The sequence below is a fragment of the Rhinoraja longicauda genome, chromosome 14 (genome assembly GCF_053455715.1).
Source record: "Rhinoraja longicauda isolate Sanriku21f chromosome 14, sRhiLon1.1, whole genome shotgun sequence".
NCBI lineage: Eukaryota > Metazoa > Chordata > Chondrichthyes > Rajiformes > Arhynchobatidae > Rhinoraja > Rhinoraja longicauda.
This window is the reverse complement of record NC_135966.1, coordinates 12,096,192-12,224,450: the sequence shown is the minus strand read 5'-3', so window position 1 is coordinate 12,224,450 and position 128,259 is coordinate 12,096,192. Positions and strand designations below refer to the sequence as shown.

General features: G+C 42.1%; 3 protein-coding genes across 8 annotated transcripts; 1 reads left to right on the top strand and 2 right to left on the bottom strand.

Annotated features, from left to right (window-relative positions):
- Positions 1 to 15,892: 15,892 nt before the first annotated feature.
- On the bottom strand, positions 15,893 to 43,060 carry cnot8 (CCR4-NOT transcription complex, subunit 8). 3 transcript variants are annotated; one of them, XM_078411421.1, is made up of 8 exons: positions 43,035 to 43,060; positions 29,798 to 29,865; positions 26,256 to 26,405; positions 22,422 to 22,615; positions 21,653 to 21,814; positions 19,928 to 20,072; positions 18,793 to 18,903; positions 15,893 to 17,416 (listed from the first exon to the last, which is right to left on the bottom strand). In XM_078411421.1, exons 1-8 carry the CDS (start codon positions 43,042 to 43,044, stop codon positions 17,285 to 17,287), a joined length of 972 nt encoding a protein of 323 aa, XP_078267547.1. In that variant the 5' UTR covers positions 43,045 to 43,060; the 3' UTR covers positions 15,893 to 17,284. The 3 variants fall into 3 exon arrangements, with proteins under 3 accessions (XP_078267547.1, XP_078267548.1, XP_078267549.1); XM_078411422.1 differs by lacking the exons at positions 29,798 to 29,865; positions 43,035 to 43,060 and adding an exon at positions 27,804 to 27,954; XM_078411423.1 differs by lacking the exons at positions 29,798 to 29,865; positions 43,035 to 43,060 and adding an exon at positions 27,585 to 27,722.
- A 4,273-nt stretch (positions 43,061 to 47,333) lies between these two features.
- Positions 47,334 to 72,421, bottom strand: LOC144600056 (protein FAM114A2-like). Of its 2 annotated transcripts, none has more exons than XM_078411419.1 (14): positions 72,006 to 72,421; positions 65,936 to 66,255; positions 65,667 to 65,766; positions 62,445 to 62,546; positions 60,491 to 60,591; positions 57,727 to 57,861; positions 56,857 to 57,030; positions 56,386 to 56,521; positions 54,824 to 54,909; positions 53,040 to 53,177; positions 52,622 to 52,761; positions 51,481 to 51,553; positions 51,053 to 51,106; positions 47,334 to 49,308 (listed from the first exon to the last, which is right to left on the bottom strand). In XM_078411419.1, the coding sequence occupies exons 2-14, from the start codon at positions 66,242 to 66,244 to the stop codon at positions 49,207 to 49,209; spliced, it is 1,650 nt and encodes a 549-aa protein (XP_078267545.1). In that variant the 5' UTR covers positions 66,245 to 66,255; positions 72,006 to 72,421; the 3' UTR covers positions 47,334 to 49,206. The 2 variants fall into 2 exon arrangements, with proteins under 2 accessions (XP_078267545.1, XP_078267546.1); XM_078411420.1 differs by having other exon boundaries at positions 56,398 to 56,521; positions 72,006 to 72,419.
- Positions 72,422 to 73,385: 964 nt separating this feature from the next.
- On the top strand, positions 73,386 to 86,676 carry LOC144599825 (microfibril-associated glycoprotein 3-like). Of its 3 annotated transcripts, none has more exons than XM_078411074.1 (3): positions 73,386 to 73,462; positions 82,003 to 82,458; positions 84,106 to 86,676. In XM_078411074.1, the coding sequence occupies exons 2-3, from the start codon at positions 82,164 to 82,166 to the stop codon at positions 84,903 to 84,905; spliced, it is 1,095 nt and encodes a 364-aa protein (XP_078267200.1). In that variant the 5' UTR covers positions 73,386 to 73,462; positions 82,003 to 82,163; the 3' UTR covers positions 84,906 to 86,676. The 3 variants fall into 3 exon arrangements, with proteins under 3 accessions (XP_078267200.1, XP_078267202.1, XP_078267201.1); XM_078411076.1 differs by lacking the exon at positions 73,386 to 73,462 and adding an exon at positions 80,495 to 80,512; XM_078411075.1 differs by lacking the exon at positions 73,386 to 73,462 and adding an exon at positions 80,709 to 80,796.
- The last annotated feature ends 41,583 nt before the right edge of the window (positions 86,677 to 128,259 follow it).

Sequence of the window (128,259 nt, the reverse complement as noted above, 5' to 3'; positions counted from 1 at the left end):
TCCCCCTCATCCTCTCCCACTCTCATCCTCTCCCCCCCTCCTCCTCCTCCCCCCCCTCCTCCTCCCCCCCATACCTTCCTCCCCCTCTCCCCCCTCCCTCTCCCCCCTCCTCCTCCTCCTCCCCCTCCTCCTCCCCCCCTCCTCCTCCCCCCCATACCTTCCTCCCCCCCATACCTTCCTCCCCCCTCCCTCTCCCCCCTCCCTCTCCCTCTCCCCCCCTCCTCCTCCCCCTCCCTCTCCCCCCTCTCCTCTTCTTCCTCTCCCCCCTCCTCCTCCCCCCTCCAGCATTTTGTGTTTGCCCAGAGTTCCCTCGATTCCCCCAATCGAGGATCAGAGGTCATAGGTTGAAGGTGAAGGGGAAAAGATTTAATAGGAATCTGAGGAATTTTCACACAAAGGGTGGTTGGGGCATGGAAGTAGTTGAGGCAGAGTCTAATTGCAACGTTTAAGGAAAAAATAGGCAGGTACATGGATAGGACAGGTTTGGGCCAAACGCAGATATATGGGACTAGTGTAGCTGGGATATGTTGGTCGTTGTGGGCAAGTTGGCCGAAGGGCTTGTTTCCATGCTGTGTGACTATAACTATAGTTCATATCTGAGGAATATTGGCAAAGGGTGATGATGCAAAGTGAAAGAAGATGTCAGTTACAGAGGACATCCTACTAACCCTCGAAGTCTGTAATAAAAGTGCGGAATACCTGAACTGATTGAATCCAATATTGAGTGTAAGAAAATAACTGCAGATGCTGGTACAAATCGAAGGTATTTATTCACAAAATGCTGGAGTAACTCAGCAGGTCAGGCAGCATCTCAGGAGAGAAGGAATGGGCGACGTTTCGGGTCGAGACCCTTCAGTCTGAAGAAGGGTCACGACCCGAAATGTCGCCCATTCCTTCTCTCCTGAGATGCTGCCTGACCTGCTGAGTTACTCCAGCATTTTGTGAATGAATCCAATATTGAAGCTGGCAAACTGTAATGTACCTGTAGGTGATAGGTGTTTTTTTCCAGCTTGCAGAGAGCTTCGTTAGAATGGTGCCTGAGGCTGAATTTTGAGGGCAGCGTAGACTAGGCACGGCGAATGGAAGTGTCTGGTAAATCTGATAAGGGGACTCGAGGTAAAAGAGCCATTAGGAGGCAGTGATCACAATATGATAAGTTTTACTCTACAAATTGAGAGAGAGAAGGGAAAATTGGAAGTGTCAGTATTACAGTATAGCAAAGGGGAGGGAGAGAGAAAAAGGGAAATTATAGACCAGTTAGTCTGACATCAGTGGTGGGAAAGATGCTGGAGTCAATTATAAAAGACAAAATTGCGGAGCATTTGGATAGCAGTAACAGGATCGTTCCGAGTCAGCATGGATTTACGAAGGGGAAATCATGCTTGACTAATCTACTGGAATTTTTTGAGGATGGAACTAGGAATATTGACAGGGGAGAGCCGGTGGATGTGGTGTACCTCGACTTTCAGAAAGCCATCGACAAGATCCCACATAGGAGATTGGTGGGCAAAATTAGAGCACATGGTATTGGAGGTAGGGTACTGACATGGATAGAAAATTGGTTGACAGACAGAAAGCAAAGAGTGGGGATAAATGGGTCCCTTTCAGAATGGCAGGCAGTGACTAGTGGGGTACTGCAAGGCTCGGTGCTGGGACCGCAGCTATTTCAGCTATTTACAATATACATCAATGACTTGGATGAAGGGATTAAAAGTACCATTAGCAAATTTGCAGATGATACAAAGCTGGGTGGCAGTGTGAACTGTGAGGAAGATGCTATGTATGAGGTTGCAGGGTGACTTGGACAGGTTGTGTGAGTGGGAGGATGCATGGCAGATGCAGTTTAATGTGGATAAGTGAGAGGTTATCCACTTTGGTGGTAAGAATAGGAAGGCAGATTATTATCTGAATGGTGTCAAGTTAGGAAAAGGGGACGTACAATGAGGTCTGGGTGTCTTAGTGCATCAGTCACTGAAAGGAAGCATGCAGGTACAGCAGGCAGTGAAGAAAGCCAATGGAATGTTGGCCTTCATAACAAGAGGAGTTGAGTATAGGAGCAAAGAGGTCCTTCTGCGGTTGTACAGGGCCCTAGTGAGACCGCACCTGGAGTACTGTGTGCAGTTTTGATCTCCAAACTTGAGGAAGGATATTCTTGCTATTGAGGGCGTGCAGCGTAGGTTTACTAGGATAATTCCCAGAATGGCGGGACTCATCTGTTGAAAGACTGGAGCGACTAGGCTTGTATACACTGGAATTTAGAAGGATGAGAGGGGATCTTATCGAAACGTATAAGATTATTAAGGGGTTGGACACGTTAGAGGCAGGAAACATGTTCCCAATGTTGGGGGAGTCCAGAACCAGGGGCCACAGTTTAAGAATAAGGGGTAGGCCATTTAGAACGGAGATGAGGAAAAACATTTTCAGTCAGAGAGTTGTGAATCTGTGGAATTCTCTACCTCAGAAGGCAGTGGGGGCCAATTCTCTGAATGCATTCAAGAGAGAGCTAGATAGAGCTCTTAAGGATGGCGGAGTCAGGGAGTACGGGGCGAAGGCAGGAACAGGGTACTGATTGAGAATGATCAGCCATATTACATTGAATGGCGGTGCTGGCTCGAAGGGCCGAATGGCCTACTCCTGCACCTATTGTCTATTGAAGTTGAACTGGATGGACTTCCACAAATTAGTCATCCCATTTGATTTTGGCCTTCGTGTAGAGAAAAATGCATTATGAGGGGCAAGTAGACACACAAGGAACTGCAGATGCTGGAATCTTGGGCAGAACACAACGTGCTGGAGTAACTCAGTGGGTCAGGCGACGTCTGTGCAGGACATGGATAGGCGACGTTTCGGGACGTTACCCCAGCGCTCTGTTCTACACGAGGAGCAAGAACTTGAAAAAAGTTACAAGTAAGTTACTATGTGTCTTTGGACAGTGGGGAGGGAGTGGGCTGCACGGAAAGATCAATGGGGAGGGTATTGATGCAGGTGGGTGAATGGACTAGAGAATTTCTGTGAAAAATGGTCTCTTCAAAATGCTGAGGGGAGTAAAAGGGGGCGATCGTGCGGGACATGTGGATCCTCTGAAGGCTGGTGGGCTTGAATCGAAGACAAACAACCCTGTCCTGGTGAATAATTGAATCCTAGACTGGAGTTCATCAGAAGAAAGTATGAAATGCTTTAATAATCATTTATCACTTTAGTAACAGTGGTTCACAGACGAGTCAAATAAACCCAAACCATCATTAGTAGCAAAGCTCAAAGTGCTCGAGGAGCTTAGCGGGTCGGGCAGCATCTGAAGAGGGAATAAACAGGCGACGTTTCGTGTCGGGACCCTTCTACAGGATGATTGTAGTCCCTCCACAGATGCTGCCTGACCCGCGGAGTTCTAGCGCTTCGTGTTTTGCTCAGGATAACAGCATCTGCAGTTCCTCGTGGTTCTATCATCAGTTCAGTGCTTTTTGTCAGTGTGATACTATTGTGAAAGATTCATTGAATATTAATTTAACTTACACCCAGAATAAATTAATGCTTAAATATCTGCTTATTTTCTGCAGCAACTGGTTTTAGTGACACGATATGTCCGCTCGATGTGCGTTGGGAATTGAGTTTTGCAACATATTTTATTGCTGATAACATGATACGGATTATCGGAAATTAATCCATTATCGTATATCCATTATAGACACTAAATGCTGGAGTAATTCAGCGAGACAGGCAGTATATCCATTTATTCCCGAGTTAGCACTTTTCAGCAATAAAATTCTCATACCGTGTAGCAAAGATGCATATGAAGGTTTAAATGATGCCGATATTATAACCATGTCTATCATACGCAATGGTACAAGGCGCAGTTATAACAACGCTGTAAATTGTTGTTTTTCTCTTGTGATACTCAGGAGGACGGCTGAACGTTGATCTGAAAAGCACATTCCCAGACAAATGATACAGGCTTCCAGAGTCGCCCGAAAACTTTTTTTTTTAAATACATGTTTCCGGGTTTCACTTCATTTTTTGTTCTCTTTCGGAATGCACGCACACACGCGGGTACTGAGCGCAAGCGAATGTCTTGTTAACTCTGCGTCCGCAATCAAATCACTGCTACAACAACCTCTTCAATCATGAAAATGAACGCGGGGAGACTACAGGGGATGTTTGTTGCTGGGAGTTTGGCTATTTTAAACCAGTGATACAGGATAGATCTTCCGAAAGAAAAGTAGCCGTGTTGTCTCTGGTTTTGTGTTCGTGACTCAATGTGGGCAAAATGCATTGGATACAGTTTAAAGAGAAGTATCGCGAACGAATACTCTTTTAGATTGGGCACCGTTCGCGGGTGTAATGTTGCACAAGGCGATCTTGATTTTCTTTCTTTGTCTTCCCCATTTGCCGTGGCGGATGAAACTCTCTCCTCTGCATTGGATTCGCTGCTCGTTCCAGGACTGCGATGAGGCTTTTTGCTTTTGGCCCAGTGGCTACATGACGTTGTGGAGACTGGCGACGAGAAGTCTGCGATTCCAAACCGAGCGGACTTCTTTCCACATCATCGCAAAACAATACAAAATCTGGTGTTTGAGCAGGAAATGTAAAGGTGGCTCAGTGGCGGTTTCAGGTCGCTACAAAAAAAAGTTAGCTTAAGGACTTCATTTATCAACAATATGTATATTGTTACATGATCCAAGGCGCCGTCCTTAAAAACGCGACCCCAAACTTCGGAGTAAAATGTATCGCACACAAATAGATTTTCAGAAATAGAATTAACCGTTGAAAAAATCAATTTCCTTCAAGGTTTCAGTTCCTTTGATCGGTTAGCATTTTGAAACCACGTCCGAGTTAATTCTCCTTTCTCTTTCTAATTCCAAAGAAAATATTTCAATATTTACTGTATGCGGGTAAAGAACAAACGTACGTTTGTAAATGTTACATTCATTTTATATATAACTTGAATAATTTTGTGTTGTTGATATTCAATATTATTGCCGGTTATTATTAACGGTTTTACTGTGAACATATTAAAATGTAGAAAGGTTGGATTTTGAAGCGGTGAAGTTCTGTCTCCGAGTTGCAAATCTCGGACGTGCAGTTTTCATGGTGATTTCCAACCTTAAAGCCGTTACTGGCTTTAAGTCTTTGGCCCCTGCCTGACAGTGTAATAACAAGAGGTTCTGGGGGAGGTGGTGGGGGAGTCAAATTAAGACTTGGTGTAGTTTAGTTTACCCTTCGGCCCACCGAGTCCGTGCCGACCAGCGATCACTATCCGACACCAGCCAGCACTAGGGATAATTTACAATCTTTACCGAAGCCAATTAAGTCTTTGGAATGTGGGAGGAAACGGGAGAGCCCGGAGGAAAACCCACGCGGTCACAGGGAGAACATACACGCTCTGTACTGGCAGTACCCGTAGTCAGGATGGAACCCGGGTCTCTGGCGGTGTAAGGCAGCAAGGCAGTGAGAAGAACTCAGCAGGTCAATCAGCGACTGTAAAGGGAAATGGACAGACTATTGTTCGGGTCAAGAGCCCTTCTTCAGACTGATTTGATGGGATTGATTCAACCATGAAGCATTTTGAGAAATTAAATGGAGATGAATTGTGACCTGATAGCTGGAGCTTTAATGGTCACAGATTTAAACTGAGTAGTACGGAAAGAAAAGGTAAATAACCAATGCTTTTTTCCCCCCAAAAGTTGATTAGGATTTGGAATCCACTCCCGGGTAATGTGTTGGAAGCTTTGTTCTAGGGGAAAGCCGATCGATATCTGAGAAAGAACCATTGTCGAAATCAAGAAGAAGACTAGATTACTCTTCAGAATACAATCATTACATTTCAAACAATGCTTAAACGTATCTAAATCGTGCATATTCTGTCATGGTTAGAGATACAATATATATATATTTATATATATTTCAAAACTAAAAGGAATTATGTCCACTTTCAAAAATGCTATAAAAAATAAAATAAATACAGGAACTCTGCAGGGAATGTTAAATCGCTGTACAGATCCATTGCTTTTCATGGAGGTTTTAATAAAGCGAAATATAAAATAGATTGTAAACGTATTCACACAAAGGGTGGTGGGTGGATGGAACAAGCTGCCAGATGAGGTAGTTCTTGCGTTTGAGGCAGCAGAAATTATGTAACACCCTCCAGGCGCTGTAGCCAGTGCAATGTGCTGTTGTCGAGGGCCGTGAGGTCCACTACCCCTCCACCAGGGGGACGGAGGACAGCGCAGTCGAAAATGCCGTGCTGCGCTGTTTGCTGGTCTGCTCCACACGCGCAGGCTGCTGATGAACGCAACCCACAACGATGCATGTTGGCGTTGATCCGGCCGACCCCTGTGCGGAGCCGGTTCAGGGCGACCCACTCTTTGCGGGGCATGTCCGAGCCGAGTGGGGCTGTGGTGTTCGGTGCGACAGTGAATTGAGGAGGTCGCGGTTCTCTATGCTCCTAGTATGTTGAAATGAGCCATAGACAGTCGCTGCATGACGGGAGAAAGGGTGACGAGATGACAGGCGTTGAGGTCCCAGTTGCTGTGAATCCTGGGCGAGGTGGTGCAAAGGATGTTTGGCATCCGATGGGGCCTTGCACACCAGCCTATGAGTGAAGAACCCTCTACGGGTGCGATACCTGCGAGCACCGGCAGGAGATACATCGGAGTAGGGCGTAGGCAGCCGGTGATGATCCGCATGATGTCGTTGAGAGTGGCGTCTAGCTTGCTGGTATGAGCGCTGCGGCACCATACTGGGGCGGCGTACTCAGCAGCGCTGTACACGAGTGCAAGAGCACTGGTTTTGAAGAGTAAATGTCGGCGCCCCATGACGATCCAGCCAAGCAACGCAGGAGGTTGTTCCATGCCGAGACTTTAACACGGAGATCTTCAAGGTGTTGCTTGTAGGTCAGCTGCCGATCTAGTTTCACTTTAAGGTATGTAGGAAATGGGTTGTAGGGTAGGGGTGACCCATTGTGGGTGACGGTTAGCTGGCGTTGAGCCTCCTTGTTGTTCAGGTGAAAGGCCGTTGTGGTGGTTTTTGCCATACTTAGTTTTAGTCTCCAGGTCTTAAGGTAGCTCGCGACAAGTTCCATTATCCGCCGAGAGCACATCCTCAACATTTGACCAACTCTTGTCCGAGTGCAGTAGGGCCAAGTCATCTGCGTATCCATACTGGCGCGAGGTCGTGCAGATCGCTGATATAGAGATTGAAGAGCATGGGGGCCAGTACCGAGCCTTGGGGGACTCCGTTTCTTAGGCGTCGCAGTCGGCTAGATTGTCCGGGCTGGTCTTGAGTGCAAAACTGCGGTTGGCAAGGATGTTGGCAAGGAACCGCACTAAATGACGGTCAGGGATGGTTCGGAGGAGCTTCAAGATCAAGCCCTGGTGCCACACAGTATCACAGGCGGCGGTGAGGTCCACCAGTGTGATGCCCGCCTTGTGACACTTTTCGAAACTGTCTTCGATGTCATTGGTCAGCTTGACTATTTGGTGGGTGGTGCAGCGTCCAGGCCGAAATCCGGCTTGTTCAGCAGGTAGTTGAGGGTCAACGATTGGATTGAGCCGGTCCAGGAGAAGCCGTTCGAGGAGCTTGTACGGGACACAGTGGAGGTAGTTGAGGCAGGGACTATCCCCACGTTTAAGAAACAGACAGGTACATGAATAGAACAGGTTTGGAGGGATATGGGCCAAATGCGGGCAAGTGAGACTAGTGTAGCTGGGACATGTTGGCCGGTGTGAGCAAATTCGGTCGAAGGGCCTGTTTCCACACTGCATGACTCTATGACACTATAGTTTTGTATATATAAAATGAATTCATGCATCAATGTTTGGATGACTACATTTTTCAGAGAAAGTCACATTGTCACACACGTGACAAGGCATATTTGTACTAAACAAAAAACCTTACTCAGAGACCACAGATCAGTGCAGTGCAGGAACAGGCCCTTTGGCCCACTATGCCTATGCTGATTAGGATGCCAATTTAAAATGTACATATGCCTGCATGGGATTTATATCCTTGAAGTCCCTGCCTGTTCACTGTGTACTGTGTGCCTGGAGTACTGTGTGCAGTTTTGGTCTCCAAATTTGAGGAAGGATATTCTTGCTATTGAGGGCGTGCAGCGTAGGTTTACTAGGTTAATTCCCGGAATGGCGGGACTGTCATATGTTGAAAGACTGGAGCGACTAGGCTTGTATACACTGGAATTTAGAAGGATGAGAGGGGATCTTATCGAAACGTATAAGATTATTAAGGGGTTGGACACGTTAGAGGCAGGAAACATGTTCCCAATGTTGGGGGAGTCCAGAACCAGGGGCCACAGTTTAAGAATAAGATGTAGGCCATTTAGAACTGAGATGAGGAAAAACTATTTCAGTCAGAGAGTTGTGAATCTGTGGAATTCTCTGCCTCAGAAGGCAGTGGAGGCCAATTCTCTGAATGCATTCAAGAGCGAGCTAGATAGAGCTCTTAAGGATAGCGGAGTCAGGGGGTATGGGGAGAAGGCAGGATCGGGGTACTGATTGAGAATGATCAGCCATGATCACATTGAATGGCGGTGCTGGCTCGAAGGGCCGAATGGCCTCCTTCTGCACCTATTGTCTATTGTCTATTCACGTATCCGTCTAAATGCCTCTTAAGCTATTGTGTCCACTTTCACCACTTTTCCCGACAGCATGCTTCATGCACCTACAATGTGTAACAAAAAATTGCCTTTTAATTCTCCCTTAAATTCCCCCTTTCACCTTCAAGCTATGCCCTCTAGTACTTGACATTTCCACCCTGTGATAAAGACTAACCCTGACACTTTCTACCCACGTTCTACAGCCTCCAGCGCTCCAGAGAAAACAATCCAAGTTTGTCCATCCTCCCCTTAAAGCTAATACTCTCTAATCTGGGCAACTGAACCATCCTACCAACAACTGGAGAGCGGTCCTGAACTACTATCTACCTCATTGGTGATCCTCGGACTATCTTTGATAGAGATTTACTGGATTTATCTAGCACTAAATGTTATTCCCTTTATCATGTATCTGTACACTGTGGATTACTCAATTGTAATCATGTGTTGTCTTTCCGCTGACTGGTTGGCCCACAACAAAAGCTTTTAATTGTACCTTGGCACACATGACAATAAACTGAATTAAACTAAAATCACAGTGAACCTCTGTAGCACCCACCCCAAAGCCTTCAGATCCTTCCTATGATTTGAGCAGACTGTACTCAAATACTCCAAATATTGCCTAACCAAAGTTTTATACAAAGTGACTTCCCGACTTTATACTCAACACTTGACCAATAAAGAGAGGCACGCTATCACCTTCTTTACCACCCCATCTACTCGTGTTACAATAGACAATAGGTGCAGGAGTAGGCCATTCGGCCCTTCGAGCCAGCACCACCATTCAATGTGATCATGGCTGATCATTCTCAATCTGTACCCCGTTCCTGCCTTCTCCCCATACACCCTGACTCTGCTATCCTTAAGAGCTCTATCTAGCTCTCTCTTGAAACCATTTTCAGGAAGGCATAGACTTGCATCCCAAGAGCTCTCTGTACATTAGTGCTCCTAAGGAACCAGCCTTAAGTCGCATGGTGACATAAGTTTTCTTGTCATGTTTAGGTTGGTTTGCTTTAAAAAAATACCGATCCTAAAAAAACTTATCACATGTCTAAATTGTCGGATAAATCATTGAAAATTTGTATAAAACCGCATCAATAAAAAATAATTAAAAATACTGATGCTGGAATCTGAATCAAGTTACTATAAGTAGTGACACAGGGGAATAGGCCTTAAAAAAATAAACTGCCAACTAATTGCAGGCCAACAGAGAATTCAAAAGACACGGGAACTATTGACGCAACACACCAAGTGCTGGAGGAACTCAGCCGGTCAGGCAACATCTGTGGAGGGAGTGGACAGGTGATATTTTGGATCGGGAGATCTCTTCCGACTGATTGTAGTAGGGGGGAAAAAGCTGGAAAGGAGAGGTGGTGACGAGACAAAGTCTGGCCAGTGATAGATGGACATAAAAAGCTGGAGTAACTCAGCGGATCAGGCAATCTATTCCTTTTCTTCAAAGATGCTGCCTGACCCACTGAGTTACTCCATCATTTTGTGTCTACCAGCATCTGCAGTTCCTTCTTACACAAGTGATAGATGGATACAGGTCAGGGTAGCTTGATTTGCTGATGGGTGGAGTCAATCACGAGAATGTCTTTATCCAGAGAATAAGTGGAATGGGTTTGTTGTTACCTCAAGTAAAGCTGTGGTGGCAATTACATATATATTAAAAAAAATCCTTGCCATTAATTATCTATCACTAATTGCCACTGTTAATAGTCAGCCACTAGGGGAAAACCAGAATAATAAGGAAGAAATGAAAAGACAAATATGCTGGTGAGGATGAGAAAAGAATGTGAGACTGGACCCATTGGAATGATTAGCTTGTTTCAGTTCTGTAAGTACTAAGTAGTATTATGTGATGGGCAGGACGACCAAGTTTGACTGGGAAATCCTGCGATCAGATCATAAAATAAATGAGGGTAGACACAAAATGCTGGAGTAACTCAGCGGGTCAGGCAGCATCTCAGGAGAGAAGGAATGTGTGACGTTTTGGGTCGAGACCCTTCAGAGTGAAGAAGGGTCTCGACCTGAAATGTCACACATTCCTTCTCTCCTGAGATGCTGCCTGACCCGCTGAATTACTCCAGCATTTTGTGTCTACCTTCGATTTAAACCAGCATCTGCATTTTTTTTCCTATAAAATAAATGAGTCTTGCCACAGTAATTACACTAAGTGGTATTGCATTCAGTTTATTATTTACAACCTAATTGATTCTCTTCATTTAGCCAAGAGTGATGAATTTAGGCAGCTGCTTGAATCCAAGTCCAAGATCTCTCAGAGGCATGGGCCCTGAGATAAAATATTGCTGACATTTAAAATATTACAGACAAAACACAATAATTGTTACAAATTTTATTAGCAATGTTGTGACTTTGAATGAGTCATACACGGATGTGAAGTCTTTGTTTAGCATGACAAGCAGGCATTCTGGAAGAATAGGACTCAAGGCACATCGAGAATTTATGGGAGACACAAAAGGCAGTGCTTTACATATACAGAAATTAATCTCACAGACGAATGGTGACATAATTTTAGTTTGGAGATACAATGCGGAAACAGGTCCTTTATCCCACCGAATCCACGCTGACCAGCAATCACCCCGTACACAAAACTATCCTACACACCAGGAACAATTTAATTTTTTTTAACCAAAGCCAATGAACCTACTAGCCTGTAGCCTAAACATTATGACCACTGACAGGTGAAGTGAATAACAGCCGTTATCTTGCTACAATGGCACCTGTCATGGGGTGGGATATATTAGGCAGGAAGTGAACAGTCAGTTCTTGATGTGTTGGATGCAGGAGAAATGGGGCAGGAGTAAAGACCTGAGCGACTTCGACAAGGGCCAAATTGTTATGGCCAGACAACTGGGTCAGAGCATCTCTGAAACGGCAAGACTTGTGGGTCCTGCCATGGCACACATTGTTCGAGAATGGTTTGAGGAACATGATGAAGTGTTCACGGTGTTGCCCTGGCCTTCAAATTCTCCAGATCTCAATCCGATTGAGCATCTGTGGGATGTGCTGGATCAACAAGTCCGATCCACGGCGGCTCCACCTCGCAACTTACAGGACTTGAAGGATCTGCTGCTAATGTTTTGGTGCCAGATACCACAGGATACCTTCAGGGGTCTTGTAGAGTCCATGCCTCGGCGGATCGACAAGTCCGATCCACGGCGGCTCCACCTCGCAACTTACAGGACTTGAAGGATCTGCTGCTAATGTTTTGGTGCCAGATACCACAGGATACCTTCAGGGGTCTTGTAGAGTCCATGCCTCGGCGGGTCAGCGCTGTTTTGGCGGCACACGGAGGACCAACAGCACATTAGTCAGGTGGTCATAATGTTTTGGCTGATCGGTATATGTCTTTGGAGTGTGGGAGGAAACCAGATCATCAGGAGAAAACCAATGTAGAGAACGTACCAACTCCATACAGACAAGCACCCATAATCAGGATCGAACCTGGGCCCATGGCGCTGTAAGGCAGTACCACAACCGCTGGTCCTCTGTGCTGCCCCCCAACGTCTATTTACTGGTTATCTTTTTTGGAGAAAGCCGAGGGCAGACAGATCAGTGTGGGAATGGGGAGCAGAGTTGAAGTGACAAGTAACCATTGCGAACAGAGAACAGGTTCTCTTCAAAATGGTCCTGGTACAGAGTTGTGACCAGAGCTTCTTAGTCTTCACTGATGCTGCTGGACCTGCCGAGTTCTTCCAGCAGTTTACCTTTTGAATACCTCCCACAACTATCTCAACTACAGCTTCCCACCCTGTTTCCTGCAAAGACTCTTCCCTCAGCTCCCAATCCCTCCACCTACGCCGCATCTGTGCTCAAGATGAGGTGTTTCATACCAGGACATGCGAGATGTCCTCATTCTTTAGGGAACGGGTGTTCCCCTCTTCCATCACAGGATGAAGCCTTCACACGTATCTCCTCGGTACCCTGCAGCTCCGCCCTTGCTCCCCCTCCCTCTAGTCGCAACAAGGACAGAGTCCCCCTGGTCCTTACCTTTTACCCCATTAGCCGTCGTATACAACACATAACTCTCCGACATTTTCATCACCTCCAATGGGATCCCACCACTAGTCACATCTTCCCATCTCCACAGAGACCATTCTCTCCGCAACTCCCTGGTTAACTCATCCCTTCCCACCCAAACCCCAGTTATCTTCCCCTGCAACCACAGGAGATGTAACACCTATCCCTATACCTCCTCCCTCGACTCTGCCCAGGGACCCCAACAGTCCTTTCAGGTTAGGCAGAGGTTCACTTGCACCGCCTCCAACCTCATCTACTGTATGTGTCACTCAAGATGTGGACTCTTATACATTGGCAAGACCAAACGTAGATTGGACGATCATTTCACTGAACACCTTCACTCAGAAGGTGCCTAGACCTACCTGATGTCCCAGTTGCTAAACACTTTAACTTTCCTTCCCATTCTCACTGACCTTTCTGTCCTAGGCCTCCTCTCTTGTCAGAGTGAGGAATAGCATCTCATATTTTGCTTGGGCAGCTTACAACCCAGTGGTATGAATTTGATTTCTCCAACTTCAAGTAACCCCTGCATTCTCTCTCTCCATCCCTTTCCCACCCAAGTCGTAACAGCTTCTTGTTCTGGGCCAACAAACAGCTATCCGTGGCATGTTTCCTTTATCATCATTACTTTTTGCATTTCTTTCATTCATTATTCTATATCTCTCTACATCATCGTCTATATCATCAACTCTCCTTTCCCTTTTCCATGATTTTCAGTCTGAAGAAGGGTCTCGACCCGAAACGTTCTCTCCAGGGATACTGCCTGTCCCGCTGATTTTACTCTAGCTTTTTGTTTTGAGCAGGGAATAAAATACAGGTTCAGTGATTTTAATTACATAGTTTACTTCAACATTTTGGGTGTAGACAAATAATTTTGTAGAATTACATATTTACAAAGGCAGCACACCTCCACTGACAAGACTCCTTTGAATATTCAAATGTCTGTGGGTGGTTTGAAGAGTTCTGAGCTCATACCCCAGACACTTTTAACGACAATATTAAGTAACTGCTCCCTGATGTACAAGCACCCCAAATATTGACAGAACAAATATGTATTTAACTCAGTGTTAAGCAACAGCATGGCCATTCAATTCATTGTCTATTGTCATTCCTTGAACTCATCGTGTAAGTTCCAATGTGGGCCGATTAATAAACCTTCATCTATTGTGATTCACAACAGTGTAAAACCAGATTAGCCCACGCCCAGTGCTTTAATTCAATGTCTCGGATGTTACATGTGAACAAACTTTAAAAAAACTTTCTTGTTTGCATTAATGTCTGCATCCACCTAATCCTTGGTTAAAATTGACAGAGAATCCCCGACCAAATCCCAAGTTCTTGCACTTAAAAGCAGAAAATATTTATGTAAAAAGAAATGTAGACAATCTATTTTTATTATTGGTAATGTTTTAGTGACTACTCACTCTTTATGGGTGGTTTTTGAATTTCAATTGATCATGGTTACTGTTGCTTAATGAATTCCCAAAAGCACCTTTCCATCCATCATCCTTACGATTTACTGTATTAATTTTTTTTGTCACATAAAAATATGTAGATCAACAATAAAATTCTTCCAGTTGTCACGGAATTCGTAGTGGCTTGTATTTGAGGACAGGTGATAGTTTTTTTATTTGTTGCCTATTTTTTTTTGCATTTTTCTAGTATTCTAGTCCATGCGAAAGCTCAAGTCCATGCGAAAGCTCAAGCGAACAAGATTCTAGGTTGTATTCAAAGAACAATTTAACGTAAGATTACAATGGTTGTTGAACTCAATGTATCAGTCAATCATTTGTAGGTGGGGCAGAACTTGTTGCTGGGCATTTCATATTCAAGGATTTTTACTCAGCTTCGAGATATTTTTATTTTCAAAGTCTATTTAAAGTTAAATATAAAACAACTGGTACATCCTTTTGTACCGAGGCTGTACCCTCGGTTCTAGACTCTCTCATTACTGGAAACATCTTTTCCACGTCCACTCTTTCAAGGCCTTCATTATCCAGTACGTTTAAACGAGATCCCCCCTCATCCACCTAAATAATGGCCTCAGTATTGTTCACATTGGAGAGTACCACCAATTTCAAGAGTCCCAACCCGAAAATTTCACCCATCCTTTTTCTCCAGAGATACTGCCTGACCCGTTGAGTTACTCCAGCACTTTGTGTAAAACTTTGAAGTTGGATTTATGTTAGAGCACCATCTGGTGGAAATGACTAACAATTTATAAACAGTTTAAAAAAACCCAGCAGCCCAGAATTCTTAATTTTAAAAAAATGAATTGGTGGCTGGAACAGTCTCACCCCCCCAAATGTTTTTCCAAAATAAATTTTATGCAAAGATGCACAAGTTACAAAATGTTAAAGCTAATTTCATTTAATTGGATGTACTGGTTAAATCACTACAATTGTCTCAACATTTGCTGACTCTGGGCCGGAACTTACCTATCCAAAACAGGAAAGAACAGTGGCCTTTGCACCTATTGTCTGTGTAACAGTGATATAAGAATAAAATATGTCAACGAACTTGCTATTTTTGTTTAATGTGGCTCTGAAGAATTATAGTCTTCATAAATTAATGTGGGGATTACAAACTCTTTTCCTCCTCCTCGTTGTTATAATGCATTTGTGTAATATTCAACAAAATATGAATCTTACTTATAGGGATGAATCACAGCTTGGTTTGGGAACAGCTCCATCCAAGACCGCAAGAAATTGCAGAGACACAGCTCAGACCATCACAAAATGAACTGAACCAAACACATCACCTCGACCTGAAACGTCATCCATTCCTTCTCTCCAGAGATGCTGCCTGTCCCACTGAGTTACTCCAGCTTTTATTTCAATCATCTTGTTGGTCTGTCTATAACTCGGGCCCAGTATTTTTTTTCATTTTGAAGTTCATTCAGCATTTAGGTATGGTCTTTAAGTATAATAGCTGAAATTAATTCATTCTCAATAACTTTGAGAACTGCAATTATTAAAATTTGCAGATGACAAAACATGTAACGGCAGTCAAAAGAATTTAAAACACCAAAATGAATCGAAGTTATGCACAGATTCATAACGAAACAAAAATTAGCAAGGATCCAATTGCAGCTAAAAAAAATGCACAACCTTTTACAGAATAGCTGCCCTATAGAGGAGAAAGACAGACACTTTCCAACTCCATATTGTCCACATGGATGCAAACTAAAGTAATATACCATTCTTTGCTATTAATACACATCAGACCAAGTTTACACATCAAGTTCTTGTCAGAACAAATCTTTAATTTACAAACTTGTTTAAAATACACTGGTTCAGGATTTTTTTTAAGATGGATAGCTTGCCTCAAAGTATTAAAATAATTACAAATCAGTTAATTCTTTAAAAAAAAATCTGTGGAAGGAAGTGCATAAAACCAATCGACTCCAATCTCATGAGATACCAATCACTGAGTCCTACAATAATATTTTATATCAAGATTCATTTTTGGAAGCTAAGCAAAGGTAAATTACGCATGTATAATTAAAAATACCATCAAGAGATCTCTTTCTAAACATGAAAATGTACAAGTAAATTTTACTGCCGAAATGAAAAATAAACAGCATGAAGGTTGTACTCATGACAACCTGTGATATTTAATGTATGAATGGATCACTTTACGGCTCTTGTGGTATTATTAATGGAATAATTAACTCTAATACAACAAAAATATCATAAGTTGCCATCCCATTGAAGTCACAATGAATGATTGGGGTCACCCTCTCCGTTCAGATTTAGGGCACAAATGCTGTCCGAATTACTATTTGTAATGTTACTCGTATTTGACAATGAAATGAAGATCTAAATTTGTTTAAAATGTATTGATGTAAAAATTCTGTTTTTTCCCCTTTGAGCAGGATTTGTAACTATAAACATACATCGGATAAAAGTATAAACATCAACAACTCACTTTCAATGAACTAATTCATTCTGAAGATTAATAACAGCACAGTACCACCATAAAACAAGTTCAATTCTCAACTGATTTACCTGCTTTTGACTGTTCAAGCCAATTGAATAGAACAATTACAATTTAAGATTTCTACATTGCTACTGATGTGGATTTTCCCTTTAAATACAAGGAAAATTTCACTCTAGATGCCATTGAAATATTTTGTGAACACTGTATTGCAAGATAAACAATAACCAGATTTTTAAAAACTCTAGCGCTGAAACCATTTTACACCCACACCACTCAGAATATGAATGTATTTAGGCACAGAAATTCTCAGTTACCCGTGTATGCAAAAGCCCATGGTAAGAGTATGCAAAAGTCGTGCACACTACAAAGATTAACGCAGTCACGATGAAAATTGGGTTGGCAAAAGAATGAGAAAATAAGCACTGTTGCATTCAATTTAAAAGAGCATCACTAAATCTTGGCAGATTATCCTTGAGCCTGACTTCCTTCCTATGCCTTCAATGGATCTAAATAAAAGACTGCAGGACAGCATTTACAAATGTTAAATGGCACACAATATATATATATATTGTATGTGCAGCCATGTTTGATTATTCTGCCAAATATATCCAAAATTTGTGCAAAGAGAATACTCATTCTGTAGTAAAATGTCTGTTAAAAATGTCAAGAGTTGATAAAACATCCCAGCCGAGGTCAGTGCTGTTTGCTGTTGGTTTCTTCTTCGGATGTGCCAGCTGTCCCATTATGGTTATTAGTTAAACCTGATCCAAGACCATATAAATGTCCACAGTACTTTGTATCATCAATGTTGTCTTCAAAAAATAGCTGAAAAATAAAGTACAAGCAATTAGGATGCGCGTGTAACAACCGCCCAGACGGGGGATTTATAATGAAGTACTGTACGTCTCCACTGGGTTGGCATTGCTCAGGAACAATGACATTGGGTAAACCACCTTGCAGAAATCATTAGCTTTGCCCCAGAAAGCAAGGTCAGCTAATAAGCTTAATATTATACCAAATCAGCACACTACCATTAACCTGCAAGGGGTATCAGAAGGTAGACACAAAATGCTGGAATAACTCAGTGGGACAGGCAGCATCTCTGGAGAGAAGGAATGGGTGACATTTCGGGTCGAGACCCTTCTTCAGAAATCAGGTATCAGAAATTAGGTCAAAACCTTGGGTATACTAGTATAGTTTAGTTTAGAGATATAGCGCGAAAACAGGCCCTTCGGCCCAGAGTCCACGTCGACCAACGATCCCTGCACACTAACGCTATCCTACATGCACTAGGGACACTTTACAATTATGCTTACAAACTTGTACGTCTTTGGAGTGAGGGAGGAATATGGAGATCCCAGAGAAAACCCACACAGATCACGGGGTGAACGTATAAACTGCATACAGATCCTGTAGTCAGGATCAAAACCGGGTCTCTGGTGCTGTACGGCAGCAACTTTACTGTTGTGCCACCGTAACGCCCTAGAATTATTAGGTCTCTCACTTAGATCCAAAGTTATATTTAGCAGAGCAACTTTATGATCTTAAAAAACATGCACTGTAACTCCTGAATTTCATTGAAATCAGTCCAATTTGTTTGTCCAAACACATTTGCTAGTGCTAGGATCAAAATATTAACAAGAGTTCCAAATAAACACAACAGCTAATAGACATGACCCATGAAGTTTATGCTTGTTCAATCATCATTTATAAAAAAGAATCCATCCCAACATAGTTAAATATAGATGGTTTTACATATATAATCCTGGTAGTCCCCTTTCATCTACCCAGATTTACTTTTGCTGTCAGATCCTATTGAACTCCCTTTTGAATACCACAATGAAACCTGCCTTCAAAACTAGCATGACATTAGTAGTGTAGAAGATTTTTCACATTTCATTTTGGTAACTAGGATGAGGGGGTAAAAACAAAATCACACTGAAACCTTCCGAATAATGAAGCGCAAAACACAAAAATCTACTCTCTCCCTATCTAAGAGAACATTAGGGATGTGCGCTTGATATTGGATACAATATTCAGGAATTCTAGCCATGAAATTGGAAAAAACAGGAACAATTATTTTAAAAGGGGGGATTTAAAAAAAATCTTAAATCTTCAACTCGTGGATATTTTTTCTTGACATGTAGAAAAGTTTGATCCATCTTTACAGAAAATTCTCATAATGGAAGTGACTTCCATACCTCCCTCATTCTGAAGAAAGCCATGCCTGTCAGAAGGGAGTCTGAGCCTGCCTGGTGCTGTCGTCCAATTCGCTCTAGCTCAAGCTGTTCAGCAACTTCTTGGAGACCACCCTGTGGAGAAATCCATTATAAAATGGTTGCAGAATTCAGACAATACTCAGAGCAATTAAACAACTCTTTAGCTTAGAAAACAGTTAAAACAGGTGGAAACAGATATTATCAGTCAACTGAACCATCCTCCCAATAACTAGAGAGCAGTCCTGAGCTACTATCTATCTCATTGGAAACCCTCGGACTATCTTTGATCGCACTTTATCTTGCACAAAACGTTTTTCTCTTTGTCATGTATATCTGTACACCGTGGATGGCTCGATTGTAAATGGCATCTATTGTCTTTCCGTTGATTGGTGTGCACACAACAAATGTTTTACACTATACCTCGGTAAACATGACAATAAACTAAACGAAACAGTCCTACAAATTATTTTGCCAGCCTGGTGCTACAAACTGGGATGCAGGGGAAGATCTTTGCAATAGTAACTGACTCATGATTTTAATGTAAAAATGGGAAGAGCACTCTTGCACCTGAAAATACGCAAAACCACTGTGAAATCTATCACTATGCACAACATAAACTAGAGACAGTCTTATTGTATGTGGCAAATTTTAAGAAATTTAGAAATCTTAAGAAATGGTCTTAAGAAATTTAGCTGATGGAAATAACACCGGTCAAATTATCCATCTCATTGTGATGTAAACATGTACAATATATAAACAAATCTTATTTTGAAAACCAACACAAAATGATTTAATGAAGATTAAAAGTAAACTTGCTACATCAACATATCGCTTAATGATTAGTTGAATTGTTGAATGTAACAGCCAACACAACCAGAAAACATGCAATTTATGTGCAGCTTCAAATGAGAACCTTCATGATTTGGAGATACAAGAGACTGCTGTTGTTGGAATCTTGAGCAAAAAAAAGCTGGAGGAACCCGGAGGATCAAGCAGCTTCTGTGGAGGGAAATGGACAGGTGACCGTTTGGGTCAGGACCCTTCAGACATAGTCCGTCCATTTCCCACCACCGGTGCTGCTTGGCCCAATGAGTACCTCCAGCAGTTTGATTTTTACCTTCAGGTTTTTGCAGCTCTTCATCAGGTACTTCACATCATAGATTGCTGGAAAGAACAAATGGAGGATGTCAAAGAATTCTTGCTCCTCTTCAGGTAGTCGGGAGTGGGTTAGAAGTTTAATCAAGTAGCCAAAGTCATAACCACTGCAGCAAACACAATTTTTAGACGTAATGAAATGATCAGAACATAATTCAAATTTAATGTCTTTTTCCTTACAACAAAATTTAAATTAAAATTTTTTTAAACATAATTATTCACAAAACAATCTTAATAATTATCTTTATGTTATCGTTCAATGAGGTTGATTGAAAGATGCAGAATGAAAACAGGCTCTTCAGCGCACACCAACCTCCTGTTCACACTAGTTCCCACTTTCGCACACACTCCCTACACTGGAGGTAATTTACAGAGGCCAATTAACCTACAAACCCACACATGTTTGGGATGTGGGAACAAACTGAGGCATCCAGAGGAAATCGACTGTCACATGGAGAATGTGCAAACTCCACAGAGACAGCATCCAAGGTCAGGATCGAATCTGGGTCTCTCGAACTTTGAGGCAGCAGCTCCAACAGCTGTGACATTGGGTCGTCCTCAGAGATCTGTGATGCAAGGTTCACTTTCCTGGCTCCTCGACATTTTCTCCAAAAGCAATGCATAAATCCATAGCTGAAGAGAGGATCATGGCTACTATTGCTTTTCTTCAAATATCAAATAACGTTGGAAAAGCAGGATGCATTCAAGCAGCATCAATCTTGACTTAGTACCTCAAACAAAGCAATTTGTGTCCCTGTTTGGCCCGATAGTTGCTTTCTTCGCTTGCTACCTAGCCTCATACCCATTCCGCTCCACAAGGTAACGATAACTTGCTGACTAGCCATGGTTGATGCAGTTATTTTAAAAAGGTTTCATAATAAGAGATATTCAATAATCAAAATAGATACGAATTTAAAACCAAGAAATGAAATTAATAGTATAAAGTGCAAATAAATTATTGAAAGCACTAAAGAAAAATGTCAGCAGTTTATTTATTTCAGGAGTACATTTGACTTCACAATCAAATGAAGGGGGTGGTAAGAGTGTGGGTACGGGTGACTATTCTTACGCTAGCCTTTCCTGATGGAAAGCAGAGGCCTAATCAGTGGTGGAGATGGATCAGAGGCTTATCCAGACCCTTGCACGTTCCATAAGCTAAAAAAAAAAGCTGCCAGGCAAATATGCTCGCTTCACCAAACAGGAGTCAAGGCCCAAACCTTGATACCTGACAAGACCCAGGACAATTTAAGCCATCATGATATAGGAAGCACGGGAGAAAGTGCAACAAGAACTTACAAGTGAGCAACAGGAGCTGCAGTATATTTGTGAAAACTATTATACAAGCACAAACAGAAAGGCATAGCTGTGTAAAAGCAAACATGGGGTTAACTTCTGATCATTTTTCTTGTCCTCTTACAAAAATATAGGCACAAGATACAGTGCAGCTGCAAAAGGTTTAACAGTTTACTTGTGCAAAATTTCAAGCCAGATTAAGTGTGGTGAATTATCTTAGATGACATTATATGAATTATATTAAAGGCACAACACGATGGGGGTCACGTTGAATTCCAGTTGAGCAAAATTCATTGTCAGGAGATAGACTGGGGGACGACGACAGAAAGAGTGAAATAATCATTCCATTATACAAATCCAATATCACATCTTAACTTTAATTATTAGCACCAACCTGTGAAACGAAAGCCACTTAACATTATCGCAAAGCACAACCCCAGATGTCATAAGCAGCTCTGCAAAGTAAGAGGTTTCAATGCCTTCTTCTTCATGTTTTTTGAATTGGAGTCCAGAAGTTCTCAGCAAATCTATTGAGTCTTGAGAGTACATATCCTCCCTTTAAAACAAAAGGATTTTTTAAACTATGTTCTTTCCCTCCTTGTAAAATTATCATTTGCATTTGATGTAACAAATCGGCAAAGCTCAATGGAAATCCAAGTTTGTTCCCCAAATAAAATACCTTAACCCTTTAAGGTCACAAGATAAAAGAAAAAAAAATCATTAACAAAAGTAAAGCTCTTTCAACAAGAATTTTGAAGCTGGGTCACTTTGAAACAAATGAAATACAATCCAGTTAAAGTCCACATGGGTACTCGCAATGATTCAGAAGTTGACCTTTCAGTAATTACACAGATCAACATGGCACCACGTACGTCACATCTGTCACGTGCTAATTAACCTCAACCAGGGCAGTGCTCAGATGCTACAATTCAATTACCATGGGGAAGGGAGGATTCAAATCTTGCTTCTGACCATTACCCCAGGATTGCAAGAATCTCTGGGATGGGACAAAAGGAGTTGCATCCCAATAGCTTGTTGGATAATGGCCACGGGCAGCCTGCAGTAATGAAATCAATCCCCAGCAACATGCTAAGCTTTCATGAGAGATGGGAGTGGGAGGCAAAGGTAGAAAATGCTGAGTTGGCAAAGTTAATGGCACTCACGTGAGGTTGAATTTAAAGTTGAACTGCCATGTGGCGGTCCCAGGAGGATACTGGTTTTTCTCATTCATGAATGTCAAGCCTAGCTGGATGATTTTAAGCAAGTCCACATTACATCGCAGGAGTTGATACTGGTAATCTACAGTGCTACGAAATTCTCCAATGGGTCTTACCACAACACCAGGAAACTCTGTGTCCTATGAAAACAAAACAAAAACAACATATTGAACCAAATACAAATTGAGCCAAATACACAATAACACTCCAGATGCTGGAAATCTGAGGAAAGACAGAATGCCAAAAACACTTGGGTCAAGTAGCACCTGTGGAAAGAGAAACAGAGTCAACATTTCAGGATAGGCCCCTTCCGTGGTTTGGTGCCTAAGCAGTAAAGATGATCCAGAAATGAGCATCAGCAGTGAACAGCATGGATAATGGAGAATGCCCAAACAATAAGAAAATGAGAGTCAGCTACTCAGGAAGGCAAAAAAGTTAACAACTAGAAAAGTCAGTTCTCTAAAGATGCTCAGTGCGTACGAAGGAACTGTAGATGCTGTTTTACACCAAAGATAAGACACAAAATGCTGAAGTAGCTCAGCAGGTCAGGCAGCATCTCTGGAGACAAGGAATAGATGACATTTCAGGTCAAGAGCCTTCTTCCGACTCCAAATGTCACCAATTCCTTTTCTCCAGAGATGCTGCCTGACCCGCTGAGTTACTCCAGCATTTTATGTTTATTTTCCCTAAAGATGCGACCTATCCTGCTTAGTCGATCCAGTGTTTTCTGTTTGTTTAAATCTCTAGCATCTATTGGCTGTGCACCTGGGACCCCTTCACTCTTGCCACAGAAAGACACTCAATTTTGCTCCAATTCTCCTACTTATATAAATGGCTCCACTTTGTTATTTTCTTAGTTGGTCTTTTGTCAGTGATTTTGTTGATTTAAAGCCTGCTACAGAGATTTGTGCAAACATTTGAGACTAACAATTCAGTTCTGCACTGTTGGAAATGCCATCTTTCAAGTGAAATGGGTTCCAGTCCACCATCTCATAAGATAAACTAGAGGGACCTTTCCCACTGTTCTGACCAACATTTATTCCTCAGGCAATACCTGAAATAGACCTGTTGCTCAAAGATGCGCTTTTTAAAAACCGTTCCCGAGCACGTGTAAATTGATCACCACAGCCTCCTGCACTTTGTGGACTTTGAAATCATTCTGTGGTTGTGAAAGGGACCGTTAGTTTTCTTTCATGGTTGCAGGAAACTAGAGGCGTAGAAATGAACACCATTCTTCCTTATTGCCGTTAAAATGTGGTTTTCTCATTTGTTTCCTATCCACAATACTTTTCAATAAGCAATATTCTCAAGCACCTTTCCATACCAATGATCAATTTGTTGTACTCTACTCATTACTCTAACTACCGGTCCGCAGGCCGCATCCGGCCCGCGAAGGGGTCCAATCCAACCCGCGGAATGATTTGGGGAAAAGCCAACGCTGTTAGATTATACACAGAAAATGAGCTGCATGACCGCTTAAACTTGCAGGAAATATGAATTTTGAGCAGAGGAAAATGCAAGCCCTATCTGCAACCGTCACCTACCCACTCCACAGCTCCCGGGGGTGAGTGGAAGCTACGCCCATATCTGGTGGCGCAGGCGGGAAGGGGACGGCGCTGGGGAAGGTGAGGAGTCTCAGTGTTGTTGTGGACACCGGGAAGTGCCTGGGCCGCCACCATGTACCTGAGACCCAGGTGAGTGCGTGGATAGAGGTTGGTGGGAAGTCGCCGCACTGTGAATGGGGCCACAGCCAGCGATCCAAAATCTGAGCTGCTCTCCAGGGTGGGGGCTCTGGGTTTGGGTTAAGGTTAGGTGGGATGTGAAGACGTGCTGATAGTTATGCGGGAATAAGGAGGAGAAGGGAGAAGGTGGTGGTAGAGGAAGGGGAGGGGGAGCAGATGAGGAAAGGGAGGGTTTTTAGGGCAAGAGGAAGGGAAGAGAGGGTGTCGAGGGAGGGGAGTGGCAGAGTAGGTGGTAAAGAAAAGAAGTCGGGGGAGGGGATGAGGAAGGGAGTAGATGAGAGAAGGAATGGTGTTTAGGGATAAGGGAAGGGAGGGGATCTAGGGACGAGGTAAGGAAAGAGAGAGGACGAAGTAGGGAGGGGAGTGGGGAGTAGTTGGAAGGAAGGAGGTGGGGATGAGAGAAGGGATAGGCTGAGGAAAGGGAGAGGGCAGGTGAGCGAGATGGTGAGGGTAGAGAAGGACATGAGAGGTGAGGGGAGAGGATGTGAGGGGAAGGAAGAAAGACATAAGGAGAAGAATGGGGAGTGGGGCCTTCAGGTGAGATGATGGACAGACCATCTTTCACCATGCCAGGTAGCTGCTGTTTGGCTGTTCACCACCCAGCCAGCCCATTGTGGGCAAAACATAAACACTGTAGGAAGACTATAAGACAGGGGAACAGAATTAGGCCATTTAGCCCATCAAGTCTACTTTGCCATTCAACCATGGCTGATCTATTTTCTCTCTCAAACACATTCTATTGTCTTCTTTCTTCCTGTATCCTTGTCAAGACCTATCAATCTCTGCCTCAAAAATACCCAATGTCTTGGCCTCCACTGCTATCTGTAACAATGAATTCCACAGATTCACCACCTATTTGTCCTCATCTCCATTTTGAATGTATGACCCTTTTATTCTGATGCTGTGACCTCTAGTCCTAGACTCTCCTATTACTGGAAACATTATTTCCACATCCACTCTATCTAGGCCCTATATACCAATCATAAAAGTAATGCTTGCTGGGCAATCTTCTTCATAAAAACGAAATTCGTAAAGTGAAACACTTTGTAGTTATAGCAGAGACTGAGGCACATGAGAGCAAGTTGAAAAAACGGTAACGAAAGCTGTGGGAGTACGCGCGCGTGCACAACTGATCTGGCCCGCATGGTCGCAGTTTGCCCATTCCGTCCCATGACCTAAAATGAGTTTGACACGCCTGCTCTAACACAAAGCCATGTCTGTAAGTTGTACTCCATTGCTCCTTGGCAAACAGAAGGAACAGGCCATCAAGTCCCTCACACCTATCATGTCATTCAAGGAGACCATGGCTGACCTTTTATCACAGTGTCATCTTTTTGTACAATAAACATTGATGTTCTTGAAATCCCAACATCTCCAAAAGTTGTATAATCAGAGACTACTATATACTTGTATGTTAAATTGCAATATTTGCTTGATTGAAAGATATAGCATGGAAACAGGCCCTTCTGTGCGAGTTCACATTGATCATCCATTCACACAAATTCCACGTTATCCCACTTTCTCATCCACTCTCTAAGGGCAATCTACCAAGGCTAATTAACCCACAAACATGCAAGTCATTGGGATGTGGGAGGAAACTGGTGTGCCTGGAGGAAACCCACATGGTCAGAGAGAACGTGCAAACTCCACAGATAGCAGCTGAGGATAGGATCGAACTTTGAGGTGACCTCTACCAGCTGTGCCACTGTTTCATTCCCATGGATTCTAAATTGGTTTCCTTTACACCCCATTCCCAGAAGGCCATCAACAGTGAACTACATTCATATGTATAAGAAAATAACTGCAGATGCTGGTACAAATCGATTTATTCATAAAATGCTGGAGTAACTCAGCAGGTCAGGCAGCATCTCGGGAGAGAAGGAATGGGTGACGTTTCGGGTCAAGACCCTTCTTCAGTCTGAAGAAGGGTCTCGACCCGAAACGTCACCCATTCCTTCTCTCCCGAGATGCTGCCTGACCTGCTGAGTTACTCCAGCATTTTGTGAACTACATTCACATGGCTCAAAAAAAAACTTACCATAGCTATATAGTTGTATTTCTGAATAATCAGACGAATACGTCTCATCTCTTCTTCCAGGTTATTTGCCCATACCTCACGGATTATCTGACTGTGATCTTCTTCTGCAGCTGGCATTTTGAATAGATTGCCAAAATGGGCTAACGTGGTCTGTAAAAAAAAGATGCAGTTTTAAACCAAACTCCAAATTTCCCCTTTACATTTTTAATATGTTCTGGAACAATAGTTAATTTAAAAAAAAACCTACATGGCATATTGTGTGCTAGAGGACTCAATATTTTTACATGGCATCCTGCTTTAATTTTTTCCCCATTTCAGATCACCATTGTCTGTGGTTATTTTTATATTAACATTTAAAATGCACTTATCACAATTTCTGGACAGCCCAAAGTGCTTTTCAGATAATGAAACTGTGTTGGAACACAGGGCAGATTTATAGTGTGGGAAATACAAGAGTCGGATTTACCATCTAGCGTTCCCACAAATAACAGTGTGATGATCAGAGTATATCTACAATATTTACTAGGAGCCTGTCTTTATTAATCAAAAGAAGATCCACCCAATTCAGTCCAATACATCATGATACTGTTAAAGTACTATTTAAATAGATGTCTTTCCAAAGCCTTTTTAGGTGATAGTTCATTCTCTAGGTGATAGAATTTTTCTTCATCACTTCCTTGATGCTATCCTTTCCAACCCACAACCATCCTCTAGGTGATAGAATTTTTACTTCTGTCAGAGTAAATTGAAAAATAAATATTGGTCAGACATCAGAATTAACCCTTTCCCCCTCACTATTGTTGTCCATTGGGATCCTAAAGCCCCCGAGAGAACAGATGGTTTTACTGAAGGTAAGACCTCGTCCAGAAACACGCCACTTCTCATCACTTCCTGCACTAAACGCAAGTCCTGATTTATATATGATTATATACACACACATACAAGGCTTGAATGAAGGCACATTCCTGACTCAGACACTCAGCCACGGGGCCATAGTTGATACAAAGTGTTCAAGAAACGGCCGTGCAAATGCGTGGTCTAAAAGATGTTCGAAGATCTTCAATTGTATACAAAATAATGACCCATTCAAGCAAGGAGACAGTATAGCGCAGAACTAATCAAGTTCAGTAATTATGATTCATGTTCCAATCGTGCATTTTCTAAAACAAATTTCTTGGTGGATCATCATGCATGCAAGCAAGCAGTGCAATGGTGTTGCAGGGTCTTTCCTTAAAACGAATGTTGCCATCCAGGATGTTAAGCTGATACACGGTTAAGAGTGGGATCCGGAACAGCAGCAACATTAGGCCCAAATATAAAAGCAGTTGCCTCCAATGGTGAATGAGCAAGGTTGTTGGCGAGCGGCCGGACGGCCCATCCGCGCTGCTCACGGAGATAGGTGGGAATGTTTACGCCGCCGGTCCAGCGGCCAGCCCGCTCGGTCCCGGATCCGTCCCCTGGCTGGGGAACAATGCAACGTGTCCCCCACTTCTCCCACAAGCGCGCCCCCCCGGGCAAAGATGCAACCTCCCTCCACACGTCGCTTACCGGCTGTGTGTGATGATAGCGGCTGGTTGTCAGAGCGGGTGGAAGGGCCGCCGGCAGATTCTCCCGCTCATTCCCTACGACTCCAACAACGCGTCCGGGCCCGGCAACCAGCGGCGGCCACCACGCGCGTGCGCGGCCAGAGCGAGAGAGGGGGCACGTCAGAGTAAACACGTCAATCATTCAGCAAAACACAAAGTGCTGCAGCAACTCAGAGAGACAAAGGAGCAGCAGAAAAGTAGTAGGAAGGAACTGCAGATGCTGGTTTATACCGAAGATAGGCACAAACATGCTGGAGTAACTCAGCGGGACAGGCAGCATCTCTGAAGAGAAGGAATGGGTGACGTTTGAGGTCGAGACCCTTCTTCAATTTGGCTAGGGATAAGGGAAACAAGGGACATAGACAATGATGTGGAGAGATAAAGAACAATGAAAGAAAGATGCAAAAAAGTAACGACGATAAAGGAACCTTAAAGGATTCCTTCCTACTACTTTTCTGCTGCTACTTGTTTGTTGGGTGAAAATAAGGAGCAACAGAAAAGTAGTAGGAAGGAACTGCAGTTGCTGGTTTACATCGAAGATAGACACAATAATGCGGGACAGGCAACGTCTCTAGAGAAAAGTAGGATACCTCGAGGATATATTTGGCAGTGGAGCTCTGGCTTCACATTTCCGTCTTCTCTCTTTATACCCTCTTGACTTATTCTCATCCCTAGTAATTGCCCACCCATCTAGGAATCACCCCCCCCCCCCTCCTCACCTATATCCACTACCACTTGGAAGGCTTTGTCCTGCCCCACCTCTTTTCCAACTTTCTCCCATCTACCACAATCAATCTGAAGAAGGGTCCCGACCCGAAACATTGCCTATCCATGTCCTCCAGTGATGCTGCTTGACCCGCTGATATATTCCAGCATTTTTTTTTGTGCTTGACTAACTCAGCGGGTCAATAGACAATAGGTGCAGGAGTAGGCCATTCGGCCCTTCGAGCCAACACCGCCATTCAATGTGATCATGGCTGATCATTCTCAATCAGTACCCCGTTCCTGCCTTCTCCCCATACCCCCTGACTCCGCTATCCTTAAGAGCTCTATCTAGCTCTCTCTTGAATGTCGGGTCGGGTCGGGCAGCATCTCTAGAGAACATGGATGTTTCAGGTCAGGATCCTTTTTCAGAAAATCATTCAGCAATCACAGCCCAGGTTCATCAAAGTATTATTGATTTTAGTATTATCATTCAATGTTACTCCACCTTCTTAATTAGCATCAGTACAACAAATATGTCGCACAATTTTCACTGATAAAATAACATCTCTGTTGTCAACCTCAATAAAACTGCTCAGGTTCAATTCCACCAATATTGATTCAGACTCCACCAAAGCTTCTCTTCCCGAAGGCATGTTCCTTGTGCCATGTTACTATCTGGTTGGAGGCACACTTGGAATTTGAATCATATGATATTTTGCAAATATGATTGCATTTGTTTTATAACCGTTGGAATAGTCTTTGCTTCTGATTTCACGGCAGCAGTTTACGGAAAGTGCCAAGAGACAGGTGGGCACTCATGAGCAGTTGAGTAAGAGAAAATATAAGCACAAACAATGGGATCCTGAAATTAGCAGGAGATACCGAGATAGGTAGAACTTTTTATATCACTAATAACTAATGACACTGATATTGTATTGATTATTACGGTTTTGGATTTCTCTTATAATCAAAAGCAGTTTAAATGCAATAATTATAGCTGTTGATAATGGAAAGAATACCATGCTAGTTTTTCAATGATTAATAATACTCATTTAATTTGTTAATATTCAAACTGAAACATTTAGAAATTCCCCCTAAAACATTCAGATTCACCATTTATGCTGCCTTTAATAATAACAATCTTTCTCTTTATCTCCTCAGTGTTGGCTAAAGTTTTGTGTATGCTAAAAATTCTGAACTAAAGCTTTAGTCAATTTATAACAATATAGAAAGTCAAAAAATTGTACATACAGAATTCACACATGTTGAAATCTTGAGCAAAAAACAGCGCTGGAGGGACTCAGCAGGCCAGGCAGCATCTGTGGAGGGAAAAAAATAAACATTTCGGGTCACCACCTGGCCTGCTGAGTCCTCCAGTACTTTGTATTTTGCATTGTACAAACAATATTAATTTGATATGAATGAATACATAAAGTGAACTATGGATCCAGAACAAAAGTTTGACTACTTCCAAACAATTATTGGTTCGGCCTAAGTTTATTTCTTCCTCGCTTGACCCTCCTATATCACTGTACATCTCAAATCTCTACACCCTCTGTCTCAATAATCACCACCAAATCCACAAAACACACAAATAACTGTAACCCTTCAGGCTGTCTTTAACCTGTATAATTCTATCTCTTCCAAACTCATTCTGCATATCCTCCTCAACAAATTCCAAGTTCATAAAGCTTTGATTAGGTCACATTTGGAGTATTGTGTGCAGTTCCGGCCACCCCATTACAGAAAGGATGTGGAGATTTTGGAGGCATGTAAGAGGTTTACCATGATGCTTCCTGGATTAGAGAAAATAATAAATTAATACTAAATAATAAATTAATACTTATATTAGCTACAGGGAAAGGGTGGATAAACTAGGATTGTTTTCTTTGCAGCCACAGGCTGAGTGGAGACCTGATAGAAGTTTATAAAATTATAGAGGCAAATTAGATCGACAGTGAAAATATTTTTTCCTATAGAGGAAATGAAAAATACCATTGGGCATATATTTCAAGCGATAGGGGGAATGTTTAAAGGAGTCAAGAGTCTTTCATTGTCATATGTACCAAAAATGGAACAATTAAATTCTCACTTGCAGCAACATAAAGGGCCTGTCCAACTTAGGCGATTTTAAGGCGACTGCCGGCGATTAGGCTATCGCCAACAGTTCGCCGGGAGGTCACAGGCATGATCGTGAGGAGTCTTCAAAGAATCATTGTGGATCTCCGCACATCGCTGAGAAGTCATCTGGCTTGAAATTTCTCGGCGACAGCTGGCTTGTCGCCAGGTATCGTTGCTTATTGCGGGCGCTGTCGCATGCTGTCCCCAGGTTTGCTAGGTTGCCTTAGATGCATTTAGAAGCACATAATATGAAATTAAGTAAAGTAATTCGAAGATACCATAAAATACTTGTGTTTAACCAATTTATTTACCGTCAGGCCATTTGACAGGTAGATTGGAGGCAACAGTTTGACGGTCAGGTAAGCGTAGGAATTTTCGCAATGTTTATGGCCATCAGCGATTACATTTAAAGTAGGTTCCAAACCCAGATATGCAACCCAGAAACCAGATATGCATCTCCCATACATTTTCAAAGAATGCCCACACTCCGCACAAAAATCCATTTAACCACTTTTAAAATTAAATTTCTTAATACTGCTATTAGTAAATTGGAAGTCAATCCAGTTTATGCCTTGTTACCGTGAAGCTTGGTTTTCAAGTAACCCGGGCAAGATGTTATATTTCAAAACTCTCAAGTAATTACCGACTTGTCAGTGATTTCAGCGAAAATTAGGACGCCGGAGAAGCATTGATAAGCGTGGGAATTTTGCGATGTTTCCGGAGACGGTGTAATCTCGAGGCCAGGTGCTAGTTTCACAAAAAAAGTAACTTGTATCGACCTGACTCGGCATTGTCGTGGTCATTGTCGTAGGGTAAAAGAACATTTTGGCGATCTGTTACGACTTTGATAGTCGCCGGCAGTCGCCTAAAAAATCGCCTAAGTGGGACAGGCGCTTAACAGGTCTGTAAAAAATAGTGCTCAGAACACAATAAACAAAGAAAGTTCAATAAATTATAAAAAACATGTTAGTGCAAAATGCCTGAAGGCTTTAGTTTGTAGTTTTCAAAAACCTGATATTGTTGAGAAGGAGGTGTTCCTGAACCTGAACTGGTTTTCAGACTTCTCTACCCTCCTCCCGATGACAGGAGTGAAATGAGAGCATGGCCAGGGTGATGTGGGTCCTTGATGATGATGGCTGACGTTTTGAGGCAGCACCTCCTATAGATCCTTTCCATGGTGGAGAGGTCAGTACCTGTGATGGACCAGGCATTGTCCACTACTTTTTGTAATCTCCTTAATTCTCAGGCATTCGTGTTCTTATTGTCCAATGCACAGTGGAGAGCCAGCGAGATCACCTCCTCTGTTGATCTACTGTGGTAGTAGGCAAATTGTAAAGGGTTCAGGTTCTTGCTGAGGTAGGAGTTGATATGTGCCATAACCAACCTCTCAAAGCACTTCGTCACCACAGACTTTAGTGCCACTGTTCGGTAGTCATTGAGGCATGTCACCTTACGCTTCTTGGGCACTGGTATTATTGATATCATTTTAAAATAAGTGGGAATCTCAACCCTCAGTAATGAGAGGTTGAAGACCTCTACGAAAACTATAGCCAGTTGGTCTGCGCCGGTTTTGAGAATGTAACCAAGTACACCATCAGGTCCAGATGCTTTCTGAGGGTTCACCCACCTGAAGGATCTTCTGACATTGGCCTTGGAAACTGAGATTGCAATGACAATGGGGGCAATGGGGTCCCGAGAAGGCACATCAGTGTGCTCCATGTCAAAGCGTGCTCAATCGCATTGAGCTTATCCGTGAATGATGCCACTGTCATTTGAGCTGCCACCTGCTTTTGTTTTGTTGTAAGTGATGGTGTGTAAGCCCTGTCACACCTGCCGAACGTCTGTCTCTTCCTTCAATTTAGAGCATAAGTTTCTCTTAACCTTTTGGATGACCTTATCAAGGTCGTACCTGGACTTCCTGTATGAATCTGTGTCACCAGACTTGAATGACCACGCAAATGGTTTTGCTGGGAATACACTCCTCCACATATTTCCATATTCATTCAGATTTGATGCTGTCCTTGAACATCACCCAGACTCCAAGCAATTACGGTCGTTCCTCTGCCTCCCCATACCACCTGTATGCAATCTTCACTGCTGGAGCTGCGCTCTTCAGTTGCTGCCTATATGCAGGAAGAAGCACAGGCAGGTGGTCTGATTTCCTAAAATGAGGGCGAGGGATGCAGTGATAGGCATCTTCAATGATGGAATAGCAGTGGTCGAGAATGTTTGATCTTCTGGTGCTGCAGGACACCTGCTGGTGGTAGCTTGGAAGTGACATCTTCAACCTGGCTTTGTTGAAGTCCACCGCTATGATGGGAAAGGTGTCAAGGTACGCCATCTGGTGTTAGTTGCCGCTCCTCCAGTGCTAAACAAATGTGTGCCTGGGGCGGCATGTATGTGTGGGATGTGTGTTTTACACAGAGAGTGAAAGGTGGCTGAAATATGCTGCCAGGGGTGGTGGAAGCAAATATGATGGTAGCTTTTAAGAGGCTTTTAGATGGCACATGATTAAACAGGGAATGGGGAGGAAGGGGTGGAATACCTCGTTGCGCACCTTGAACTCTTTCTCTGTAATTTTCTAACATTATAATGCTATAATACTATATTCTGCACTCCAATATTTTTCTCTTTGCAATACCTGTTGTGCTTGTGTATGGTATGATTTAATTTGACTGGATAGCACGAAAATAAAATATTTCACTTTAGCTCGGTACACATACCTGAACAAAGGTATTAAAAGGGCCAAAGACACCCACAGGCAACGGGTGGAAGACCACTCCAACACCACGGACACCAGAAGCATGTGGCAGGGTGTCAGGGACATCACTGGCTACAAGAGCAGCCCTGCCTGCCCCCACAGCGATATGGCACTGACCAACGAGCTTAACACCTTCTTTGCCCGCTTTGAAACTGGCAAAACCACCTTGAGTGAAAGAACCCCAGCCGAGGCGGTGGGACAGGTCTTGCAACTGAACACACAGGAGGTACAACGCGCTCTGCAAAGGGTCAACCCACGCAAGGCTGCAGGACCGGATGGAGTTCAAGGAAGGGTACTGAAGGACTGTGCTGAACAGCTGGCTGAGGTATTCACCAGGATCTTTAACCTGTCATTATATCTAGCTACGGTCCCCAAGTGCCTGAAGTCGGCTATCATAGTTCCGGTGCCGAAAAAAGCAAAGATCTCCAACCTGAACGACTACCGCCCGGTTGCCCTAACGCCGATAGTCATGAAGTGCTTTGAGAGGCTGGTCCTCTCACACATCAAATCCAGCATCCCTGACCCACATCAATTTGCATACAGGGCAAATAGATCCACAGAGGACGCCATCTCTCTGGCTCTTCACACTGTCCTGACTCACCTAGAGAGACAGGGCACGTACGTGAGGATGCTATTCATAGACTATAGCTCCACCTTCAACACGGTCATCCCCACCAAGCTCATCACCAAACTCCACCAGCTAGGCCTCAGCTCGTCATTATGTGACTGGATCCTGGACTTCCTGCTGGAACGACCGCAGGCAGTGAGAATGGGCCCGCACCTGTCCTCCACTATCACCCTGAGTACCGGCACACCACAGGGCTGTGTTCTGAGCCCCATGCTCTACTCCCTCTTCACACACGACTGTGTTCCTGCATTCGACAGCAACACCATTGTCAAGTTTGCAGACGACACAACGGTGATCGGGCTTATCACCAACGGGGATGAAACAAACTATAGAGCGGAGGTGCAGAACCTGGCGGACTGGTGCTCGGATAACAACCTGTCCCTAAATACCACCAAGACCAAGGAGCTGATCATCAACTTCCGTAGGTCACATAACGGGGAATATGCCCCGATCTCTATCAACGGGGACAGTGTGGAGAGAGTGTCCAGCTTCAAGTTTCTGGGCACTCACATTTCGGAGGACCTAACATGGTCCAATAACACTGCTGCGCTGGTCAAGAAGGCACAACAAAGACTGTTCTACTTAAGAACACTGAAAAAGTCTGGTCTACCCCAACAGCTGCTGACGACCTTCTACCGCTGCACCATAGAGAGCATCCTAACGCATGGCATCCCTGTGTGGTACCTCAGCTGCACGGAGGCAGAAAGGAAAGCTCTACAGCGGGTAGTCCATAGAGCTCAGAGGGCCATCGGAACACAGCTACCAGACTTGGAGGGCATCTACAACACACGATGCCTCAGAAAAGCCACCAGCATCTACAAAGACTCTTCACACCCCTGCAACAGTCTGTTCGAACTCCTTCCATCGGGCAGACGATACAAGGCCTTCTACGCCCGCACCTCCAGACTCAGGAACAGCTTCATCCCCAGGGCCATAGCTGCTATGAACCGGTCCTGCTGAGCCGGATGGCCACAACGCATAGATCAACTTGCACTTTACCCTGTCTAAAAACTGTTACAATTGTTTCGTTTCGTTGGGTTGCTGTTAATTACTTAAATTATTGCATCGTATGGGAGGCGCATTCCCAATCTCGTTGTACCCCTGGGTACAATGACAATAAAGATATATTGTATTGTATTGTATTGTATAAACATAATAGACTAATACCGCTATGGATCATATGCAGATTCGTTTAATTTGGCATCATGTTCGGCACAGACATCATAGGCCGAAGGGCCTTGTCCTGTTTGTCCTAGTCCTGCCATAGTACTGTTCTTTTTCTCCATGGTTGTCCTTGTCAATAACGGTAACTTCCTCTTCAGCACAAATGTTATACCAAATCCCCAGGAAAACAGATTACGGACCATGAGCTTGTACCTGTCAACCCCAGCATATTTAATGTGCTGCAGGTCGAAGACCGTTTGTCTGAAATAAGACCTCAACCTAAAATATTTGAATGAATAATTGAATGAATGAATGATACTTTATTATCACATGTGAAATTCTGTTTTGCATACCATAGACAAAGTATGCAAGTAGTCGCCACATACAGGGTGTCAAAGCTACAAAATGGTCAAGGTCCTTGGGGGATCTGAGCGTACCTAGTCAGCATTTATTATGCATCTCTAAATTACCTTCAAAAAGATGAACTACCTTTGTACAACTGCTGCAGTGCTCTGGTGAAGGTAGTCCCAGTGCAAATGGAAAGGGAGTTCCAGGATTTAGACCTAGTAATAATGAAGGACTGGCAATATGTATCCTGCCAAGTCAGCATGTTGTGTGAGTTGCACAAAGAGAAACTTCACATGCATCAGCTACCCTGTCCTTCTTGATGGCAGAGCTTTTAGGTTCAGGAGGTGCTTTTGGAGTATCCAGAGGGAGCAACTGTAGAGCCTTCTATAGATAGTACAAACCACAAGCACTTTAGGATGGTGATGGATGGAATGAATATTTAGATGCTCAGTAGGGTCACAAACACAGGGGTTGTTTTGTCCTGGATGTTATTGTGACTCTTGAGGGTTTTTGGTGCTGAACTCATCTGGACAATTAGAGTGCATTCCATCTTGTGCCGAGCAATTCCTGGAAAGCAGTGGGACATCGGGAGGTCACTTGCTGCAAGACATCCAGCATCTAATTTCTTGTAACTGGAATGAATATATCTTCTCTAATAAAGTCCACAAAAGTTAAGCTATCATTGACAGGTAATCTAGTAACTTGCGAGGTATAAAATATCAAAATAGCAGAGCAATGGCTGTATGAATTTATCCTGATAAATGTTGTGACACATTTGGGAGGTCATTCACAATGAATATTAGCCCAAGGATAGATTGAGGAACAGAGGGATCGTGATGTTCAAGCACAAAGATCCCTGAAGGTGGCATCACTGGTAGATTGGGTGATAAAGTTATATGGGATGGGACATAGAATATAAGAGCACAGAAGTTATAAAATACCTTTAGATGGCCACATCAGAATCCTATGAGCAATTTTGATAGTTCTTGTAAAGATAGACAATAGACAGTAAGTGCAGGAGTAGGCCACTCGGCCCTTCGAGCCAGCACCGCCATTCACTGTGATCATGGCTGATCATCCACAATCCACAAGCCCGTTCCTGCCTATTCCATATATCCCTTGACTCCGCTATCTTTAAGAGCGCTATCTAACTCTCTTGAAAGCATCCAGAGAATTGGCCTCCACTCCCTTCTGAGGCAGAGAATTCCACAGATTCACAACTCTCTGAGTGAAAAAGTTTTTCATCATCTCCGTTCTAAATGGCCTACCCCTTATTCTTAAACTGTGGCCCCTGGTTCTGGACTCCCCTAACATCGGGAACATGTTTCCTGCCTCTGCCAATCCCTTAATACTCTTATATGTTTCAATAAGATCCCCTCTTATCCTTCTAAATTCCAGTGTATACAAGCCCATTTGCTTCATTCTTTCAACATGCGACAGTTCCGCCATCCCGGGGATTAACCTCATGAACCAACGCTGCACTCCCTCAATAGCAAGAATGTCCTTCCTCAAATTTGGAGACCAAAACTGCACACAATACTCCAGGTGTGGTCTCACTAGGGCCCTGTGCAACTGCAGAAGGACCTATTTGCTCCTATACTCAACTCCTCTTGTTATGAAGGCCAGCATGCCATTAGTTTTTTTCACTGCCTGCTCTACCTGCATGCTTACTTTAAGTGACTGATGAACAAGGACATCCAGATCTCTTTGTACTTCCCCTTTTCCTAACTTGACACCATTCAGATAATAATCTGCCTTCCTGTTCTTGCCACCAAAGTGGATAACCTCAAATTTATCCGCATTAAACTGCATCTGCTATGCATCTGCCCACTAACACAACCTATCCAAGTCACTCTGCATCCTCGCAGCATCCTCCTCACAGTTCACACTGCCACCTAGCTTTGTGTCGTCTGCAAATTTGCTAAGGTTACTTTTAATCCCTTCATCCATCATTAATGTATATTGTAAATAGCTGCGGTCTCAGCACCGAGCCTTGCGGTACCCCACTAGTCACTGCCTGCCATTCTGAAAAGGACCCGTTAATCCCCACTCTTTGTTTCCTGTCTGTCAACCAATTTTCTATCCATGTCAGTACCCTACCCCCAATACCATGTGCTCTAATTTTGCCCACTAATCTCCTATGTGGGACCTTATCAAAGGCTTTTTGAAAGTCCAGGTACACTACATCCCCTGGCTCTCCCTTGTCCATTTTCCTAGTTACATCCTCAAAATTTCCAGAAGATTAGTCAAGCATGATTTCCCCTTTGTAAATCCATGCTGACTTGTTAGTGCTATCCAAATGTTCCGCTATTTCATCTTTTATAATTGACTCCAGCATCTTCCCCACCACCAATGTCAGGCTAACTGGTCTATAACGCGCTGTTTTTTCTCCCCCTCCTTTCTTAAAAACTGGGTTAACATAGCTACCCTCCAATCCACAGGACCTAATCCTGAATCTATAGAACATTGGAAAATGATCACCAATGCGTCCACGAATTATAATTGACCAGCATCTTCCCCAACACCAATGTCAGGCTAACTGGTCTATGATGCCGTTTTCTCTCTCCCTCCTTTCTTAAAAATCAGGTTAACATAGCTACCCTTCAATCCACAGCAACTAATCCTGAATCTGTAGAACATTGGAAAATGATCACCAATGCGTCCATGATTTCTAGAGCCACTTCCTTAAGTACCCTGGGATGCAGACCATCAGGCCCTGGGGATTTATCGGCCTTCAGTCCCATCATTCTACCCAACACCATTTCCTGCCTAATGTGAATTTCCTTCAGTTCCTCTGTCACCCTAGGACCTCTGGCCACTAGTACATCTGGGAGATTATTTGTGTCTTCCTTAGTGAAGACAGATCAAAGTACCTGTTCAACTCGTCTGCCATTTCCTTGCTCCCCATAATAAATTCACTTGCTTCCGTCTTCAAGGGACCCACATTTGTCTTAACTATTTTTTTCCTCTTCACATACCTAAGAAGCTTTTACTATCCTCCTTTATATTCTTGGCTAGCTTACCTTCGTACATCATCTTTTCTCCCCATATTGCCTTTTTAGTTATCTTCTGGTGCTCTTTAAGTTTCCCAATCCTCTAGCTTCCCGCTTATCTTTGCTATGTTATACTTCATCTCTTTTATTTTTATCCTGTCCTTGTCTTCCCTTGTCAGCCACGGTCGCCTCTTACTCCCCTTAGAATCTTTCTTCCTCTTTGGAATGAACTGATCCTGCACCTTCTGTATTATTTCCAGAAATACCTGCCATTGTTGTTCCACCGTCTTCCCTGCTATGGTGTCTTTCCAGTCAATGTTGGCCAGCTCCTCCCTCATGCCTCCATAGTCCCCTTTGCTCAACTGTAATACTGATACTTCCGATTTTCCCTTCAAAGGATGTGATTGGTGGAAGGAGGCTGAAAAGGAGATTCACCAAGATGTTGGTGGATGAAATATCTAATTGAAGCTTTTGCTGTAGGATGAATATGCTTTTTTTCAGAAGACGAGAAAAACACTGAAGATTCAAGAATCATTTAGAAGTGCATTAAAAGAATGATTGTAGAAAATAATTATGTCTCATACGATCGTAGATTATTCTGGGTAAAAGCAAGAACCTTGCCTGATGTGGTGGAAATGTCCAGGTCACTTTCATGAGCGGGATATTCTACCTTTGGCTAAATTGATTTGTTGGAGGATAAAAATGAAACTAGTTAATGAAAGATAATTCAGGTTATGGAGGGACGTTGCGTTTCTAGAAAATCACAATTTCCCGTAACTCATCTGCACGTGTCATGAAACGTGTGTTGATAAATTTTAAAAAAATTATTTTGTTTTTCTTACACATAATTCTGTGCCAGCAAATTTCATTCAGTATATTGAATTTTTGAGTGGTGATTTGTGAATTCTGTAAGGGTAAATTTCCATTGCACAAGCAGGGAGTTGCATGTAGATGTTTTCACAGGTTTTGAAACAATTGACAAAATGAATTTCTCATATCCATTTTGTATCAGAAACACAGTACTGTGTTTACAAGCCTGTTGTGCTGCTGCTGCTGCTGCTGCTGCAAGTAAGAATTTAATTGTTCCACTTTGGACAATGTCAATAAAATACTCTTGACTCTTGAAATAAGATGTTGATATTAATAAGTAGCGGGTTTATTTCATGAGCCCAAAATATTCACATATCGCATGCATGACAGACACAAATAATCTAAATTAATATAATTCCTCTGATATGAGATAATTTAATATTTATGTCCATTCAGAGATTTAAATTTAGACTTTAAATTTAGACGGACAGATTTCAGGTGAGACTTGAAACAAATTTGTGGTTGGTCAAGTTGAAGAGAATCCAAAAGTCATAATTCAAAAGATGTGCAGTTCAGCTGTCTCTGGTGCTCTTCAAATTTTCATATCTGAATCAGTATAATTAAATACAATGACTAGGTCATGAACACAACAGTGCTTGGTCTGTGCAAACATGTTGCTGCATTTCCTACATTACACTTAAAAACTATTTATTTTACTGCAAAATGCTTTAGTGTCTATGATTGTCTTTTTTAATATTCCCTTCTAAAATCTTGTTTGTCCAAGTTAAAATTCAGAATACTTTTCATGATTGGCTATTCTTTATAGTGTCAGTATTTGTTATTGCATTTCCCTGTAATGCTTGCGTCCTGCAGAGATGCATCTTTGTACACAAGTGAAAAATTAACAACAAATTAATAACAATGGTCACGTGTTTCCTCACAAGCCTGTCATTAAGTTAATAATACCAGCCTCTTTAAATAGTCAAAGTTTAATGAAATTAAATATTGATGATGGTCATCAAACTAGACTGTATAACTTGTTTACAAGGACAATCAAACATTTTTTTTAAATGAGGAATAATCAAGGACATTAAAAATAGTGATTAGCTAATTAGAAAAATTGTGGATTTGTTCTACCTGGAGAAGAGCAGATGAAAGTTTTTCATTTCTTCTAAAGCTCAAAACACATTAAAAAAAAGATTCCAAAACTCTAGTGCCAGATTTGAATCTTTGACTTGAATTGGAGGATGCATTATATTTTTCACTGAATCACATTAGAAAATTGAAATCTTTATCCAACCTTCACATTTCCAAATAACTTTTGATGTTTAGCATAGCTTTGGTGATCATGGCTCAATATTTTAAGGAGAGTATATGATACTAAATTTCAAAAGTTGTATAGTTCAAGTGGACTTGTATAGTTTATATAATCATTAATCTGCTGGTACTGTCCGATTTATCCTTCCCTTTAAGCTTCACTACACTGGTACGTCCTTCAGAGATTAAGCATTAGGATGCATAGGATCCCTGGTGCTTTAATATGAGAACTGGCTTTCACATAGAAGACTGAAAGGAGTGGTGGAAGGGTATTATTTTGGCTCGACGTCTGTGACCAATGGTGTTGCACAGCGATCAGCGCTAGGACCTCTGTGGTTTGTGATATATATAAGTAACTTGGACGAAAATATAGATGGGTTGTTTAATGGAATTGTGGACCTTGAAGGCTATAAAAGGATACAGCAGTTTATAGATTAATTACAGGTATATGTGACAAATTGGCATGTGGAGTTTAACTTGGGTAAGTGTGAGATGTTACAAAGATGTCAAATGTAGGGGGAAAGTGTAGAGAAAACAGCATGACCCTTAGCAGCAATGATGTACTCCTGAAAGTAGCAACACAATTAGATATAGTGGGATAGCAAATATATGATAAGTGCTAAGTGACGCATTCACCTTCGCCTCATTAGTCAGAGTATTGAGTATAAGAGCCAGGAAGTCATGTTGCAGTTTTGTAGGACATTGGTTAATCTGCATTTGGAGTACTGTGTGCAGTTCTGGTCACCTTATTATGGGAAGGAAGTGAAGACTATGGAGAGTGTGCAGAAGAATTTCCCAGAATGTTGCCTGGACAAGAAGGTGTGAGCTATAAGGAGATGTTGGATGAACTTGAATTGTTTTCTCTGAAACATCGGAGGCTGAGGGGAGTCCTGATAGACATTTTATACACTTAACTGGAATCTAATCCAACCTCAATGATCTAAACACAAGGAAATATCAACATAGTGCAAGTGAATTGACACGTTTAAGCTCCATTTTAATTCTAGCAAAGCTATATCCTCTAGGGTACCAACCCGAAACTCTGCCTATCCATTTCCCCCACATGTGCTGTCTGACGCATTGTTATGCCAGCACTGTGTTTTACTCAAGATTTCAGCATCTGTAGTTCCTTGGTTCTCCAAAAAAAGTCATCAATCAGTTTATCCAGTTGCATTTTCCTCTCCGAAGACAATGTATTTTTGCTTCAAGCATGGCAAAACAGAAGGCAGCACACCAGACAAGGCTCCATACCACTAAAGGATAACTTGTGATAACGTTTCTTTAGTTTTCCAGAGGTATTCTATAGAACCAGTCATTTGTATAAAGACACCCATTTACTCATGTGCCTCTGGTCATTTGGTGCCCATTTACTTTTGCGAGGATATTGTCGTTTCACTTTGTATTTCAGACATTTAAAAAAATTATTTCTGATTTCAAGTAACTGCTTGAAATTGCTAGTGAGTTTTAAAATAAATAAAACTGCCTATCAAAACACAAACCTCGAGAAAAACTCAGCAGGCCAGGCAGCATCTATGGAGGGAAATGGACAGAAGACATTGTGGGTTGGGCCCTTCTTCAAATTCCAATTTTCTGTCCCATATATTCTCACATATGCTGCCTGGTCCATTAAATTCCTCCAGTAGTTTGTTTCTGCTCACAGCTTCTGCATCTGCAATCTCTTGTGTTATCCACCCCTGGGCACCAAGTCTACAACTTCAAACAGCCAATTCAACCCAAAATATTAACTCAGATTTTCTTTCCACAAAAGGCTGTGGAGGTTGTCAATGGATATTTTTAAGGTAGATATAGATATATTCTTGATTAGTCAGGGGTTATGGGGTGAAGGCAGGAGAATGAGGTTAAGAGGGAAAGCTAGATCAGCCATGATTGAATGGCAGAGTAGACTTGATGGGCTGCATGGCCCAATTCTGCTCCTATACTTATGAAATGCTGCCTGCGCTGCTGAATTCTGCCAGCATTTTTATTTTCAATTATCAAAAGCTTTCAATTTTCCTCGACGGACCATTCTTATTTCTACTGAGGGTCTGGGCAAGATCCAGAGGATTGTACACTAGCCATCTGTGGATTATTTTCCTCCAGACTCCACCCAGTCACAGGGACCGATTCAGAAACTGCCAAATTCCTACTAGAAAACAACTTTTATTTCAGATTTTCCCATGTGGAAATAAGATTTTAAAGTAAACTTCAGGTTACTGAAACTTCCAGCCCCAGGAGGACAATTTTTATTTGGTTATGTGAAAGTAAACTGTATTTTAGCCCAGCCTGGGCCACACTCAAGTTCACACACACACCAGGCTCCCTTTGCTCCCACCTGACTGCGCTTACCCTCCGCCATCTTGCCGTCCAGATACCCCACCACTTGACCAACAGCTCGCTCCCTCTGACGTCAGGGAGCGGCCCTGCCCGCTCGCTGATTGGGCGGTTGTAGGTCACATGACGGGTACCCCCCTCCCATTCAATTACGTCACGATCGCACCGTTGTAAAATGGCGTCTCTGGCGATTTGCTTCTTCCAGCTATCGGCAGAAGAACTAATTTCCATATTGCCCAATACTGCATGTACAATCTATCTTATTCATTATGTTATCGAAACATGTGAATTGGTGAAAGCACCCTACGAGCTAAGGCAAAACCTGTCGAACAAATGGAGTTCTTTCCAATTAAGAATAATTTCATTAACCAAAGATACAGACACAAAAAGCTGGAGTAACTCAGCGGGGCAGGCAGCAGGGAGCAACCCAGAAGGAATGGGTGACGTTTCGGGTCGAGACCTTTCTGAACGTCACCCATTCGTTCTCTCCAGAGCCTGTCCCGCTCAATTACTCCAGCTTTTGGGGTGTCCATCGACGGTTTAAACCAGTATCTGCAGTTCCTTCCTACACATTTCACTAACCAAAGTCCAAATGAAATAGCAGTTCAGGACCTTTTGGAAAGTGACATCCCTCGAATGCATGATTCTCAAATAGCAGGCAAAAAAGATCTCCAGGATGCTGGCGATTGCTCAGAATTGTCTAATGGAAGAGAGCAGAAACCACATGTTCTGGTTGAATTACACAGAATTGCAGAACTGCTGCAATTAATGTGTATGATAATGGGATTGTGACTGAATTCTCATGTCATCGGCTTTCAAGATCTTCCAGGTTCCAGTAGCACATGTAACAAAATTAAAGAACCTGAGATCAACAATATCCCTGAGAAGCTGCAAGTAGAAATATGTCCTCATGCATTGTAGGTTAATAAAAATGGTCCATCAAACATTACATCCAGCATAATTCGGAATATCTTTGAGCTCCACAAATTACATGGTGGCATTCATATTCACGATAATCCTCCGCAGAATCATATTAAATGAGTGATCAGATCTGAATGTAATGAAATATGATTTTTCTTCCAGTTAACATAGACTCACAGACCATTTCGCCTCACACTTGCGCTCAGTCCACCAAGACCTACTGGATCGCCTGGTTGCTAACCATTTTAACTTTCACATTCCCATATTGACCCTTTCTGTCCTGGGCCCCCTCCATTGCAGACTGGAGGAACAACACCTCATATTCTGCTTGGGTGGTGCACAACCCAACGGTATAAGATTGAATTCTTCAATTTTAGATAGCTAATCATAACACCACCACACCTGCCCTCTGCACTCCACCTGAACTTGCGTCTGTTTCTCCCCTTCCCTTCCACTTGTATTTATTCCTCTAGCATTACAATTTGCAACTCTACAATCCTTTTGTGTCACACCTTGTCTTTGCATCTCTGGACTTTGCCCAATCATCTACCTATCAATCCCACTCCCCACCCCAAGTCTCCACCTATGACTTGCCAGGCTTCATCCTGCCCTTCCACTGTTCAAGCTTTCTTTTACCACCTCCTCACATTCTGAAGAAGAGTCCTAGCCCAAAAAGTCCTCTATCCATGTTCTCCAGAAATACTGCATGATCCCACTGAGTTACTCCAGCACTTTGTGTCCTTTTTAAAACATTTACATGTTTGTAAAAGGGGATGGCCAATGGTAGAGCTACCTCTCCACTCCCAAATCCTAAACTTGATTTAATCCAATGTTCGAGATTTCTCCTTCCAATTTGTTCTGATTATATCTGAGCATACAAATTAGGGGGAGTAGGCCACCTATCTCTTGATTCTGTGTAGGAAGGAACTGCAGATGCTGGTTTAAACTGAAGATAGACACAAAAAACATCTCTGGAGAAAAGAAATAGGTGATGTTTCGGGTCAAGACCCTTCTTCAGACTTGGTCATTCAATAAGATCAAGGATGAACTGACGGCAACCTCAATACTGTATTATCATGTTCCCCTGTAAACCTTCAAGCCTTACTTATAAGAATCAGCCTCCCTCTGCTTCCACTAACCTTTGAGGAATTCCAGGAATTCATGACTCAGAAGGAGAATTTTCATCTGTCTTAAATGGCGAACCTCATTTTTAAACAGTGTAAGAAAATAACTGCAGATGCTGGTACAAATCGAAGGTATTTATTTACAAAACGCTGGAGTAACTCAGCAGGTCAGGCAGCATCTCAGGAGAGAAGGAATGGGTGACATTTCGGGACGAGACCCTTCTTCAGACTTCAGTCTGAAGAAGGGTCTTGACCCGAAACGTCACCCATTCCTTCTCTCCTGAGATGCTGCCTGCTCATTTTTCATATCATATATATACAGCCGGAAACAGGCCTTTTCGGCCCACCAAGTCCGTGCCGTCCAGCGATCCCCGTACATTAACACTATCCTACACCCACTAGGGACAATTTTTACATTTACCCAGCCAATTAACCTACATACCTGTACGTCTTTGGAGTGTGGGAGGAAACCGAAGATCTCGGAGAAAACCCACGCAGGTCACGGGGGGAACGTACAAACTCCTTACAGTGCAGCACCTGTAGTCAGGATCGAACCTGAGTCTCCGGCGCTGCATTCGCTGTAAAGCAGCAACTCTACCGCTGCGCTACCGTATCAGACTATAAACCAAGGGCACAAACATTAATGACTATTTAGATAAATTATAGTTACAATTTCTCAAAATTCAAATGCTAATTCAGGAATAGTTTGCAGAACTTTAGAAAAATATTCACAATATTTGTAATATTTCAAATATGACCTCAGAGCAAAGTGACTTTCAAGTTATGAATAAAATCCAGAGATGATAATGGTGCTAAATATATTTCCGTTTTAATGACTAAACAATGTAAATTACAATTAATGTAAGTGAACAGCAGCACATTTAAAAACCATATTTATATTTAACAACAATTTATATTCACCAACTATTAATCGGGCTGGTTTTTCTCTAATGATTTACCCATAGTTTGGTGGGCTGGGCCTCTGAGCGGTGCAGTGCCAATCAAGCATCAATGCCCAGGGGCTTGGTTTGGGGCAGAGGGGTCAAATGTTGAACAACCACAATGCTGATGTGTGATCCTTGTCCTCACTGGTGAAAGGCATGGAATTGCTTGCATGAGCTTCTCCATTTTGTCCTGATTTGGCATGAGGCTCAGTCACCCCCTCCTACTATAAATAAGGACACAGCTGAGACAGCCACTTCAAGTTTTCATGTCAATATCAGAATGAGAAAGGGTGTATTAAAAACTTTGCTGTCTGCATTACACTTAAAATTCACTGATATTTCCCCTCCCCACCAATTATAAAAAAATAATGATTACCTATACTGGGTAGCCATCAGCATAGTGGTGATGATCCTACCCTGATCTTTGCTGCCATTCCTTGACAGCCTACAAAACTGATCCCCAGCCACCAGTTAGTGTAAGAAAATAACTGCGGATGCTGGTACAAATCAAAGGTATTTATTTCACAAAATGCTGGAGTAACTCAGCAGGTCGGGCAGCATCTCAGGAGAGAAGGAATGGGTGACGTTTCAGGTCGAGACCCTTCTTCCACCAGTTCCTCGCTTCAGTCACAGATGTTTCAACACAGTGACCTATGAACTGAAAAATCTTGGATCTCTGAAGTTTCCAACAGTTGGACAAGGATCCATTTTGCTGATGAGTTGCTAGGCTGAAGTTGGACTTCTCACAGATCTCATTTAGGTTTCAGTAATCTGATCGATTGAAACTAAAAAATAACTACCAAATGGAAATTAGGAAATATAGTTTACAGGATTCACATCTGGTGCCTCAGCATCACTGACACTGTAATCACAGCGCAAGTTACAAGTGGTTGCAACTCTATCAGAGTAAGATGGTTGCAGACTCTAGCCACATCACACCCTGAGCACTTATTCTAGGCAGACTCTTAAATGTAATTAAAAATATTATTCTGTCAAAGTGAATGTCTTTTGGTTGAGACATTAAACTCAGACACTCTCACATATTCAAGTTCTATGGCATCATCTGAAGAATCAGGGTGTCCTCCAGAGTGTTCTGAACACTATTTATCTCTCAACCCATATAATTAAAACAGACTTGATCCCATTGCAATTTTTGACATCTTGCCACAGGACAATCGACTTTCAGTGGCAACATCTGAAGAATTTAACGTACTGTAAAGAACCAAGTCACCCTGAAGTTTTGAGGCTTCACCAAGACAATTTCTATTACAATTATGGACAAGGAAATTTGTAATGAATAAATGTAGAAAGATGCAACAACAGGAGACTTTTAAAATAGGCACAACTTTACTTTTGTGGCCTGAGCCAATTAATCTGTAATCTTAATACTCTAAACGTAAACCTATTTAGTTGACACTCAAATTCAACAGATCGATTTCAGCATGCACAACTGATTTATTAAGACAGCCTAATTAAATAAATACTACATGTAGTGGCTTATCTGAGCATACTTTTGTTTTACTACCAGTTTATGGTTAACAAAGTAAATATACAAATTACTCATGCCTGAATAAATCACAATTGACCAAAATTGATTAGTAATTAAAAAAACGAACAAATTCATTGTTGCAGAGGGAGCAATCTAAAGCTTTTAATATTAAAAAAATTATGCCAAAAATGTTATGAAACAATTATTTGCACTTTTTAACAGGAGATACTTAAGTAATGGTTCTCAAAAGCCACAAAATAACTAAATAAAGGTCAATACATTATAAAGTTCCAGATTTTTAATTTAATTATGAGAAAAGTACATCATCATTGGAAACCACTGACATTACTTGAGATTACTAAATACCTAAGAGAATTCCTCTACTCTGATGGCTGTCAATTGCATAAAATTGCAAGTACATTTAAACTCTCTAATTCATCTGGATGAGACATCTTCTGGCAGCTGGATTGCGATTAGGATACTGTTGTTCATGGTTTAAGTTTTAAATTGACTTTAAGATGGTAAAGGATTGCTGCTAATTATGCAAAAGAACAGAATTTAACACTCATTCTAATTCTCACCCACATCTAGGTTTTGCTGGAAATGAGTCATGACACATATAGATGTCAAAAATATATTTTCCCTGGGCTTACACCAAAACAACTTAAGAAATTAAATTAAGACCCTTGCATATATAAATCACATCTTCCACTGAGTATTTTTTAAATGCACAGTACATTTTTCAAACAACAAGCCAGTATGTTTGCCAAAGTGTATCGTTTGATTAAAAGGTACAGCATGGAAACAGGCCCTTAAAGCCCACCGAGTCCACACTGACCATCGATCACCAATTTACACTAGTTCCGCTATTCCACCTTTGCATCCATTTTCTACACTTTAGGGGCAATTTACAGCGGCCAATTAACGATGTGGGAGGAAGCTGCAGCTCACAGGGAAAACGTGCAAACATTACGCAGGCAGCACCCAAGGTCTGAACTGAACCAGAATCTCTTGTGCTGTGAGAAAGCAGGTCTACCAACTGCATCACTTTCAATGGAGTTGGAGCGGCATGTAGCAAATTCACAAATGAGAAGCATAGATTTCACTGTTGTGAATTTCTTTGGAAAGTTTGGGAGACAGTGATTACAAAAAAAATAGAAGTGCATAAAATTGCATTTAGTTAAATGACCAGCCAGTGATAACTGGTAAAATACAGAAAAAAACATGGTACAATATTTCCACTTAAATATTTTCTGAATTATTTTACGATTTACATATAGTGTAAGCCAATATACATTTAATTCCGTATAAAGATCTGAGGTGAAAAATAACTTATTGCTATTATACAGCTAGAATTTTTAGTTCCATGAAAAGTAAATCTGGAAGGAATTATGAGAAACATTACGTTTTCTTTCATGCATAGAAAAACTAAAACAAAGTTTGTGAAAATTTGGACAGAAAGATCATATGCTGGAGATTATGACCCAAATATCGTAGTGCATTCTTATAATAGTGGATTTTTTAAAGAGAAAAGTTTTATGCAGAGGTAAACTACTTACCTTTTCCCTGCTCTCTGTTAAATCCCATCTCTCAACAAAAACATGTTTAAAGTGTTACAAAAGGCACCCTAAAGGAATCCACCCCGCGGCTGAATTCTTGGCATACAATTCATGCAAACTTCTTATGTCATGGAAAGTAGGTTAAATGAGTCATTGCGCAGTTGTGTTCAAGCTGGTCTGGATTTGAGAAATTTGAAGAACTGGAAGTAGAAGCCGGAATGCATCCTGGATGTATGTTGCGCTATTGGAGGCCTGGAAGAGAAGTTTGAACAAGCTACAAAATACTGAAAGTAAGGTGTTCCTTTGGTCAGAAGAACAATTATTCACAACCAGGCTAACACAGATGAACTTTGCAATCTTGTCTCCTTACACATGCTGCAAGATGAATTTTACTAAAGTACATGATGTAAAGGTCTGAGCTTTAACTGAACATAATGAAACCACACATTCTTCTGTTTATTGAAAGCCCATAAAGGTTGTAGAGAAACAGAGAGAGGTAACATTAATTGAAAAAGTCCATTAAAAAGTTGGGTATCCGAGAACAGCTTGACACGCATTCTGCAAAGGTCACGGACCCAAAATGTTAACCGTTTGTCTCCCTATAGTTGATGCCTGACATGCTGAGTATTTCTGGTATTTCCTATTTTATGGATAGAAGTTCAACAAAGATTTACCCCGGTGATATTGAATATGCCAAGTTTGTACGATGAGAAACTGAGCAGATTGAGCCTAAGCTCTCTTCAGTTTAGATGAATGAGATATGATTATTATTGAAACAATATTACTTAAACATAACAATTTGACTGGATTTGAAGAATTGATGTTTCCCTTCCTAGAACATTTGAATTACCCATCAGTGTTAAAATAAGGGTTGGCCATTCAGGACCAAAATAGAGTATAAATTTCTTCAAGGATTAAAAAATCATGGGATTAGTATAGAAAAAAAATACTTTAAAGTAAAAAAAACTGAATTGCAGAAGACAAGAGAGCCCGTCTGCTCCTGCATCTATTTCTTACATTGTGTTCTTATATAATACAAAAACCATCTATCCTGTGGAATAGTTGAAAATGTGATGGGATAGATAACTTTTTGATTAACCCTCATCTTTTGTGGCATGCCTTTAAAAGAAATTGGATAAAGCTGCATTTTCTAATGTCCTTCATGGTATCTGATATACATGCTATCTCAGAAGCTTATTGTAGAAATCTAATTTGTTTACAAACTGCTGCACCAGTTGTAGTGAAATAAACTAAATCAGTCTTGATGTCTTGCAAAACTTTGCATCTATATTGGCAAAATGTTGTATTCAATATTTTTTTAAAGTCTAATGACTTCTCTCATTTGCACAGCATGATTTCCAAAACAACAAAGATCACGTGACCAGTAAAGCTATTTCTGTTACTATCCAAACAGGCACCATGGTAAAATTTACAGCTAACAGTTTGTCCGCCAAGGTTTTCTCTAAAACAGACCGATGATTCTGAACATTTAAAAAACAAATCCTCAATTAATAGTGAAAATTTCAATTAAATGTTCACATAACTAAGAACTTGTATTTTTGTGGCGATGTACATGTCATTTTGGAGTTTTCTTTTCAGTATGATTTTTTTTAAAAACAGTCAATGTTACTACAAAGAAATCCAATTTGCACACAGTACAGGCCCATAAGCAGGCATGCATAAATGATCAAGTACTCTGGTTCTTGGTGTGTTTTGGGGATACATTTTAGCCAGTGCATGCCTTCTTCAAATAATGCCATGGAATATTTTATCTCCAGATATATTAGCTAGGTGGCATGTTAATTTAACATTTAACATCTGATAGAAAAACATTCAACAGGATAAATTCAAGCTTGATTTTAATCTACAATCATTTGATTGAGGCAAGAGTAATAAAGTTCGATCAACCATGTGCAAAAGCAGAGTAGTTTTGGTTTACATTAGAAATTTAATTAGTTACTTTATAAGCAAAGCTCATATATTGAATGAAAATTACCTCCAAAAATACTCCAGTAATTAATGGATTAAGAATGTTGACCTTCTCTTTAGCCTGTAAAGAAAATAATGGAAGATATATTACATTTATATACAAAGATATTTCCATAATTTTATATATTTTTAATAACTAGACCATAGTAAAGAAACTTAAATTGATTGAATTTTGGAAATTATAACACATATTCTGTGGTTTTGTGCAAAAAAGTAGACAAATTTCTAGTACTTTCCGCCTTAGCATTTTCGTCCTTCCAGAAGAAAGTGGCTTTACAAATCAGATCAACTACTGAAATACCCCAAATAAATAAGCTGCTTGAGGTTATGGAATGTAATGCAAAGTCAATTGAGAATAGTGGTCATTTATATTATATCATCTGTTTTTTCAACTGTTTTTTTAAAAAGTTCTGCAAAGGTGTTGTTTCTTCTTACCCCTATTGTTGTTAAACAAGTAGTAAACTGTTTTGAAAGGGTAGCCATTTCCTTACACAAGACGACAGTCAATCTGTGGAGAAAAACTGAAATTAGGAAAAATGTTCCACAATGAAGTGTTAACGTTTTGCAGTCTATTTTCTTTCTCCATCCAATATTTTGAGTTATACTGTATTATTCATTGGGAGGAGGGAAAAGCGTAGGAGTAATTCAATAAGTGTAGGAAGGAACTGCAGATGCTGGTTTAAACCGAAGATAGACACAAAGAACTGGAGTAACTCAGGACAGTCAGCATTTATGGAGAGAAGGAATGGGTGACCTGAAGAAGGGTCTCAACGCGAAACGTCACCCATTCCTTCTCTCCAGAGATGCTGCCTGTCCCGCTGAGTTCCTCCAGCTTTTGGTGTCTATCTTCGGAGTAATTCAATAAATTAGGTGGTTCCGGGGAATTGGAAAATTATATATTGCATTAATGTCCTTGCATTTAGAACTTGGAATATTGCAGCAACTGAAAGTTCTAAATTATTAGATACTGCCCAGGTAGCCAAAATAATATCCCATATCTCCTCAAAAAACATCTATTCATTCAGAAAACAGAGCTACGGTAAAAATTGCAGCCTTTAAGTATCAAGTTCAACGCATGCTACAGTCTAAAAATCCTTTCTAAAATGGAATTGCCAGGACCAGAGATGTGGCTTCGCCGTCACGTTTTGTAAAAGTTTCCACAAAATTGACCAATTATGGCATTTTTATGATCAATTAGGCCATTTGAAATATCATTGACCATTTTCATAAGATTTATAAGGTAAAAATGGGTCTTGCTTGGCATGAGTGATAGAGAATTGGCACCTTGCCTTTTATCATGCTTTTGGAAACAATTGTTTGGGAGCACGTAAAATGTGTTATCAATTTAAAAACAAGCAGCATATCATCCAAAGCCAAGTTCATTTGTTAAGAGTATGAACCTCCAAGTTATATTATTCCTCCTCACACCGTAATAGAACTTGCGCCGAAATTAGGATTCAAGATGTCATTAGTTTTCTTTTAAAGTGCACGTGTTTCTATTTATACTAGTAAGCAACCATTAAAATTCTGAAGCAAGCTACTTCTGCATATTTTGGAAAAGTTTTAAATGTCATACTTAGACAGAGTTTTGGCACGATCCAATGCCCCCATGTCTTGGTTCTGGCTGTGAAGAATCAGTTCTGCCACTTTATGGAACTGTTCAATGGATCGAGCAGTGAGCTCAGCCAAACTTCTTACAGCTGATGTATGGATATTCTGTGAAGCATACAGACATAAATGATACCCCTGTGCTCAACTCATATAAACAAGAGAAAGCAAACCAACATTTTTTATTGAAAACTATATGACAGATCCTGAGATTTAATTGGAGACTTTTATCTTCCCTTTTACAAAATGCTTCAGAATGGAAAAAAAAACAACAAAAAGAAAATCACAAAAATAATAGGGTTTAAGATACATAATTGTGGTTTAATAATGATGCATTTTGGGGCACTTTTGCTTAAAATTTTAAAGAGTGTCTGTTGTTTCATTACCTCAACTGAAACTTTGTGATCTTTATGCAAGCCTTCACATGTAGACTTCTCATCTTGGTCTTTTTTCTCTTCTTCTTCTGATATAATTTCTATTTGAGACCTTACTTCAATTATACATTCATTTGCGTTCTTTCTCACCTGAAGGAAATATAATTTTTTTATTTATTCAGAACAAAACTTCACTAAAGATTTAACATGAAACAAATTAGGATGCTCGTAATATGTTGTGCTTACATTAATGAACTAAAGATGTCATGGTGCCAAACATGTTTACTTTGAAGTTGTCGTCCCCTCTTCAACAAGTTTAGCAACATTCTCTCTCACTGCTCCCCCTCTGTGATTCCTCCTGGCCTCTGACCACGTTTTAACCCAGACTCGCTACCACAGCCACTTTGTTTCTCACTAGTCTTCCTGTCTCCGACTACATCCTATCTTTGTCCCGCCCCCTCCCCTGACATCAGTCTGAAGAAGGGTCTCGACCCGAAACGTCATCCATTCCTTCTCTCGAGATGCTGCCTGACCCGCTGAGTTACTTCAGCATTTTGTGTCTACCTTCAATTTAAACCAGCATCTGCAGTTTTTTTTTCCTACACATGGAAAGTATTCCGCTTCATTTAATCGGATATGACAAAAATGGATTATTTTCCTGAAGATCAAATAATGGGCGAGGTTCTCAGTGGATATTTCCACTATTTATTCCCTGGATAAAAACCTGATCAGTCAGGAACCTGGAAAAGTTATTGGTGATGTCTTGAGGGCAGTCCATATTCCAGTCGATGAAGTTCTTGATTTCCAAAAATGTATGAATAAATCTATTGGATCTGATCAGGTATATCCAAGAACACTGTGGGAAGCTCAGGATGAAATTGCAGGAACCCTGGCTGAGATATATGAATCATCAATAGATACGGGCAAGGTGCTGGATGACTGGTCAGTGGCTAACGTTTGCCTCTATTTAAGGCGGCTTGCAAAGACAAAACTGGGAACCATAGAACAGTTGGCCCAACATCTGAGATAAGCAAGTTACCGGAGAGGATTCCGAGGAATAAGCTATACATATATTTGGAAAGACAGAGGTCGATTAGATATAGTCAGCATGGGTTTGTGGGTGGGAAATCACCTCTCATGAATTTGATTTCCTTTTTTTGTTAAGTAACCAAGTAGGTTGATGAGGGCAGGGTGCCGACGTAGTCTAGATGGACTTCAGCAAGGCCTTTGATAAGGTTCCGCAAGGCAAGCTGCTCTGGAAGATTAGATTGTATGGGCTCCAGGGAGAGCAAGCTAACTGGATATAGAATTTACTTAATGGTAGGAAACAGAGGGTGGTGGTGGAAGTGGAAGATAGTTTTTCAGACTTGAAGCTTGTGAGGAGTGGTGTGCAACAGGGTTTGGTGCTGGGCCCAATGCTGTTTGTGGTTTATATCAATGATTTGGATGAGGATGTGCAAAACACAAATAGTAAGTTTGCAAGATTTAAATTTGAAAAAAAAGGGACAGGTGCATGGATACGAAACATTTAGAGGGACATGGCCTAAAAACAGAAAAATGGGACTAATTTATATAGGGCATCTTGTCAGCATGATTAATTGGGCCAAAGGGCATGTTACTGTACTGTATGACTCTACAATTCTAAATGGTTGTTTTATCCTCAGTTTATTACCAGATTAAAACCTTATCAATAACTGAAACCCCTTATGCACATATTTACAATAAGTGGTAGACACTTTACAGTAAGTGAATTGTTTCCCCATAAAAGAACTGAATCGGTCAGAAAATACACTTACTTTGCCTATTTTATCAGACGTTACAGCTAAATGCAGCTCCGATAACAACTCAGACATTTCTTCCACAAATCTAGACCCATCATCTCCTGCAAAACATATCAAAGTAACCTTCAGTTGTGCAAAACATTTTTTTCAGGATGACATTGGCAAAGCTTATTTATTGTTCCTTTCTATCTGCTCTGAAGGCACCCAGAGTCAATACATTAAGTGGCTTTAAAAATATGGTAATCAAGTCATGTATGCTGGATCAGATGGACATAGTTAGTCTTTCCTAGGTTAGATTTATTACTGTCACAAGTACTGAAGAACATTGATAAGCTTTGTTTTGCAAGTTATCTAAACAGGTCAGATGTACCTTAGATACAATCAATTCAAACTCTGATACAATAGATAGAGCAAAGGGGAAACTAGAGCAGAATATAGTTCCCAGCATTGTAACGCATTAACAAAGTACAATGTCCTGTATGGGGTAGAGGCAAAGCCCACCTTCTTGAAGGACAGAAGTTAACCACTTGGTTTTATGATATCCAGCAGCATTCAATGTCCTTTTTGTTGTTGCCAGTTCAAAAATTAGTGAATTGCCATATGATGTGAGCTCACAATTTCTGGACAAGCCCTGTACCACAACCAGTTACAGCATCAAAGCCAAAAGGTTACCAGGTAAGCATCCTAGTTTGCTGAGAGAAGCAAGGGTGAAGTTGTAGAGACGAAGATCACAATCTTTTAGTTCTCCTTGACTGAATAATGACAGAAACACTGGTGGCTTACAAATATATTACAAAATGATGGGATACACAAACCTGATACAAGAGGTCAGTCAGTGATAGGAAATTCTCACATCCCCACTGGGAGGAGCATTGGTTAGTAAGAACGTTCAGCGTGGGGTTGTCCAGAGAAATAGTTGTCTAATCCAGCCATCGAGTTTATTTGATGGAGTTGACAGAGATAGAGTTCATGAAATTAATGTAAATGTTGTAAAAATAATCTTCTATAAGGTAACAATACTACAATGCAAAGTTATTTAAAAAAAACAGACAATTGAGATTAAGGCAATAGGTTGAGTAATTTTGGCAAGGCAATGAAAACAGGAACTTTTTCAGAACAGTTGTAATTTTTGACAAAAGACCAGCCAGTAATAATATAAGAGTTAATTTTTCTTTTGTTGTAAATAAAATGTTGTACATAGTACCAATCTTGCAGTAAATAGTGACTGAGATTGTGGGACAGTGAAGTGGGCACAAAGATGATGAACATGGCATTCATGTGTAAAGAGATGGTTGTGGGAAGAACAACATGGAGAGGCAATATAAGCCAAATGTTGCTGTTTATGAAGTTTACAAATGATCTTAAAAGGAGATATAGCAAGTTAATAAGATCGTTAAACAGGTCATGGGACGGGTAATTCTGTAGACAGGGAACTGAATATAAAAGATAGCAAGAAATTTATGCCAAACTTTTATACATTTCTGCTGAATGACACATAATTTCAAACTAATGAAAAAGATTATAAAGCGTCTGAGGAAAACTAGTTGCAGTCAATAAAAATCCTGACAGCCCAACACCTTTTGTTGTACCTTCGCTCTCCTCTTCTTCCTCATCATCAAATTCAAACGAAGAAAATGTTTCTGTAATTGTATCCAACTCCCCCTTCAGCTTTTCAACTTCTTCTCCAGACAGAGAATTAATCACTGATTTAACCTACAGAAAGTAACAAACGTCCCTTACATGAATAGCTAAAGTATGCAGTTAGCATTAGGCATGCTAAATCAAAGTGTACATTTTAATGAAATCGACACAAGTACATAGAGCACATTAAAACAAACATGAAGAGGATTATTAAACAAGACTCGGATACATTTTCAATATTAGCATAACCTATGAACTTAAAATTAATAATCGCAAAATAATGTGGCATTTCTGGGTCATCTAATAAAGTACCATCCTGAATGGGTGATCTGCATTCAAAGTCAAAAACAAATCTGGCACTAACAGACAAAAAATGGAAGAAAAAAATTTTTTTTTTCCTTATTTACCTTTACTTCACTTTCATTTGACAAAATCTCTAATGCTTCCAGATGGGACAGACCTTGAAACTCATCGAACAAAATTCCATAATTAGCCTTCTTTTCTGCAGCTGTTGAACATTCATCAGCTGTTTGATGTTGTTGCTGTTGTTGTTCTTCTCTTTCTTTCGCTTCCCGCAGAAGCTGCATAAAATAAAATTAAAGCAGAATAATCTTCAGGACCGCCTCCTGTATAGGAAAGTGGAATATGAGACTCAATGCCTACTTAGGTGTGGTGTGCCTCAGCGATCGGGCCTGGGCCCATTGCTCTTTGTGGTTTATTCCCTCTTTTTTTACCCTTTCTTCCCTGTGCCCCACATAGATGCTCATCCATTTCTCCCATTATCCCACCCACCCTTTCCCCTGCTCCTTTCCTCCCTTCCTGTATCCCTTCCTCTGGCTTTACACTTCATGCCTCATGTTTCCTCATCTCGTAGCCTTTTGTCTTCTTTTCTTCTCTGGCCTTTATCCACTCATCTGCCAATCAAACCCCATCACCCATCACTCGCATAGATTTGTCTTGCCCCGGTCTCTCTTCCAGAATCTGACCCCACCCCTCACCACAATCAGTCTGAATAAGGGTCCCAGCCCAAAAAGGCACCTATCCATTTCCTTCAAAGATGCTGCCTGATCAACTCAGTTATTCCAGAATTGTCTTTTTCATCTGTGGTTCTGTGCATCTCTATAAATATGGCAGATTGCATTAAAGTGCCATGGCTGAATTAGTCAATTATTGTTGATCTATTTTTAATATTAATCTGCCCTCTGACATCTTCTGGTACTTATTAATAAAAAACATTCGTTATTTTAATTAAGTCACTGCTAAAATTGAGCATGTACCTGGGATAATGTGGTTGTTCTATACATTAGGCCTCGTGTTTTCTTGAATCCAGGATCTCCTTCTGCGATGACGTCCATGGTTTTTTTACCAATGAACTCAAGGGCATCCAAACCACCACTTAGTACAGTTTTCCCCTGAAAATAAAGTTAGCAATATTTACATCATATAATCCAAGTATGTAAAATAACTTTTATAATTAAACACATTCAATAAATTTAAGAGGACAGTGTTGTAGTATCTCAGCGGGTCAGGCAGCATCTCTAGAGAACATGGATAGGTGACGTTTCAGGTCAGCATCTGCAGTTCCTTGTTTCTTTAATGAATCCAATGTCAGTTTAGTTGGGTTTTAAAGCTCTCGTTAGTCTAACCAACATAATATGAAATTAATTATCTTAGTGGATTTATCTTTAAGCAAAGTTAGAAACAAAAAGCTGGAGTAACTCAGCGGGACAGGCAGCATCTCTGGAGAGAAGGAATGGGTGACGTTTCGGGTCGAGACCTTTCTTCAGACTGAAAGTCACGGGAAAGGGAAACAAAAGAAATAGATGATGATGTAGAGAGATAATAATAATAATAATATTCATTTATTGTCATTGCAACGAGTACAACGAAATTAAAAAATAGCCAATCCTGACGGTGCGTACAAACATATATGCAATAAATGGAAAAACAAATAAATACAATTATATTAAGTACAAAGATTTTTTAACGGTGTTGCCTAGTGCAGAAGGTAGTGTTCAGTTCTCGTATGGCCCTGGGGTAAAAACTGTTCTTAAGTCTGTTTGTTCGGGATTTGATCGACCTGAAACGTCGACCAGAGGGCAGATGAACAAACAGACGGTGGCCGGGGTGGGATGGATCTTTTATTATTTTGCCTGCTCTACTGAGGCAGCGTAGGCTGAACAGGTGCTCCAGGGAGGGCAGTGTGCAGCCGATGATCTTCTGGGCCGTTGTGATGACCCTCTGAAGGGCCTTCCTGTCCTTTTCTGAGCAGCTGGCATACCATGTGGTTATACAGTATGCCAGCACACTCTCGATGGAGCAGCGATAGAAGGACATCATGAGCTTCTCCTGCAGGTTGGTTTTCCTGAGGATCCTCAGGAAGTGGAGTCTCTGCTGTGCCTTCTTTACTGTGGTGATGGTGTTGGTAGACCAGGTAAGATCCTCTGTGATGTGCGTACCCAGGAACCTGAAAGCGGGTACCCTTTCCACACAGACCCCATTGATGTAGAGTGGGTCGTATTCTACACTGGTTTTCCTGAAGTCAATTATAAGTTCCTTTGTTTTGGAGGAGTTCAGGACAAGATTGTTCACTGAACACCATGCTGCCAGCCTTTGGATTTCATCCCTATAGGCTGTCTCATCTCCTCCTGAGATGAGTCCAACCACAGTCGTGTCATCCGCGAACTTGATGATGGTGTTGGTGGGATGGGTGGGGGCGCAGTCGTGAGTGTAGAGGGAGTAAAGGATGGGGCTCAACACACAGCCCTGTGGTGAGCCGGTGCTCAGTGTAATGGTGGAGGAGAGGTGAGGGCCTATTTTGACGGTCTGGGGGCGGTTGGTCAGGAAGTCCTTGATCCATTGGCAGATGGTTTGGGAAAATCCAAGGTCAGAAAGTTTGGTGACCAGTCTGCTCGGGATGACCGTGTTAAAGGCAGAGCTGAAGTCGAGGAAGAGCATCCTCACATAGCTCCCCTGGTGTTCAAGGTGGGTCAGTGCAGTGTGAAGAGCAGTGTCGATGGCATCCCCTGTAGACCTATTTGCTCTGTAGGCAAACTGGTATGGGTCGAAGGTGGGTGGGAGGCTGGCTTTGATGTGCTGCAGGACCAGTCTCTCGAAGCACTTTGTGATGACCGGTGTGAGTGCTACCGGACGGTAGTCGTTAAGGCCGCTGATGACAGACTTTTTCGGCAGTGGGATGATTGTGGCGGACTTCAGGCAGGGAGGGATGGTGGATTTTAAAAGGGACAGATTGAAGATTTTTGTGAAGACCTCAGATAATTGGTCTGCACATTCCCTCAGCACTCTGCCCGTCACACCATCGGGGCCTGCAGCTTTCCTGGGATTCACTGCTCTGAGCACGCGCTTAATGATAGAACAATGAATGAAAGATATGCAAAAAAGTATTGATAATAAATGAAACAGGCCATTGTTATCTGTTTGTGGGGTGAAAACGAGAAGTTGGTGCGACTTGGGTAAGGGAGGGATGGAGAGAGAGGGAATGCCGGGGTTACTTGAAGTTAGGGAAACCAATATTCATACCACTGGGCAATAAGCTGCCGAAGCTAAATATGAGATGCTGTTCCTCCAATTTGCGTTTAGCTTCACTCTGACAATGGAGGAGACCTAGGACAGAAAGGTCAGTGTGGGAATGGGAAGGAAAAGTAAAGCATTTAGCAACGGGGTAATCAGATAGGTCCAGGAGGACTGAACGAAGATGTACAGGGAAACGATCGCCCAGTCTACGTTTGGTCTCGTCGACGTATAAGAGTCCACATCTTTAACATTTTTTCATCCAGAGAGTTGTGAATCTGTGGAATTCTCTTCCAGAGAAGGCAGTGGAAGCCAATTCACTAGATGTTTTCAAGAGAAAGTTAGATATAGCTCTTAGGTCTAACGGAATCAAGGGATAGGGGGAATAAGCAGGAATGGGGTACTGATTTTAGATGATCAGCCATGATCATATTGAAGGCGGTGCTGGCTTGAAGGGCCGAATGGCCTACTCCTGCACTTATGTTCTATGTTTCTATGACCCATACTCACCGTGCTTTGTACAGCACTTGTAATGGTAGAAAACATCCCAAATGCTCCACTGGTTGGGGATGAGGTTCCACTTTCCGTTTTAGGGACTTCTTCAGAGTTTTCTGGAAAGCAAACAGTACTGCAAAAGTTAAAATTATTTACTCAAATCACGCTAGGCACATATCATGTTATAACACCGATACAAAGGAGTTCTTCTTCTTCTTAAGCCCTTTGCTCCTCTAGGGAGCATAGGCCATTGACAAATGTCCTCCACCTCACTCGGTTGTTGGCAGTTCTTTCCAGATTTCCCCAGTTGAGCCCACTCCCAGACATTTCTGCCTGGACACCTCTTCTCCAGCTGTTCCTGGGGCGACCTCTTTTCCTTTTTCCTTGGGGGTTCCATTTCAGCACTTGGCGGGTGATGTTCGTGACAGGTTTTCTGGCGGTGTGTCCAATCCAACTCCATTTTCTCCTTCGAATTTGTAAGTCAATGGGATCCTGCCATGTTCTTTTCCACAGGTCCGCATTGCTTACTTTGTCTCGCCTCCAGATGTTTAGTATTCTCCTGAGGCAGGTGTTAATGAATGTTTGCAGCCTGTTTGTTGTGTATTTTGTTGTTTTCCATGTCTCTGATCCATACAGTATTACCTGCTTCGCATTTAAATTAAACATGCGTATTTTGGTGTTGATTGAGATGTATTTTGAGCTCCAGATCTTCCTGAGCATGTTAAACACCACCCTAGCCTTATTGATTCTGCTTTTTATGTCTGCATCTGCCCCTCCGGTGGTGTCCACAACACTGCCTAGGTAGATGCAAAGAAGTGTAGATCCTTAATTACTTGCATTTATCTGGACCTCTTTGATTTCTTACTTCAAAGTGGAAATCTAGCAAAATGGCATTCTGGTGCAGTTGGTAAAGTAACAGCCTCACAGGGCAGTGACCCAGCTCAGACCCAAACTGTGGTGCTGTTTGTTTGGAGCTTGTATGTTCTCCAAGCGTCGGCATCGGCTTCTCCATGGATGCCTCATTTCCTTCCACATCCCCAACTCTGTGATGGTTGGCAGATTAATTGGCAACTCTGGCGTGTAGGTAGGCGAGTGACAGAATTTGCAGAAAGTTGATGAGAATATGAGAATAATAAAATTGAATTATGTAAGATGGGTTCAATGGTGCTTCATCACTGGCATGGACCCATTTCTGTGGTGTGTGACTGCATGACCATCTTTGCAGATGGACGATGGCTCCCGAAGTTGTCAACAGTGCTTTGCCTGCGCCGGAAAGAGAACCTGATCTGCCAGCAGCAAAACTTCCTAGTAGATACATCCACTAGCCAGCTTGAAGCCTCAGCATGTGGCATCTAATCGTCTCAATGACTGTACATCATTGGCCTGGTTTCTTCAGATTTGATAGTTATTCACTAGGCTCACTAGTTGTCGGTGAGAATGCTTAATTTCTTGAGATCTTGCACCTTAACAAAAGAGGGGCTTTATAAAGTTTCATAAGTAATGTATAGTAAAAACAGGTAGAACCAAAGAAAATAGAGCAGAGCAAGATAGACCTCTCGACCCTAAAAACCGTAGTATGTCATGGCACCATTTTAGTAGGCAGAAACTTGCAGAAACATTTAAAAAGAAAAAATAACAAAAATCTGTGAATTGATAGATGAGATATATTCTGCATTTTTATGGTATCATCACACATACTGTTCCCCGAAACACTGCGAGAGGCATAGCGAACGGCGGTTTTGCCTACTAAAATGGCGGACGTTACGCTCCTTCGCGTACTACACTTCAGTATAGGCGATTTTGACGGAGTGTTTCATCTTGCTCCTCTAGTATCTGTGGATAGAACTGAGGATTTTTCAGCCCAAAAAGCATGGTGTCATTTGCATCATTATCCTTCGTGGGCCCTCCATTTTAATCATTCACAGACGTTAACGTTTCATAATTTGGAACGCCATTTTCAAGTGATTACCTTTGTCCCCTTCAGACAATCTTGTTTCTGTTGAAACCTCTGTAGGACTGGGAATCCCAAGAGACGACTCGGCTTTTTCAATCACGTGGGAAATTCCATGACCTACAGTAGTAACAAAAATGGTTAAAAGGCTAATAAGTTTTAAAACAGACAAATTCAAGTCAGTCTAAGGAAAGAAGAGTTTTACCAACTCAACATTGGCAAAGAACTTGCTGTGAAAATCCGCAATTCCAGTCACATTTTGAAAGCATATCTTGCTTTAGAGCTGGCAACCAAGTTACCGAGAGGATCCTACTATGTCTTGCTGGATGAATTTAACATTCTTAATGTCAGTAACTTCTACAGAAGGATTTCAGATGACAAACCTAAAGATCAGTAACCCATTTTCCAGCAGCAACTGTCCTGCTCTATTACTTATTTTCTACTACCATATTAAAAAAAGCAACTAAAAGCAAGTCTTTCAAAACTAATACAACATATTTGGCATGAATGCATTGAAAAGCTGTCAAGTATTTCACTGTTTCAGGACCCTCCCAACTGGATTCTAAGATTCAATAAGCAACATCAACATCAATAAGCAACAATTATAAAATAAAGACATCCTTAAATCCAAATCTTTCTCACCCCCCCTAAAAAAAATATCTCAAAACCACTCAAAAAGATTATTCAAAAACTAATTTAGTAAACATGTTGTCAATCTACGATTAACTGAGATAGCTTGGCAATATTTTAGTCTCCACCTGAATATTGTCATGCACTTGTAAGGTGGACCACTCCATCCACAATTTGCATTATTAAACTTTTAACACGAAAAAACATCAAGGTGTTTCACGATCACCATGCCATAATCAGACACAATTTTCCATGAACAAATTCATGCTGGCTACACCTAATCAGTCCAAATACTGGTAGATTTCATCCCTCAGAATCCCCTCCAGTAACTTACCCAAGCTCACTGGTCTGTCGTTCCCAGATATCTACTTGCTGCCCATCTTAAATAATGGCAACAGTAGCCACCCTCCAGGCCACAATTCCATCCCTAGCTTTCCACAAAATCCAAGGATGTACTTGGTCGCCCTGGAGATTTAACCACCATAACGTGGATTGATACTGCCAATACAACTTCTTTGGTAATTCATGTCTAAAACATCACAACTCATTTGTCTCAAATCCCTAGCTTCCATGATTTAAATATTCATTTTAAATTGGAAATATTCATTGGAAAGCAGTAACAGGATTGGTCAAAGTCAACATGGATTTATGAAGGGGAAATCATGTTTGACAATCTTCTGGAATTTTTTGGGGATGTAACAAGTAGAATGGATAAGGGAGAGCCAGTGGATGTGGTGTATCTGGACTTTCAAAAAGCCTTTGACAAGGTCCCACACAAGAGATTAGCGCGCAAAATTAGAGCACATGGTATTGGGGAATGACATGGATACGGAACTGGTTGGCAGACAGGAAGCAAAGAGTAGGAATTAACGGGTCCTTTTCAGAATGGCAGGCAGTGACTAGTGGGTTGCCACAAGGCTCGGTGCTGGGACCCCAGTTATATACAATATATATTAACGATTTAGACGAGGAAATTAAATGTGACATCTCCAAGTTTGCAGATGACACAAAGCTGGGTAGCAGTGCGAGCTGCGATGAGGATGCTATGAGGCTGCAGGGTGACTTGGATAGGTTGGTTGAGTGGGCAGATGCATGGCAGATGCAGTATAATGTGGATAAATGTGAGGTTATCCACTTTGGTGGCAAGAACAGGAAGGCAGATTATTATTTGAATTATGTCAGATTAGGAAAAGGGGAGGAGCAATGAGACCTGGGTGTGCTTGTACATCAGTCACTTAAAGTAAGCACCCAAGTACAGCAGGCAGTGAAGAAAGCTAATGGCATGTTGGCTTTCATTGTGAGAGGATTTGAGTTTAGCAGCAAGGAGGTCCTGCTACAGTTGTACAGAGCCCTTGTGAGACCGCACCTGGAGTAATGTGTGCAATTTTGGTCTCCTAATTTGAGGAAGGACGTTATTGCTATTGAGGGAATGCAGCGTAGGTTCACCAAGTTAATTCCCGGGATGGCAGGACTGTTGTACGTTGAAAGACTGGAGCGACTAGGCTTGTATACACTGGAATTTAGTAGGATGAGAGGGGATTTTATCAAAACATTTAAGATTATTAAGGCAGGAAATATGTTCCCAATGTTGGGGGAGTCCAGAACCAGAGGCCAATTCACCGGATGTTTTCAAGAGAGTTAGATTTAGCTCTTAGGACTAAAGGAATCAAGGGATAAGGGGAAAAAGCAGGAACGGGGTACTGATTTTAGATGATCAGCCATGATCATATTGAATGGCGGTGCTGGCTTGAAGGGTCGAATGGCCTACTCCTGCACATATTTTTCTATGTTTCTATTAAAGGGAATCAAATAATATGGGGTTAATGAAACAAGGTGATATTTTTTTTACCTCAGTTTTCTTTAAGAAGCAAGAGACTTGCTTCTACTCAATTTTATCTCTCTTTCCTTTTCCTCTTTTTCTTCACCCCTCAGCCAAACTCTGCATCCAGAGTGCTTCCTACACCTCAGGTTAATGGAAGCAGTACTCACCCAAAATCACGGAGGTCAGCAAGGGGGAAAATCAGTCAGAGACCCAACACTTGTAAGAGAATGCAAAGGTATGGCAAGAATTTGGCCCTTCATTAAGAATCAGAGGAGAGAGGTTTAAAGTCAAGAACCAGAGGACATAGTTTTAAGGTGAAGGGGAAGAAGATTTAACAGGAACCTGAGAAGTAACATTTTCACACAAAGGGTGGTAGGTGTATGGAACAAACTGCTGGAGGAGGTACTTGTGGCAAGTACTATCGCAACGTTTAGGAACATTTAGATATGGTAAATTGATAAGATAGGTTTAAGAGAGATATGGGCCAAATGCAGCCTGGTGGGACTAGTATAGATGGGACATGTTGGTCAGTGTGGGCAAGTTGAGCCAAAGGGCCTGTCTCCACGTTGTGTGACTCTATTGGGGAAAAGGTCAATTGAATAGAAGCTATGCCTGACACACAGGCACCATTTCACGTCACTGTGCTCCCAGCTCATGCCACCTCTCATGGTCTTGGAGAACTTGCAGACATACATAGACTAGTGTCAATTTTTTAAAAAATTCTAGAAAAACCAACATTCATGAGATTTTGCAGGAATTATATTTTTAAAGGACAGCAGTAAACTCACCAACAGATGCAACTGTGGCTGTTGCTGTTGTAAGCAGTGACTTCCCCCAATTGCCCCAGTAGCCCCAACTTCCTGCCTCCTGATCAGAGACGACCTTTGGCTGCAAAACAGGTCATGATCAGTATGGTTACATGCCAACCATATTTCTCACTTGCACAATCATCTTTTGGACAAGAACGTAAATTCCTGCCAATGCGATCAAGGGCAACACAGAAACACTTAATCAAGGTTAAATAATCGCTCGTATAAGAACATCTAATATTGCTTACCTTGTCATCAAGCTCCGATGGTTGCTGTTCAGTTATCCCAAGAGTGGATCCTTTTGATTCCGGTCTCTTTCTTGTCATACTGATGGAATTCTTTCCTTTACTTTCATTAATTTGAAGTTTCCTTTCTGCAGACTCGTAGTCCTCAGTTTGGGAATTGTCTGTAATGTTCGTCCCAAGTTCAGACTTGGAGTGCTGTAATGTTACATCCTTTGTATTGCTTTCCCCTCCATTGGCTGCAACACTTAAACTATCTTCTGAAATTAAAGATTCCTTATCCTCGGGTGTCTCTGTAGTTTCAGTTTCCTCCATCTTTGATATATCTGAGAGTGAATAACAAAATTAGTTAGTGATAACACAAAGGGATAAGCCATATAATCACAAACCGGCTCCATCATTCAGTAAGATCAATCCTCAATGTCTTAAACGATACTATGCTGGCCTATCCAAATATCCCTTACTGTCTTTAGTGCCCAAAGTCCTATCAATCTCAGTTTGTAATGTACTCACTGATTGTGCACAATGGAGAGATGCTATCTCTGGAATGGAGAAGTCTGAAAGGCCCACAAATCCTGTGAAAAGATTTCACACAAACTCAGTTCCTTATGGCATTTTCCAACTTGAAAGAAGCCCTCAGGCAAGACTGTACATCCGGAGAAGCATCTTCTCACCCTGTCCAGCACTGAGAAATGTTAATGCTTCAATAAAGTCACCTCATTTTTCTAACTTCCAGCAAACACATGCCCCTTTCACTCACTCTCTCATACAACCGACCTCATCCCAGGAATCAACTAGGGAAACTAGCATTGCCTCTCCTCCATATTCATTTTGGATGTTTCGGATCAAGACCCTTCTTCAGACTGACCAAAACTGTACACGGTTATGAGGGGTTATAGTTATGAGACACCTGACTAGGTCATTTTTTATTTCTATGGAAATAAAGGACCAAGAGGAGAAATTGCTATGAATTTGAAAGGAAACGAGTATATTTTTTGGTGCAGGAGAGTTATTCCTGATAATCTGCTCAACTCACAACACTCAAACTGGACAGAGTGGTTGAGAGGATGTTTCCACTAGTGGGAGAATCTAGGATCAGTGGGCACAGCCTCAGAATAAAGGGAGGCATCTTTAGAAAGGAGATGAGGAGGAATTTCTTTAGTCAGAGGGTGGTGAATCTGTGGAATTCATTGCCGACGGCTGTGGAGGCCCAGTCATTGGGTATTTTTAAGACGGAGATTGACAGATTCCTGATTAATAAGGATGTCAAGGATTACAGAGAGAGGACAGGAGAATAAGGTTCAGAAGGAAAGATAGATCTGCCATGATTGAATGGTGGAGTAGACTCGATGGGCTGAATAACCTACTTCTGCTCCAATGACTTATGAACATAGGAACAACCCACTAAAATACTTTGGCACATATTTTGATGAGCTTCCCACATCACTGCAGACATTTTCCTGCATGATTGTTCGCAACTTTGCGACTTCCATACAGTGTCTCCACATTGTTATATCCGTTTGCTGCCATTTTGTCTCGACCATAACCAAAGCTGCACTCCTACGTGGGAACAGCAACGTGGGTATTTTGTTTTGCATTTACACAGTAAACTTGCCACAAAAACGAAATCACACCATCAATGTTTATTTTTTCATTTCAATGGAGGGGAATGGCTGCATAAGATTGTTAAATCTGAATCAATTTAGATCCTGTTCCAAACTATTTCAGCAACTTTTAAGTATTTAGTGATTAAAGTCTTATTGTTTAATTTCAAAATCAATTATTTTTAAATGGGCTTTCTATAAATCATGGAGTCACATAAAAGAGATGACACATGTAGGCCTTTAGCCCAGTGAAAGAGATAAATCTAATTCTACCTCCCAGTACTCAAGCTGCAGTCTTACAGGCCATGACCTTTAATGTACTTACATATAATGTCTGAAGAAGGGTTCTGACCCAAAACGTTACCCATCCTTTTTCTCTAGCGATACCTGCTGAGTCACTCCAGCGCTTTGTGTCATCAGATCATAAGTGATGTCTATATCCAAGTGTTGTTTAATTGTGATTAAGTTTCTGCCTCCACCAATCTTTCAGGCACTGAATTCAAGGCCTCACTATGCTCCAAATAATAAAAATTACTCCAGATCTGTCAACTTTAAATCCATGCCACTGCCTTTTGGCCACTCCTAAGTAAATAGATCCTTGCTTTTATTCTCTACTCAAGGCCTTTAAAATGTTATACAACTCATTTAAACTTCCCCTCCCGAGGCTACTCTGCTGCAAAGTAAACAAGCCTCTTTATTCTTTGCCAGTGCTAACATTTTCCAGTCCTGGTAACAGCTTTGTAAATCTACTCTCCTCTGCACCTTCTCCATAGCAGACATATCGGTCTGGGAACAGTGAGCATATACCATGCAGAACCAAACCTGCAACCCAATTAATGTTGTGAACAATTTCAGTATAACCTTTCTGCTCTTTTATTCTACTAGACCATGGACCCATTGAGCCCAAACCTCTCCTGCATTGGTGCAGCACCCTCTCCTCCCCCCCCTCCTCTCTCCTCTCCCCTCCCCCCCTCCATTCCCATCCCCACTCCATCCCCCTCAACCCCCCTTATCTTTCCTCCTCCCTCCCGAGGAGATAGATTTAAACTTTAAAATGTGAATAACTTAAAAAATATAACACCGATTTCAATTAAACTTCTTCCATTAGCACCAAAGGGACGACGGTGAGTAAGGTGGGCCTAAAATTGTTGCGCTATCGTGTACCATTTTTGCTGTAGTTCAGGAACAAACAAACGAGAGTTTTAGTATATAGATAGATGCTTTGCCAAATAAAGGAAAGCATTTTCCGTGATTTTTCTTTAAACCACTCATGACCCCGCTCTTCAAAGATCTGCTGACATACACTCTGTTTAGTTTACTGTCACGTGCACCGAGGTACAGTGAAAGGCTTTTGTTGCTTGCCAACCAGTCAGTGGAAAGACCGTACATTATTACAAATTGAGTCATCCCTGTGTACAAATACATAAGGGAATGACGTTTAGTGCAAGATAAAGGTAGTCAGAGGCTCTCCATTGAGGTAGATAGTAGCTCAGGACCACTCTCTATTTGCTAATAGGATAGTTCAATAACCTAATAACAGCTGGGAAGAAACTGTCCCTGAATCTGGAGATGCGCATTTTCACACTACTGTACCTCTTGCATGATGTGAGAGGGGAGAAGAGGGAGTGACCAGGGTGAGACTCGTCCTTGATTATGCTGGTGGCCTTGCTGAGGCAGTGTGAAGTGTAGATGGAATCAATGGAAGGGAGATTAGTTTGTGTGATGGTCTGGGCTGCATCCACAAATCTCTGCAATTTCTTGCAGTCTTGGATGGAGCTGTTCACAAAACATGCTGTGATGCATCCCAATAAAATATTTTCTATGGTCCTCCCATTTCCTTCACACAACACAAAGTCTACCACTTAGGACTGTCAGACACCCCTTTGTAAACCTGTAAGCTATATCCAATGCATTACTTCTCCAATTCTCTTCGTTAATTCTTCAAACAATTCAAATTTTCATCAAACACTGCCTTTCCTTTATGTTGACTATCGCCAATTTTGAATGAATTTTTAAACGGTTTCTTAGAACGAATGCCAAGAATTAAAAAGATATAGCATGGAAACAGGCCCTTTGGCCCACCGAGTCCATGCCGACCATCAATCACCCGTTTACACTAGTTCTATATTTTCCCACTTTCTCGTCCCTACACACAAGGGGAGATTTACAGCGGCCAATTAATGTATACATCGCATGTCTTTGGGACACAAGGGGAGCATGCAAACTCAACACAGTCAGCACCCAGGGTTGGGATCTAACCTGGGTCTCTAATACTGTGAGGCAGCAGATCTACCATCTGCACCACTGTGCCACCAACTTTATCCACCAGTTAAATTTACTAGCCTCTCGTTAGGGAAGAATAGAAGAGAACACAGTAAATGTTTATGACAAGGTGGAAACCAAGACAGACTGGTCAGGCAGCATCTGAGATGGGAGAAAAAGAGAGCAGGCTGGCTGGTTGTGTTACCAAACCAGAAAGGCTGGTTATCTGAGATTGTTGAATTTAATGCAGAATCACAAGGTTTGCAACATTTCCAATTGCTATGTAAATTGTTGTTCTTACCCTGCTTGGTGTTGCCATGAAAAAGAACTCTAATGGCACCAATGCTAAAAAGAGATCAATATTAAGATGTGTCCCAGACAGTGGGAACCTGGCGCAAATCCTTCCCCTCGGATGGTGCTCTCGTAGCAATGAATCACCCACAGCTAAGTAGTGGAGAGGCTGCCTTTGATGATTATTGGGTGGGGTGGGGCCAGAAAAATAGCTGCTATCGCTGCTTTGTGAGGTTCAGGGTAACCCTGGTCAATGGAGTGTGGACCATCACAGGGAAAGGTGGCACTTGTTCCATGTTAGATACACTGCCCAGATCCTACAGTCTTTTTCATCACCCCTACTGCATGTGATCGAAGTTGCCGTCATCGCCTCTCTATGTTTGACTGCACAAGATCTCCTCAGCCCAGAGATTTCTCTTTGACAATCTTAAAGGTGGCGAAAACACAACAGCATAATCAAGGACGAGTCACACCCTGGCCACTCCTTCTCCCCTCTCCCATTGGGCAAAAGAATAGATGTGTGAAAACGCACACCTCAGGTTCAGGGAGTTTCTTCCCAGCTGTTATCAGGTGACTGAACCATCCTACCATAACTAGAGAGCAGTCCTGAACACTATCTAGCTCATTGGAGACCGTCAGACTATCTTTGATCAGAATTTACTGGCTTTATCCTGTACTAAACGCTATTCACGTTATTCCCTTTATCATGTATCTGAACACTGTGAACGGCTCGATAGTAATTATGTATTGTCTTTCCACTGACTAGTTAGCACGCAAAAGTTTTTCACTGTACCTTGGTACAAGTAACAATAAACTAAACAAAACACTGCTGAGTATATCATGGACAAATAGAGCAGGTGCACACATTCAGACAGCAGAAAGACTATACATGTTTACAATCGAGCCATCCACAGTAATAGATAAAGTTTACACATCTTGAGTGATGAGTGCTGACTCCGCTCACCCTAGCCTGCCCATCTGCAAACCTCACAGGCAGCCTCTTCAGACTGAGCTGTGGGCAATTTTGGAGAACACCAATTTTGCAGAATACATAGCCCATACTGATGCCCAGTCTGAAGAAGGGTCTCGACCCGAAACATCACCCATTCCTTCTCTCCTGAGATGCTGCCTGACCTGCTGAGTTACACCAGCATTTTGTGAATAAATACCTTCGATTTGTACCAGCATCTGCAGTTATTTTCTTACTCTTTTTAAAAAAAAGTACAGACTGAAGGGCAATAGCAATATAACAAATCTACTCTTTGTAGGCTAGTACCAACTGGGGGCACCACTGTAACAGAACATAGGTACTTGAGGAAATGATTCAGGGCAGCACACATTTTTTTAGCTTGTCACATGTACCGATGTACAGTGAAAAGCTTTTTGTTGCATGTTATCTAGTCAGTGGAAAAACGAAATAAACAATTAAGCCATCCATTGTGCAGATAGAGGATAAATTAAAGGGAATAATGTATAGTGCAAATTATAATCCAGGAATGTCCAATTAAAGATAGTCCAAGGGTCTCCAATGAGGCAGATGGTAGGTCAGGACTACTCTTTAGTTGATAGGGTGGTTCAGTTGCCTGATAACAGCTGGGTAGAAACTTTTCCTGCATCTGGAGGTATGGGTTTTCACACTTCTGTTCCTCTTGCTTGATGGTATTGGCTCCATCATAACCCTTAAACAAAATCCAGCACTTTATTCTATCTTTAAAACATGTTCTTGTTCAACAAAATTACTTAATGTGCAGAACTGTTAGGGAAAATGCACATTTCTTGATGGTTGGCAAGATATATTAAAATTCAAGATTATACTACTCTAAATTCACTGACTTGACTTTCACCGGTCCCCTCGCCTCCACCTCACTCAGCACCTCATGACCCGCGCCATGGGGCCGCAGTCACAGCCCACAACTCACCCCAACGCGTTCCCTTGACTCTTCACCCTCAGCCGCCACGTCGCTGAACTTCCACCGCGGCTGTGGTGAGCGGCCTAGCGGCCACTGCGCATGCTCCGGGGGAGGCTCGGGGACCGGCGTCACTGCCCATGTTCATGGGGAGGCTCCGGGACAGGCGCCATTGCGCATGCTCCAGGGGAGGCTCCAGGACAGGCGTCACTGCGCATGCTCCAGCGGAGACTCCGGGACTGGCGTCACTGCGCACGCTCCAGTGAGGCTCCAGTGAGGCTCCAGTGAGGCTCCAGTGAGGCTCCAGTGAGGCTCCAGTGAGGCTCCAGTGAGGCTCCAGTGAGGCTCCAGTGAGGCTCCAGTGAGGCTCCGGGACAGGCGTCACTGCGCATGTTCAAGGGGAGGCTCCGGGACAGGCCTCACTGCGCACGCTACAGTGAGGCTCCGGGACAGGCGTCACTGCGCATGCTCCGGAGAGGCGTCACTGCGTATGCCCCAGGGGAGGTTCCGAGACAGGCGTCACTGCGCATGCTCTAAAGGAGACCGCCAGGTCATAGAAACATAGAAAATAGGTGCAGGAGTTGGCCATTCGGCCCTTCGAGCCTGCACCGCCATTCAATATGATCATGGCTGATCATCCAGCTCAGTAACCTGTACCTGCCTTCTCTCCATACCCCCTGATCCCTTTAGCCACAAGGGCCACATCTAACTCCCTCTTAAATATAGCCAATGAACTGGCCTCAACTACCTTCTGTGGCAGAGAATTCCACAGATTCACCACTCTGTGTGAAAAAAACCTTTCTCATCTCGGTCCTAAAATACTTCCCCCTTATCCTTAAACTGTGACCCCTTGTTCTGGACTTCCCCAACATCGGGAACAATCTTCCTGCATCTAGCCTGTCCAACCCCTTAAGAATTTTGTAAGTTTCTATAAGATCCCCCCTCAATCTTCTAAATTCCAATTGTTAATTGTTAAAGGTCAATTGTTAATGCGCATGCACTTAGAAAAAGTGATCCATCTTTTGTTGCATGCAAGAAGTTATGGCGATAGCAATGTTTACCTTTAATTTGAATAGGACATATTGTCGGAAGGTATTTAATGTAAGCTAACGTTCATATTTGGTAAGGTAGGTGAGTTATAACAATGTAAAATGTAGCGTCTATGCCTGACCGCAGCGCCCCCTACGGTGGGGTGGGGTGGGGTGGGGTGGGGACATGAAAGGTCTCTCTGCTCCCTGATTGCGGCGCCCCCTGCGGCCGGGGGGTGAACAGCACCTCCCACTGCACTCTGGTTGCAGCGCCCGCTGTGGCCGGGCGGTGAACAGTACCTCCCGCTGCCCTCTGGTTGCAGCGCCCCTGCGGCTGGGCGGTGAACAGCGCCTCTCTGCCCGCTGATGGCGTAGTGGAGGGTGACTGCGCATGTGCCGTCTGCTGGTCTCATCGAGGCGAAGAGCAGAATGGAGTTTAAGGTCAGTGAACAGCCGGATTAAACCGTTGACGAGTTTTATTTCTTGGGCAGTTCATAACCCAACGGCATTGTTATTGATTTCTCTAACTTCAAGTAACCCATGACTGAAGAAGGGTCTCGACACGAAACGTCACCCACTCTTCTCCAGAGACGCTGCCTGTCCGGCTGAGTTACTCCAGCATTTTGTGTCTATTTTGAGAACCCTTGTTTCGCTGACCTGATTAATTTTACAGTTTGTATGCCTCGTTGTCAACTTCCCCTCAGACAACTGAAGCATTCTACATTTCCTTGAGCAGCAGCTGCTTTGATCTGTCCTTTTCACACCTCACCCATATGTCTGTGTGTCCGTCTTCCTTCACTTTCATTCTGAAGAAGGGTCTGGACACGAAACATCACCTATTCCTATTCTCCAGAGATGCTGCCTGGCCCGCTGAGTAACTCCAGCTTTTTGTGTCTATCTTTGGTGTAAACCAGCATCTGCAGTTCCTTCCTACATATTTTGTCTGCAATGTTGGGCCGTGTGTTACTAGACTTTACTGTGGCAGGATGTGTGTGTTGTGGTGTATTTGGAATTAGTATTCGGTTGTTTCCCCTTATTTCAAATAAAGTCATTTCAGAAAACTATTTTACATCTAAGTGCTTGCAATTGCACTGACATGTATCTGACTGATTGTAGGTTTCATTCGTAAAAGGAAATAACTAAGGAATTAAGATCATGTTTCAGTTTCCATGGAAAGAAATTAAAACATTTTGGGGAACAGGTTGAGTGTGAATGAGGAGGTGAATGAAATTAGGATTATTTTGTGGACTAGAGGACATAGGTTTAAAATGAAGGGGAAATGATATAATATGAATCTGAGGGGTAAATTTTTCACACAAAGAGTGGTGGATGTATGGAACAACCTGCCAGAGGAGGTAGTTGAGGCAGGGACTATGCCAACGTTTAAGAAACAGTTAGACAAGTACATGGATAGGACAGGTTTGGAGGGATTTGGGCCAAATGCAAGCAGGTGGGACAAATGTAGCTGGGACATGTTGGCCGGTGTGGGCAAGTTGGGCCAAAGGTCCTGTTACCACACTCTATCACTCTATGACTGTTAAAACACGTTAATAGAACAGAGACCAGTATCAGGTCTCCCCTTAACCTCCAGTGTTCCATGAAAAAAAAAGTTATCCCTTCACGTTCAAATCTTTCCCTTGGGGAAATGAGTGAAACTGAAAGCCAATAAATCCTTATGACCAGATAACTCGCAAGTCATTTTTGAAAGAGGTGGCTATATAGGTTGTGGATAGACTGGTTGTTTTTGACCAAATTTCCATGAATTCTAGAATGGTTTCCACAGACTAGAAACTAGCAAAATATAATTATATTTATGAAAGATAAGAGAAAATGGGAAACTACATCTCAATTAATTGGATACCAACTGTCAATGAAAATGCTGGGATCTATTATTCAGGAAATGCCAAAATAAGGCATTTAATATGTATAGGATCAGATAGAATAATATCAATTTATGAAGAAGAAATGGTGTTTTGACAAATTTGTTCAAGTTCCCCCAGATGGTTGGCAAGAGGATCCAGTTAGTCTATATTTGAACTGTTAGAAAGCTTCCTTCCACATTATGTTTAGGTTTTTTGTTGTTGCGTGTACCGAGGTACAATGAAAAGCTTTGTTTTGCATGCTAGGCAATCAAATCAGATAAAACTATGCATAACTACAATCAAGTAGCTAGAACAAAGGGAAAGATACAGCGTGCAGAATAAAGTTCTCAGCAATATAGCGGAACAGTTCCATGGAAAAGAGATTTAAAAGAGTAGGATAGACACAATATGCTGGAGTAACTCAGCGGAACGGGCAGCTTCTCTGGATAATATAATATATTCCTTTATTTGTCCCACACCGGGGAAATTTGCGGATAGAAGGAATGGGTGACATTTCGGGTCGTGACCCTTCTTCAGAGTAGGTCTTCCTTTAGGACCAGCATATAAAGAGTCTTGCACCAGCGCCATCTTGAATCCTGAAGACATACCGGTTGGTAGCTTAATTACATTGAAACATAGAAACATAGAAAATAGGTGCAGGAGTAGGCCATTCGGCCCTTCGAGCCTGCACCGCCATTCAATATGATCATGGCTGATCATTCAGCTCAGTAGCCTGTACCTGCCTTCTCTCCATACCCCCTGATCCCTTTAGCAAAAAGGGCCACATCTAACTCCCTCTTAAATATAGCCAATGAACTGGCCTCAACTACCTTCTGTGGCAGAGAATTCCACAGACTCACCACTCTCTGTGTGAAGAAATGTTTTCTCATCTCGGTCCTAAAAGACTTCCCCCTTATCCTTAAGCTGTGACCCCTGGTTCTGGACTCCCCCAACATCGGGAACAATCTTCCCGCATCTAGCCTCTCCAACCCCTTAAGAATTTTATATGTTTCTATAAGATCCCCCCTCAGTCTTCTAAATTCCAGCGAGTACAAGCCCAGTCTATCCAGTCTTTCCTCATATGTAAGTCCCGCCATCCCAGGGATCAATCTGGTGAACCTTCTCTGTACTCCCTCTAAGGCAAGAACGTCTTTCCTCGGGTTAGGAGACCAAAACTGCACACAATACTCCAAGTGCGGTCTCACCAAGGCCCTGTACAACTGCAGCAGAACCTCCCTGCTCCTAAACTCAAATCCTCTTGCTATGAATGCCAACATACCATTCGCTTTCTTCACTGCCTGCTGCACCTGCATGCTTGCTTTCAATGACTGGTGCACCATGACACCCAGGTCACGTTGCATCTCCCCTTCTCCCAATCGGTCACCATTCAGGTAATACTCTGCTTTCCTGTTCTTGCCGCCAAAGTGGATAACCTCACATTTATCCACATTATATTGCATCTGCCATGCATTTGCCCACTCGCCTAATCTATCCAAGTCACTCTATCCAAGTCCTAGCATCCTCCTCGCAGCTAACACTGCCACCCAGCTTCGTGTCATCCGCAAACTTAGAGATGTTGCATTCAATTCCCTCGTCCAAATCATTAATATACACTGTAAATAACTGGGGTCCCAGCACTGAGCCTTGCGGTACCCCACTAGTCACTGCCTGCCATTCCGAAAAGGACCCGTTTATTCCTACTCTTTGCTTCCTGTCCGCCAACCAATTTTCTATCCACCTCAACACTGAACCCTCAATACCGTGTGCTTTAAGTTTGTACACCAATCTCCTATGTGGGACCTTGTCGAAGGCCTTCTGAAAGTCCAGATATAACACATCGACTGGTTCTCCCTTATCCACTCTACTAGTTACATCCTCGAAAAATTCTATAAGATTCGTCAGACATGATTTGCCTTTGGTAAATCCATGCTGACTTTGTCCGATGATATCACCACTTTCCAAATGTAATGCTATCACATCTTTAATAACTGACTCTAGCATTTTCCCCACTACCGATGTTAGGCTAACTGGTCTATAATTCCCCGTTTTCTCTCTCCCTCCCTTTTTAAAAAGTGGGGTTACATTAGTTACCCTCCAGTCCTCAGGAACTACTCCAGAATCTAAAGAGTTTTGAAAAGTTATCACTAATGCATCCACTATTTCTGAGGCTACTTCCTTAAGCACTCTGGGATGCAGCCTATCTGGCCCTGGGGATTTATCTGTCTTTAATCCATTTAATTTACCTAACACCACTTCCCGACTAACCTGGATTTCCCTCAGTTCCTCCATCTCATTAGACCCCCGGTCCCCCGCTATTTCCGGCAGACGGTTTATGTCTTCCTTAGTGAAGACAGAACCAAAGTATTTGTTCAATTGGTCTGCCATCTCCTTGTTCCCTATGATCAATTCACCTGTTTCCGACTGCAAGGGACCTACATTTGCCTTAACTAATCTTTTCCTCTTGACATATCTATAAAAGCTTTTGCAGTCTGTTTTTATGTTCCTTGCCAGTTTTCCCTCATAATCCATTTTCCCTTTCCTAATTAAGCCCTTTGTCCTCCTCTGCTGGACTCTGAATTTCTCCCAGTCCTCTGGTATGCTACTTTTTCTGGCTAATCTGTATGCTTCATCTTTTGTTTTAATACTATCCTTGATTTCCCTTGTTAAGCCACGGATGCACTACCTTTCCTGGTTTGTTCTTTTGCCAAACTGGGATGAACACTTGTTGTAGTTTATCCATGCGACCTTTAAATGCTTTCCATTGCATGTCCACCGTCAACCCTTTCAGCATCAATCGGCAGTCTATCTTGGACAATTCACGCCTCATACCCTCAAAGTTACCTTTCTTTAAGTTCAGAACACTTGTTTCTGTATCGACTTTGTCACTCTCCATCCTAATGAAGAACTCTACCATATTATGATCACTCTTGCCCAAGGGGCCTCGCACAACAAGACTGCTAACTAACCCTTCCTCATTACTCAATACCCAGTCTAGAATGGCCTGTTCTCTCGTTGGTTCCTCGACATGTTGGTTTAGAAAACCATCTCTCAAACATTCCAAGAAATCCTCTTCCTCAGCACCCCTGCCAGTTTGGTTCACCCAATCGATATGTAGATTGAAGTCACCCATTATAACTGCTGCGCCTTTAGTGCATGCATTTCTAATTTCCTGCTTGATGCCATCCCCAACCTCCCTACTGCTGTTAGGTGGCCTGTACACAACTCCCACTAGCGTTTTCTGCCCCTTAGTGTTTCGTAGCTCTACCCATATCGATTCCACTTCCTCCAAGCTAATGTCCTTCCTTTCCACTGCTTTAATCTCCTCTCTAACCAGTAACGCTACCCCACCTCCTTTTCCTTTCTGTCTATCCCGCCTGAATATAGAATATCCCTGGATGTTGAGCTCCCAGCCTTGGTCACCCTGGAGCCATGTCTCCGTAATCCCAACTATATCATAATCATTAATAACTATCTCCACATTTAATTCATCCACCTTATTACGTATACTCCTTGCATTGAGACACAAAGCTTTCAGGCTTGTTTTTACAACTCTCTTACCCCTTGTACGATTATGTTGAAAAGTGGCCCTTTTTGATTTTTGCCCTGGATTTGTCTGCCTGCCACTTTTACTTTTCACCTTGCTACCTGTTGCTTCTACCCTCATTTTACACCCCTCTGTCTCTCTGCTCCAGCTCCCATCCCCCTGCCACATTAGTTTAAATCCTCCCCGACAGCACTAGCAAACACTCCCCCTAGGACATTGTAAATTGTCTCTGGTGGGTGGTTGAGGGGTAGAATCTGCTTAGAGTTGATGGGAATGTGGGGAGAATAAAATGGAACTAATATAAGATTCGTATTGTAAGATTCATGTAAACGGGTGATGGATTCATGTAAACAACGTGATCTGGTGGGCTGAGGACCTATGCCTTGTGATCTAAGAAGAAGGAGCTAGTGCAAGGGAAAAGAGCTAGTTACTGTCTTCAGGGAGCATGGTGGAGTACATGTCCCAATCAGCATCAATGATGTGGAAGTAGAAATGGTTGAGAACTACAAGTTCCTATGTGTTAATATTACCAATGATCTGTCATGGACCAAGCACACTGATTCAGATGCCAAGAAGTCACACCAACGCCTCTACTTCCTGAGAAGACAGGAAATTTAGCATAGCGATAGCCACAAAATGCTGGGGTCACTCAGTGGGTCGAGTGGCATGTCTGGAAATAATTGATAGGCGACGTTTCGGGTCGGGACCCTACTGTGGCAAATTACTTTAGGAAATTTGGCATGTTTCCAGTGACTCTTCCAAACTTCTACAGAAGAACCATAGAAAGTATACTGTGAAGTTGCAAAGAGCTTGGTTTGGGAACAGTTTTACCCAATCTAAAGTAAAGTCATAAAGTAATCTGGTTTTCTCTTTCTATTGTACTTGAGTTTGACTTGTTTGTATTTATATATGTATATCTGATCTGATTAGATAGCATGCAAAACTAAGCTTTTCACTGTATCATGGTTCACATGACAATACTAAGCCTAAACCTACTAAATGGCAGAACGGGTTTGAAGGGCTCAATGGCGCATATCCTCTCCCTGTTTCTTCTGTGGTTTAAAAGATCAACGGTTGCATCATACAATTGCATATGCTTTTTTGAGAATGCTTTCCAGATGGATACCTTTCCTGTTTGACATGATGATCTTTTGGAAGCAAAATGATTAATTTACGAGTTTAAATTTCCATGTAACTTGACCGCAAAATATTGTGTGGTGTTTTATTATGAAGGGAGCAGCTGTCTTCTTTCAGATCAGATATTAAACCAGTTGGGTGTAAATGATTTGTTGACGCAATTTCAAATATCATTAAGGGAATTAACTGCAATATATTGGCAAATATTTATCTCACAAACTCTTAAATACATTATTGTGTCATTATCACTCATTAGTCTTCCTAACAGCTTGCTGTGCGAAATTTGACTCCAAGAAAACTGCGGAAAAAATCACTTTTACTTAAATTTAATTTCAAATTTTGAAGAGTACGCTAGGCCATGAATGTAGGTGTAAATGTTACGCTAGGTGTAAATGTAAGTCTGTTTGAAATTTATCATTGAAATTACAATAGCTTGCCCACTAAAGTCTTCCAGTAGTTCCCTCAATTTTGTTGAGATCTCCCAATTGGAATGGAAGGTTCTTTTCTGCTATATCTTAATGGTTAGTCTTTGTAATGGCTGACATTCCTATAACTAGATCTTTGGAATATATTTTGCAAGCATCAGTTAAATGTAATGGGAGTCTATTGGGGAATTGGGATTTGAGCTATATTGTTGGGTTATAATGCACAGTATGCTTGTGTATCTTTCAGTAACTGCAAATATGGAGGCATCAATTTGTTGCTTTTGTTTATTTTAAATATAAAAACCATAGAAGTTAAAAACATGGATTAATATGTCTTGATTAATCAAATAACATTTCTATTTACCCAACTTGATATGTAAAATACATATTGCAATAAGAGAGATTTAAAAAAAACTTCATTTCTATAACACCTTTCGCTTAGACTTTCTCCATCGAACTTAGAAAATCGAACTTTCGTTAGACTTTCTCCATTGAATATAGAAAACAACATTGAGATGGCCAGGTAATCTGTTTTGGTCATGTTGGTTGAGGGATAAATTTTGGCCAAGCAATGGGAAGATTTACCTGGATGTTTTCAAAACAATGCTTTGGAACCTTTTTGTTTATGAGAATGGGCAGAAGGGACCTTGTTTCAGTGCTTAAAGCAAGATAGCAAAAATTGGTGAATACTGCCCAATCCATCACAGGAACTGACCTCCCCACCATCGAAGGGATCTGCAGAAGTTGCTGCCTCGAAAAGGCAGCCAGTGACCCAAACCACCTTTCACTCCTGCCATCGGGAAGAAGGTATAAGAGGCTGAAAACGAACTTCCGGATTCAGGAGCAGCTTCTTCCCAACAATCATCAGGCTATTAACACTACAACCTCCAAATAAACTCTGAACTACATAGACATGGGGAGCATTGTTTTTGGCTTTGCACTCTAATTTTAAAAATATATACTTAACTTTTAATTTTTTCCTTATGGTGTTTATAGAGCACTATGTTTATGTATCTATTGTGCTGCTGCAAGTAGGAATTTTATTGTTCCATTTCAGGACATATGTCATTAAAATAATCTTGACTCTACACTCTTGACCCTTGAAGTGTACACTTGGAATATGTGTAATGTTTCTAAGAGTAACTAGTTTATTATTTAAGGGCATTGGGATTAGATAGCACTGATCTGCTAATTTTAACATGGTGATAAAGTTTTGCAGCATCTAATGTGCTGTGTAAACATGGCCATGATTTTATTTGTCTTGCATAAATGAATTCACCTGATCCTTAAGAAATTGTATAGATTATAAATTTTGTATGAATGATAATCTGTGTTAATTACTAGAACTTGCACTGTCCATATTAGCAATATGTTTATTTCCTTTGCACAATTGTACTTATATTTTTGATTCAGTCCAATAATTTTAGAGCTGCTTCTCTAAACCATTGTAATATTGTGTTCTAATTTTATGAAATGCTGTTTTCTTTTTAAAAAAGGTGAAATTTCCCCAAATTATATAATGGCAAATGTTATTAATTGTGAGATAATCATTTCAGCCGTGAGCCTGTCCGTAACTCAGATTCAAGGATTAAATGATGAGAGTAGCCAACTGTTTCATGGCGAGTGAGTTGCTACTTTGTCGTAATTTCTAAAGAAGTGCAATATTAATAATCCATGAGTATTTTATGATTAGTTAATGGAAACATTTGTAGCACTATTGATACTTGGCTCTTTGTAAGTTCATAAGTTATAGGAGCAGACAGGCCATTCGGCCCATCAAGTCTACTCCGCCATTCAATGGCCTACTCCTGCACCTATTGTCTATTGTCAATTATGGCTGATCTATCCTTCTCTCTCAAACCCATTCTCCTGCTTTCTCCCCATAACCCCTGACACCCGTACTAATCAACAATCTGTCAATCTCCATCTTAAAAGTATCCATTGACTCGGCCTCCACATCCATCTATGACAATGAATATATGTATTTATAAATCTGTGTTTTTGTAATTGCAGGTTTTGAATTGACCTTGGACATACACACAGCAATACCTGACAAAATCTTGTGTGGTGATTGAAGTAACGGCACACGTGCTTGAGGAATTGCATTGTGTTGCAGGGACCTGCAGTGCAACTGTAGCAACTATTGTAAATGTTGAAAATCTTAATCTTCTCCAATGAAGCATCCGGGTGTAACAGTAACTGCCCAATCCATCACAGTAACTTTGATATTTCATTGCTGCACGGTTGTTTGTGGATTATACAATAGTGCAAATTACAGTTCTGTAAATGTGCAAAGGGGTGTGTCACATGCAGGATCTAATTTCCTTTCGAAACTGCCAGCGCATCGTGACCTCATAGTGAAAGAAGGAACAAGTGTGCTGATTGAATGCAATGTGAACAGTAGCCAGATTTACAACATCATGTGGTACAACTCAAAGGGGATTCTCCTCAAGGACAGCAGCATGACAGGTAGTGTGAAGTTTAGATCACTCACTTATAATTTATTGTCTACCCTTTCAGAGCAAATACACTAGAAATATTTATTAATTGAAGATGAACACATGGAATTATTTGAAAAAATTATGTTACAATTTAAAAGCAAAATTTGTAATTTTATCATATAGTGAGTGAAATGTCAGTTTTAGTGAAGGCTTTCTTTTCCATGATAAACAACCACTGTCAAAGTTGGTATTTGCAAGTCACTTACGGTGGTCTGGAATCAAGATGTACTATGTGAAATGCTGTCAATTTTCAAAGCAGATGTTGTGGGGGAGAAGAGCAAGGTGTAATGTAAAACACAATATGTGGAGATTGGCAAAGGTAGATTAAATGAAAAGGACCATGAGAATTGACCACCAATTAGACTTTTTCAAGAGACATAAGTGTGATAATGGGAAACAATGAGAAAGCAGTTTATCTGGTTGGGAAATTCGGTATTCATTCTTCAAGGTTGCAAAGTACCTGGACTGAAAACAAGTGGTTCTTCCAGTTTATGTTCAGGGCCCTCATTCTGGTAGTGCAGGAGATAGTTAAAAGCATGCCTGCACTCGGAGCTGAAGAATGACTGAACATGGACGGGACGCATCTTATAGCAGCTGAGCAGTGGAAATATTGGAGGTTTTGTCTGCCAATCCAACTAGGATTTGAGAAAGTTGCCAGCGGATTGGATAATTTCAGATGATAAGCAGCAGTTCCAAAAAAGAGGGCAGTGAAATGCAGCAACAGCAGACTAATCGGGAGGGGCTTGGAGCTGAGCGGCTGGGAATGCAGAGGAAATTTAATAGAATGTTAGACAAAGTCAGATAAGTCAATTATGTGAATAGTTTGAGAAACTGGAATTGCTCTTACAGCAGAGGAGGCTTAAGCAAGACTTGATGGATTATTTGAAATTAATGGTTTTGATTGAATACTAAAGACGACATTTTTGAGGTGAGGTGTCAATAACCAGGTGAGACAAGTTTAAGGCAATTGGCGAAACAATGAAAGGCAACAATGTGGGAATATAGATTTTCAGGCTGCAAATTGCATGAGTCAGATTGCACTGCCCGAAAGGATGGTTAAAATAGAGTTAGCAATTGAAAAAAGGAATTCAATAAATATGTAAAGCAGAAAACAATATAGGCTCAAGGAACTGCAAGAAAAAAATATTTTAGTTTAGTTGAGTTTAGAGATACAGCATGTAAACATACCCTTCAGCCCACCGAGTTCGTGCCGACCAACAATCACCCACACACTAGTTCTATCCTACCCACTAGGTAAGATTTACATAGACCTATTAACCTACAAACCTGCACGTCTTTGGAATGTCATGGGGAGAACGTACAAACACCATACAGATAGCACCCATAGTCAGAATCGAATCCAGGTCTCTAATGCTGTAAGGCAGCAACTCTACCACTGCGCCACTGTGCTGCCCTAAATGTAGAAGTATTCGTTGATGTGAAAAAGAGTGGGCAAGTGGGTGCGTTTAATTGGATTGCTCTTTCAAGGGGCATATTGGAAAGAATACCTCAATGTTACAGCATGATTCCTACAGCACTATGAAAAAAGATAATGTGTAAATTTGTGTGTCACGTGCATCTATTGAAGACCAATTTGCCTTTCTTAATTCAACAGATGGAAAATGGCTTATCCTAGACAGTGGGGACCTGAACATCACCAGCGTTACATTTGCCGATCGAGGCCGTTACACATGCATTGCAGCATATCCTCACGGCACTTTAAACTACACAATCACTCTGCGTGTTGTCTTCACCACGGGCGATATGGGCATTTATTATATGATAATTTGCCTCATTGCTTTTTCGATCATTATGATATTGAACATTACTCGCCTCTGCATGATGAGCAGCCACCTCAGGAAAACCGAAAAAGCAATCAATGACTTCTTCAAAATGGAAGGAGCGGAAAAATTACAGAAAGCATTTGAAATTGCAAAACGCATTCCCATCATCACATCAGCGAAGACACTCGAGCTGGCTAAAGTGACTCAGTTTAAGACCATGGAGTTTGCCAGGTATGTAGAAGAACTTGCTCGGAGCATTCCTCTGCCACCTCTTATTCTGAATTGCAGAACCTTTGTGGAAGAAATCATCGAGGCTGTGAGGATGGATGAAGCAGAGCATGCAACAGATGAAGAAAACAAAGAGGGACAAGCAGAGGGGTGCAGTGATGAGATCTATACTATTGATTCTGAAATGAAACGCAGCTGTTCACCTGCAGGGGAATCAGATGACTCATTCATGCACGAGGAATGTCAAGAGATTGCTGTTCAAGTGTCCGTACATTCTCAATCAGAGAAACAGAGCATTGGCAATTTATCTCAAGGAAGCAGCCAATTTGAGCAATGTGAGGAGTTATTGGCCAAGACTAAGACAAACAAACCCGATGGTGTTCTGTGTGAAAGTCACATATAATTGCACATTTTCTTTGTTATGGATTCATTTTTAAGAGAAAAACAAAATAGCAGCAAAACCTTTTTAAACGGTGGCAATATTCAATTCTTATTTAACGTATATAGTTTCCATTATAACGGCCCTCATATACTTGTAGCTTGTGGTCACTTGTGCAGTCATTGAAAAGTCCACTGTCACACCTATCCTCCAAATGGATGGTATCAGTATAAGTGTATTTTTTCTACATTCATATGCGTCTGTCATTTGATAATCATACTCTAATGGGTGTTAGGTGACGATTACACATAGAAAGAGTAGAGTGGCAAGTGACAAGATGATGTGCAATCTTGGAAATTCTGGCTTGTCATTTGTATTGATCAAAATCCACAACATGCCGGAAGTTTTGAATTGTTGAGGGCGAAATGAATTTAAGATAACCTTAAGTTTAAATGCCAGAGCCCACCAAAAAATTGTTAATTGCAGACTTGGGAAACAGATGTATCTATGACTGGTCCATGATTGTTGGAAAGTTGCATGGAATTAAGTTGTAACTTTGCTGCTCATAATTCCATATGTTTTGATCCAACAAAAAGGATTGAGTTAATATCATTATTCCCTTATCATCCAGAAATGTATGTATTAAGATTAAGACTATTTCATTATGCATCAGTATTCAAGGATTTTTCATATTGACTGATAGAATCCCTGAATTTAGTTGCAAGTTTAAATGCTTAATCATTTTTTAATAATATCTCATAATCAAGGAAGTATTTTCAAACACTTCTATTGTCTCTTCTATCTACTGATTGTAGCATATTTTTGAGCAGCTATGATCAAAATATCTTCTAGATATGTTTGCTCAACTATATTTAAGAGTAGTTTTATTACAAGTTTGTATTAGATGCATTAATGGAATGTCATATAGTGTTCTGGTTCAAAAGTGGTGCTTTAAATCGAACTCTCAGAAACTGCATTATATTGACTCATACCTCAGTGGTTCATTAAGCTTTTTTTTTCAATACGTCATTTTGATTGATTCAATCAGTTGCGTTTCAACTCTCTCGAGATGGTGAGGGATCTCTGGGTGTAGATGATGTTTTGTTGGCGCAGAATAGAATGAGCAATGTAGGCAGGCTCACATCTTTTTCCTCTTATTTCACCACAGTTATAATTAACCATCATTTACAAATGAATATTTGGAAAATTAGCACGGTAACTTTTCTACTTTAACTAATTTCAAAATGTTAGCTGGCGAGAAGTGTTTGGCAGAGCAAATATGTTTTATGTGTGTTGTAGATTGAGATGTAGTTGTGTTGTGATCCGTAATGTGGTTTAGCTTGCAAAAGAACCATAAGCTATTAGTAAATGATGTTATGATTGTTTTACCAGTTATGTTCTGATATTAAAAAGGATGTTCAATGTGTGATTAGTTTTATCAAAACAAGCAGTATCCTGTCAATTAATCTTGTGTGATATAAATGAATGAAAAATTGCAAAGCAAAAGCATAAATTGTTTAAATTTACAAAATACAATTGAGATTTGCATTCCTCTGCCATCCTTTCAACAGGTTAATATGGTTTATAGCACTTTGTTATATTTTTGCAAGTAAAACACATGGTATTTTCATATGGTATTGCTTTTTTGGTATGACTGTATGGCAAACCAAATTCTTTGTATGTTGCAAAACATACTTGGCTAATAAATTACGATTATGATTATGATGATCCTAGTTTATTTTCCATGCAGTAGCATCAGGTGAACACCAGAGGGAAACCCCTGGCCATGGGTCTCATCCACTTCCATTGAATTATTGATGTTTGAAGTAGCATTTATAAACCAAGAATAAACTTTAAAAGACTTGCACCAACTTTAACTGGCTCCATCAAGGAAGAATTGAGTAAAAGAACTACGGAAACAATAATGATTTTTCCATGCTGATCCATGTGTTGTTTTTTGAGTTTCTTTATAATGGCAATTAAGCACCCAAAACCTCAATGGGATTGACTTGTGAACCAAGATTTCTTACTCAATATCACTTTAGTGGAAAAATCAACAATGTTGCATATAATTATTCCTATTCTATGCCATCTCCACTGAATCTTCCAGGAGCCTTGTCAAGGGAAATACACCTATAACTACTTAAGACCATAAATCATAAGGAGCAGAATGAGGCCATTTGTCCCATTGATTCTGCTCCACCATTTGATAATGGCTGATCTATTTTTCCCTCTCGACCCCCTTTAACCCACCACCTTTGACGCCCTTATTCATCAAGAACCTGTCAATCTCCACTTTAAAAATACCCAATGACTTGGCCTTCACCGCTGTCCGTGCTAATGAATTCCACTGTTTCACCACCCTTAGGCTAAAGAAATTCCTCCTCATCTCCATTCTACAATGGAGAATTGAACAATTTGAAATGCACTAAATGTACCTCATTGTACTCTGTAGGCTCTGTATTCTGCTTCAGAAAAAATCGAATGGAAATAACCCAGTGTAGCAACAGCACTCGACTCCCATTTTCCATGTTTTATTCAGAGACACACATGATGGTCAATTATTTAGTGAATTGTAGTAGTCAGGAAGCAGCACTGTCCACGGGGAATGTGAAAGTATTGAAAGTCATGGAAGATGTTTATTATTTGAAGAACATAACATGTACATGCAGAATCTGAAGTTTATTACCCTGATGTACATGAATGGTTAGCTTGACTTTGAACCTAAACTTATAATTTACACCAACAAATAGATTCATAGTGTGACAAGGTAAAGAAGAAAATCATTCTGCTCATTTGCCCTTCGTTGTTTTTTTGCAGCAATTGCATAGTCCTTCTTCCAACCAAACCAACAACATCAGAGTGAAGGTAAATCATCCACAATACAGAGGGACTGCCTAAAAAATAATTCCCAGTTAAGCTATTGCACCCAGTTGAAACCTCCCGCCAGGGAAATCAAGATTGCACCTCTGGAAGTATTCAAAAAGATTAGTACCAAGCATGTTGGGGAAGTCCAGAACAAGGGGTCACAGTTTAAGGATAAGGACCGAGATGAGAAAGTTTTTTTTCACACAGAGAGTGGTGAATCTGTGGAATTCTCTGCCACAGAAGGTAGTTGAGGCCAGTTCATTGGCTATATTTAAGAGGGAGTTAGATGTGGCCCTTGTGGCTAAAGGGATCAGGGGGTATGGAGAGAAGGCAGGAACGGGATACTGAGTTGGATGATCAGCCATGATCATATTGAATGGCGGTGCAGGCTCGAAGGGCCAAATGGCCTACTCCTGCACCTATTTTCTATGTTTCTATGGAACATGGCTGTCGCTACCAGGAAGCTACTCCACAGATCAGTGGCGTCACAGATCTCATGGTCAGTGTAGTGGGTGTTTCTATAGGTGCTAGTTATCAAGGGGACAAAAGGTGGCGCAGCAGTGGAGTTGCTTCCTTACAGTGGCTGAGACCCAAGTTCAATCCTGATTACGGGTGCTATCTATGGAGTTCGTACGTTTTCCCCGTGACCTGCGTGGGTTTTCTCTGGATGCTTCGGTTTCCTCCCACACTCCAAAGACGTACAGGTTTATAGGCTAATTGGTGTCTCTAAATTGTCCCTCGTGTATGTAGGATAATGTTGGTGTACGGGGTGATTGTTGGTCGGCGCGGACTCTGTGGGCCAAAGGGCCTGTTTCCGCGCTGTATCTCTAAACTAAACTAACCTAAGCTGGTGTCTGCAGCATCATTGACAAAGAGGGAATTAGGTATATGTGGGCTCTGGAGGGGAATCAGTGGAAAGAAAGAGTCAAAATAATTGAGGAAACTCAAAGGAATTTTGGACACAATCCTTCAAATGTGATCCTTTGTGATTGAAATACAACTTTATCGGGAAATACAAGGAACTTCACAGTCAGTCACGTTGAAGAATGAGCAAGAAATGCAGCAAAATGCGAGAGTTAAATCCTCACCACCCTGCTCCGTGATTATCGGTGTCTTCCAGAATTGCTTTTATTATCGTTAATTAGCTATCAAATGCGACAGATTTAAATCAAATTTTAATTAATTTTATGTTGATGTGTGACTGCCGCCTCTTATTTGCATAATATTAAATACTTTTGACCTTTTTGCAGGTCATTATCAAATTTTCAGCATTATCTGGTTTTGCAACTGCTGTTTACTTTCAAATTTGTGATATGAGATAAATGCAACATTCTGCAATCCAATATATATTTGATTTGCTTGGATGCAAAAACCAAACATCAATAGATTTTTAAAATATCAGCTGTGATAATAAATCCCCCATTTGATTATTTAATGTGCTGCCAGAATAATCTATATTAGCTCCTTCCCCATCACAGAAGACAAGGTCCAGCCAATTCAATGTGGCACATATAATATCCATGGATTAACAAGGCAGAAGTGTAGTGCAGTCATTTGAGCTGTAGTCATCAAGTCAGGTTCAATTTAGAGTATGTAGGTACGGTTACAATGAAAATCGTGCAGCAGCATCACTGGCATATAGACTCAAATAACACACAGCATTACACACAAACAGATACATTATGGCTTGTGTAGGAAGGAACTGCAGATGCTGGAGTAACTCAGCGGGACAGGCAGCATCTCTGGAGAGAAGGAATGGGTGATGTTTCAGGTCTGAAGAAGCTGCCTGTCCAGCTAAGTTACTCCAGGTTTCTAGATACATAGAAAATAGGTTCAGGAGTAGGCCGAGTCGGCCCTTCGAGGCAGCACCGCCATTCAATGTGATCATGGCTGATCATCCACAATCAGTTCCCTGTTCCTGCCTTGTCCCCATATCCCTTGATTCCAGGAGCCCCAAGAGCTCTATCTAACTTTCTTTTGAATGTATCCAGTGAATCGGCCTCCACTGCCTTCTGAGGCAGAGAATTCCATAAATTCACAACTCTCTGGGTGTGTCTTTTGTGTTTATCTTAAATTATGCCTAGATTCCGCAAGACAATGAAAAGGAATAGGCTGTTCAAAAAAACAAAGAATCTAGTGCAAAACACAGGTACAAAGCAAGTCTATAGTAGTGCAAAAGACAAGAAGAAAACAAGTGCATGGTCGTGCAAGAGGTGGTCAGTAGTCCGTTTTCAAGGTAGGATAAGAGTTGTGCAGGTCAGTTCAAGAACCTGATAATTGTAGGAAAGTAGCTGTTCCTGAGCCTGACAGTGTGGGACCAGGTTTCTATACCTCTTCTCTAGACTTAAGACTCCAATGACCCGGGTTCAATCCTGAGCTGTCTGTGTAGAGTTTGCGTATTCTCTCTGTGATCACAAGGGTTTGCTCTGGGTGCTCTAGTTTCCTCCCAGCCCCCAAGGTGACGTGGGTTGACTGCTGCAAATTGCCCTATGTGCAGAGGCGAGGGGTAGAATCTCATGATGGTTGATGGAAACGTGGAGGAGAATAACAATTAGGGTGGGATTAATATAAATGGGCGGTTGGTGGTTGGAATAGATTCAGTGGGTTAAAGGACTTCTTTCTGTGCTGTGTGATTTTATGAGTCTGACTAAACAGCTGAGATCACCAGTTACAGCAAAGCCTATGGGACCATGCAACATCCCAGCTGTTGTACTGTACTGGGGAGTTGTGCTCCAGAAATAACTCTGCCTGTAGCCAAGTTGTTCCTGTAACAGTGGTAGATGCTTAATAATGTGGGAAAGTTGCCCAAGTATATGTTTATAAAAACCAGGACAAATTTAATCCAAACCAAATGCTCAATCTCATGAGCAAAATGATGGATGCCTTTGCAGACAGCAATGCAAAGCAGTACTAAATAACCTATTCACCAAGGCTCGGTTTGTGTCTGCTAAGAGCACTCATCACCTGACCTCGTCACAGCTGCTATTTTAACATGTACCAAAGAACTATATTCCAGAGATGGGGTGAAAGTTGACTTGCTCGTATGCAACAAAAGCTTTTCCCTGTCTCTCGGTACACATGACAATGAACTAAACTCAAACTCAAAGTGACTGCTCTTGACCGTGAGGTAGCATTTGAGTGAGTGTGTGGGCTGATGAAGGTGAAGCCAGTGAGCACCAATAGGAAAGCACTAGTCACTGGAATAACACCTGGTACAAAGAAAGATCTTCGCAAGTGCAGGAGGTCGATTGTCCACATCTCTTGAGGACAGGATCCTAGTCCCGATTATCTTCAGCAACTTCATCAATCCCGCCCATGCTAATAATTGTACAGTATTAAATTCCATTTACAAATAGCCAAAGAAACAGCCATGCCCGTTTTCAGCAAGACTTCAGCAAGATTTAGGCATAGGCTGTTGTGACAGGATGCATTGCTGGACTATGACCATCTCCAACTAGAAACCTTTAGCTCTTAACCTTGACATTTAATGGCACAGTGGTACAACGGTAGAGTTTCTGCCTTTCAGCACCAGAGACCGGGTTCGATCCTGACTACGGGTGCTGTCTGTACGTACGTTCTCCCTGTGACCGTGTGGGATTTCTCAGGGTGCTGCAGTTTCCTCCCATATTTCAAAGACGTACAGGTTTTTAGGTTAAATGGCCTCTGTAAATTGTCCCTAATGAGCAGGACAGTACTAGTGTACAGGTGATTGCTGGTCAGCGCGGACTTGGTGGACTGAAGGGCATGTTTCCATGCAGTCTCTTTAAACTAAAGTAAAGAAAACTAAACTACCATTGCTGAGAATCCCACCATCAATATCCTGGGAACCACCACTGACCAGAAACCCAACTGCACCAAGCTCCTCTTGAATGTCACTAAAACGAAGGAGCTGATTGTGGACTTCAGAAGGGCTAAACATCCAAGGACGTACACGCCACTGGAGATAAATGGGTCTACTGTGGATAGGGTGAGCAGTTTTAAATACTTGGGAGTCCGCATCACAGAGGATCTGACGTGGGCAACGCACATTGCCGCACTGGTGGGTAAGGCAAAGCAGCGCCTTTACCACCTTAGACAACTGAGGAAATTCAGAGTGTCTCTGAGGATCCTTCATTGCTTCTACTCTGGGGCTGTAGAGAGCATCCTGTCCGGCAACATTACAGTCTGGTTTGGGAACAGCTCTGCCCAGGACAGGATGGCCCTGCAGAGAGTAGTGCATTCGGCAGAACGCACCATGGGAACTACACTCGTCCCCCTGCAGGACCTATACATCAGGAGGTGCAGATCCAGAGCAAGCAAGATCATGAGGGACCCCTGCCACCCCAGTAACGGACTGTTCCAGATGCTACGATCAGGCAAACGCCTCCGCTGTCACGCTGTAAAAACGGAGAGGGTGAGACGGAGTTTCTTCCCACAGGCCATCAGGACTGTCAACTTTTATAACCCCAGAGACTAAAATTTTGTCTACACTATAGTAACTTATTAACTTTATTTATATGCTGTAACTGTAATTCCTTTTTGTGCACAATCCGCAGGCATTGCCACTTTCATTTCACTGCACATCGTGTATTTGTATGTGACAAATACATTTGACTTGACTTGACTTGACTTGACATGAATCCAGTGGCTACAAGATCAGGACAGAGTCCAGGTATCCTGCGGTGTATGATTCACCCCCTGAGGCCTTTTCATCATCGACAAGGCATGCCAGGAGTGCGATCGTGTACTCTCGAACTCTAAGTATCCATTTCCTTCACAGCTGGCGCAGAGTGGTTGCAGTATGTACTATGTATAAAATGCACTGCAGTTACCTGCCCAGGTTACTCCAACAGTACCTCCCAAACCCTTGGCCTCCACCACCAGGAATGGCAAGGGGCCATGCATGGAAACACCATCACGTGCAATTTCCCCTCCAAATCATTGTCCACCTTGGAAATATATTGCCAGTCTACATATTTTCATTGGTTACGAGTATTTACTATTTGTAAGTAAATGGAATTGAGATACAGTAAGCCCTTGCAATAACGGACCTCTAAATAATGGATTTAGTTTATAGTGGACCGAGGGCTCCCGTTGCACCGGCCCCACTTGCACCAGTTACCCAACGAGCTGGTACCCCGTGACGTACGTCCGGTTGCACAGCAGAGAGAGCGGGCAGCAGGAAGATGGCATGAGTACTGTGTGTGGGGCCGCGGGCGGCTCTGAGGGTCCCTGGCCTGTGAATTCCTGCTTGTTTCACCTCCACCCGCCCCATGCCACGTTTATTCCCTCCTGACCTTGGATTAAATGTTACCATCGGCAATAACGGACACTATCCTGCCCCCCCACCGTCCATTATTGTGAGGGTTTACTGTGCTGATAAAATAAGTCAGGCAAAAGGTAATCTTCCCCCCAACAGAAAGATTAATGAGTAGGAAATGCTATTTATAATAAATGCTATTTAAGTGTTGGAGAGAACAGGATGGATTAAAGGAGCTAAGGGAATCCACCAAAAACTGATAAAGCAGGATTGCAATATTCTGAAATCCAACCATTTACGACATTTGAGATTTATTTTGTAGGATCAAAGGCCAGCAGTTATTCACGTACAGTACCTCCAAATATCATTACGGTTACAAAGAAAAAGCAAAAATGTATGATGAGAGAATGGACCGTCTGGGCTAATATTCACTGGGCTTTAGAAGGATGAGAGGGGATCTTATAGAAAAATATAAAATTCTTAAGGGATTGGACTGGCTAGATGCAGGAAAAATGTTCCCCATGTTGGGGGAGTCCAGAACTAGGGGGGTCACAGTTTAAGAATATGGGGTAGGCCATTTAGGACTGAGATAGACAATAGACAATAGAAAATAGGTGCAGGAGAAGGCCATTCGGCCCTTTGAGCCAGCACCACCATTCAATGTAATCATGGCTGATCATTCTCAATCAGTACCCCGTTCCTGCCTTCTCCCCATACCCCCTGACTCCGCTATCCTTAAGAGCTCTATCTAGCTCTCTCTTGAATGTATTCAGAGAATTGGCCTCCACTGCCCTCTGAGGCAGAGAATTCCACAGATTCACAACTCTCTGAGGAACTGAGGAAAAACATTTTCAGCCAGAGAGTTGTGAATTTGTGGAACTCTCTGCTACAGAAGGCAGTGGAGGCCAATTCACTGGATGTATTCAAGAGAGAGTTAGATATAGATATAGCTCTTAGAGCTAATAGAATCAAGGGATATGGGGAGAAAGCAGGAACAGGGTACTGATTCTGGATGATCAGCCATGATCATTTTGAATGGCGATGCTGGCTCAAAGGGCCAAATGGCCTACCCCTGCAATTTTCTATGTTTCTATGTTTCTAAAATCTGTCAGTTGTTTTCAATAGAAACACCTAGGATTTGTTTTTGGTGTCTAAATTCAAGGTATTGGAGGCATGTGGAATCTCCTTATGGTGTTTGATGCCTGGGTGGCACAATGCCAGTAACGTTGCTGATTCATTACTCCAGATACATGGTAGCTGCCATCATTTAACTTTTTAATATTTATGTATAAGATGGAGAAAATGTGGATGGAGATGCAAGGAACTGCAGATGCCTGAACCTTGAGCAATAGGTGTCGGGGGTTATGGGGAGAAGGCAGGAGAATGGGGTTAGGAGGGAGAGATAGATTAGACACGATTGAATGGCGAGGCTGAATGGCCTAATTCTACTCCTATCACATGACCTTATGACCAGTACACACAGAGCTGGAGGAACTCCACACGTCAGGCAGCACCCGGGGAGGTAATGGACAGGTGACGTTTCGAGTTAGGACCCATCTTCACTCTGAAAGCCCACCTGACAAATGGTGTCACAAATGCAACCTTTTGTTCCTGCATGATTTAGCGTCACAGCCAGCCAGACTATCTTAAATTTGATTATTTGCTCGTGTAAACGGTCTGTGAAGATCTAGAAGGAAATGGGAGCTCTGTACAGTGTTTAGAAGAGACCTGCCAACTATGTTCATGCAATTCTTCATGCCCGAGCGTTGGTCGCACTGAAAACTGCTGTAAATTAATTTCAAGCACTAAGTGACTAATGTGACATCTTTGCAACTCTGCACATGAAAACAGGATACCGATAGTTGGAAAATCGTCCAGTCATTTATCATATTCATTGCAGTCGTATTCATAAGTGAGAGAAAAATGGATCCCAGATACAAAATATTTGATGTGATTATTTTTTGGTCTGTTTGATTTTCAAGTAATGTAATGAATTGCATTTCCGTGGCACCTTTCACAGCATTAAAATGTCACAAAGTGCTTTTAGCTATTGAATTCCCATTGAAATATAGTTACTATTGTAATGTAGAAAACCTATACCAAGAGATATCATTACTTTCCCTTCATGCGGTACTTTATGATTAAGATGTTCTTTCCGGTTGGTATTTTACCAATCTACTGTACATGAATTCTCACAACATGTTTATGAAGAATTCAATTTTTTTAGATTGTTTTAGTTTTAGAGATACAGTATGGAACAGGCCTATTGGCCCACCGAGTCCACATTGACCAACAATCACCCATACATTGGTTCTATCCTACACACACCAGGGACAATTTACAGAAGCCAATTAGCCTACAAACCTGCATGTCAGTGGAATGTGGGAGGAAACCAGAGCACTCGGAGAAAACCCACGCGGTCACAGGGAGGACGTACAAACTCCATAAAGATAGCACCCGCAATCAGGATTGAACCCGGGCATCAGGCGCTATAAGGCAATAACTCCGCCACTGTATCACCCCAAAGGGTGATGATGGTGATCCTCAAAATTGCCAATAAGAGGCCAAGACTAAATGCAATCTTTCCAAAAACTATAAGAATTAGGCTATTTGGCCCATAATGTCTACTCTGCTATTCAATCGTGGCTGATCTATCTCTCTCTCTCCTAACCCCATTCTCCTTTGTCTGTCCTGTTAATTACTTCTTCAAAGAATTCCAACAAATTTGTCAAGCAAGACCTCCCCTTCACAAAGCCACATAAGACTTCGGCCTATTTTATCGTGAACTTCTTAACCTCATCCTTTATAATGGACTCTAAAATCTCACCAACCACCAAGGTCAGATTAACCGGCCTATAGTTCCCACTATTCTGCCTTGCTCCCTTTTTGTGTAGCAGGGTAATATTGCCAATTGTCTAATCATCTGGGACCACTCCTGACTCTAATAATTCCTGAAATATCACTATCATTGCCTCCACAATCTCTAAAGCCCCTTCTTTCAAAACCCTAGGGTGCTGTCCATCTGGCCCAGCTAATTTATTAATGCCTTCATTATGTGAAAATGAGGTCTAAATGACCTATTTTATAAAATCAAAGTGAACAGTTTTATAGATTAGGGTTTTTAATCTCAAAGTGTTGAAGGAACTCAATGGGTCAGGCAGCATCTGAGGGAATGGGGTGGACGAGATGGGACTTAGAAGGGTCCCTACCTAAAACATCGTCTATCTATTTCCTCCCCAGATATGGCTTCACGTTGAGTTCCTCCAGCACTTTGTGTTTTGCTCAAGTTTCCAGCATCTGCAGTTTCTTACGTCTTCATGGTTGTTAATCTCACTTTATATAAATCTTCAAGGGGAGTTAAATTTTGCACTTAGGGCTACTGGAATCAAGGGATATGGGGAGAAGGCAGGAACGGGGTACTGATTTCGGATGATCAGCCATGCCCATACTGAATGGCGGTGCTGGCTCGAAGGGGCGAATGGCCTACTCCTGCACCTATTTTCTATGTTTCTATATTTGTCCCAAGCTTTTCTTATTTTCCCTCATAATATTCTACCTCCCCATGGGTATACAGCAGTCGCTGTAATGATTCACACATTAGTACCTATTTTTTATGTGTGAACATAGATTATGGTTTTCAGAGAACTACTTGATCTTGGGATCTATTACCACAACTTATACCTGATGTTCTCTATGCATACAGGGATAGTCATCAGACAAAGATCTATAGTGAAAATCCTGGTTATTTTCTGCACAGAATCTGCAGCTAGTTGTAAATGACTCTTATGGAAATTACTCTACTGGGTCTAATTAAGGATGAAGCTTCCTTTATCATGGTTTGTTTTTTGTGGTGCTTTTATGAACAAAATTATTGAAGGAACTTCTGAATCTGTATCTACGAATTTATCATAATGTTAGAAGATGTCTGAAGAAGAGTTTCAATCTGGAAACATCGCCTATTTTCTCCAGAGATGCTGTCTGACCCGCTAAGTTAAAAAAAATATTTTTTGAACTGTTAATGCTCCATCGTTGTGTCATACCACATATAGCAATGCATTGAAGGAGATCAGTTAAACAAGGCATCCTTAGATTAAACAACACCTTAGATTTCGCTTGGGCAGTTTGCAGCCCAGCGGTATGAACATTGACTTCTCCAACTTTAGATAGTTCCTCTGTCCCTCTCTTCCCCTCCCCCTTCCCAGTTCTCCCTCTATCTTCCTGTCTCCACCTATATCCTTCCTTTGTCCCACCCCCTGACATCAGTCTGAAGAAGGGTCTAGACCCGAAACGTCACCCATTCCATCTCTCCTGAGATGCTGCCTGACCCGCTGAGTTACTCCAGCATTTTGTGAATAAATCCCTTCAAGTAACCTTGCTTTCCCTCTCTCTCCCTACCCTAGTTCTCTGACTAGTTTCACTGTCCCCCTGATTGCATTTTACTTGTCACCTTCCCCTCAGCTAACAATGAACCATTCGACATTTTCCTTGAGCATCGTCCCCTTTGATCCATGTTTTCACACCTTACCCTTCCATATCTCTGTGTCTCCCTCTCCCCTGACTCAGTCGGAAGAAGGATCTTGACCCGAAATGTCATCCATTCCTTCTCTCCAGAGATGCTGCCCGAACCGCTGTGTTATTCCAGCATTTTGTGTTTATCTTTGGTGTAAACCACATCTGCAGTTCCTTCTTACACACTTAGATTGAAAGTTGTGTTCTGATTGAAAGTTTTTCTATGACTGCACATGCTAACCCAGGGGGTTGTGAATTTGTGAAATCCTCTGCCTCAGAAGGCAGTGGAGGCCGATTCACTGGATGCATTCAAAAGAGAGTTAGATAGAGCTCTTTGGGCTAGCGGAATCCAGGGTTATGGGGAGAAGGCAGGAACGGGGTACTGATTGTAGATGATCAGCCATGATCACATTGAATGGTGGTGCTGGCTCGAAGGGCTGAATGGCCTACTCCTATTGTCTATGTATCTATATATCTATGTACTCTAGCATTTTGTGTCTATCTTCGGTATAAACCAGCATCTGCAGTTTCTTCTTAAACATACCGTAATGTTTTGAGACTTGTGTTGTTTGCTCTCTGTGCCTCATGAGGTATTCCAAACTTAACCACTTCTAAAACACTTTCAGAGAAATACACACATTTTAAATGTGTAGGGAGGAACTGCAGTTGCTGGTTTACACTGAAGATAGACACAAAATGCTGAAGTAACTCAGCGGGACAGGCAGCATCTCTGGAGAGAAGGAATGGGTGACGTTTCGGGTTGAGACCCTTCTTCAGACTCAAACATTTTAAAGACACGCTGATGAATGAATGAATGAATAAGATTATTGGCCAAGTATGTGCATATACAAGGAATGTGCCTTGGTGCTCCGCTCACAAATGACAACACAAACATACAGTTAACAATTAAGAATAAAGCATAAACACATCAAAACAATAAGGATACAACATTACGGTCTAAACATGTGGGTGAAAATAAACAAGAGCGAAAAAGAGACTACAGACTTTGGTTATTGAGTAGAACTACTACTTGTGGAAAAAAACTTTTTATGTCTGGCTGTGGCTGCTTTGACAGTCCGGAGTCGCCTTCCAGAGGGAAGTGCTTCAAAGATTTTGTGGCCAGGGTGAGAGGGGTCAGAGATTATATTGCCCGCTCGCTTCCTGGGCCTTGCAGTGTACAGTTCGTCAATGGGGGGAAGGTTGCAGCCAACAACCTTCTCAGCTGATCGAACGATTTGTTGCAGCCTCCGGATGTCGTGCTTGGTGGCTGAGCCAAACCAGACCATGATGGAGAAGGTGAGGATGGACTCAATGATAGCAGTATAGAATTGGACCATCATTGCCTGTGGCAGATTGTGTTTCCTCTGTTGCCGCAGGAAGTACATCCTCTGTTGGGCCTTTTTGAATGTGGAGTTACCTTTGTGAATATTGGATACCTGTGTTTCACATAAACAAACTGCTTGAAAGAGATTTTTTTACCATTTATTGTCATTAAAATGAAAATCTGTGCCATTTCCCTCTGGTGCAGTGAACTAATAAATGATAAAATATTTGAAAAGCTATGCATTTGGTCAATATAATTTTCTTATCAATGTAATCTCACAGTTACCATGGAAACCATTCTACTCTGTTGCTAGGGAAGAACATATAGTTTCCATTTAATTTAGGCTTAATTGAGTAAGGCTCAAAAGTCAATTAATTCACATTTCACCCAGAAATGTATCAATTTTTCAAAAACCTATTTTTGTTCAAGTTGTTTTCTTTTTTTTGCAGAATTTATCTTCGTGCTTTTTCTATGAAGAGAGCTAATGAAAGTGGATGCTGTTGTAAAAGCAATTAAGGTGGCGGCAATGTTCTAGATGAAGCTTCAAATACATTTCCATCAACTGCATTGACATCACATTGTCATCGATTTAACAAATCACCAAATGGCCAAGCCCTCATCTCAAAATCAGATATGTTTGGAAGAAAAATTGTACTTTGTTTTACATGTTTGTTCTCTCTGTAGACTCTGACATCTCATCAGTAGAAACACGTTATCGTTATTAAAAGAGTCAAAGAGGAAGATGATGTTATGAGTACTGATAGTAAGGCATGATATTAAGGTAGGAGTTGCAGTTAAAGTACCCGATAATCAAAGATGTGCCATCACGTATAAAATTGTGATAATACTGTTTATTACCATAATGGAAAGCATACTTAAAGAGAAAAAAAGTTTATTTGTTCTTCCCTTGGAAATGATTTTTTTCTTGATGGAGAACAGTTTGGACAGTTTATGGCTGTAATCAAAATCGTCATGCATGGTAAGGGCAAGATAAAATCTGCTGCTTTTATTATTAGTCAGAGCTTTGATATGGAGAATTTTTTGTCATCTTTATGTGTATCTGGAAACAACGAGATACACGAGAGTTTTGTTGAAACTATCTCACAAAAGAAGAATGAGGTAAGATTTATGGTCACTCGTCCTATTTCATATCATTATCTTAAATGCGTTGTTTGGCAATATGTGGATGACCTCAAACTGTATTTGTTCCAGGCATTTGGGAAAGTACTATGCCACATTTTATAGAAACCATTATGTTGCAGGGTGCAGAATAAATTTTGTTCACTCTTTTCACTATTAATATCATTAGGCTAACTAGTGTTGTATATTGCTGTGAATTTACTCATATGTTTCAGAATGCCATACTAAAGATACAAAATGGAAAATGCAAATATTTATTTTTAATTCATTCCGATAATATACGATCAACTTGCATAATCAACTCTTTGCTTCTCTCATTGTTGAATTCCCATTTCCTAGTTTTGAGGCATATTTTCTGTACCTGTTGTATTTTGTATTTGCACCTTGGTAAAGTATAGCACAGGAACTAGTCCTTCAGTCACAATGTCTGTGAAGTGTCAATGATAATGTCAGAAGGATGAACCTTATTCAATCTCCCCAAATTTTATTTAGAGTATGTATACACTACAGACATGTCAGCTTAGTATTTTGTACAATTAACTTCTTTAAGATGGTTAAAGATTGAAAGTTGTAAATTTAATTTTTATATATTTTAGATTTAACTTTCCAATATGTGTTAGATTCTTATTACCAGACAAATTACTTATAATTATGTCCTTGAAAATAAATATTTGCTGAGATTAAAAATAAAAGAACTGCTACTTAGGAATGGCAGACTTAAAATATTATGTTTCAGACAAGAGACCTGTAGCTTTTTAACAGTGAAGATTTTAGTTAAAGACAAATTTTAATTCCATATTCTCTCATATACTGAGTCTTCCCCTTCCCAAAACACAAAGTGAGAGGAACTCAAAGGGTCAAGCTGCATCTGGGGATGCAGTGGGCAGGCGATATTTCAGTTTGCATCTTAGAAGGGTCCCGAATTGAAACGTCGGCTGCCCATTCCCACCGCAGATGCTGCCTGACCCACTGAGTTACTCCAGTACTTTGTGTTTTGCTCGATTCCAGCATCTGCAGTTTCTTTTGTCTTCCCCTTGCAAAGTCACTCTGATGGCAACGACTAGTGGATTTCTGGACTTGCTACATTTAGAGGGATTTGATGGTGGGTGGGTGCAGGGAAAACAGAGGCACAGCACCTCCAAGACCGCCCCACCCCTGCACCCAAAAAGCATCATTAAAACAAAATGAAGTTATAAACACAGCCTACATATTTGCCTGTTTTTGGATGTCCCTGCAAAAGCTGTAAAATTGTAATTCCATCACTCAGCACTACATATCACATGTAGTTTTAACACTCACCCATGACAGTCAAGAGTCAAGAGTGTTTTATTGTCATATGTTCCAGATAGAACAATGAAATTCTTACTTGCAGCAGCACAACAGAACATGTAAACATAGTACTCTGTAAACAATATATATATATCAGCAACTAATAATTAGGCAATCATTTTATTATTAGCAGGTGATTAATGTTTAAAAATTCCAACCATTCAAAGGAAATTAGAAAAAATAAATAAAATGAGGTCATGAAACACTGCTGGATTTAACAGAACTGCTGAAATGCAGAAAACAAAGAAATTGGAATAGGACAGGTGTAGACAATAGACAATAGACAATAGGTGCAGGAGTAGGCCATTCAGCCCTTCGAGCCAGCACCGCCATTCAATGCGATCATGGCTGATCACTCTCAATCAGTACCCTGTTCCTGCCTTCTCCCCATACCCCCTCACTCCGCTATCCTTAAGAGCTCTATCCAGCTCTCTCTTGAAAGCATCCAACGAACTGGCCTCCACTGCCTTCTGAGGCAGAGAATTCCACACCTTCACCACTCTCTGACTGAAAAAGTTCTTCCTCATCTCTGTTCTAAATGGCCTACCCCTTATTCTTAAACTGTGGCCCCTTGTTCTGGACTCCCCCAACATTGGGAACATGTTTCCTGCCTCTAATGTGTCCAATCCCCTAATTATCTTACTGTACTATACAATATGTACTGTACTATATGTACAGAAGTACAGATAGATTTCATCAGCGAAAGATGGCAGAAGTATAATGTACAGTGTTGTATGCATTGCATTCACTGGAGGCATCTATTGATTTGAAAATATTTGTCTGTCAACAGACATAATGAAGAACACACTGCACCTGAAAGGCATTTGCTTAACAGTTAAAAGGAGCATTTTAAATATCTCATTGAAACAGGAGCATCTGCAAAATAACTTGCAATTTTCAATGTTTTAACTTTACGCTAGAATGGATCCATTGGACAAAATTGAATGAAGAGTTATGGTGATTACAATACATAGCATTCAAGGTTAAGGAGAGGCATATAATGAGGATATTTTTTAGAGAATGAAAGAATAGGCAGTGGTTGTAGAGCTTTCCAGCGCCAGAGTCACGGGTTCGATCCTGACTTCGAGTGCTGCCTGTACGGAGTTTGTATGTTCTCCCCGTGACCGCATGGGTTTTCTTCGGGTGCTCTGGTTTCCTCCCACACTCCAAAGACGTGCAGGTTTGTTGGTAAATTAGCTTCAGTAAAAATTGTAAATTGTCCCGCGTGTGCAGGATAGTGCTAGTGTGCGGGGTCGGCACAGGCCCGATGGGCTGAAGGGGCTGTTACCGCGCTGTATCTCTAAACTAAACTAAACTAAGATTCTAACGAGATGAAAAAGGTTACAGATATGGCTCATCATTTTTGAGGAAAATGTGGAAAACTGTGGGTGCACTTCTGACAAATTTTCTTTTTGTTCACATTAGTGGACAGGAAATCATGGAAATATACCAGCAATCAAGTATAGTTCCGTGGCAGGTGTCATTTTTACAACCATGCCTCCTATATTTAATTTAAATATAGCAGGATATTTAATTTCATAAGTTCATATGGGGCGGCACGGTGGCGCAGCTGTTGAGTTACTGCCTTACAGTGCTTGCAGCGCCAGAAACCCAGGTTCGATCCCGACTAAGGGTACTGTCTGTATAGAATTTGTACGTTCTCCCTGTGATTGTATGGGTTTTCTCCGAGATCCTTGGTTTCCTCACACACACCAAAGATGTAAAGGTTTGTAGGCTAATTGGCTTGGTATAGTGTAAAAATTGTCCCTCGTGTTTATGTGCGAGGATTGCTGGTCGGTGTGGACTCGATGGGCCGAAGGGCCTGTTTCCGTGCTGTATCTCTAAACTAAACTAAACTAAACTAAAGTGATAGGAGCAGAATTAAGCCATATGGCCCATGAAGTCTACTCTACTATTCAATCATGGCTGATCTATCTCTCCCTCCTAACCCCATTCTCCTGCCTTCTCCCCATAACCTCTGAAATCCGTACTAATCAAGAATCTATCTATCTCTGCCTTAAAAATATCCATTGACGGCCTCCACAGCCTTTGGTGGCAATGAATTCCACAGATTCACCACCCACTGACAAAAGAAATTCCTCCTCATCTCCTTCCTAAAGGAACATCCTTTAATTCTGAGGCTATGACCTCTGGTTCTAGACTCTCCCACTAGTGGAAACATCCTCTCCACATCCACTCTATCCAGGCCTCTCATTAAAGGATATTTCACTTGCATTGTGATTATATCACTGGAAAGGAAGAATGTGAAATCAGAGTTTAAAATTAATAATTGTCAAATTGAGAGTATTTTTCCCCTCCAAGATGAGAAAATTGTAATGCATATCATGTATTATAACCAGTGCAGCCACTTAAGGTGATCTCAGCCATAACTGTGGTTGGATTAGATGGCAAATCTACATGTGAATCCAATTCTCATTTTAGGAGCAATTCAATTTTTGACATGTCAAAATACAATAAGAATGCTTGCAGGTAAGAAATGAATCGAACAGAAAACAGCACATCGTGAAATATGACCTATTGCTTTCAAGAGGAAAACCGTTAGAAAGAGCAATCTGAAGCAGTCAGCAAATCACCAAGTTTGAGAATATACTGATTTGCCTTTATTGACCGAACAAAGTACATTTTAATTAAGAATTTTGGAGAAATAGAAGCATTTACTAAATAAAAATAATGGCACTGGATTCTCAGGAATAAAGAACATGGACAGAATCAATACCAAGCAAATTTAGACCCTGGAGGGAGCAAGAATTTATGTGGATGACAAAAACATTATTTATCCTGGAGAAGTGTACAATATGACAAATATGACTCTGACTATGAGTCAAAATAATATTACAGAGTAGAATAAAGTGAATGGCTTTCCTTAACTGGGAGTTTAAACATAATTTAATATCTGGGTGATAAACTGTTCAACACTAAATTGGAACTGCAGATGAATCGTAAGGTGGATACTGCAATTTAAGCTTCAGTCCAATGCAAAAACTTCAGACAAAGAAAACTCAAGCTAAATCACCCATCCTTGTGCTCATTATATGCAAAGGGTAATGCTGCATTACTAGCAATCTGTTGAACTATCTCATTTCTTGAAATGTCAGGAATTAACCAGCTCTGATTGTTCTGTGCTTTGACACATTGTCCTCATTGTGCAGAGAGCCGAGCCATTTATAGTACTTTGAGGAAAAATGGCTTTACATGTATTTATTTATTTATGATGATGATACTCTATTGTCACATGTACTCAGATACTGTGAACTACTTTGTTTTTTTTGCATAGAAAGTACACAAAAGAGTCGTTAGTGCACAGCAGTAGAGTTGCTGCCTTACATCACTTGCAGCGCTGTAGACCCGGGTACGATCCCGACTCCGGGTGCTGTCTGTACGATGTTTGTACGTTCTCCCCGTGACCGCCTGGGTTTTCACCGAGATCTTTGGTTTCCTCCCACACTCCAAAAACTTACAGGTCAGTAGGTTAATTGGCTTGATATAAGTGTAAGTCGTCCCTAGTGTGTGTAGGTAAGATAGTGTTAATTTGCGGGGATCACTGGTCAAGGCGGACGCGGTGGGCCGAAGGGCCTGTTTCCGCGCTGTATCTCTAAACTAAACTAAAAACTAATCAAAATGGTGCTGACAAAGTTACAAAAGTACTCATCCCTTCTTCGACCCCCCTTCCCGCTAGCACAGGCTTAGATCTCGGCTGCCCCCTGCGTCGGGCCCCTCTTTGTTATATATCTCAGAGGTTCATATAAAAATATTATCATTGAATAAAAAAATAATTATTTAAATACTGCAGAATGATATGTGGTTTGCCAGATGAATGGTCAAAAATTAAATCACTCATTTCCTCTCATTAGGTGACCTGGAAACTAGTGCAGAGAGGCATGATGTTCCTACAGCTACAAGAGGTCCAGAGGTTAAAATGTAATTAAAAAGCCGCACATGTAATGAGACAATGCAAGCTACGATTTATTGTATTTGTATCACTGCATAAATGTACTTGTGCCAGATTTGCAGAAAGCTCTTTTGTCAAGATACAAAAGAAAACTAAATTATTGCCTCATTTGCTGTGATATGTATCATTAATGCTCATAAAATATTTGAAGACTGATTAAACCTGGTGTAAATACTGTTAAACCAGCAATAATTTTGAAAGGTTGGGATTTGATGTGGCCAATGTAATAAAATTATTCACTTCTCCTGTGTCAAAGAAATAAATTAACATGTAAATATTTAATAGATGTGTTCAATCTAACTCTGTGTTTGTCATCTAGACGTTTTGCATCAAATATTTTTTCTTCCCTGTATGTCTGGAAACTTACTCAAAACATGCAGCATTTTCTTTACAATATGAACAAAATAGATTGAAATGCGCCCAATAAAGCTATAAGATAACCTATGGTTAAATAGGGCGGCATAGAGGCACAGAGGTAGAGTTGCTCCCTCACAACACTAGAGACCCAGGTTCAATCCTGACCTTGGGTGCTGTCTGTGTGGAGTTTGCATGGTTCTTCTGTGACCGGGTGAGTTTTCTCCGGGTACTCCTGTTTCCTCCTACACTCCAAAGATGTACTGGTTAATTGTCTTCGAAAGTACACAAGGTACCGAAGGTTAATTGTCTTCGGTAAAGATTGTAAATTGTCCCTAGTATTAGGATAGTGCTAGTGAACAGGGATCGCTGGTCGGTGTGGACTCGGTGGGCCAAAGGGTCTGTTTTGCGCTGTATCTCTAAACTAAAGTAAACTAAATATGACAAGCAGGATGGATAAATGAGAACTATAGACAATAGACAATTGACAATAGACAATAGGTGCAGGAGTAGGCCATTCGGCCCTTCGCACCAGCACCGCCATTTACTGTGATCATGGCTGATCATCCACAATCAGTACCCTGTTCCTGCCTTTTCCCCATATCCCTTGACTCTGCTGTCTTGAGGAGCTCCATCTAACTCTCTCTTGAAAGATCCAGAGAATTGGCCTCCACTGCCTTCTGAGGCAGAGAATTCTCTGCCTCAGAAGGCAGTGGAGGCCAATTCTCTGAATGCATTCAAGAGAGAGCTGGATAGAGCTCTTAAGGATAGCGGAGTCAGGGGGTATGGGGAGAAGGCAGGAACGGGGTACTGATTGAGAATGATCAGCCATGATCACATTGAATGGCAGTGCTGGCTCAAAGGGCCGAATGGCCTCCTCCTGCACCTATTGTCTATTGTCTATAATTCCACAGATTCACAACTCTCTGGATGAAAAAGTTTTTCCTCATCTCCATCCTAAATGGCCTACCCCTTGATCTTAAACTGTGGCCCCTGGTTCTGGACTCCCCCAACATCGGGAACATGTTTACTGCCTCTTGTGTGTCCAATCCCATAATAGTAGTAGTGTATTTGATATTTGATATTAAACTAGTGGTGTATTTGATATTTAACAGGCATTTGATCAGCTAGCACAATAAAAGGTTACTGCACAGCAGCAGATGGAGTTGAGGGTAATATATTGTTAGAAACATAGAAACATTGAAAACAGGTGCAGGAGGAGGCCATTTGGCCCTTCGAGCCAGCACTGCCATTCATTGTGATCATGGCTGATCATCTACAATCAGTAACCTGTGCCTGCCTTCTCCCCATATCCCTTAATTCCACTAGCCCCTAGAGCTCCATCTAACACTCTTTTAAATTCACCCAGTGAATTGGCCTCCACTGCCTTCTGTGGCAGAGAATTCCACAAATTTACAACTCTCTGGGTGAAAAAGTTTCTTCTCATCTCAGTTTTAGATAGCCTCCCCTTTATTCTTAGACTCTGTCCCCTGGTTCTGGACTCCCCCAACATTGGGAACATTTTTCCTGCATCTAGCTCGTCTAGATCATCTTCCTTTTATAATTTTATACATCTCTATAGGATCCCCTCTCATCCTTCTAAACTCCAGTGAATACAAGCCCAGTCTTTCCAATCTTTCATCATCATCATCATATATCTACAGCCGGAAACAGGCCTTTTCGGCCCTCCAAGTCCATGCCGCCCAGTGATCCCCGTACATTAACACTATCCTACACCCACGAGGGACAATTTTTACATTTACCCAGCCAATTAACCTACATACCTGTACGTCTTTGGAGTGCCCATCCCAGGGATTAACCTCATGAACCTACGCTGCACTGCCTCAATAGCAAGGAAGTCCTTCCTCAAATTAGGAGACCAAAACTGCACACAATACTCCAGATGTGGTCTCACCAGGGCCCTATATAACTGGAGAAGGACTTCTTTGCTCCTGTACTCAAATCCTCTCGTTATGAAGGCCAACATGCCATTAGCTTTCTTCACTGCCTGCTGTACCTGCACGCTTACTTTCAGTAACTGGTGTACAAGGACACCAAGGTCTCGTTGCACTTCCCCTTTACCTAATCTGACACCATTGAGATAATAATCTGCCTTCTTATTTTTGCCGCCAAAGTGAATAACCTCATATTTATCTACATTATACTGCATCTGCCATGCATCTGCCCACTCACTCAACATGTCCAAGTCACCCTGCAACCTCCTAACATTCTCTTCGCAGTTCACACTGCCAGCCAGCTTTGTGTCATCCACAAACTTGCTAGTGTTACTTCTAATTCCATCATCTAAATCATTAATATATATTGTAAATAGTTGCGGCCCCAGCACCGAGCCTTACAGCACTCCACTCGCCACTGCCTGCCATTCTGAAAAGGACCCGTTAGCATAAACAGTGGAATGGCTCACTAATAAAAATGAGTTTAAATGGGTCATTTTCAAATTGGAAATCTGTAAATAGTGGGATGCCACAGATATTAGTGCTGGCGTTAACCCATGTACCATCTACATTGATGGGTGAAATGAAGGAACCAAACCTACTGAAACCAAACTTGCTGATGATACAAAGGTAAGTAGATTAATAAAGGTAGACACAAAAAGCTGGAGTAACTCAGCGGGACAGGCAGTATCTCTGGAGTGTGTTGTTTCGGGTCGAGACCCTTCTTCAGACTGGTGAGGGATTAGGGAAACGAGAGATATAGATGACGATGTAGAGAGATAAAGAACAATGAATGAAAGATATGCAAGTTGTGAAGAGGACACAAAGATAGAAAGATACATTGCACAAGTGGACAAGAAGTTGGCAAATGTGTATCATGTCGGAAAATGTGAGGATTTGCAATTTGGAAAGAAGAATGGAAAAGCAAATGTATTGGTTAATCTTGCTTGGATGGAGAGTACAAAATGTTTTGAGACAAAGGGGTCTGGAGGTCTTGGTACATAAAACACAATTAATTAGAATGCAAGTAGAACAAGTAATTAGGAAGGCTAATAGGATGTTGTCTCTTATTGCAAAGAGAATGGAAATATAACAGTAGGGAACCTTTGATGCAGCTTTACAGTAAAGTGCCACCTGAATATAGCCTTGGTCTCCACATTTAAGGAAGAATGTGCTTGCATTGGAGGTACTATCACAAAGTTTAAGAAACATTTAGGCAGGTACATGGATAGGTTTTGAGCGAGAAGGGCCCATCACAGGCAGGTGGGTCTAGTGTAGATGGGGCATGTTGGTCAGCATAGGCAAGTTGGGCCGAAGAGCCTGGTTTCATGCTGTATGGCTATGGAACGCCATAGAGGTGGTGCGGAGATGTTTACCAAGTTGATTGCTGGGATGAATGGGTGAACTATGATGAAAGGTTGAACAGATCAGTCTAAAGAAGGGTCTCGACCCAAAACGTCACCCATTCCTTCTCTCCAGAGATGCTGCCTGTCCCGCTGAGTTACTCCAGCATTTTGTGTCTATCTAGGATAATAGTCATTTGAGTTTACAAGAACGAACGGTGATTCTGAGAACAATGATCACAATTCAGGGTGGATGCTGAGAGGATGTTTACCCTTGAAATCTGAGGGCATAGATTCAGTGTAAGAGGTTGCCTGCTGCAAATAGAGACAAGGAGGATTTTCCTTTCTCTGCCAGAGCAGTGGAGGCAGCGTCGCAGAATGTATTCAATGGGGAGACTGGCAGGTTTCGTTAATGACAGGGGAGTCAAGGGAATGGGCAGAGAGTGGGGAGATTGTTGCTGAGGCCAAGATTGGATCACTCAATAGACAATAGACGATAGGTTAAGTAGGCCATTCGGCCCATCGAGCCAGCACTGCCATTCACCGTGATCATGGCTGATCATCCACAATCAATACCCTGTTCCTGCCTTCTCCCCATATCCCTTGACTCCGCTATCCTTAAGAGCTCATCTAACTCTCTCTTGAAAGCATCCAAGGAATTGGCCTCCACTCCACTTCTGAGGCAGAGTTCCACAGCTTCACAACTCTCTGAGTGAAAGAGTTTTTCCTCATCTCCGTTCTAAATGGCCTACCCCTTATTCTTAAACTGTGGCCCCTGGTTCTGGACTCCCCCAACATCGGGAGCATGTTTCCTGCCTCTAGCATGTCCAATCCCTTAATAATCTTATATGTTTCAATAAGATCTCCTCTCATCCTTCTAAATTCCAGTATATACAAGCCCAGTCGCTCCAGTCTTTCAACATACGACAGTCCTGCCATTCCGGGAATTAACCTTGTGAACCTACGCTGCACTCCCTCAATAGCAAGACTGTCCTGTGACCCTATTGAATGGTGATCAGTCTCGATGGGCTAATTGCTCTGCAACAGATACAAAATGGAAAGAAGAAGAGAAGGGAAGAGTGTGAACGAACAGGATTAACAACTCTAACCACATCTACTGCATCCAGTGTTCTCGATGTGAGCTTCTGTGCATTGGCGAGAGAAAACATGGACTCGGCGACCGTTTAGTTGAACACTTATGTTCGGTCCGCCGAGGCCTACGGGATCGCCCAGTTGCCAACCATTTCAACTCTCTTTTTTCCCATTCCCACCAAATTCTTCCCATTCCCACACATTCCTTCCCATTCCCACACATTCCTTCCCATTCCCACACTGACCTTTCTGTCCTGGGCCTCCTCCTTTGCCAGAGTGAAGCCACACATATATTGGAGGAACAGCACCTCATATTTCACTCAGCAAGGCACTTTTCACAAGCCAGTGGTATGAATGTTGAATTCTCTAAATTTAAGTAACTTCTACTAACACTCCCCTTCCCCACCCCACCTTGCCCCCTTTCTCCACCATAGTCGTTTAACCAGTTCCGCAGCTCACCATGTTGAATCCCTCTTGAGATCTCACACCTTCCCTACCAACAGTTGGCATACCAGCACACCACCCTGCCTGAGGTTATTAGTTGCCTTTCCTGATAGGTCCTGGTCTTTTCTCACCTCCAGCTCTTTCCTCCCCCCCCCCCCCCTCCCCCCCTCCCCCACTCCTACTTTCGGTCTCAAGAAGGGTCCCGACCCGAAACGTCACCTGTCTTTTTTCTCCAGAGATGCTGCCTGACCCCCTGAGTTACTCCACCACTTTGTGCCTATCTTTAGGATTAACAACCATGTTGCCACCATTTACAGATCCCGATCGTTTCGATGTTCCGATTCTCAGGTTATTGCACAGCTAGAATCTTCAAATTAATTGGGAAAAGTTTTGCAATAATTATCAGTATAGCATTCCTTAAAACATCCAGAAAACAGCAGAAACCAAATGTTTTTATAAGTAATGATTTAATTCATGCAAACATCATCATCACTATCATTATACAGCTTAATCGCCTTCCTGAGGCATAGATGAAAGAGTACATTATTCTTCAATTGAAATTAATGATGTTATATTCCAGTGGGTGCACTGACTTCTGGATTTGAATTCCTGGAAGGCAAATTCATAAGATTCCCTTTGAATGCTCTGTGCCAAAATGATATCAAGCCATCTGTACATGCTGATGCAACTGAGTGTAAATTTGCCTCAGAATGTAGTTCATTAAATTTGCCTGTTCAACTCTAAGGACTTGGGAATGGTTGGCCTAAAAATTGGCTGGAATTCCAATGCCACTTCTTAACTTAAAATCTTTGCAATATTAGATGAGACTTTAAATTCGACAGTAGGGAGGATATCAATCCTGGAAAATGGAACGCTTTTCCATTTCGTCATTGGTATCAAACGCCACTAATACAGATAAGGCAGATGCAGAATGCAGAAAAGGACTTCCTCCATTTCAACAATCGTGTAAAGATTACATGCAAATTAAATTTAGAATATGGACCAAACGCAGGCAGGTGAGACTAGTGTAGATGGCACATAAGAGGAATGGATCGGGTAGATGCTCTTGCCCAGAGCAGGTGAATCGAGGACCAGAGGACATAGATTTAAGGTGAAGGGGAAAAAATTTAATAGGAATCTGATGGGTAACTTTTTCATAGAAAGGGTGGTGGGTGTATGGAACAAGCTGCCAGAGGAGGTAGTTGAGGCTGGGACTATCCCAACATTTAAGAAACAGACAGGTACATGGATAGGACAGGTTTGGAGGGATATGGGCCAAACGCGGGCAGGTGGGATCAGGGTAGCTGGGACATATTGGCCGGTGTGGGCAAGTTGGGCCAAAGGGCCTGTTTATACACTGTATGACTATGACTCTGTGACTCTGGCATCACATCAATTGCTCAGGACTGTGAATGCATCTGCAAATGCAATGTGCTATTAATTCAACAATCAATCTCAGAGACCACACGCATCACCCACTTTTCAGCAGATGAACGATAAGCATATACTTATTCATATGCTTCACACAATTAGCACTGCTGCAGGTGCCACTCTCATGTGTGGCACCTCACACAGATGGCCAGTTATCCTTCCATGACTGCCACAGCGCCCAGCAGATAGCGTGACGTCCACTGCAGGGGCAGCAGGGGGTAACAGGAAGAGAGCAGACACATTGCAATTAGTATTCTGCATGGAGGACACAAAGGGTGGTGGGTGTACGGAACGAGCTGCTGGAGTCGAGGCAGGAGCTATCGCAGTGTTTACAAAACATTTAAACAGGTACATGGATAGGAGAAGTTTAGAGGGATAGGGGCCAAACATAGTCAGGTGGGACTAGTGGAGATGGGACGTTGGAGGGTGTAAGCAAGTTGGGCCAAAGGGTCTGTTTCCACGCTGTATGACTAACTGTTTGTGAGGCATTTACTTATGTCACCTTTGGAGCTATTGCCTCTGCCTACCTGAGTGGCGCTCCAACAACTCTCAAGAAACCCAGGGTAAAGCAGTTGGCTTGCCTGCCCCCCCCCCCCCCCCCCCCCCTGCAATCAGCCTAAGCACTTACTCCAAAGTAGGAGGTTTGATTATCCCCTTTTGGTGACTGCCTGACACATTTGCCATGCGTATCTTACTTGACTCTTACCAGCTCATGCCTAAATGTTGTTGGTGTCTTGCTGCCTACCGAGGAGAGGTGAAGGGGATTGAACACCGTCCACTTATCAGTGAACATTTCCAATTCTGATCTTCTGATGGAAGGAAGGGCATCATTAAAGCAACGGAAGATGATTGGGCCGTGGATGCTGTTCTGAGGAACACCTGCAGTAATGCTTTAGGGCTGGGGATACATACATATCTATATATATATATATATGACATACACCACATGCTAATCTGGTAATATGATATTGCCCTACCTTCGTTCTAAGTATTTCTTCAGTGAATTGAAATGAGCGGCTTAACAGGGTAAAATGCATTGAAATTCAGAGCACAGACTCGATTGATATTAACAGGATGCAGAAGTTCGCCGACTGCTCTACTGAGTGGCAGGTGCACGGCTGTTGAATGCGGCTAACAACATATTAGGAAGAGTAAGAGATCATTTTCTTTTTCTAAAAAAAGAATAATTGAGGATTATCAACTACTCCTGGGTCTCCAAGATGGCAAGTATTTTTATAGTACCTAGACACAAGCACAGGAAAATGTTAGGTCAGCATGTAGTTCACAGTGAAATAAGAACGCAAAAAGAGTACGCTCAGATCTGATGAATAAGCAAACGGAATAATCTTGCAGGCATTTCTGCACTACTTATGTTTATAGAATAAGATATGGTGCCCAACAATAGCTATTTGATTATGACCTTGACCTTGGTCTTGCTAATATTCAGCTGGACTTTTATTTTTAATTTGTTTGAATGCCTGAGGTGCTGGAACCAAGTTGGTGCTTTGTGAAAACATACAAATCAGTGCCTAAAAATATAATTCGGATCCTGATGTTTTTTAATTGGATGGATCAGAATTCCCACCAAGTGGTCAATCTGTTGAGTAAAACCTCATGGGATTGGCTTTGGGCAAAGAATGAGTCACTGGAAGCAGGATTTAAAGGCACACACACTTGCAGCAATTCAGATCAGAGATAATCTTTCTTCCCCAAATTTCTGAACAAGAGGAGTTGAGTATAGGAGCAAAGAGGTCCTTCTGCAGTTGTACAGGGCCCTAGTGAGACCGCACCTGGAGTACTGTGTGCAGTTTTGGTCTCCAAATTTGAGGAAGGATATTCTTGCTATTGAGGGCGTGCAGCGTAGGTTTACAAGGTTAATTCCCGGAATGGCGGGACTGTCATATGTTGAAAGACTGGAGCGACTAGGTTTGTATACACTGGAATTTAGAAGGATGAGAGGGGATCTTATCGAAACGTATAAGATTATTAAGAGGTTGGACATGTTAGAGGCAGGAAACATGTTCCCAATGTTGGGGGAGTCCAGAACCAGGGGCCACAGTTTAAGAATAAGGGGTAGGCCATTTAGAACAGAGATGAGGAAAAACTTTTTTAGTCAGAGAGTTGTGAATCTGTGAAATTCTCTGCCTCAGAGGGCAGTGGAGGCCAATTCTCTGAATACATTCAAGAGAGAGCTAGATAGAGCTCTTAAGGATAGCGGAGTCAGGGGGTATGGGGAGAAGGCAGGAACGGGGTACTGATTGAGAATGATCAGCCATGATCACATTGAATGGCGGTGCTGGCTCGAAGGGCCGAATGGCCTACTCCTGCACCTATTGTCTATTGTCTATTGTCTATTGTCTATCATTTTTCCCTCAGACAGACACAAAAATTCTGGAGTAACTCAGTCGGTCAGGCAACATCTCCGGGGAAAAGGAATAGGTGACGTTTTCTCAACCTGAAATGTCACCTATTCCTTTTCTCCAGAGATGCTGCCTGACCCGCTGAATTACTCCAGCTTTTTGTGTCTGTCTTCGTTTAAACCAGCATCTGCAGTTCCTCCCTGCTACATCACTTTTTCTTTTGCACTTTTAGAAAGCTGTCTCTTTCACCATGAATCGACGTGCATCTAACAGCGTACCTCTGATATCTTCCTATGTCGCCTATGTTTTAGAGTTTTGGTTTTAAGAATACAGCATGGAAACATGCCCTGCAGCCCACCAACCATCGGTCACCAGTTCACAATAATTCAATGTTATTCACTTTCTCATCCACTAGGGCAATTTTTTTAACGGAAGTCAATTACCCTACAACCCGCAAGTCTTTGGGACGTGAGATGGAACCGGAGCACCCGGAGAAAACCCATGCAATCACAGGGAGAACGTACAAACTCCATATAGACAGCGCCCGTAGTCAGGAATGAATCGGGTCTCAGGCGCTGTAAGGCAACAACTCTACCGCTGCGCCACCGTGCTGCCCCGAATTCTGGATTTATCTGTTGTTTTTTTTGTTCTTAAACATTAAAGGTTAGATTTAGCATTTTGCATTTTTCACTCGCACTGATAGAAGCAGAAAAGACAGTGCATGGTCCAAATGAAATCGGATTACGAGGTGGAAACTGGAGGCTAATGTAGAGGAGATTTATCCAGGACATCTCTTCCCACAAAGACATGGTCCTCTTTCAGGTGGTGACACAGTATTTAATCAATGCAGGATTTATAGACCTGGAAGTACAGTCAAGCGGAATAACAGAAACTTCAAAGGAGATGTGGAATCTGAATGTATGAAAAACGGATTGGTCAGTGTAGAATGGATAATAGTTCTATTGGCTCAAGTCTGCAAGATAACAGTTGCAAGAGACACGTTTTTCTTAGTAATGAATAGGATGAGTGGTTTGAAGCCTACTTGCTGGTCTGAGAGTTTCAGCACTTATGTTCACACTATGGCGTCAATAGGCTAGATAATGAGAAACCTAGACTGTCTATTAGTTTAGGTACATTTAGTGCAAGCCATTTACAACATCAAAATTTACAGCCTTCAACAAAGATGAATTGAATGATTTTATAAGAACAGGAATGAATCTTTCTGGTGTATAGGCTTTCACCTACTCATAGAATACTTTATTTTCTTAAACAGTCTTTGAGTTTCATGTTATGATATACAACGAATCCTACATTGTGCAAAATCTCTGAACCGACAACTTTTCAAAAGATCCCCAATAGTTATTTTAACTCTTCTCTATAATTGAAAAGGTTAAACAATCTGGAGCAAATATGTTTTTGTGATTTATGACAAAAATAAAACATATCCCCAGAATAAATCCACAAGGCCAAGACGAGAGGGAAGTGAGATAAAACTTGAGGTGTAATGAAATGCTGAAAGTGTTTTGCTTCAGAAGTTAAAAATGGACCCGTTCCTAAATTAGAAACATGTCAGAGCTCCACTGCAAGGGTTGCTGCTGAGAAAAATAAGTTGTAATGTGTTAAATTGACTTCAGGGCAATTCTTTCAGCTTAATGGCAAAGTGAAAGATGGCTCAGGTTCAATTCCATTTTAGTGAAAGAGATGAGAATATAAATTAAAGTCAATGCAAAATATGTGCAGAAAACCATGTAGATACTTGTGCTGGAGTGAGTGTAATGTATACTCATGAGATGAGATATAAAGATTGCCTTTTGAAGAGCAATTGGGGAAGGTTTGCCTGTGCATTGACATTTCAAAGAGAGAGCAATATAAGACTCAGAGAGGGATTGTCAAGGTAGCCTTTGTCATTTACTCCATGCATCTCTCAATCATACTCCCTTCAAATATAACCATCTACCACTTGCCAGGCCTTGTCCTGCAACCTTCCCTCTCTTTCACAGCTTTGTTCCCCAACTCCAATCAGTCTGAAGAAGGATTCCAAAACATTGCTTGACCATTCTCGTCTCAAGTACTGCAGATGCTGGTTTATACCAGAGATTGACACAATGTTCTGGAGTAACTCAGCGGGTCCGGCAGCATCTCTGGAGTAAAAGGATGGGTGACATTTCGGATCAGGTCTGATGAAGGGTCCCAACCCGAAACATCACCCGTCCTTTTTCTCCAGAGATGCTGCCTGACCCACTGAGTTTCTCCAGGACTTTGTGTCCACCCTCCCCAGATGCTGCCTGATCTGCTGAGATCCTCCAGCTGTTTGTGTTTTCCTCAGGATTCCAACATCTGCAGTTTCTGGCGTCTCTGTTGTCAAGGTGGCTAAAGAGAGGCTGTTTCCTCCAGCTAGAAATATTTAGACCGAGGAACTTAAAGATTTCAGAGTGGAATGAGAAGATGTTAAGATGTTGTGAGTCAGTGTAATTCTCCACTTCAGAGGGAGACGTTCAAAAGGAGATCAATGGATTTTGGATATTAGGGGAATTTAGGTTAATGGAGTCTGGATGGGAAAGTGGACCTGAGACACAAGATGGGCTGTTATCTTAAGTAATGGCAGAGTAGACTGATGAGGCCATGTGGCCCATTTTTCTATTTCATGCGTTTTTTAAAAACAATTTGAGAATAAATGCATCTTTTTCATCCACAAGCCAATCTGTCTAATCGCAATGGTGGGAAAGCTTATAGAAGCATTGATCCAAGAGAGAATGATTATTTACCTGGAGAAAAATGGTTTCATTAAGCTAAAGCAGGATCGATGTTTTCTGGGCAAATTGTGCTTAAGCAGTTTAATAGAATTGTCTGTTTGGAATAATTGAGGTTTAGATGAGGACAATTCAGTTGATGCAGTGTCCATGGATTTGCAGAGGACTTTTGATAAGGTTCTGCACAAGCAGATAACCGGCAGAGCAACCAATACATGTTTTGTTGCCATAAGGTGTGTCACAGGGAGAAAGTAAAACTCCGTACAGACAACACCTGTAGTTAGGATCGAGCCTGGGTCTGTGGTGCTGTAAGGAGGCAACTCTACAGCTGAGGCACCTAGATAACCAGCAAAAACAGGATTCGTTTTTCAAAACATTACATGTAGCTGGCTTTAAAAATAAAAAATAAATTATAATTGCTTCAGACAATTCAGAATAGTCTAAAACATGGGTGTCAAACTCATTTTAGGTCACGGGCCAGAATGGGCAAAATGCGACTTCATGCAGGCCGGATCAGTTGTGCAAGATTGCCTAGCAAGCATTACCTTTATGATTGGTATATATAGGGCCTAGGTAGAGTGGATGTGGAAATAATGTTTCCAGTAATAGGAGAGTCTAGGACCAAAGGTCACAGCATCAGAATAAAAGGCCATGCATTCAAAGTGGAGATGAGGAGGAATGGGAGGTGAATCTGCGGAATTCATTGCTACAGGCAGCGGTGGAGGCCAAGACATTGGGGATTTTTGCAGCAGTGATTGATAGGTCTCGATTAGGTTACACGGAGAAAGAAGACAATAGAATGTGGTTGAGAGAGAAAATAGATCAGCCATGGTTGAATGGTAAAGTAGACTTGATGGACTAAATGGCCTAATTCTGTTCCCCTGTCTTATAGTCTTCCGACAGTGTTTATGTTTTGCCCACAATGGGTTGGCTGGGTGGTGAACAGCCAAACAGCAGCTACCTGGCATGGTGAAAGATGGTCTGTCCATCATCTCACCTGAAGGCCCCACTCCCCATTCTTCTCCTTATGTCTTTCCTCCTTCCCCTCACATCCTCTCCCCTCACCTCTCATGTCCTTCTCTACCCTCACCATCTCGCTCACCTGCCCTCTCCCTTTCCTCAGCCTATCCCTTCTCTCATCCCCACCTCCTTCCTTCCAACTACTCCCCACTCCCCTCCCTACTTCGTCCTCTCTCTTTCCTTACCTCGTCCCTAGATCCTCTCCCTTCCCTTATCCCTAAACACCATTCCTTCTCTCATCTGTTCCCTTCCTCCCCCTCCCTCCCAACTTATTTTCTTTACCACCTACTCTGCCACTTCCCTCCCTCGACACCCTCTCTTCCCTTCCTCGTCCCTAAAAACCTCCCTTTCCTCCTCTGCTCCCCCTCCCCTTCCTCTACCACCACCTTCTCCCTTCTCCTCCTTATTCCCGCATAACTACCAGCACGTCTTCACATCCCACCTAACCTTAACCCAAACCCAGAGCCCCCACCCTGGAGAGCAGCTCAGATTTTGGATCGCTGGCTGTGGCCCCATTCACAGTGCGGCGACTTCCTTCTTTAGCAAATTAGCAAATTTGCAGATGATACAAAGCTGGGTGGTAGTGTGAACTGTGAGGAAGATGCTATGAGGTTGCAGGGTTACTTGGACAGGTTGTGTGAGTGGGCGGATGCATGGCAGATGCAGTTTAATGTGGATAAGTGTGAGGTTATCCACTTTGGTGGTAAGAATAGGAAGGCAGAGTATTATCTGAATGGTGTCAAGTTAGGAACAAGGGACGTACAATGAGATCTGGGTGTCCTAGTGCATCAGTCACTGAAAGGAAGCATGCAGGTACAGCAGGCAGTGAAGAAAGCCAATGGAATGTTGGCCTTCATAACAAGAGGAGTTGAGTATAGGAGCAAAGAGGTCCTTCTGCAGTTGTACAGGGCCCTAGTGAGACCGCACCTGGAGTACCGTGTGCAGTTTTGGTCTCCAAATTTGAGGAAGGATATTCTTGCTATTGAGGGCGTGCAGCATAGGTTTACTAGGTTAATTCCTGGAATGGCGGGAATATGTTGAAAGACTGGAGCGACTAGGCTTGTATACACTGGAATTTAGAAGGATGAGAGGAGATCTTATCGAAACGTATATGATTATTAAGGGGTTGGACACGTTAGAGGCAGGAAACATGTTCCCAATGTTGGGGGAGTCCAGAACAAGGGGCCACAGTTTAAGAATAAGGGGTAGGCCATTTAGAACTGAGATGAGGAAAAACTTTTTCAGTCAGAGAGTTGTGAATCTGTGGAATTCTCTGCCTCAGAAGGCAGTGGAGGCCAATTCTCTGAATGCATTCAAGAGAGAGCTGGATAGAGCTCTTAAGGATAGCGGAGTCAGGGGGTATGGGGAGAAGGCAGGAACGGGGTACTGATTGAGAATGATCAGCCATGATCACATTGAATGGCGATGCTGGCTCGAAGGGCCGAATGGCCTCCTCCTGCACCTATTGTCTATTGTCTATTCCCACCAGCCTCTATCCACGCACTCACCTGGGTCTCAGGTACATGGTGGCAGCCCAGGCACCACCGGTGTCCACAACCACACTGAGACTCCTCACCTTCCCTAGCGCCGGCCCCTTCCCGCCCGCGTCACCACATGGCCTGATATGGGCGTAGCTTCTACTTACCCCGGGGAGCTGGGGAGTGGGGAGGTGACAGCTGCAGATAAGACTTGCATTTTCCTTCTTTGAAAAATTCATATTTCCTGCTCACTTTCTGTGTATAATCTAACAGCGCTGGCTTTTCCTCAAATCATCCCGCGGGCCGGATTGGACCCCTTCACGGGCCAGTAGTTTGACACCCCTGGTCTAAAACATACCTGAGAGCCACAGGTTTACAACAGGTGTTGAGCTTTAATGATGCTAATCAGACAGTTCCTGTCAAAGGAACATCCAAGTGAAAAGAAAAAATATATAAGTCAACACCATATAAGTCAATACTAAAAGTCAATACCAAAAGTCAATATTAAATACTCAGGCTAGGACTTTATTCCTTGGAGCGTAGGAGGATGAGGGGTGATCTTATAGAGGTGTACAAAATCATGAGAGGAAGAGATCAGGTATGGAACGAGCTGCCAGAGGAGGTGGCTGAGACAAGTGCTATCACAGAGGTGAAGAAACATATAGACAAGTACATACATAGGACAGGTTTAGAGGGATATGGGCCAAACGCAGGCAGTAAACGAACTCGTGTACATGGGGCATGTTGGTCGGCATGGGCAGGTTGGGTCGAAGGGCCTGTTTCCACGCTGTATGAATCTATGACAATGAATATAATAAATGAAAATGTTTCTCTGCCACATGACCGGATAAATTAGAATTAATCATGATATTGGCACTTTCCACTTTGGAGCTTCGCAGTAAAGCAATAACTTATTCTGTGAAGAAATTTATTTTTGAGCCCATTTGTTTAGTGCGAAGTAGCTGACAAATATGCATAGTTGGCTGGAGGGCGAAGTGCACTCATGATTGCAATTTGGGCTTCATTTAGAGGCAATTTTGCTGATTCTGGTTTATGAGAGAGGAAGGAACATAATTTTCTTTTATTTCTTTGGCAGTTTCTCACAGACCCCGCAATGACATTTGGCGGGGTGCTATGGAGCTAGTCAGAACACGCTTTGCAGAAGCTTCACTTACTTCTCCAAATGGGCACTGAAACTGTCAAAGGAGCCACGTTTGCATAATTAGAGTGGCCCAGTGCTGAGTTCAGGTGACACAGTGACCCACCCATGTCATGGATTGGCTCAGGACATCAGATCGAGCAATTTATATATTTTTTTACCCATTTAATAACTGCAGAAGATGCACAGGGCATACCAGGGCGGCGCAGTACCGCAGCAGTAGAGTTGCTGCTTTACAGCACCAGAGACCTGGGTTCGATCCTTACTATGGGTGCTGTCTGTACGGAGTTTGTACGTTCTCCCCGTGACCCCGTGCGTTTCCTCCAAGTGCTCCGGTTTCCCCAACACTCCAAAGACGTACAGGTTTGTAGGTTAATTGACTTTGGTAAAGATTGCAAATTGTCCCTAGTGTGTAGGATTGTATCAGTGTACGGGGATCGCTGGTCAGCGTGGACCTGGTGGGCCGAAGGGCCTGTTTCCTTGGTGTATCGCTAAACTAAACTAAATTAACCAGTCTCTGCCCCCATAGCCTTTGTATTCATTCCAAAATTGCTTGAACTGCAATCCAGGATCAATAATATAGGGATGTGCCTCGGCGGTGGCAGAAGGCTCCCGGGATGTGCTGTGGAACTCAAGGAACAAGGACCCGGCAGGCTGCCCATGGCCAAGTGTGGCGGCAGGCCTCGCTTGCCTGTGCGAAAGAAGGGCCCAGTAGGCTGCACTGCAGAGAGGAAGGCCAGAAGCCGCTGAGCTCTGTTCCAAAGACTGGAGATTCCAGGAGGAGGAGCCGCTGGTGACAACGGATTGGGCCGGTAGGAGGGGGACAAGGGTATTGCCTCCAGCGTCTTCAAAGTCGGCTGCAGGAGGTGCCCCCCGGGACACAGAGGCGGTGCGGTGAGGAGAGGGACGTTGGTTTGCGGGCCCGAGCCAGCTGAGGAGGCCGACGGAGGAGATCCTGCAGCAGCCTGGGGCTCGCCTGGATTGGGAGCTGCTCCAGAATGTCGAGCACGTGGGCCGTTTGGTCTTTTTGAAAATGGCATCAAAATATGGCGACCGTGTATTTGTGAGCTAAGCAAAAGGAATTTCACTGTGCAGTGCACACATGTCAATAAAGAACCATTGTATAATTTCAACATCAAAATGTAAATGTTTACTCCTAATTATAAGATTTAACAGTAGTTCTATTCGTCGGCCTCCTCAGCTGGCCCGGTGGTATGAACGTCGACTTCTCCAACTTCAGATAGCTCCTCTGTCCCTCCCTTCCCCTCCTCCTTCCCAGAGCTCCCTCTATCTTCCTGTCTCCACCTATATCCTTCCTTTGTCCCACCCCCGACATCAGTCTGAAGAAGGGTCTCGACCCGAAACGTCACCCATTCCTTCTCTCCCGAGATGCTGCCTGACCTGCTGAGTTACTCCAGCATTTTGTGAATAAATCAATTTGTACCAGCATCTGCAGTTATTTTCTTATAGTTCTATTCGTGGTATCTCTAGGCAGAAGCATAGCTGCATGCAAATGGAAACTGATTTTTAAATTATCAGTAGAAATATATAACGCGTTGCAAAATGATTCTAATAGTCGTGCACCATATACACATCGTGAAATTAATAGGCAATTAATACTCAATTTAGATCCGAACAGAAGATTATTTATGTGAAATTCAAACCTCATTATGTCTGATGTTCTTACGATTTGTGAGCTGACTTAAAAAAGCAAAACCCAAGATATCACTGAAATGCCATTTATAAGTTTGGTTACGCTTTCTTCAGTTTGAACAATCCACAGGCCACAGCTGTGGCAAGAATTTTCAGTGGTCATGCTAATTCACTGACCAGTCCTTGAAAATAACATTTGATGACATTACAAAAGCATTTTCATAAATATCATTTCAAAATGATTTTCAAAATGTCATTTCAAGGATCTTTCATTTTCTTTCCGCTCAACACTGATCCTGGAAGCAGTATATATTTTACAAATAATTTAGTTTAACGATTTGTCCCTTTAGAAATAAGTTATTGACTTTTATTTGTTAAATGGCATATACAATTATGAGTGGCATAGATAGGGTAGACAGTCAGAACCTTTTCCCAGGATGGAAAAAATCAAATACTTGAGGACATAGTTGTAAGTTGAGAGGGGCAAAATGTAAAGTAGATATGCTGGGCAAGTTTTTTTACACAGAGTGGCTGGGTTGGTGGTTGAGGCAGATATGATAGTGACAGTTAAGAGGCTTTTGGATCGGCAGGCAATGGAGGGATATGGATTATGTGCAGGTAGATAATAGATGGAAAATAGACACAAAAAGCTGGAGTAACTCAGCGGGACAGGCAGCATCTCTGGAGAGAGGTAATGGGTGACCTTTCGTGTCGGGACCCTTCTTCAGATAATAGATCGTCTTGACATCATGTTTGGCACAGATAGCATGCAGAAAGGCCTGTTCTTGCGCCTAATTTTACAGGACAGGAATCTAAAAAGTAGAATGTGCGGATTGACATTACTGTTGTATATTTTGAAGTTTCCATGCAAGTTAATCTTTCAATATACCTGTAAATCAGCCCAAATTATACATAACCTAGCAACAACAACAAAAATATTGAACACATCATTTAGTTTGATTTGGCCCTTTAGAAATAAATGATTTGTTAAGACACGAAAGTTAATGAGTAAATTAAGCTTTAATTTTCAGTGATTATGCTTGCCTCTATCACATCAATTGAGCACATAAATGGAACCAAAATGTCATCGATCTCGTGGCATTAATTATCCACTAGACGCACAGAGTTTCTTGCTCAAAGTAGGGGAATCGAGAACCAGAGGACTATGGGTTTAAGGTGGGAGGGGGTGGGGGGGAACAATTTAATAAGAATCTGAGGGGTAACTTTTTCATGCCAAAAGGTGGTAGGTGCATGGATGGGCTACCAGAGGAGGTAGTTGAGGCAGGGACTATTGCAATGTTTAAGAAACATTTAGACAGGCACATGGATAGGACAGTTTTAGAGGGATATGGGTCAAATGCGGGTAGGTGGGACCAGTGTGGATGGGACATGTTGGCCAGTGCGGGCAAGTTGGGCCGAAGGGCCTGTTTCCATGCTGTATGACGCTATGACTCTATAACTCTATCTTGAAACGCTGTTCACCTCACTTGAGTTTCAATCTTACCCACCCTGTGAAGTGATGACCTCTGTGGAGAGGGAGCAGATGCTCACACTTCATCAGAGCTGAAATGTGTGAAGCTTCCCTTCAACACTGCACTGGTTTCAGATCTGCTTCCAGCCACTTGATTTGCCTCCTGGAATGTCCTTTTATGCAGAAATGTCCTTTTAAAAAACTCCACAATTATTTATTTTTTTTGTTTAAAGTTTTGCTCTGTAGCATTTCCAAACTAAATGTATTATCTTTATATTAACTGTGTATGGAGTGTATTGACTTTCCGTCCTTCTTTCTCTATGTGTTATCTCCTTGGAAAGTTCATCAACATGAAACATGTTGTCCCAGGCAGATGTTCAATGTGGCAAAGGAAGGTTATGGAGAAAGAAGGAACAGCAGATGGGTCTCTGGTGCTGTAAGTCAACAACTCTACCGCTGCGCCACAGTATTGCCCTGTGGATGTGAAGTGGAAGGCTCTCAAATGCCTCAGTGACAACATCCAACAGGAGTGTTGTTGCAAGAAGATCAATATTGAAGCGCTTGGCCAGGTAACAAAGCTATTTATTCTTAGACAGCACCTCTCAGACAACCTGCCAACCCCCAGCCTTACAGGAACAATCGACTGTCTACAGCTACCCAGAAGTCTGCCATATTTGTCACCCTTGAATAAATTCTTGGCTACTCTGACAAGAAGAACCAGCACTGATTTGATGAGAATTACCAGGCAACATCTCTGGAGTTTTGAGTCTGAAGGAGGGTTCCAACCCAACTTTTCACGCATCCTTTTTCTCCAGAGATGCTGCCTGACCCACTGAGTTACTCCAGCATTTTGTGTTCATCTTAGCTAAATATGAAATGTGTTAAATAATTATTTGGCAGGGTAATGTGCTGAAACAATTCTAACTGTTTGAACGAGCCAGCCCATCGCTGTCACTAAACCATGCGAGATGGTCATAAGGTCATAGTCATAAGGGATAGGAGTAGAATTAGGCCATTCGGCCCATCATGTCTACTCCGCCGTTTAATCATGGCTGATCTATCTCTCCCTCCTAACCCCATTCTCCTGCCTTCTCCCCATAACCTCTGACACCCGTACTAATCAAGAATCTATCTCTCCCTTAAAAATATCCACTGACTTGGCCTCCACGGCCTTCTGTGGCAAAGAATTCCACATGGCTAAATGTGACATTCAGATGGCTGAATAAAAAAACGATCTGTCGACAGAGATGAACAGATTGTCAAAGCAAGGAAAGTCCCCGACACCTTCAGGGAAAGGATCCGGTAACTTGATTAAATCACTTCTGATTTTCTTTTAATTTGAGACAAATCTACACATGTCATGACATGCAGTTCAGGTAATATTTTGTGCATATTTTCCAGCTTTCCAAATATAAATGATGTTGTCACTCAAGAATATTAGCCAAGAAATGTTGGCCTGGAAAGGGAGCTAATGGGGCTGGTGGACAGCATTTGAGTAAACAAGTATAGAATGGCGTAATGTTAGTAGATGTGGAGCAAGCAGCCAACTAGGATGCATCACCCATGGTCAGCCATGACCGAGGGGGGCCTAAGAAAGTAGAGCCACAGGAGAAGGAGGCAAGTTCAGACTTAGCGTTAAGGGCCACAGTAATACTGTGGTATTTGGTTTAGGGAAGATCTGGAAAACAAAGCAGGAAGTTTTTTTAGTTATTTTTAAATATTAGGTTTGGAGAATCAGCACGGAAACAGGCCCTTCAGCCGACCAAGTCTGCATCGATCAGCAATCCCCGCACATTAACACTATCCTAGACACACTAGGGACAATTTTAACATTTATACCAAGCCAATTAACTGACAAAGCTGTACGTCTTTTGGAGAGTGGGAGGAAACTGAAGATCTCGGAGAAAACCCACGCAGGTCACGGGGAGAACACACAAACTCCGTACAGACAGCACCCTTAGTAGGGATAGATCCCGGGTCTCTGGAGTTGAGGCAGCAACTCTACCGCTGCGCCACCGTGGTGCCCTGTACTGTGTGAGGGGATCAAAGAGTTGCCATCTGTAAAACACGGTCTGTTACAGCAAGGAAATGAATACAAATATTTGCATAAAGCATAAACAGAGCCAACACCTTGTTTGTTATTTGAAATGCTAATATATATGTCTATATATTTTAAAGCCGTAATCCGGAAAATATCTTCACATGTGACTTTTCAAAATACCTAAATTACTGTGTAAATGAAGAAAAGTATTCAGAGATTTTTTATTCCATCATTTCCGTTGGCCATTGACATCAGATTTACAAGTAGACCTAAAGTCTTTTGTTTTTGTAACTAATTTTCATAAATTGCCAACATTTCTGTCAGTTTTCAATGGAGAATGCAATGCATCAATAATCCAGTGAAGGGCAGCACAGTGGCGCAGCGGTAGAGTGGCTGCTTGACAGCGCCAGAGATCTGGGTTCAATCCTGACTACGGGTGCTGTCTGTGTGGAGTTTGCATGTTCCCCCTGTGACCGTGAGAGTTTTCTCCGGTGCTCCGGTTTCCTCCCACAATCTAAAGACATGCAGGCTTGTATATAACAGTATAACAGAGCTTTATTTGTCGTTCGGCACCGAAGTACCGAACGAAACTACATAGCAGCCACAGAAAAAAAGAACACAAGACACATAGCCCCAACACAAACGTCCATCACAGTGACTCCAAACACCCCCTCACTGTGATGGAGGCAACAAAACTTCCACTCTCCTCCCCACGCCCTCGGACATACAGCTCGTCCCCGACCGACCCGCACAGTCCCCGCAAGGGGATGGAAGTCCTCCCGGCCGAATCGCACCGGGCGCTGAAACGTCTCACGGCCGAGCCGCACCAGCGATGAAAGGCCCCGCGACCAAGCCTTGCGCAGCTAAGTCCCGTGGTCGAGCTGCACCAGCGATGTAAAGTCCCGCAGCCGAGCCGCACCGGGCGATGTTAAGTCCCGCAGCCGAGCCGCACCGGGCGATGTTAAGTCCCGCAGCCGAGCCGCACCGGGCGATGTAAAGTCCCGTGGTCGAGCCGCACCAGCGATGCAAAGTCCCGCAGCCGAGCCGCACCGGGCGATGCAAAGTCCCGCAGCCGAGCCGCACCGGGCGATGTTAAGCCCCGCAGCCGAGCCGCACCAGCGATGAAAAGTCCCGTGGTCGAGCCGCACCAGCGATGCAAAGTCCCGCAGCCGAGCCACACCGGGCGATGTTAAGTCCCGCGGCCGAGCTGCACCGGGCACTGTTAAGTCCAGTGGCCAAGCCGCACCGGGAGATGTAAAGTCCAGCAGCCGAGCCGCACCGGGCGATGTTAGGCCCCGCAGCCGAGCCACACCCCGCGCCGTGAGGAAGAGAAAAGTTTCCCCCACCCCCCCCCCACCCACACCACCACCCCCCACCCACACCACCACCCCCCACCCACACCACCACCCCCCACCCACACCACCACCCCCCACCCACACCACCACCCCCCACACATACACAACCAAAAAAACCCCACAAAAACCATCCCAACACCGACACACAACCAAAAAAAAAAGGAAAAAAGACGAACAGACTGCTAGCGAGCCGCTGCCGTTAGGCGCCGCCAATTATGATTGGCCTCTGTAAATTGTAGGTTAATTAATTGTAGGTTAATTGGCCTCTGTAAATTGTCCCTAGAGTGTAGTATAGAACTAGTGTATGGATGATAGTTGGTTGGCACGGACTGGTTGCGCCAAAGGGCATGTTTCCACTCAGTATCTCTGAACTAAACTAAGTAGATTTATAAACAAGAAAAATGGTTGACAAACTTGACAATACCATTTCATCCCTTAAATGTTATATTTTCAGACACTTGGAATCCAGGTATATTTATTATCAAATTGAAAAAAATGATTTCAATATATTTGTGTTGATTTGCTGAAACTTTCAGTGCCATTCCAAACTTTTCTATCAAATACTTTGAATACACAAGGCTTATATTCCATCTCTCATCTATGGTGCTTTTGACCAGAAATTGCTGGAGTATCATAATGGGAAAGATGTATCATTTTCTGACGGACAAGGAAGAAATGAAAATAACTTTGTAAATGACACAGAACATTGGAAAATGTATAAACCCATCATTGTGTACGGTTTGTGCATTGAAAAGACAGCTGCTATTGTTCCCTCGGCTTTGCTGTGGAAGTTGATAGCAGCCTCTCACAAAACCACATAATTAATATCACCAACAAACTTCACTTAAATGTCCATCTGTCAATTACTATATTGCTGCCGAGTGAGATTAAACACAATCTTCTCTCCACAGCACCTTTCTGCTATTATATCGCCAAAAGAGTGGGTGGACTGCTTTAACATTCATGGAACGGATATGAAATCCAATGCCATATGATGTCTGCTGAACTTGTTATAGAAATCATTGAGTCATAAAATAGGAATTAGTGGCAAAGTGACATTCATCCAAGATCATGCAGCTTAGCTGGTTTATCT

Bases quoted from the DNA above. Each gene is read 5' to 3' on its own strand.
- cnot8 (XM_078411421.1), bottom strand. The intron at 26,406-29,797 runs GTATGTACAATT...TTTTTTTTACAG, and splicing joins TTTCAACATGTGTGAATTCT to ACCACGTTAGCCCATTTTGG. The intron at 21,815-22,421 runs GTGAGTGCCATT...TTTGTTTTAAAG, and splicing joins AACTTTAAATTCAACCTCAC to GGAGGATATGTACTCTCAAG.
- LOC144600056 (XM_078411419.1), bottom strand. From the start codon at position 66,244: ATGGAGGAAACTGAAACTACAGAGACACCCGAGGATAAGGAATCTTTA. The intron at 56,522-56,856 runs GTAAATAAGGAA...TACTTTCTGTAG, and splicing joins CAAATGAAAGTGAAGTAAAG to GTTAAATCAGTGATTAATTC. The intron at 49,309-51,052 runs GTAATTTTCATT...CTTCTCTTCCAG, and splicing joins TTACTGGAGTATTTTTGGAG to GCCTCCAATAGCGCAACATA.
- LOC144599825 (XM_078411074.1), top strand. From the start codon at position 82,164: ATGAAGCATCCGGGTGTAACAGTAACTGCCCAATCCATCACAGTAACT. The intron at 82,459-84,105 runs GTAGTGTGAAGT...TTAATTCAACAG, and splicing joins CAAGGACAGCAGCATGACAG to ATGGAAAATGGCTTATCCTA.